Source organism: Chanos chanos, chromosome 13 (assembly GCF_902362185.1).
Source record: "Chanos chanos chromosome 13, fChaCha1.1, whole genome shotgun sequence".
NCBI lineage: Eukaryota > Metazoa > Chordata > Actinopteri > Gonorynchiformes > Chanidae > Chanos > Chanos chanos.
Window position 1 is genome coordinate 17052088 of NC_044507.1, and position 127279 is coordinate 17179366.

At 44.0% G+C, this 127279-nt stretch overlaps 8 protein-coding genes across 10 annotated transcripts; 3 read left to right on the forward strand and 5 right to left on the reverse strand.

Moving 5' to 3' along the window:
* The first annotated feature begins 5170 nt into the window (after positions 1-5170).
* On the forward strand, positions 5171-12199 carry xab2 (XPA binding protein 2). The gene is made up of 19 exons (XM_030790282.1): positions 5171-5229; positions 5739-5887; positions 6207-6330; positions 6547-6744; positions 7450-7584; positions 7927-8091; positions 8188-8332; positions 8431-8582; positions 8692-8811; positions 8951-9082; positions 9281-9412; positions 9656-9769; positions 9871-10033; positions 10294-10484; positions 10597-10719; positions 10865-11036; positions 11275-11401; positions 11634-11749; positions 11842-12199. The coding sequence occupies exons 1-19, from the start codon at positions 5194-5196 to the stop codon at positions 11901-11903; spliced, it is 2556 nt and encodes an 851-aa protein (XP_030646142.1). The 5' UTR covers positions 5171-5193; the 3' UTR covers positions 11904-12199.
* Positions 12200-13833: 1634 nt separating this feature from the next.
* On the forward strand, positions 13834-36402 carry camsap3 (calmodulin regulated spectrin-associated protein family, member 3). 2 transcript variants are annotated; one of them, XM_030789790.1, is made up of 17 exons: positions 13834-14308; positions 20544-20809; positions 26614-26754; positions 27438-27524; positions 28693-28831; positions 28936-29075; positions 29214-29307; positions 29577-29616; positions 29764-29816; positions 30076-30148; positions 30306-32394; positions 32478-32602; positions 32942-33216; positions 33327-33420; positions 33550-33668; positions 33837-33955; positions 34125-36402. In XM_030789790.1, exons 1-17 carry the CDS (start codon positions 14176-14178, stop codon positions 34425-34427), a joined length of 4290 nt encoding a protein of 1429 aa, XP_030645650.1. In that variant the 5' UTR covers positions 13834-14175; the 3' UTR covers positions 34428-36402. The 2 variants fall into 2 exon arrangements, with proteins under 2 accessions (XP_030645650.1, XP_030645651.1); XM_030789791.1 differs by having other exon boundaries at positions 32481-32602.
* A 539-nt stretch (positions 36403-36941) lies between these two features.
* Positions 36942-42639, reverse strand: nr5a5 (nuclear receptor subfamily 5, group A, member 5). 2 transcript variants are annotated; one of them, XM_030790889.1, is made up of 7 exons: positions 42408-42639; positions 41228-41343; positions 40665-40806; positions 38835-39571; positions 38424-38543; positions 37994-38141; positions 36942-37895 (listed from the first exon to the last, which is right to left on the reverse strand). In XM_030790889.1, the coding sequence occupies exons 1-7, from the start codon at positions 42499-42501 to the stop codon at positions 37648-37650; spliced, it is 1605 nt and encodes a 534-aa protein (XP_030646749.1). In that variant the 5' UTR covers positions 42502-42639; the 3' UTR covers positions 36942-37647. The 2 variants fall into 2 exon arrangements, with proteins under 2 accessions (XP_030646749.1, XP_030646750.1); XM_030790890.1 differs by having other exon boundaries at positions 37786-37897; positions 37997-38141.
* Positions 42640-43849: 1210 nt separating this feature from the next.
* LOC115826941 (heme-binding protein 2) lies at positions 43850-45751 on the reverse strand. Its single transcript, XM_030790891.1, has 8 exons — positions 45669-45751; positions 45454-45513; positions 45248-45329; positions 45040-45160; positions 44797-44936; positions 44472-44635; positions 44259-44381; positions 43850-44174 (listed from the first exon to the last, which is right to left on the reverse strand). Coding segments are annotated over exons 1-7 (648 nt in total). The 5' UTR covers positions 45671-45751; the 3' UTR covers positions 43850-44174; positions 44259-44302.
* Positions 45752-49519: 3768 nt separating this feature from the next.
* On the reverse strand, positions 49520-51659 carry LOC115826315 (heme-binding protein 2). Its single transcript, XM_030790094.1, has 8 exons — positions 51333-51659; positions 51117-51176; positions 50922-51003; positions 50710-50830; positions 50457-50596; positions 50180-50343; positions 49986-50096; positions 49520-49874 (listed from the first exon to the last, which is right to left on the reverse strand). Coding segments are annotated over exons 1-7 (648 nt in total). The 5' UTR covers positions 51335-51659; the 3' UTR covers positions 49520-49874; positions 49986-50017.
* Positions 51660-53186: 1527 nt separating this feature from the next.
* On the reverse strand, positions 53187-59009 carry shfl (shiftless antiviral inhibitor of ribosomal frameshifting). The gene is made up of 9 exons (XM_030790191.1): positions 58914-59009; positions 58151-58286; positions 57946-57995; positions 56006-56065; positions 55391-55429; positions 54706-54861; positions 54507-54610; positions 54206-54357; positions 53187-53998 (listed from the first exon to the last, which is right to left on the reverse strand). Exons 1-9 carry the CDS (start codon positions 58938-58940, stop codon positions 53778-53780), a joined length of 945 nt encoding a protein of 314 aa, XP_030646051.1. The 5' UTR covers positions 58941-59009; the 3' UTR covers positions 53187-53777.
* Positions 59010-60206: 1197 nt separating this feature from the next.
* LOC115826988 (retinol dehydrogenase 8) lies at positions 60207-64494 on the forward strand. Its single transcript, XM_030790942.1, has 8 exons — positions 60207-60301; positions 60874-61013; positions 61413-61536; positions 61685-61846; positions 61953-62132; positions 62260-62353; positions 62822-63005; positions 63144-64494. The coding sequence occupies exons 3-8, from the start codon at positions 61440-61442 to the stop codon at positions 63357-63359; spliced, it is 933 nt and encodes a 310-aa protein (XP_030646802.1). The 5' UTR covers positions 60207-60301; positions 60874-61013; positions 61413-61439; the 3' UTR covers positions 63360-64494.
* Positions 64495-64699: 205 nt separating this feature from the next.
* Positions 64700-97529, reverse strand: notch3 (notch receptor 3). The gene is made up of 33 exons (XM_030790941.1): positions 97244-97529; positions 95547-95613; positions 83283-83425; positions 82806-83141; positions 82057-82179; positions 81710-81943; positions 81441-81596; positions 80755-80940; positions 79581-79694; positions 78000-78113; positions 76386-76619; positions 76142-76252; positions 75809-76001; positions 75565-75710; positions 74994-75227; positions 74634-74786; positions 74301-74529; positions 73988-74189; positions 73713-73869; positions 73390-73574; positions 72981-73113; positions 72569-72823; positions 72343-72455; positions 71642-72171; positions 71181-71507; positions 70923-71071; positions 70514-70739; positions 70124-70214; positions 69787-69955; positions 69339-69643; positions 68921-69068; positions 68696-68793; positions 64700-68577 (listed from the first exon to the last, which is right to left on the reverse strand). Exons 1-33 carry the CDS (start codon positions 97302-97304, stop codon positions 67072-67074), a joined length of 7428 nt encoding a protein of 2475 aa, XP_030646801.1. The 5' UTR covers positions 97305-97529; the 3' UTR covers positions 64700-67071.
* Positions 97530-127279: the final 29750 nt, after the last annotated feature.

Below are 127279 nucleotides of genomic sequence, written 5' to 3' on the forward strand. Positions count from 1 at the left end.
CAAAAACAGCATTGTTGGTGTCATAAGGTTAGAATGGGTCAGAAATGATGTAAATAAATGTTCAATAGAGCATAGTTTAAAATTTAAAAAAAAAAAAAAAAAAAATCATCATTCTCTGCAGTGAGGGATTATGCGTATTTATCTGGGATTATGCTCTTTTTGCGTGATGCTCTTAATGGATACGGGTTAATGCTTAGTGCTTAAGACCATTTAAAAGCCTTTTCACAAACCGTAACCCGCCTCCTCTGCCCGTGGAACGACAAGCCAACACTGCATCCAGACCACACACTGAGCACTCGTACCTGCACTCAAATTCTTATCAGTGTAGAACAGAATTGACTTGTTTTTTGTTTTGTTTTTTTTCAATAACAAACTGCCTGTCATGTTTTAAATTAGTCATTTAATCGTAGTTGATTTACATTGGCAAAGGAATTTTCATAATGAAGGATGATGAAGCAGAGATAGAGGCTGGGAGAAGCAACATGGCACAGGTAAGCCATAAAACTTCATTTAAAAGATAAAGGCTCCCTCTTGTCCTGACATCCAGGTCGCATGCAGGCTGTACAAACTTACAATTTGATTTGATCATGTTTATTACATGTGTTATTACCTGCATGTTTGTATAGCATTTTATTGCACCGGTTTTGTAGACACAGTATTATTGTGTTAATATCTTTCAGAATGTACACTTCTGATGCTGAACAGCTATGCTGTTTTGTAACAGGAGATTTCATAGAGAAATTTGCTAAAGCTTTGTTGTTGTTTTTTTAATCGGTCCCACAGGTAGTGGCACTAAGTGAGAAGGAGCAGTTTTTGTCACTTGTTAGTCATGTACAGCGTGGTCGAATGGATGAACAAAGATGCTATCTTGATCTCAGCAAAAGGACCACTGCAACATCCCAAAACTCAATCACAAATACCTCAGGTCAGCACTGATTTGTTGATGCTGATAACAGAGCAAATGAGTCTTATGCTTAAAGTTTAAACTCTTATGTTTAAAGTCTTGTCCTAAACGTTCTGCAACCAACAATACATCTCTCTTACTCTACCTTTTTTTTTTTTACAGCTCAAGATCCTGACCAATTTTTTAAACTTGTGGCCAACAGTCAGGGTCGACGGTTAGACGACCAGCGCGTGTCTCTGAACTCGCTGCCGGGTTTAAGAACATCTGCGACGAATCAGTCTGGAGTAAATAAACCAGCAGCTGATGGGGAGGCAAACCAGAAGTACAGCACAGCTCACAAAACAGTGAGTTATAAATGGTCTAGAAGAGAAAATGCAGTAATCGTAGCATTTTCACACACGCAAAGAAAATCAGAAAATGGAATAATCTTACTGCCAAACCAGTCCCCCCTTAATTCAAGCTCCTGTAACAGGATTCCCTCTGGATTAACTTCATTCACTCACTATCTCTGAGAAGGAATGAGTAGGGTATGTTGTCATTCAGGCGAGGTACAGGATGCGCTGTCTCAGATTACAATACATTTATAGTCTTTGCATATACACTGGGAACAGAAATACATGATTGAAAGAGTACTATGAAAAGCAAGGGTTTAAATGTAACCCAGAATTGCATGAAGACATTTCAGCAGTATGTGGTTCAATTTCTTGAGCTATTTATATGTTTGAACCCAACAGGGAATGCCCACAGTTGAGCAAGATGAATTCCTGTCCCTGATTAGTCACGTACAGCGTGGTCGAATGGATGAACAGCGCTGCAACCTCGACTTAAACAAAAGAGCGCCAACTTCCTACAAAGAGACAAATGCCGGCCTATCAGGTTAATGTGAGACTTTTACTAAAGCTACTCGCCTGAGGAAAGCCTTCTTAATGCTGATCTGCCAACACAATACTTTTTCCCTATACAGATAAAGATGCTGATCACCTCTTTCAACTTTTGGCTAACACTCAGAGCAACAGATTGGATGACCAGCGAGTTTCACTCAATGCATTACCAAGGACACAGACAAACTCTAGCTCGGGTCAGAGAACAATGACTGAAAAGGACTCAGAAAACATGTACAACATGTTGTTCAAAGTCCAGGTGCGTAGGTTTTTATAGGGGATTACTGTTAGCTCAGGTCAATGAGGGCAAATTTAGTAGGTTTTGAAATATGTTAAAAATCTTGACTGGAAAATGAATTTTAGCGCAGCAAAAACTTACGCTCATTTAAATGCTGATTTTGACAGAAATGATTTTGTTTGTTCTATAATTTTCCACATCCATACATGTGTATTTTGTTGTCAGTGTATTCTGTATGCAGCTCTGTACATAAACTGTGAGTGAGTACATTGACTGTTCCCTTTCTCAGGGCTCTAGGATGGATGAACAACGGTGCTCCGCACCTGGGATACAACTTGGGACTCCTGCCCATCCCAGAAAGGCTTATACCAGACCTTCATCTCCTACTCTGGCCCTGCCTGAGTCAGACTCATCCAGCAAGTCCCCGCGCAGGTCGCAATCCTTCACCCCAGCCTCTGAGGTTGAGCGGCCTCAGTCCAACGCCAATCACACAACACAGGTCTGTTACTTTCATACCCCCCCCATCTTCTATTGACATATCTCTTTAACAACCATTCACAACTAATGAAAAACTACTGCTGTGAAGAATTTCTGATTGTGAATGATCGAACTGCTCATCTGTGGCTGGATTGTATGATTTGTAAAGCAGTCATGAGTCTGACTGTGCTAATTAATGGTTTTACATTAGGATGGTGCTGAACAGGACAGACTTTTTGCCATGATACATAATGTACAGCGAGGACGAATGGAAGACCAGCGCTGCTCCTTTGAGCCAATCAGAAAGAGCCCCTCCACTCCAAATCAATTAAATGTCAAACCCACAGGTTAGCAAAACTGAATAAAACAAAGCTATTAAAATATTCAACATGACTTTGGTAATGACTGTTTGATCAATGTTCACCTTCTCTTATATTGATCTGATTTATCTTGCGTGCAGCTGAGGATGCGGAACAGTTCTTCAAATTATTCACCAACTCCCAAAGCAGGCGATTAGATGATCAGCGCGTCTCGCTCAACTCATTGCCCGGGTTACAGTCCTCCTCTGGAAGAGAACAGAAAGAGAGGAGTAAATCAAGCACGACACAGAAATCAGACCAGCTTTGCCATGCTGCGTCTAGACTGCAGGTAAGCATGGCATATTTGAAAGAGCTGTGCCCGCATTAGAGCCAGATTAATGTTTCCCCTTATTTATTTAAAATAAAGCATTTCAGTTGTTTTTCCCCTTCTAAACACAATGCATCCTACGTAATACTCTGTTTATTTAATATTCTCTGTTTATTTTCACTTTCTAAATAATGCACCACTACTAAGAACTACTAACACTGCAATTCACTAACACTGAGATTCAGTCTGCATTTCACTCAGGGAATGTACCGTTATGAAAATCTGTCGAGACAAGTGACTTCAGGACAGATTTAAAAATAGCTTCGTAGAGGTGGCCCTCAATTCAGATGGTGATTTTTTTCTTCTGTGAACTCGCCACAACATTCATTTGATATTTCCATTACTCTTACAGACCCCGATGATCAACAAGCCAAGATTCTCTGCTCCGCAAATCATCCTGACTCCAGGTTCCCCCGTCCCCGACAGGAGAGCCTCCTCCAGACCAGAGTCTCCCACACAAAGCCCTCCTGATTCCCCAATCAGGGCTCCCCCTAGATCAGCCTCATTCAGTCCTATGTCTGATTCAGAGAGAATGCACTATGATGTCTTGTCTCCTACTCAGGTGAATAGTAATACACTTGCTTCATTTCACTTTGAATTAGCTCTGTCTCAGACCTTAAATTTGTGGGGAGGGGGGCATTTTTTGAAGGTGCATATAATTAATATCGTTTCTTCTCTTATTTAAGATGACATTCCAGGTGTCAATGTGCTTCACACCACAGCAGGTACTTAGATTTCAAACAGTCTTTTTGTTAATCCTCATTGTGTGCGTAGTGTATGTGTATCTTGCTTTGTGTAGCTCAGAGCATCAATATCAGAGCTAGCTTATGTCAAAATGCAATCATCCATTGCCAAATGATTAAGGTAAAAGACCCGAACAGTGTACAGTAATCTATTCTGAACAGTGATCAGATTATTCTCTGTCTCTGTCAGGGGCGCAAGGGGGCCGACCAGCTGTGCTCCTACCCCGAGGTCTTCCTCACTCTGGGTCCTCCAGGAGAGGCCATTGTGGTTCCGCTTAGTCCAGTACCTGGCACTCCTGTATCTGTCAGCGTTACTCCGTCCATTAAGCCTCATCCCAGACTACCATCCCCTACCCGGAGACCCCGGTCCAGACCCTCCTCACAGAGTCCGACGCCAACGGGCACCAGTCCCATCAGTCCGGATGAAGATTATTTCTCTCTGATCCACAGAATTCACTCTGCTCAGCTGCAGAGGACCATTGGACAGGGTGCAGGAGAAAAGGAGAAAGCAGATTCAGGAAGAGGAAAGGGGAAAGGGAAAGGAAATGGGAAGAGAGAGAGGAAGGAGGGTGGTAAGAAGAGATAGAAAGGGGTGAATGATGCATTGTGAGCAGTATCTGTGAGCAGTATTTAGCAGTATCTGCTGGATATAACTGAACATTTTTAAGTAGATAGTGTTTCTTATCACCGTTGCCCTCATGATTTTTACAAAGTCTTGACTTCTCTGTTGAAATTAACCGTTGATATATCACTGAAAAATGTCATGGTATTGATCATCTTGTTCAAATGAAATTATCTGCTTTCCATCCTGTTTTTGACAGTTATGTTGAATAAAACATTTTACCGTCCAAAATTGTGTCTTATTGGGGAGGGGGGGGGGGGGGGGGGTCGTAAAAACCCGTTATTCTTGAGAACCATTATCACAGCTCACTATTTCACATTACTCTCACAGATATTTCCATATCCACACTGGCATATCACGACAAACTAGATTTTTACGTAATTGTGCGAGAATTTTAAGAATTCTATCATTACGTAAATACTACACATTGCTACCAAATCTGCAGCTGCTGATTATTTACAAGTATTGATGTCACTTTAAACTGATCTTGGTGTCCATCGATTGACCAATGGGAGCGTTCGTGAGGGCGGGACAATTCAAGTTTACGCACACACCACGTTCAGGGAAGTTTCATCTATTAGCAACAGTTAGAAATCAGCTGGATTGTGGTGTCCTTACTGTGCTATTTTGTGAATACAACGATGCCGACTCTCAGCAGGAAGCCGGATGTTATGTTTGTACGTTTTTAAAATCTGGTCGTAATTATTTTCAACAAAATACAAAGTAATCTAATGTTCAGCGGCCTACTTAAACCAGCTAGGTTGTGCGGCTAGTTAGCTAGCGCTATCTAACAGAGGAATAAAATAGCCAGTTAAGCAGACAATTCAGTTTGTAGAGCCGCAATCATTTATCGATACTTGTGTAAAAGTCTTCATTCCTTGCATGTAAAACACCATCCTTGTAGTTTTTGATGCATTATTATTCTTTGTCAGCCACTGTAGCAGTCCGCGCATTGCTAGCTGACTAACTTGTAAACCTTTACTGTAGAAGTACAGCGATGCTAACACTAGCTTGTGAAGTCATTGCTAAATTGTGGTCACCGGGCTGCTGTTTTTGACAAACTAATAGAGAAACATTTGAAGGTTTTCCTAAAAGCATATATCTAACTGACCAGTAATCTGCAAATCTGTTACGTAGCTTTATAATCAAACGTTGATTTTATCCTTCTCCTATGTTGCTTTCTTAGGAGGATGATGACCTGCCCTACGAAGAGGAGATCATCAGGAATCCATATTCTGTCAAATGCTGGATGCGCTACATTGAACACAAGCAGAACGCACCGAAGTCTGTGCTCAACATGATTTATGAGCGTGCTCTGAAAGAGTTACCTGGCAGGTAAATACTGGCATTAATCTTAAATTACAGCATGTTCTGCTGTACGAGCAAAACCGGGGAAATAGTATGTTAACAAAACATTTAAGCCTGTATTTAACACCAGAGCTTTGGCTCTCTTTTAAAGATTAAGATTCACTCAAGTTCTTTTCTGTGGGAATACACCAGATGAATTGACGGGTGGGTTAATGGTGTTGTTTACCATTGCTATATATAGTTGGTGTAGCAATGTCTTCCCTACATTAGAGATGCATTTGAAGACACATCTTCAACTGAATGAATGTGTGTTTATTGGGTATATGTTTAAATATCTTTCCTGCAGTTACAAATTGTGGTACAATTATCTGAGAGAGAGGAGAAAACAGGTTAAGGGAAAGTGTGTCACAGAACCAGCATATGAAGAGGTCAACAACTGTCACGAGAGAGCACTGGTGTTCATGCACAAGGTAACGATGATTTTTTTTTTTTTTTAAGAATTTGTTCTGAAGTCTGTAAATGAAATAGCAGGTCATGTGTGCCAGTGGGTCAGAGGCTTTTTACTGTCTCTCCATCAGTGAAGTTCATATCTGTTGTCAGGCTTGGGATGTTCTCAAACAGCCTAGATACACCACTTTATGGACCAAGTACCACTGTGTGTCTGAATGCTTTTTCTCCATCTCTAGATGCCAAGGATATGGCTGGATTACTGTCAGTTCCTTGTGTCTCAGTGCAAAATTACCAGGAGTCGGCGGACGTTTGACCGGGCCCTGAGAGCCCTCCCCATCACGCAGCACCCTAGGATCTGGCCTCTGTATCTCCGCTTCGCCCGTAATCTTCCCCTGCCAGAGACTGCCATTCGTGTTTATCGCAGATACCTCAAGGTAAGAACAGGTCCAGGGTTTTCACACTCAAAAATGTGCTTCACGGACCTCAGAATTCATGCTTAGAGTTAGGGCTGGACAATTATGGGATAGAAATAGGTTTACTCTGATCAGTACTGTTAGTGGAACTATAATTGGAAATTGTCAGAGATTGCATACTGCCCTCCCATTCAGCTATTTTATTGGACACAAGATGAAGCAGAGCTGGGAATCGTATTTGCGCCGTTGCTTTATTGCACTGTCAGTATCTCCATTTCAGCAACATCATTTCCATTGAAACTAAATTAGTTTCAAACCATGGAAGATGCTTTTTCCAGCAGCCCTGTTCTTTTTGTGGGGGGGGGGGAATGTTCTATTCACTTTTTCAATTAGATCTGTGATCTAGTTGCTCACAGTGCTCTGTGAGAAAGCCTGTAATTTGGTAGGCTGTGAACTCATGTGATCAGATTGAGGAAACATTGGTAGTTGGTTTGCTCATTGGAGATTTGTATGATTCCACATGGTACACAGATGCTGAGGACTCATTGAGGCCTTTTACGATTAGTTAATTGTGATAGCCGATAGCGTAATATTGATTAATAAACAATTAATTGTCAAGAAAGAAGAAATAATGTAACGCCTTCAGTTTTTATTTGTGCAGTTACTTAAAGACACTCAGCCACAACACACAATTACCTTTTACTTTCCTCCCTGCATTATGTTTAGCTTGCTCCTGAGAATGCAGAAGAGTACATTGATTATCTGCGTTCAGTTGGGCGTCTGGATGAGGCAGCAGTCCGGCTTGCTGCTGTAGTCAATGACGAAAGCTTTGTCTCAAAGGAGGGCAAGTCTAACTATCAGGTCAGCATTCGTTTTTCCTACTCTTGCCATTACTCAAGACCAGTGTTTCTCAGATCCAGCCTGAGGGGCTCCCTGGACAGTAGTTCTCTGTGCTCACTCATCACTAACACACCTGACAAGGGTTTTTTTGGTAATCCATGAGCCCATAACTATTTAAATGAAGAGTTTTAGATCAAAAATGTTCTGCCCAGTGTGTTCCGTGGACTGGATTTGAAAAACCCTGCTCTACACACCCCCAGATAAACCAAAACAAAGGGACTAAGTGATGTGATTGTTGTTGCTATGGTCATAGATTGTGAAGTAATCCTGTGGTGTTGGTTGTTTTTGTGCCTTGTGTGACAGCTCTGGCACGAGCTGTGTGACCTCATCTCACAAAATCCAGACAAAGTTACCTCGCTCAACGTGGGCGCCATCATTCGCGGAGGCCTCACCCGCTTCACGGACCAGCTGGGCAAGCTCTGGTGCTCCATGGCCGACTACTACATCCGCAGTGGCCACTTTGAGAAGGTAGGTGCCCCACAGCATCTCCATATCGACCAGTGAGGTCATCATCAGAGACACAGGAGACAGATCCAGTTTGACCTTTCCTTTCTTTCTGTCAAGGCTCGGGATGTGTATGAAGAGGCCATACAGACCGTGGTGACTGTAAGAGACTTCACTCAGGTCTTCGACAGCTACGCTCAGTTTGAGGAGAGCATGATCGCTGCTAAGATGGAGACCACCTCTGAGATGGGACAGGACGAAGATGGTGAGTGATGACTGGGGCAGTGGGACCGTCTTGAACATCACCAACTGAAGTCTTTCTGGTTTCACATTTGCTGTTACCCTCCCCCCCCTCCTCCGTAGACGACATCGACCTGGAGCTGCGTTTGGCACGCTTCGAGCTGCTGATTACTCGCCGACCACTGTTACTCAACAGCGTCCTACTCCGTCAGAACCCTCATAATGTACACGAGTGGCACAAGAGAGTCAAACTGTATGAGGGCCAACCCCATCAGGTAAGTCACCACCTGTAACCGTCATTTTGATCTTCAAGGTATCACTAATATGAAGCAACGTGCATGCGACACTAAATACATTAATGCGTGTCTTTGCTATGCTCTGCAGATTATCAACACGTACACAGAGGCGGTGCAGACGGTGGACCCCATGAAGGCCACAGGGAAGCCTCACTCTCTTTGGGTGGCCTTTGCTAAGTTTTATGAGGATAACGACCAGCTGGATGATGTAAGAAGGAGTCCCACATCACTGCTTGTCACGTAGCTCACACATTTTGGCAGACGGTTGCTTAATAATCATAATATTTCTAATGAATTATTCATGTATGTTGAATTCGTTATCAAACATGATCTCTTTACCATGTCAGGCAAGGACTATCTTCGAGAAGGCGACCAAGGTGAACTACAAACAAGTGGACGACCTGGCAGCCGTGTGGTGTGAATATGGAGAAATGGAACTACGTCACGAGAATTACGAGCAGGCGCTACGCATACTGAGAGTAAGAGACACAACACTTTTCATCTGACTTTTGAAAACCTCAGGCTTCCCTTCGCAGCATGGTGATGTTACCCAGATGAGTTGGTGCAGATCAGTGAGCTCTTAATCTGAGAGTTGAAGGAAGGAAGGAAGGAGTTTTCTGGGATTTTCCAGCTTCAAAGATACTTTCCTTTGACGAGACATCCCTCTGTTTTCACAGAAAGCAACTGCGATCCCGTCCAGAAAAGCAGAGTACTTTGATTCGTCAGAGCCCGTGCAGAATCGCGTGTATAAGTCTCTCAAAGTCTGGTCCATGCTGGCTGATCTTGAGGAGAGCCTTGGCACTTTTCAGGTATATTAATATAATAGTATAATAACTCCCCAGCACTTTTAAGAGTTTTTAGAGCTGTGTCATACCCTAGTCTTTACCCACATACTTGGAGGTTTTTTCCCCCCTTCTTAGCCGGTGAAGTATTCAGCTTTAAAACGTAAGTAGACTGGCTATTTGTTGTTTTTGACTGTGTTAATCTGAGGGAATCCTTCTTACCCTTGTTTGGTTTGTTTTGTCCCACCCCACCCCCCCTTCACTGTGCAGTCCACGAAGGCAGTGTACGACCGAATCATTGACCTGCGCATTGCCACACCTCAGATCATCATCAATTATGCTATGTTTCTGGAGGAGCATAATTACTTTGAGGAGAGCTTCAAGGTGCGTGTGCATTGAGTTGTTCTTGAATCTTGAATCTTTCTCCACAAAAATGAGCTTTTGTGTGGAGCAGCTCTCACTGTTTGGCTCTGTGAACCTTGCAGGCTTACGAGCGCGGAATTGCACTCTTCAAGTGGCCTAACGTGTATGACATCTGGAACACTTACCTCACCAAGTTCATTGACCGTTATGGTGGGAAAAAGCTGGAGAGAGCACGAGACCTGTTTGAGCAAGCACTGGATGGTTGCCCTGCTAAACACGCTAAAAGTAAGCCAGATAGAAATGTTTGAGCCCACCACAACCGTAACAACATTTCGGACAGCCAGTGTTTTCTCACAGTACAGCGCGGCCATTTATTGTGTTTTATTTGTTTTGTTTTTGTTTTTTTTTTCAGTCTTGTAAACAAACAAGCTGTTATACCGTAGCTCTTTGAAGGTTCTTACCAATGATTATATATACTTGGGTGTGTCCTGCTAAGTGCAGTCAGAACAGAGTGGATTCACGACTTGACGCTTTCTGATTCAAAGCCATTTACCTGCTGTATGCGAAGCTAGAGGAGGAATACGGGCTGGCCAGACACGCCATGGCCGTGTATGAAAGAGCAACACAGGCTGTGGAGACGGAGGAACGCCATCACATGTTCAACATCTACATTAAGAGAGCAGCAGAGATATACGGAGTCACACACACCAGAGCCATCTATCAGAAGGCCATTGAGGTGTGGCAGCTGCTTAGCTGAGATACTCATAAATGAATAACGATGCTATGTCAATATACATTGCGATGCAGTGCTGTCGAGATTGACGTGGCGGGGCCATGTTTCGTTCCAGGTCCTTCCGGACGAGCACGCCAGGGACATGTGCCTGCGCTTTGCCGATATGGAGAGCAAACTGGGCGAGATTGATCGGGCCAGAGCCATCTATTCCTACTGTTCCCAGATCTGTGACCCCAGGGTAAATTAGTCATACCTTAGCTAAGCTGTATATCCATTAGTCTGTTATATGTTTTGATTTGTATCTCTTTGTTTATCTTTAAATACTCATATTACTTGAGTCTTTACCGTGTCTCTCCTTTTTATTTTCTTTTTCTTGTTCTCAGATGACAGCTCATTTCTGGCAGACGTGGAAAGAGTTTGAGATTCGTCATGGAAATGAGGACACAATTCGTGAGATGCTTAGGATCAAGCGCAGTGTCCAGGCGACGTACAACACGCAGGTCAACTTTATGTCCTCTCAGATGCTCAAAGCCACAACAAATGCCACCGGTACAGGTGAGAGTAAGAGTTAATATCTTTTCATCTAGCACATGCATGTTTACTCACGCATAGTAACACACACACACACACACACTCAGAGGGATGTGCTTTTGTGTTCTTCACACTCGAACACTTTACCTCTCTGTGAGTAAAGGAACTGTCATTCACGGATAGATCATGAGTGTGTTTGTTATTCTGTGGTGTGTATCTCTGAACGTGCTGTGTTGTGTTTTTTTTTTTTTTTGGTGGGCAGTGTCCGATCTCGCCCCGGGTCAGAGTGGAGTTGATGACATGAAGATGTTGGAGCAGAAGGCTCAGCAGTTGGCCGCAGAGGCCGAGCAGGACAAACCCAAACCCAAAGACAAGATCCTGTTTGTCAGGTCAGTGGAACTCCTCTTCGTAAACCCCTTCGTCCTCATACGCAACTCGTCTTCGGATGAGGCAAACATAAGGCTCCAGAGGGGGGCTGATGACACTGATGGAAATTTCTAGAAGAATTCTATACAGTTTTGTAGTCAAAGTAAACACAGTCTTTCTGTGAGACTGTTTACCTAGCTGCTGCTATTAGCCAGTATGTTTTTTGTGTGTGTGTGTGTGTGTGTGTGTTTGTAGAAGTGACACGTCACGCAGTGAACTGGCTGAGCTAACTAAACAGGCTAACCCCGATGAGATTGACATTGATGATGACGAGGAAGAGGACGATGACGGCGAAGAACGGGAGCCAGATGGTTTGTTTACCAAATATAGTGTCAGTATTTCTGATGTTGATTGATTGTTTAGATTTTACATGATTTTTGTTTTCGTTTGTTTCTTGAAACAGAGGTGCAGCTTGAGCAGAAGAGTGTCCCCACTGCAGTGTTTGGAGGACTCAAGGAAGACTGAAAATATGTTGGACACAAATTGAATTTGCAGATTAACTGAGGTTACCTCAGTCAGGTCATGACAAACACAATAGACTGTATAAGATGGATCATGATTGTTGTTAGTCCTGAGGGTGTCATAAACGTTTTTCTTCTGTCTTACTACTTGCTGTATGGAAAGAGGGAAGTAAACATGTCTAATCAAGTCAGTGATTAAAGTTCGACTTGTAATATTCCTGTGGTTTTGCACTCTCGCGCAATACCAGGTTCTAACGCAAGAGGTCGTTGTTTCTCACGCTGTAAATCCCCCTCAAATGACGTGAAAACAGGACATAGTATCCCATTTAAATAAAACTAATGTTTTTTCAACCGTTGATGTCACGTCTTTAAAGCTAAGTGTTATCTGCTGGTATATTAATTCGTGAAATTATCGCGAGACATTTAATAATAGTCCAACACCCCTAAGGGTGGAGCCGAGTGGTTGTAGTGTTCGCTTCAACGACCGACACAAACTCGGACACAAAATATTTTTTGTACCGGTGGCTATGGAATTGATGAGGATCTGGGAAAATAATGTGTGTTGCACAAAACATTAAATTGGATCCTATTTCTACCTTCAAATGCTCTGTCAAGCCAACATTGTAATTGCTATCTTGTGCAGTGTGCTTCTACGCTTATAAATTGTGTGAACCCTCACGTCTACCTTTCTGTTGAGGGATTGATTTTGAAAAAAAGCAGAGGAAAACTTAACCAAAGAATGGGGAATAATAACTGCAGTGTTCAACCTTAATTAGATTAAAATAGTTCAGTGATAATCCTCTTAGAAAGTTACAGCGGTGAGGCCTTTAGCGATCTCCCCCAGAACTCTTCAGGATGACATGTGACGTAGTTTCAGAATTTTGTTTGTGCCCAAGAGCTACTCATTACTGCCTGGAGCGAAAAAAATCGTACACTTTACAATTCAACCTCCTTGCCCCTCGATAACTCTCAGTAATGAGTAAGTGACTATGTTGACTGTCAGTAATTTGCAGTTTTTTAGATTTGTTTTTTGCTAAATACCTTAAAGCTTAATTGAAATATGACAATGTCGCTGAAATTCCCTTTGGATTAACACGCCGACCAGTGTAAAACATAACAAGACGCAAGAATCAGAGCAGAAGGCAGTTATGAGGTGGACTGTCTTAGCGTGGTTCTGGACAGAAGAACGATCATTAATCCAAAGAGTTAATGTTTACTACTAATAGTGTTAAACTGACCTTTTTTTTTATAGTATTAGGAAGACATGAATGATACATTGCCCATGTAGTTTATTTTTGCATTTCCGTGTGCAGTTCCCGACAAATCATGAATGTCTATTCCCTCCTGTGCCAGACCCACCATTTTAAGCAATATAAATGCTTGACTAAGGACGCCAAACCCACAGTCATTTAGCCATTCAGTCATTCAGTAAGTACCATACTGTAAACTAAAAGGGTACATTAAAATAAGCAGTGGAGGGACAGCGCATGGCAGCACATCTTAAACACTTTCTGATATCTGGTAGCTCGTGATAGCTTTCGTTGTTTCGAGCAAATTTTTGAGACAAGAAAATAACTCCGCCTCTACAGACAGATACTGACACTGAGTAGCCACTTCTATTCAGGGTCTAGTAATCGGCTGCGACTAACAAATTAAAAAAAATAGTTTGATTAAGTTCTAAAAATTATGACTGTTTTACACTCTTGCACGTGGGGCGACAGTTTCCTTTCGCACGAGTCATCCCATGAAGCAAGTTATACCGGTACTGCACCTGTCACAAACGGGATAAAACACCTTTGTACCTGCTGGTTGCGTTCAGATGGTTTATCCCGCCTCCTCTTGAGCCTTGTTGCTTTTGCTCAGACGCCATTGGTCAACTGGTGGGATGAGTGACGTGACTATGGAGCACCTGGAAATCAGTCATCAAGAAAGCTCCTCGCTCTAATACGCAACGATGCGGGTGGTGGAACGGGGTCAAAAAATAATAAAGCTTTAACAGGAAAGCCGATGAATTTTGTGCTTGGAAAGATATCCGAACCATACTACCTAACCACTTGTTAGTTCTGGACGTTTGGGAAAGGACCAAGAGGAGAGGCAGTGTGATTTTGAAGCCTTTTTGAGGATACTGCTTTCCGTGAGAACGCTAACCGATATCCGTGTTCCACAGCTCAAATGCTGTGGAATACGAATAAGATGACTGACTGATTTTCCTCTTTCCTTACGGCACTACCTCCTCACTTCTTTTTTCCACATTCCGGCCTGTCTGTGGACTCGCTATGGTGGACTCGAATGCAATGAGGAAGACTTTTGTGGTCCCGGACATAAAACCATTGGATCAGTATGATTTCACTAGAGCCAAGATATGCGCCAGTGTGGGATGGCTTTTGGCAAAATCGTACGGCAATGCAGGTATGGATATCGTTATATTGTGTTTTCATATACGATACAAAATATGATCGTTTTCCTCAGCTCTTTGCCATATCCCAGCATTGTTCTGTGTCTGTCACTGCATTGAAAAGCATGCATGAAGGTGAACAGCTCACCGTATGTGAACTCAGCGTTTTTGGGCACACAAAGACCATATGAAAGGTGGGGAGGCATGCGTGCTAAGCTTTTCGTTTGGACCTAGCCTACCACTGTATGACTGTTCGCTCAGTCCTCGGCACTGCCGCATAAATCATATTTTAAAAACAGTGTAGCACACGCAAACAGATAACTGCGTTTAGCAGTGTACTTTGTACCCCCATTTCTTAGATTAAACACAATAAATTCGGCCTTTTAATGCGCAGGCGTGGATTTATGGTGATTCATTTTTATCGAGTATCAAAGTAATATCGGTTTGACAAGTAACGAACATTTCGTTTCATAGTTTAAAGCCTGAGGATAGCTGCGTACACAGTGCCTTTCTTGAAGACTGCTAAATGTTTTGCTTGCAATTGTTTGCTCTTGTAAATACGGCGTTTTCATTTAATTATTGATTTATTTTGGTTTCACCACCTATTGTGTAAATATATTCTGTTTCACTCAAATGTAAATAAGGGCTCTCCGAACGTTATTGCTGTGAAACCGCTCGGTCTGTCTGGATAAGAGTCCTTTTGTTAATATACACCCACTTGAAGACAGAATAAATGCCCTTAGCAGAAGCCCAACCCTTACAGAGCAGTGCGACCATCCTTTTAAATCAGCCTCATTTACGCCTCTTAAATTATTAAGATCATGCCATGGGTTTCCTTGATTTCCTTGTATTGTTTTGAGCTAGGTAGGAAGTTCAGCATTGATTCTCTAAAAGCGAGGACAAAATTGTTTGTTTTGAATATGACTTAGTATTTTGGTTTTAACTTCTGGCCCCTTAACTCTCAAATGTTGACATGGCTTGACACAGTAGTGGCCTGTCAGGGACACGTGAGGAGGGAAACGTCCTGTTTTGTACCTTTAGAACAGGTCAGTGGCCTGTATTTTGCTCAAACTTCAGGTCTAAATATTGTTTCCACGTTCACTTAAAAAAGAAAAAAAGGTAGCTTGTTTGTGGGTGAAAACCTGTGAAAGCTCCTCTGTGTTCACCAAATGAGTCACTGTTAATTCAGATTATAACTTTGCAGTCCTTTCCTTTATTCCCTTGCATACTTTTCCTTTTATTTTTTGTTTTCCTTTCATTGTGAAAGGAACAGCAGCTCTAGAGTAGGACGTGCCCAGACGTCATAAAACTTCACCTTCAAGGGCAAAGATACTAGAGTTCACGCTGAATGTTCTTAATTAAAGCAAACAAAAAAATAACTATGTAAACATAGGTGTAGCCATATCATCCTTATGAATTTAATAAACTGTCCATTCATAGTTTTAACATGGTATACTTTTTCCCCATGCCTTTTTTTTTTCCCCCTGGTCCATACTTTTCCCATATCAGATAGATGGGTTTTAAATTTGAACCTGTGCGGTGTGGATTTGGCAAGGGCGTGGCAGAAACTGGGTTGTGTTTAACAACCTGCCTTACCTGTCATTTGTTCTGCAGTCAGTGACTTTGGTGGTACCAGGCAGCTGTGTCAAAGCACCGGTCGCGTCTCGCTCCGAGCTTTAGCGGCCGGCTCCGGTGCCACACCCTCCCGCTTAAAGTCACACACCCATTCCCTACCTAGCTAAGATGGAGACACATCAGACAAGACTGGGTAGAGTCAGTGGAAGGGTAGTCTCTGCACATATCTCCCTATGTGGACATGCTTGTCTTTCTTTGTTTGTGTCTCCGTAGCTGTGTGTTGTCCTGCTGAGCTAAAGCTGCGGTTATCTTCCTTTCTGAACGTGATGACATCATCCGTTCTCCTGTCTCAGAGCAGACAGAGGGGTAGCAATTGTGCTGAGGCTGTAACAGAGAGCTGAAAGCCCCTGGTCTCAGAGATTCAGCACAGTAAGAATAAGGTCACTCTGCATTAACGCAGTGACTGAAGAAGGACTGCCACGCTACAGACTTGTGGTCCTGTCACCCCTGGACTTTTTGATTCTGTTGACAGCTGTTAATGGTGTGGGCCAGAATCATTAGACTAGATGAAGTCTGAACTATAGAGCTGTATTCTTTGAAGCTTTTCTCTTTTTAGATCTGCAGAGCCTTGCTATTATAACCACTCCATTGAGTCGTAAGCTGCCACATACAGAAAGCCAATAGAATCACTCTCTGTCTTTTCCTGAACAGTAGTGGCTCAAACAGTGAACCTCTGTAAACTTCGCCCGACTCCAGTGGGTTTAATTTTTTTTTAGATAAGTTGCTAGTTGTCTCATGTCCATATAGTGAAACAATATCAACCACAGATAAGAGATATTGGGAGGTGTATCATCTCCCCTTTATCTCCTCCCCACTCCTTATACTGATTTTTTTTTTTTTTTTAAGACAGAAGTCCACTGATAAAAATGTTCCATTGCCTGTGAGTGACTTCAGGTTCCTTTTCTCAGTTTTATTTAGTGCATCAGAAACCTGTTTCACTTGCTCAGCGTTACCACAGAGCTGCTGGTGGTGATCCTTTAAGCTTGTTGTCATGATTAGTCATTCTTACCACATCAGCGAGTGTGTGTTTTTGTCAGTGCACTGAGTCAACAGGTAAGGAGGGACTGAGGAAGGCCTGTCTCTGTTTCCATTGTTCTGGGAGTGTTACAGGCAAACTACTGTTTACTATGCTCTTTGTATCATAGGAAATTCAGGCCAAGGATAGATTATAGGCTAAAGGCCGTCCGGGTGTCATCTTGCATGGCCCAGGGGCTTTGTGGGCAGTAGGAATTCCTTGCTGTGATGGGATTTAAGGTCGGTTTGTGTGGCGTTTCACTGGTTATGTTTACACACTGATGATTTCATTTCAAGTTGTACATTTGCCCATCGTTCACTGAAAAATGTGCTCTCATGGCTTTCAGTGCACGAAAGTAAGTGAGTAAATCTCTTCATATTTCCAGCCATGAGAGATTAACCTTAGGGTTGAAAGTGAAGTTTAATTGTCTCGGTGAAGACTCACCCAGAGGGTGTGTGGTAACACCCTCTTCACGCTAATTGTTGGGGATGGGTTGACCATCTGAAAACAATGCCCTTAGAACCACAGAACCAGCCATGCCTAACTATACATTACAATACATTCATTTTTCACTGCCATATGAAAAAAAAAATGACTTCGTGTTTATAATGACGTCATATTTAGATCCATTGCCAGTCTTGATGAGGGTTTTTTTTGTTGTTGTTTAAAAACAACATTTTGAGGGAAAGAGAGTATTTTGTTCCTTTGGTTTGATTGGGTATTAAATGACAAAGTGAATGATAGGAAGAGTGGAGTCAAGTAACTGCAACCTGCTACTACTGCAACTGTTTTGTTTTGTTTGTTTTTTTCCTTTCTGAGCCAAATAATACAAATGGCTTTTGTTTGGATTGGTTTATTGTGGTATATCTTTGCATATTGGAGGTTTTCATGAGCCTGAATTTCCTCCTTTGATGGCCACTGTACCAAGACTCTCTGGTTAGGACCTCCCTAGAAAAATGACTGACTCTCTCCGCCTCTGCCCAATGCACTGCCTGTTAATCAAAACAAAGTGGACTTAATGTTCAATGTTCCCATGACAACACTCTTGAACTCTGAGGCTGGTCAGCTTTCTCTAGTTTAAAGGGGAATTCACAGAGCCACTGTAGGATAGGTTTACAGAATGCTCTTATGGGGCTACTTAAGATATCACTCTAACTAGCTCGGTGACACAGCTCTGTGCATTGAGGTTTTGATAACTTACTTAGCAGTAATGTTTCCAACATGACTCGCGTGTCTACCCAGATGATCAGTCGAGTGCTTTTCGACGGGATGAATGGAACTTTTAGACATTGTCTCTGACTTGCAGTCATGGTTTCCTAGACTTATTCTTTATTTACCATTCTGACGGTGACTTGTAAAAACATCTGTTAGAAGTCCCTGGTGTTACTCGGGCAAATTATGTAAACTACTCAGAAAAAAATGATGGTATGATTTCTAACAGTGAAACTCAGTCAGCTGTTAAGCTTTGTGTGCATATGTATCAGAGACAGAGACAGAGAGAGGAGATGGAGCTCCAGGTAATGTTTATGTAAGGAGTTGGTGTTTGCTGTCATAATAAATGACTTGAGGGTACGTGGATGGTAACAGTGTCTGGTGATATCAGGCTCTCTACGCTAATTCCCTGAGCTCTTGACTTAACACACTCTCTCACTTTCTCCTTATCTCTCTCATTTTACTGACCATTGTACCATACTTTTGTCCTTATGAGGACGGTGGCGCACGTGTGTGTTACGCTTGCACAAATACCCAGGCCCAGGTCTGGTGAATATGGCCTAGATTCAAACAGTCCTCTTTATTTCCAGGCACTGCTCCTGTTTTTCCCTCAAGGTGCAGCATAGACCGGTCATTCATTTACTCTCCGTCCCACAGGGAAATGAAGCTTCTATCGAGCGCACTCATCAGACTCTGTTGAGGACTTTGCATCCTGCTTTGCATTGTGGGTTTAAGCATCATGTCATGCTGAGCTGGTGGACAGTACATAAATGTCCCTCCTAACCTGTTACTTTGGCCCTTTGATTCACCACGACATACCTCATTGTTGTTCACACACAAAAGTTTGGTCTCTGCCTGTTTTGTTTCTTAGGCAGAGAATACACACATACACACACTTTTTATTTTGTTTATTTATTTATTTTTTTTGTCTAAGAGGATCTCCTGACAGTGGTGCTTGAAAGTAACTGGATATTGAAAATTACTAATAGGGTATGAGAGAACTTTTTTTCTTTTGTTATTTCTTTCTTTTGTTATTTCTTTTCTTCTTTTTTCTTTTATTTACTTCTATGGCATGGCATGCTTCCTCTTTGAAAATGAGAGCCACAGTATTTTTCTGTGCTTATCATCCACTCTGTTAATGAGTTGTTTTGTATTGACGCTATTGTCTTAGAACTTTTCTTGTAGTCTCTTAGCAGTAGTCTTACATAGATATGTAATGGGTTTGCTGGAAGTGTTTGTTGGTTTTGATTGGCTTTGAATGCTGAAAGACCTGTTTGACAATGGGTGTGTTTGTATGTGTGCGTGTGTGTGTGTGTGATATATGTTTCAGGTCCATGGGGTTTTGTGCGTCTTGTTTGCAGAAACTCTTATTTGCTTTAAACCAAGTGCTCTCCACCACACAAGTTTGCCCATTCAAATTAATGGCATACACATCTTTGCTCTGCATAGTCAAGACTGGAGCATTTTAGTTGGATCTTTCTGTATGTGGGTCATTGTTTCCCTGTTGGTAAAATGGTTCGGGTTACATTTTTAGCCCACAGTTTGCTGATAATACGCCTCAGAGCCTCAAAATATCTCTTCCTTGTGTCTGTGAAACACAAGCTGTTGGACTTCCCACCACTGTACTTGTGAACACAGAACACATTGAAAAGATCCGAACACCTGGCACTCATTTGTTCTGCAGACCTGAACCAGAGTTCCATCTCCCTTCTCTTTTTCTTTTTTCTGTTTGGATGTCATATGTTTCAGACGGTAATGGTTGTGTGGACTGTGTGTCTGAATGAATGTGGGGACCAGAGAGGAAGGGGACATTGGTCCGTTTGTGCTTTTGCACCCAGAAAGCTGGGAGTGATGTCGCGGTTACCCCCAGGAGTTTCCCAGCCGAGAGGGAAAGGGCAGAGCTGGAAACTCAGTCAGATGAAATTGGAACCAGTGTGTCATGCCATGTAATATCAACCATGACAATGCGCTCGTTCTTGAATTTAGTTGCGTGCCTCCTTTAAAGCATGCACACACACACACACACACATGCACGCTTCGTTTAACCCATGCTCTGCTCATTCGTTGAAATGATTTTTGCCTGAGGGTAAAGAAGAGGGGTTTTGTTTGAGTAAGCATCTCTCTACATGTGTTCACTTCACTCATGAGATATCAGACACTGAATTGACTCCTTAATTAATATTCATTTTCTCTTATTTATGATTTCACGCCACAGTTCATGCATCATGTAGTATCAAACTTTGGTATGTCTGATCCCTGTGTTATTTTAACCTTTTATTTTTTTTACATTTTGTTTTTTGGCCCATGTGGTTGCATTGATGTACATTATTCTGTCTTTTTCAATTCTGTCGCTCTCTCTTTCTCTCTTCCCCTCCCTCCCTCTGTAGAGAATGTTCCGGTGGAGCTCCGTGACCCCTTCTACTGTGACCAGTATGAGCAGGAGCACCTGAAGCCCCCTGTGACCAGTCTGCTACTCTCTCCAGAGTTCTACTGCCGCACCTCCGCTCTCTTACTCGGAGGAGGCTCTGGAGTCGACGGACCTCCTAAAGACAATGCCGCCCTTCTGCAGCTCCTCAGCAAAAAAGGTCTGACCCCCAAAGACCAGAATGCCCCCGTGACCGACGCTGACCTCCGGCACAAGCCCATCAAAATGGTAAGACTCGTATAGTCACAGTGCAAACTGGGAAGCAGGAGTGGAAGGCTTTGCTGGTTTTGATTGGGTTGCTGCTGTGAATTATTGAATATGTGTGGCTAGCGGAAACCACTGGTTCACATCTGAGAATACCAGACCTGTTTTGGGCCACGCTGGAAACGCTCCAAAAGTCACAATCGATTCCGCTATCGACGCCGTAGCTCGGCAGGGACATCCAGGGATTGTTTCTTTGCCCTCAGCAAGGGCTCCGCTCTCTAGGAGGCCGGGGATGGAGATAGACGGTTGGTGTGCTGGTGGAGCGGGGCAGGGTAGAGCAGGCTAAAATGGGGTGAGACTTGCTTATGCTTTCATCCCAGGGATTAAGAAAAAAAAAAAAAAAAAAAAAGACCCCCACCCGCACTCTAGCAATCCCTCCGGATGAACAGGTCCAGCTGTAAAGGACAAGGCAGTTTTGGATATGACTGTGTTGTAATCCCGGGGGGGGGGGGGGGGGGGGGGGGGGGGCTGTTTGTTTAGATGGTTTGTGGAAGACAATATAGATGTTGACAGTCAGCACAAGGGTAGTGGGCTTTGGCTTAAAAACACTAACTGGACAAAAGAGAGCAGATGCTGAACTGACAGAGCACTTTATCTCCTCTGTTTCTCCCCAGCAAGGCTCCTTCTACAGCCACCACTGACTCTCTGTTCATTTTGACAAACACCTCTGCAGTTTTTTAATTAACACTATAAAAATGTGGTCTTCATGTCAGTCCATCATACACTGAAAACTAAAAGCTGCACATGTATGACTTTAATCCATTCCTTAGTCTTTCCTGTGGTGACCTAATTCAGTTTTGACTCATTCTCTTCCCTCAGAGTGTTGTTATTTACCATAGTCTGACTTTTATCAAGCTCTTCCCCAGCAAACAACACTTTTTTTTTTTTTTAACATGAAGCTGCGGCAGATGTTTTATGATTGGTTGGCTCTGTGTGGTGGTCATGGCAGCAGGTGCTATCCCAGTGCTGCTGTAATGGGCTCGGTGACTGTGGGGAATTCTGCACGCAGTCTGGTACCACGGCGCTGACATTTGCAGCACCGGGGCTGTGAGCTGAGGGCAGTTGTGGTGGTGTTTTTTTTTTTGTTTTGGTTTTTTTTCCTCCTTTGGCTGCGGCTGCGGCTGCAGCTCTGGTGCTGGGCGGTGATATCTGAGCTCTCTGGGAAGCGCTTGGTGCTGTGGGCAGCAGAGGAAAGTGGGTCACGTGGAGGCATTAGAGGGATGGAACGGCAGTGTGGGTCACAGCCAGCACACGGCTTTGGAACAACAGCAATCTGGTGCAGTGCTGGGGTTTTTTTATATGCTAAAGCTACACAGGCTCTGTCTGCACCTCACGCATTCACACACACACACACACGCACACACACACACACACACCAGTAAGAGCATACATTGATTCAACTTTGATTCAACTTTGACATTATCTGTACTGATTGATGGGTTGTGCTCCTAAATGAATCCATAAAAAGATTCTGGTGTTTACTGGCCTAGTGCCCAGTCTTTTTTTTTTTTTAATAATTCAGAAATTTAGAACCCTGAATTTTGGGAATGGAGGAGAGATAGAAGCATGATTGGACCAGACACAGCCAGACCTGATAACTCAAGGCCACTGTGCAATCATACTGTAACACATTTGTCCCACAGCGCACACACCCCCCCCCCACCCCCCCCCCCCCACCCCCCGCCCCCACCCCTGCCCCTGCCCCTCTATCAGCACTCCTCAGATTGAGGATAAAGATCTGTGAAGATTAGCGATAATCTGTGATCCAGACTAAACGTCATCATTCCCCTGCATATTACCAGATGAGCACCGTGACATCTACCGCTCATACACTGCATGACACCACACTCATAAAACCGTAGGATGCCTTTGTCAGCCCTTTCCTACAGGTGACATGCCTCTCGCTGTCACCATATTTTTACTCTCATCATGTTCAACATGACGTTAGTTGTAACACGTCGGCCTGAAGGCAGGAGGGTGTGCTTTTTCCCCCGAGAGCTTCAGTGTCATTTGCTGTATTAACTAAGGGGAAATTGCTCAAAGAATGCCATAACTAATCATACCGAAATTGCATGCTGGAAGTCAAACTCTGATTGCATTTTTAATTGAATGCTTCTGTGCCACATCGTTCAGCTGTAAGCTGAAGGTAGTTTTTATACATATTTGTCACAGCGAAAGAGTTTCCCAGCAATTTTTGTCTAATTGAGCATGCCTAAATTTGAATCGGTACAAATAAACCTCACTAGAGACGCGGAACAAAAAAATTGTCTCGTAGCATCGTTTTGTAATGTTTGCCTCTGCTTTGACTGTGGCACAACTTTAACAGCTGTCTCCAGCTGACAGAAGAATTTTCCAGATTTCAGCATTCCATTTTGATTAGTGTGGCATATGAGCAATCTGGATTGGTTGGTTTGTTAAACTGTTGCAGATTGGTCGTTTGTATTTTTACACGCATCTCTGCCCAGACAAAGAGACGGGGGGGGCCAGTCGACACAGCCAAGATTGTTAGAGAGGGTTTCCTGCAAATCACCCCCTACGGATTCCCCCCCCACTGACCCTGCTGTTTGTCGTAGTCGGAGGGCCAGGGCATGGGGGTTGGGTTAAGCATCTGATTTTACTGCATAATCACCACAACAATTTCTGATATGTCTCCATCGTTGCTTAGCTGTGCTGCTGTTGTGGTGAGCTGGCTCTCTCAGGGCTTGTTAGGTTTGTTGTGATGAGCACAGTGACGTGCAAGTCTCATTAATGTTGTTTGTTTGTTTGTTTGTTTGTTGCCCTGCGAGGTGTGTGTGTGTGTGTGTGTGTGTGTGTGTGTGTGTGTTTACCTCCAGGATTCTAGACTCCATGCTGCAGTTAAGCTTTCAGCGCCCTGGAGCTCGGGACTGTGGTGTGGGAGGTGCATTGTGGGTCATGGCTGGTTGTTATGGCGATTTGGCAGGCTGTTTGTGCTCTGTGTTCCAGGGTTGGTCCTCGCTGCTCCTCTCTCATTAGAGAGAAACTTGTGATTTGGCTTAGCGAGTTCAGGACGGGAAATCCAAGCCCCCAACCACCCCCTCTCCCTCCACCCCCGTTTTTTCATTCCTTTCTTTTGTCGTGAATTGCTCTCCACTCCCTCCTCAGAATAATTACTGTACGCGTACAACAGAGCAGGCCTTGTGACCTGTGCAGCTCAGCCCAAAACCTCTTCCTATCCCTGACTCCTATTCTTCCATTCTGCCTCTCTCTTTCTATCTCTCTCCCCTCACTCTCTCTCTCTCTCTCTCTCTCTCTCTCTCTCTCTCTCTCTCTCTCTCTCTCTCTCTCTCTCATTCCATCTGTAAGAGTTTATCTCTCTGTACTGTCTGTCTCAGGGATAGACTCTGAACTGTATGTTCAAAGCTGACTGAGCGATTTGTTCTGTGTCACACTCTTGTTTGTGTTGTTCTTTTCTATCCAAACTTGATTATGCACTTTATAAGTGCCTCTGCTCTCCTTATGAGCCTCACAGGACAGTGAACAGTGTGGCATTATCCTTTAACCCCCTCTGTTTGGAACATCTGTCCTCACAGACCTGCACGCTGTCAGGAGAGACACAACCAACCAGCCAGGCTTAGCAGCAGAAAAACATGGCCCCCTGGCTGAGCCAGCCGTCCCAGGCAAGAATGAGAATGCTATCTGACAGGGCGCCACTGGCTGAAAACCCCTCCCCACCCCCCCCCCCCCCAACAGTGTGCAAAAGTCAGCAGTTTAGTTGACTCTAAAGGAGACGCTGCTGCTGAAGTGTGTAACCGCTCCGGAGAGGCAGAGCACACATGCCAAACGTGAGCTGTGGGGTGGTGAGAGAGAAAAAGCGTTGCTCAAAGTTCGATCGGTTTTTAAAAAAAAAAAAAACAAAAAAAAAAACAGGGCAAGACCCAGCTTTGCGCAGATTAGGATCAGATTCTGTGCCACGGAGAAAAGTCCCGACTGGGGAATGTTCTCTCGTGAGCCGTCCTCCATTTTTTTTTTTTTTTTGAGGGTTAATGATTATAACAGAAAAGTAAGCTGTGTGGTTAGCCAATACTGAGGAGGGAGGAGGTGGAGGCAAGAGGCACTGAACTGTGTCGTAATGACACAGACTCTGGGAGGACAGGAGAAAGAATTTATGCTCGGGACACAGAGCACAGGCAGAGATAACACAACACAGATAACAAACCTTGTGTATTCTCTCTCTTTCTCCTAGCCAGTACTCACATCTGTAAACAAAGCCTGATTCTGTGTGAATATATATATATGTAGTGCATTGTAGAATAGCTGGCTGCTCTCCAGCTGCATGGGCTTAGTAAGTAAATGGCCTGTCTTTTTTCTGCTTGTCAGTCACACAGACTGCTAAAGGAAATCAGGCAGACCTTTCTTTCAGCGTCTCTTTAAACACTCATACCTCTTGATGGTACATCTTCAGCCACCAGTAGATTTTGATCTGCCTGTCAGAGACGACTCGTGGTTTCTTGACTGGGTCAAAATCGACGCCCCTCGTCTCCGGTGGACGTTTGCTTATAAGCCCTGTAAACCGAAGGTACATAAGCACAGTTGCACCCCTGGTATGTCTCTGGTGTAGTCTCGGGGCATGCAGCTGTAGGTAAGACTGTGGGACAGGGTAAGCGTGTGTAGAAAGCGGTGCATGGTTACAGGACTTAATGGACTAACCCTCTTATCGGAGCTTATGGAGCTCTGTGTGCCTGAGATGCTAATGTGGTTGGGCTGGTTTTAATGGGCTCTGGCCCTTACTGGACTCACTATAATGGTTTCTTAGGGAGAGGTGATGCCCTCTGGACTTGAGCAACCGAGGTGGCAGCCAGATAGGACAGTGCTGGTCACGAAACTGTCGTCAGAAAGAGTAACTGTGGAAAGGCTGCAAAGAAAATGGGATATGAACCTGATTGTTCACACACACACACACACACACACAGAGAGAAACTCAGATGTGGGATGCATAGGGTTCTAGAACAGAGTGCAATCTGCCTCATGTCCCTTGTGAGTTCATTTCAGTGCTGCACTGTATCCTAGCGTCTAGTGCATATGAGTTAGAGTGAAAGATGAAGATTGAACAGAACAGCAGTGGCAGGGAGGGGATAGAGTGATTGATGATTTCTAAACCATTTGGGCGTTAGGCTGTTGAAGGAACCTGGTCCCAGAGAATGTATTATTTAGACTTTTCTTGCTGATTTATCGGCATTTTTGTTAGGAGTTCTGTTTTACTGCAAAGTACAGCTTACTTTACCTCACAGAGAATGCTCACTCACACACACACGCACAATTTTCAGTTCTTTTTCCTCTCTCACTCGCTCACTTATTCACTTAAACTTAAGCAAATTTTCTGTCTTTCTTGCTCTCCCTCTCTCTCTTTGTCTCTCTCTCTCTCACTAGCTCATTCACACACACACGCTCATTTCACTTTCTTTCTCTCTCTCTCTTGTTGATTCATCTGTTTATTTGCATCTGGTCCCTGGAGACATCTAGTGGCAGACTGTAACTCTGATTTTTTTTTTTTCCATGTCTGTGTGTGTGTGTGCGCGTGTGTGTGCGCATGTGTGTGCGCGTGTGTGTGTGCATGTGCGTGTGTGTTCCAGAAAGCATTTCAAGGCTTCCTGCATTAACTTGATCCATGCTGGGTCAAGCCAGTCTAAATGTCACTAGACAGCGTTATTACATTATCCCCAATGAGCTGATGCACTGAACGTCAGCTGGGTTTTGTTCACGTTCTGACAGTTGTTTTTATTTTTTTCCCCCTCTTCTGACTGCTGCAGAGTGCCCACTTGGCATTGATAGATGCCTTAATGTCGATGGCTGCCATGGAGACAGTGAGCGCCGTGCGGGCGATCGGCAGCGCAGAGCAGCTTGGAGAGAGGCCCGACTGGGAGAGTGCCCTGCTATACTGGGTCAATATGGTAAGGTCACGCAACAACCAACAACCACCAACCGTACTCAACCTGGGACAGGTACATGCACTCACTACCAGCAGTATTGGGCTTTCCACCTGCTTTTGATTTAGGTTTGAGCTTAACCTTTAGAAAAAAATCATATTTGTGTTTTGGTCACATTTTAGTCATATTATTGTAATCACTTCTAGTAAAAAAGAAAAATGACTATAATCCAATTTATTGTAATCAACTAATAAGCGACAAAGTTCTGTCAGTTCTCTCTTATCTCACTTCTTCCATCAAATGAAAAGATCATATTAGTTTGTAATGGCGTCTTCAGACATTACTTGCATACGTATAATACAGATCAGTTGACCCTTTGCTTAGTCAGACTAATATAATATATAATTTCATTATTGTCACTACCCCCATGTAGAATTTTCGTCAAGTTGTTCTTTTCGTCAACAATAGCTGCCAACAGATATTTTCATCATAATTTTAACGGACAAAAACAACATAACTCACTTGCGCATCATTAAGTCATTAAACCACTCCTCAAATCATTATATAACAAATTAAACTGTCATGTCTCTTCCAGAACGAAAAAGCAAAAGTAAAAGCACCTCTGTTGTGAGTGGGTTTTGCTATTCAAAACTGTTTCATATTAAGTCGTGGTTATATAAGCTTTGTTTGTTTGGTTGGTTCCACAGCTAAATCAGAAGTTGAAGGAACATACAGAGGGTGCACAGAGCGACCCATCTCAGAACAGTACAGAACCACAGCCAGTACAGCCCTCGGTGAGGCCAAACATACACACACAACACACACGTACACATGCACACACAGTATATAAATGCACATGCTTAAGCGCACATGCCTCTACACTGTATTGATGTAAATCTTCAACCTTATTCTCCTCTTTTATGCTGTATCATGTTCCCATATCACTTATGTATGTGATGTTCCCTCGCATCTGTAATACTTGTGCTTTCCTTACAGCTCAGCTTTTTTCCCCCCTACAATTCTTCTACTTTATTTTCCTTAATACCTATCCTTTCCTCTTTTCTCCTTCCCTTCTTTCCTCTCTCCTTTTCCCTCCTTTTCATCCCTTCCAATTCCTCTGTGACAGTGTCCTACCCGCTGGTACTGGAAACTTGTTCCTGTAAGTCTCTCTATGTCCTCTGTCTCTATCTCCTCATTTGCTCCTTATTGTCTTTCGGGCAGAATATTCTCTCCTCCCTGCATAGAATACTTGGTAACTCTAGCAGCATATCTTGCTTTTCTGCACTTGGTTTAGCTAAGCATACACTTAATGTCATTAGAGCAAATACTCTAGCAGACACAGCAGACTCTCAACCATGAATTTTGTTTCCTAACACTTGGCTCACAACGGTAGTGAATCAAAATGGCATTCGCTATAACTGTCACTATGTGAGTTTCGTTGAACCCGAAATGTGAAGTCACTGATGTTTTGGTTTGAGTTGGCTTGAGTCAGACAGTTTGATGCTGGGTGTGTCAGGTGTTGCTATATCAGGTTTTGTGAGTCCACACAGTTGGCTCTGTTCCGTGGTCTGACCTGTTGAAGTTTAACTTTCATCTCTTGTGTCCCAGCTGCCCCACTTTCTACCAACAATGTCCTTGCTGTTTCTGCTCTCAATTCAGTCTCCTTCACCATTTCCCCCCCCCTCCTCACTGCTCTGTCTTTATTTTCTGTCTTTGCTCTCGTGTTGAGTTCTGTGTTGAGATTATCACTCTTTCTTGGAATGGGACTACCAGTAAAGTCTGATATTTTATTTATAAGATCCATTCACTTTTTCCAGATTTACTAGTTTGATATCAGTGTGCCTCAGCAAGCATTTCATAAAATCAGTCAGTCAGAAAACACATAGTCAGAAGTCATTTTATGCAAACACACATCCACACAACACACACACGCAGTAACTGTATTCCCTCTCCTTTGTGTAGATCCGGTACAGGAAGGAAAAGATGCTTTCCAAGCAGAGACCTACTTTTCCTGTGGTGAATGAAGTGAAAGACCTCTCAAACGGCTGTGCTGTTGCTGCAGTCATACACTTTTACTGCCCTGGTCTACTGCGACTAGAAGGTAACAGCTTACCCCTCAGTTTTACCCATATCCCATCTGCACTGCCCACTGAGGATTACAAAATTGTGGCTTCATTCACTGTAATTACTCTCATTCCCTTTCAGATGTTTGTATGAAGGAATCCATGTCAGTTGCAGACAGTTTATACAATCTGCAACTGATTCGGGAGTTCTGTGACAGTTGTTTGAAGAGCTGCTGCCCCCTAGTGTTGGAGGACTTTCTTTACAGCCCAGCAGAGCTTCAGGTATTAAGAACCACCTCATGATCTCAACCTGTCTGCTATTTCATCCATTCTGTGTCTGATGTTACTGGTGTGTGATACATACAGCAGAAAGTGCGTAGAGTGCATGGTGTATTTAATATGACCGCATCCACTCTTCAGGTTAACTTGATGAGCTTTCTGGCAGAGCTTTTGCACTGGTTTGAGATCCAAAAGCCTGAGTTTGTTCAGCCCCTGCAGGCTCTGGAGCTGACAGGTGGGTGTTTTTAATGTGTTTTCTTCCTTAATGTTGTACTGTGTGATTTTTTTTTTTTCCCCCAAAAGTGTGTGTGTGTGTGTGTGTGTGTGTGTGTGTGTGTGTGTGTGTGTATATATATCTATATATATATAAAAATTTCTATAAATATTTTTAATGGAATGTCTTTTGAAGGAAACTTCATACATTTTATTCAGTCTTTTTGTTAAAACGTGTATTGTTTGTTTTGTTTGTACATTCATTATGTTGATATGAAATCTGTTCTTTAGAAACTCCTGGAAAAAATGACGGAGTCACCAGTGGGTCCAGGTACTGTCACAACATATAAAGCTCTTATCCTCATCATAGGAAATTTCCAGTTGTATTCTCCTCTCCCACACTGTGAATTACTGATTTTAGTACATTCTTTCTCTTATCTGCCATGTGATCTTTTCTCCTTTGTTTTCAATGTGGTAGCTCTCCCTCCATCTTCAAAAAACCTTTCCTGCCAATCTCCTCTCCTTCACCAGGTGAGAAAATTAATATTATTCCACTCTTCATTGGTCTGTTGTCTCTCCAGTGTCTGTGTAAATGTATTTCATTGTAACATGTCATGACATGTGTGGTACATCTTCGTGAGTGTTTGTCGACTGAAGAAAATGCTTGTATTTGTGTTGCACTGTATCCATATGCATGTGTGCTCATTTATGTGTATGTATTTGTCTTTGTTTATGTGTGTGTGTGTGTGTGTGTGTGTGTGTGTATGTGTGTTTGCTGTAATGTGGTCAGGCACTTTGACCCAGTCTACCTCAATGTCTCATGTAGAGGGGGTTGGGAGGACGTGGAGCAGGAAACCTCTCAGGTAGGGCCAAATTTTCCCCTTGCCTTATTTCACATCGTAATTCCGTTAATTCTGACCTTGAACAGCAGGTAGTTCATGAGTTCTCTGTTTAATGCTGTTTATTCTCATGGGTTCTCTCCTTAACACTGTTTGTTCTCCTGTCCTGGTCCTGCTGTAGTCGTCCTCTGTCTGCTGTATCCTTCAGTATTCCCTTTGGTCTGGACAGTGATGTGGACATAGTGATGGGAAACCCAATAGGTGCCATAACTCGCTCTGTCAGTTCGGACAATCTCAACCCAGCAGGCCAAACTATGAGCCATGTGCCCTACACCCCTCCCGAAGATCTCAGCCACTTGTTGAGCAAGGCTCCAGGCCCCAATGGGCCCTTGCCCTCGCACCGTGCCTCTTGGGCCACCCAAACACCCCCTGTTCCTCTGCTGGCAGAAGAGAACGGCCTGGATGAAGGTGAGACAGCGGAGGTACCTACCATTGAAGAGGCTCTGCAGATCATCCACAACGAGAGCAAAATGGAACCTCGCCTTCATCCTGATGGAGCACCCGACGGCTTTTACCTACACTCACCGGACGACCGTGGGACCGCCAGACACAACGGCGCCCCTCCGCCCCTCAGCTGTTCCGCCCCATCCCGCTCAGGAATGTTCTACCGGACCTCGGGAGAGCCCCGGGAGCCCGGTCGCACCAGACACACATCCGAAGGCTCTCGTGACGATGACTCTGTTCTGAGAGACGGCAGTGTGGACTCGGATGCCTCAGAGGACTTGCCCAAAACTCACTCCACCCCCGCCACTCCAGCAAGCAGTGTACGCCCTGTCAGGTCTCATGGCCAGGATACGCCAGACAGTGGAATAAGAATGACCAGCTTCGCAGAGCGCAAAAAGAAGCTGGTCCCAGAGCAGACTAAGCCAAGCGAGCCTCAAAGTCCGCAGATGACCACCTGGGCCAAGAAGTCGGAGGAGAGCCCAGGTAAAAGCCCAGCTCTCACCTCAGAGATGTCCGAGTTGGGGGCACGGCTAGAGGAGAAACGGAAAGCCATTGAGGCTCAAAAGAAACGAATCGAAGCTATATTTGCCAAACACAGACAGCGCTTGGGCAAAAGTGCCTTTCTACAGCTCAAAAAAGAGCAACAGGAGGAAGATGCAGAAGGGACAGGTGAGGGAGAGGTAGGAGCCTCCTCTACAGCAGAGGACATGAGCCGCCTTTCGTTGGAGGAGCGGTTGGCACGCATAGAGAAAGAGGAGCAAGAGGATGAGCAACAGAAACAGCTCCCATCATTGGAGGATGAGGGTAACGTCAAACCTACGTCCCTACAGGATAAGCAAGCTGCTATAAAAGACACTGGTGAGAAAGCAGTGACAGGCAAGGCAGGAGAGAAAAGTTCAGCTCCACTAGGGGATTATAATAATGCTGTGTCAAAGCTAAGTGCGGCACTCAACTCCCTACAGAGTGACATGCAACGCCTCTCAGAGCAACAGGGTCAGCTAATGAAAAAGAAACCTGCTCCTAGCAACCAGGCCTGGGTAATTCCACCCAGCTCCAGCCCTAACTCCAGACCACCTGCCCCTGCTCCAGCACGGATGTCCCGTGAGACAACTCGTGACCTACCCTCTGCATCTTCCTCCCCTTCTCCATCCCGCAAGGTCTCCAATCTCACAACACCCCCCAAATCTCCACAGGTGTCCCACCGTAGGGCTCAGTCTGCACCCCCCAAAAGCCCCAAACACCAACATCATTCCCGGCCAGTGGACCTCAAGGTGCCTACCTTCACCCGTGTCCTGACACCCCCTCAAAACGTGGACAACATTCCACATCTGCGTAGGGTGTCGCCATGGCAATGCCAGGTGCAGACTTCTTCCTCTTTCAGCATCGGTATGCCTGCCAGTCAAATTGAGCCGCGTTCAGCTGGACCACAACCCCGGCCACACGAGGACAACTCCTCTGATGCAGGCTCCAGTGAAGAGCATGCCCTCTTTAGTCTGGACCTGGAAAGGAGTTCTTCTCAAAGTGGTTTGGCCAGGAAGGATCGGCCGGCTGGAGGCGGCAGCTCAGGAGCACCCTCAGAATGCTCGTTTGAGAGTGACGTTCCCGCAGCGGTCTTCAATGGCAAGCGCAACAGCTTAATTGAGATTTCCTTGTCGTCCTTACGAGGAGATGACAGTGAACCTGAGCAAGGGCCTGATATGTTCTCTGACTCAATGAGTGATCAGACAGAACCAGAGACGAGGGGTGGAGTTGGATTCTTCTTCAAGGTTGGTTTAGTGAGTACAGTCAAACATCCATCTGTCTTTGTTGGAAGAATAACTGTAACTTGTTAAAAAAAAAATTTTTACAGCAGGATGAGGCTCGAACAGAGGATGAGATGGCCCAGAGGAGGGCAGCGTTACTTGAGAAACAGCAGAAGAGAGCAGAGGAGATGAAGAGAAAAAAACTAGAGCAGGAGAGAGAGAGGGAGGCAAGGTAAGATAGTCCCAGTGATATACTGTCTCTTAAGTTGGAATATATCAGCCCATATTTTTCTAATAATACACTTACACAGATTATTGACTGAGATGTATCTGTCAGCTGAGTTACTGGTCTGTAGAAATGCTTATGTAAAAGAAGAAGCACCTCCACAGTACTGCGTGCAGACTCATAGTGCTCATGCAGATAGATTTTCATCTTGTGTTCAGGGTTATGTGAATAATATGTGATTATGTGTTTTTGCTGATAAACCATTCAGTCATCCTTTTACTCGTGTAAATAGTGTGAATTGGTTCTTCTTGCTTGACTAAAGTTTTTGTTCTTGTCTCACTGTAGGTCTGTGGCTGAAGAGAGACCCCAGACTCCAAGCACTCCACCACCAAGGACTCCTCCACCACCAAGGACCCCTCCAGCTGAAGGCACGCCTCACCGCAGAGGTAACTTCACCCGCCAGGAATATGAACGCCGTCAGCAACTTAAGATCATGGAGGACCTGGACAAGGTGCTGCGGCAGAAACCCACCACTGTCCGAGGGGTTAAGAAGCAGAGACCCAAAACCGTGTTCAGAGATGATTCCGTCCTCTCCCGTAGCCCAGCCAAAGGCCTCCTGGGTAACATTAGTCATCCTTAATCTCCTTTTTTTCCCTTTTTTTCAGACAGTTTTACCAGAATTTTCTACCAGAATCTATTTGTAACCACTTCTGAAACCTTTCCTCCTCAGGCTCCCGGCTTAATAAAGTCTATTCCCATTCCACAACAAACCTGTCTTCTATGGCTAATGACAGTGGGACTCTGACTGTCAGGAAATCACCTAGGTAACCATCAGCAGTTTCATTTTCCTCTGTATGATAATCCTCTCATGGAGCCTGCTCTCTCTCTCCATAGCTTCAGCTCTAATAACATTTCTCTCTTTCCCTCTCCCCCTCTCTATCTCTCCCCCCCAGTCGATCTCACTCGCCATCGAGACTCATGTCTCCTGGTCGATTTGCAGCCCAGAATGGAGAGAAGGACTGGGAAAATGCATCCACTATTTCATCTCCTGCCTCTATCCCAGAGTATACTGGTAATGTCTTTTATTTTAGTTCCTCATGATTGATTACAGTACAAAGTCTTCAGCCGGTATAAATGTGTGTCACAGACTTAATAATGTGTTACCGTTTGCACTGATAATGTTTCTGATGAAAGGTGAGATAACGGAAACTTTAATTGTCAAGGTCTTTTTGCATTTCAGGGCCAAAACTTTATAAAGAGCCAAGCTTCAAGTCCAATAAGTTCATCATCCACAATGCTATCTCTCGTTGCTGCCTGGCAGGCAAGGTCAATGAACCACAAAAAAATAAGATTATAGAGGTGAGTCACCTTGTGGTCAACAACCTCTGGACCTCAGACTGTTAATATACTTTAGCAGTTAGTAAGATGAGCTGTTTTATCGCTTTGTTCATTTCTCTGTTGCTAATTTCTTACACTTTCTTTTTTCTCACACATTCTAACTTTCTGTCATTTGTCCTCCTTGCTTCAGGAAATGGAGAAGAGCAATGCAAACCATTTCCTCATTCTTTTCCGAGACTCCAGCTGTCAGTTCCGAGCTGTGTACACCATGAACCCGGAGACTGAAGAGATGGTTCGGTTGACGGGTATTGGCCCACGTATCATCTGCCCTTCCATGGTGGAATCCATTTACAAGTACAGCTCTGACCGAAAACAGTTCACCGCCATCCCGTCCAAAACCATGTCCATGAGTGTAGACGCCTTCACCATCCCCAACCACTTGTGGCAGGTTAAGCGCCCTGGTACGCCCAAAAAGCCTGGAACCCCAAAATAAAGGGTGCATTTCAACTTGCACCATACCCCCATCCCAGCTCTCTCTCTCTCTCTCTCTTTCTCTCTCCCTTTCTCTCTCCCTCTCTCTGTCTCCCCCTGGCACATCACTAGGTCAGTGCTGGATAATTCACATTGGCCACTAAAAAGACGCCTCAATATGAACCAAGAGAGAAGAAATAAAGAGGTCTCAAAGTGGACCCCTAGTGCAAGAGAAAAAAAACTGGAAGCTCAACCAAGGACCCAGCACCTGTACGGCTGTGTGGCTCTCTGTGCTGTAGCTACTGGCCAAGCCGAAGAGGACTGGGCAGAAAACACTACAGCCATTTTTGAAAAAGCCGTGGCGCAAGAGGAAAGGGACAACCAAATTGATTTCCTACAACTGTATAAAAAAAAAAAATGAAATAAAAATAACGAAACAATAGTAATAAAATGAATGAAAAATAATATTTTTGGCAATTAGTTGCTGAAAGTCTTTGAATGAGGTAAACGTTTAGGCCTCCCCTCATCTGGCCACCCTAACACTCTCAGCGGTGTGAATTTTGGGTGGTCAGAATTTTGTGAGGGATGCAGGCCCACTGCCGCTGCTCCAAGAAAATACCATCACAGCAGAGGACGTCTGACTCTACCGCGCTCCCTCTTCCCTTTTTTGTCTTTCTATCCTGTCATATACACTGGGTCTCTGTTTATCCTACAGTTCTACCCTATCTAGGGCTTTTTTCCCCCTCCATTTAAGCTCAGACAATAAACTCTTTAACTTGTAACGTGAGATCCCAGCCGAAACCAGTCTATCCCAGCTCTTCAATGAATGTAGGGCGCAACCCATCCAATGGGCTTCCCGTTGTTCCTTTTTTTTTTTTCCCTCTCGTCATTGGCCAGTTGGTCCTGTGAGCTGGGGCTTATCACTCAGAACTGCTCTACAGAGGGCACAGGTACTGGATCCTACTACAGTGCCTAATTGTGTGAAGGACTGTACTGTTGGCTTAGAGTTTGCCTCTCCTCATTAGCAGGTGTGGCAACTGCTTTGCTCTAACTTTAAGTCAATTGTAGACATCTGGATGTTTTCTTTTTTTATAAATATATATACACAACTTTTGACATGTTAGCTTAATGGATCACACAAGCCTCAGGTGAGCAGAGTTAAGACAATTCAGGCTTATGCATTATTCCTTTCCATTCTTGTCATCTCCAGTTTCAGTTCATTTTAAGAATGAATGAAAAATAAAAATGCCAGAGCAACACGTCATCTTCATAAATGATACTGCAAATATATGGAAGTCTTAATACTCTCTGTAGTTCAAACTGGAAAAAGAAAAAAAAAACTGTGTGGAGAAAAAAAAAGATTGATGATTGAAAAATGTCTCTGAATGCTGTTTATTCGCTGATTCTTTTAAAAATTTTTGACAATGATTTGTATAAAGTGGAGAGAGGACTTGGTAAAGCTGTGGATAAGATAGCCGGCTGCTTCAGCACTAGAGGTTGTGTGCTTGTGTGAGTGTGTGTGTGAGAGAGATGAGGGGAGCTGGAGAGAGTGAATAAAAATGAAGTGGTCCACAAACAAACAAAAAAAAAAAATCTTGGTGAACTTCCTCAAAGTTAGAGTGAAATAAACGAGTGAACGAGCTGAGTGAACAAGTAGTTTTGTAAAGTATTGCGTGTCAGCACAGACAGACACTCTCACACAGCTTTCAAACAATGATTGTTCTTTACCTTTGAAGTTTTTCTCAACTTTTTCTTAATTGCTGATTTGTTGGTGGTGGATCATGATGTGGGGCCTCAGTGATGGTGTAGTGCTTTATCCAGAACTAGGCTCAGTACTTTGCCTTAGCCATTCCTGGCCTCTCCATTAAGACCCTGTCTTTTCAAACCACGTGGGCATTTTCTTGGCCCCTAGCTATTCATTTAAGCACTAGAGCAACTCATGTAGTCAGGCTGCTGTTTCCTGTCTTTGTTTCAGAGAACGAACTGCCTCCAAAAAAATAAAGAAAGAGAAAAAAAAAAGCATGAGGTACTTAATAGAGTATGATGTGAATATTTTTTTTGTAAAGAAGACACATTTGTTAAATGAATGACATGTAAGTTTGTGATGAATGGGAGACTTGTGTGTGTTTGTGTGTTGGATGTTTGTTGAGTGTTTAACCCACATGAGAGAATATGATGGTTAGCTGAAACTGGATTCTGTGCAATTCTCCTGTAGAAAGTCATGTCACTCTAAGGTGTATTTATTGGGTAATATTTAGCTGCAATTTATTTTTTTTTATTGTTTTGATTCATATTTTATTATTTATGTTCTGGTTTCGGTGTTGATTCACTCATTCATTTCATACTGTAGAATACACGCTGGACATTCTTGTATGTTTTCTTTTACTTTGTCTCCATGTTCATGTTGGTAGAATTTTTTTTTCTCATCTCCCATATTGTTCATGAATTAATGCAATCCTAAATGACTGGATCAGATTAATAAAAATCATTTTTAAATCATCTTTGTTTTCACTCATCATTAAGTTTGACAAACACATCAACTCGTTGTGCATGAGCGTGTTTATTCTTTTTTATCTAATCCATATTAATTTCTCCTTTTTATTTTGTACTCACAAAATGAATGATGAAGCATGGTTTTTACATGTGTGATCACCTTATTTAAAGGTACAGTGTACACAGGCTCAAATCTATACGTGTCTATAAGGTAAACTCACATTCTCACTAATAGTCTTTGCATGTTATAACCTTTTAATTACAAACTAGAGTGCAAAACTGGGACTGGGACTTGGCTGTGTGAGAGCTGCCTGTATGTGGGAGTATTTCATTTCCTCCAATATTCTCTCTGAATGGACTCCTACTCATTTGTCTGTGATCCATAGTCCCGCATTATAACCACATGGCAGTTATCTTTCAGAGTAGGTGGTCATGAGAGACACACAAAACCTGTGGCAAGACAGTAAATTCACTTTTCTACACCACATATCCTATGTTTCTCCTGGAACCCTCATCCAAATGCGCTGGGCAAATGGAGAGGTTTCATTTAAGTGATAAGGGGGAGAGAAGAAATGTGGCTCTGTTAAAAAAATGTACACAACAAACAGTTTCTATCTGATATAGGATTTCCAAAAATCCATAAACTGTAAGTACGCTTTCAGATAGCATCATCACCATAAAAAATAACTTTTGCTTAAGAAATGATCTGCAGCTGTCGTCTTCGTTTGTGCAAAGACAGTCTGTATGCCTTAGGTCTGCTTGGCATGCAGCATTTCGGTGAGCAATGAGTTACAGGGCAGATCGCCCAGCAGGTGGCGCTGGTACAGGTACTCCTCCACCTGCAAACTAATACTGCGCACTTCAGGAAGACGGAGTAGCAGCTGGCCAAACTTGTCTGATTGTCCAGGGTGAGTCTGTAGAGTGTGTTCCATCAGAGCCCGATTCACCCTCTCCTGTGTCCGTTCAACCTGCCCACGTTCCTGTAGTGACTTCACATCTATAACACAGACGCATGCGCAGTGTGCAGAGCTTAACTAAAGATAGATGAAATATCATTCGTTATGTGCAGTACACTGCATGTAGATGCTGACTAACCTGGGTTGAAGAGAACGAGATATTTCAGGCACACAAATTCTTCCCTATCCAGATGAAGTGACCTGAGTTTGGACACAAGATCTTGAGCCCTGGAGACTAAACTACTCAAAGTAGCCCCAGCTTGGGAAAGAACTGTCGATACTTCAATCTGAGGGAAAGCGGGAGAAAGATCAACACACAAAGCAATCACATATATCATTTAAATGAACTTATTTTTAATGCAAGGGGAAGATACTGTTTTGCATTGGCACTTTCAAGAACTCTGCGAGTTAGCAGTCTTGAAACACAAAAAGGGCAAGAAAAAAGAGATTCGAAACAACCATAGCATCCACTTAATGCAAGCTTTAAACGCTGTTTGAGAAGTCAAATGCATGAAGCTAAACAGCACATAAATGAAATAAAGCTTTATGATTAGCTTTAAAAAGTTAACCTGTTGTCCAGTCACCAGGTAAATGCTGCCATCTTTCCCATAAGCCACCTGTCTGCACAGGTGATCCAGAACAAGAAGCTCACTCCAGCAGCTCTGCAGCAGAACCATCTGGTCCTCCACCTGAAAGAGTTCACATGCTTTCATAATGCACAGACAATGCTCCTGAGTTTCTGTACGCACCACTGTCTTCAGGATTTACAAGTGCTGCCCGTGAAGCCAAAAAGCTTTATGATAAATACAGAACAACCACGCTATATGCCACACTCAAAGTAGTATATGATAATTACCATACGACTAGTGGGTCACAGATTTCTATATTAAGTCAGGGGGCATTTCATTACTTTTATTTCAGCTTTCTAATTCCTGGTATGTATGTGTTTGTGAGTGTGTGTGCATGTGTCTGTCTTTTACCTTGAGCTCTTTAAACAGTGTGCTGTTACGTGCCCATTCCACGAGTCCAAACAAGGTTTGATCTGCCATTTTGCACATTATGCTGAAGGTGTTGAGGCGATCGTGTTTTCCTCGACTGGCTTGTTCTCTCTGCAGACTGGCCAACACTCGGGCACAGAGTTGAGCCTCATCGGGCTCCCCCTGGAGAAGCTGTGCGAGGACAGAAGAGGAGGGTCCTGGGGTAGAGCTTGGGGTTGGTGTTGAATTTGGAGTTGAGCTTGGCGTTAGTGTTGGTGTTGTAGTTGGTGTTGGCACAGGAGGGGAAAAAGCATGAGGTGTTACTGGACTAGGCGTCACTGAGGGTGGGCTGTAGCTGAAAGGGATCTCTCTCTTCTCATGGGATCCATGGAAGGAATGATGGTACAATCCGGGATAAGGGAGAGGTGGGGCAGCCAGCCCTCTGTCTCTGTTCATAGTGCAGTCCAGGATCATGGGGATCTCTGATTGGCCCATATTGTGAGCCAGGGGCTGTGATTGGTGAAATGGATCAGAGCTGACGGAAGCTGATGAGGGACTGGGCAGGAGATGATGGTAATGTGGCGGACTTTGCATTTGTGCTTGTGTTCCCTCTAGTTTGATCCTGTAGGGGGCAGTGTTTGACTGATGGTGAACTGCCCTCTGCTGTTTCAGCTGTCTGTCCCGGCGATACAGTGGTCCAAATTTGTTTCTTCCACCCCTCATTCTATCTGGTCGAACAGCTGTTGAGCCACAGAGAGAAAACGGTGTCCAGACAACTTATCTGGTGCCATACTATTTCAAAATGCAAAACTCATCATCTGAAATACAGTATGTTGTCACAGTGTGTATTTCTTCTTAGGCCCTACACAATGGGAAAATCAAAAACCATAACATTTAAACACATTTATTGTAATCAAGCAAGTCAGTTTATGAGCTTTGGCAAGGGAAATCCCCCAAGTCTAAGATTTCTCATAATCTTCAGGGTCACATTAGAGTATATATCCATTCAGTTCAGTGTTATCAGTAACTATTGTTTCACCAGGTTATGAGTTCAGAGGTAGGTGGAATAAGGACAGAGTGCAGACATCACTGATAGATAGATAGATAGATAGAGTGATTTTGAAGTGATTTTGACTAGGATACTTGTTTTGACCATAAGTAAAAACTGATTACATTCAGTCTCAATAGACATAAACTGGTGAGAGTCAAAAAGTAGCAAAGGAACAGTAGGATTAAGCAGAGGGTGGTGTTGTTGCCAAATTTAATTACATTTCTGTAAATACACTCTTTTAATTTTTTTCTGGTACCACAGGTTATCAATCAGTGATGTTAGACTCTGCCTTGCACACAAAAAATGCCTTAGTCAGGTATAAGCAAACCTCATTGTCAGCTGAGTATAATGTCACTGGATGATTCATTTATGTTTGTTTAAGTTTGTCTGAGTGTGACTGAGACTAAACATACAGAGAATGGAGGGCTAAAGGTAAATATGGTTCTATGGCTCAGTCGTTTTGTGTAAGAGGACAATTTAAAAAGACATTGAAGAATAGACCTGCGCGTGTTCAAGCAGGGCTGTTTTACAATGTCTTTGTGCATGCGCGTGTGTGTGTGTGTATCTGTATACATATGCGTGTGTGTGCATGCATGCATGCATGTGTGTCTGTCTGTCTTTAACTTGAGTTCCTTAAAAATGTCACCGTTACATGGCTATTTCACAAGTACAAACAAGGTTTGGTCTGTGTGTGTATGCGTATGCATATACGTATGCATATGCATATGTGTATGTGTGTGTTTATGTGTATGTGTGTCTCTGTGTGTTTTCTGAGTATATACCCTCTCTCTTCATGCCTACAGCCAGACACTTCTGAAATCTGCAGAAGGGGCACCTCTTCCTCTGGGCGGGGTCCATGGGACAGCTCTGTCTCTCTGCGCATGTGTAATGCTTGTTATTCTGCACAGAGCGCTTGAAGAAGCCCTGATGGGAGAGGAAGAGTATTACGTGTACCGAATGGAATATTTGTACAGATACATATTAAGAGAGAGCACATATTTAAATTGACCAGAAAGAACAATTTATCAGCATTTATAAAACTTTAAGAAATGTGAGAAGCATGTTATCAACCAATTTACAAAATTAAAGACCCTGATTTGGTGCCATATTTTAAGAAAACAAACTGATTATGTCTATAAACCTTAAATCAGGCATAAGATACATCCCTTTGGAGACTACATAACAAAACAAAATCAACAAACAAAATAAATCCCAAAATACTGAAATGTCTGTTTTGGGGTTTTTTTTTTGCTTTTTTTTACTGAACTGAGCTAGCATCAGCACATTTCACTGGGATACGACTGCTGGTACTGAATGCTCTAGAGGTTCCTACATGACGGCCTACCTTGCAACTCTCACAGGTGAGAAGCCCATAGTGGTATCCAGAGACTCTGTCTCCACACACTGGGCACCCTTCTGCCTGTTCTGCCCTGTGGTCCGGCTCTGTCTTCAATCCCTCAGCTTAAGAGTAGGAACAGCCATTTGGGCAGAGACACAAGTATGTGAGTGTGGACCTCCAACAAGAGAGAATCTGATAGTGTCATGTAATACGGTTCTATTTCTGATTTGCCATAAGAAAATTGCATTTCTTTTAGTGTGTGTGATAGTTAAAATCTCTGCTCATGAGGGTTTAAGCTGTTGTCCTTTTAATAGTTTGACGAATTATATGCATAATGTATCTGAGCAAATATTTGAAAATAAATATTGAAATTAGAAAGAAAAAAAATGTTAGCACACAACAAATAAAACATCTCATAAAAAGTGTACCCTTGATGTCTGAGCTGGACAAATCAAATATTTAATGGTTTATTACCTGTTTTTCTTAAATACATAACAGATGTATAAATGAATAATTCAAACAATCCTAAATCAAAACATTCATAAAATCTTTCCTTAAGTATTTTCGTACAAAGCTTTTGTAAACTCAGAATAGGAAAACACATACGCTGGTGTTCCTTTAGACCATGTAAGTGTACAGTCGTTTTATGGTACTGTAGATCTGATGAGACTGTAACACAGACTATTGTGTGGTCTCTTATCACTGAGATTGATTGAACTATAAACTGAGGTACAGACCTTATGCAACTACACGGTGTAATTAGGTACATATTTACTAGGTTTGACTGACTAAGTTCAGATAGAAATTCTTCGACATAAAGAAAATTTGAATTCAAGTGACTGCAAAGATCATGAACTCACTGAACAATCAATTACATGCTCAAAAACAAACAAACAAACAAATAAAAAAAAACCCAAATAACTTTCCATACATAATAACTTAGGAAGCACTGTCTCAGCCACATATTCTGAATATTGATCTGAAGTATCGTCGTTCCACAACAAATTCCAGCACAGCTTCTAATGCCCTTATGTAGACAAGACAACTTCAATGACACAAGGTGATTAGCAAGTTATTTTGTACAAAAGTTCAGTTTGACTTTTATTTCTCTCACTACGAGACAAGAGAAGGGTTTAGTACAGCTATTGCAGTCAACCACCGCCGCGCTGTACTCGACTGTACTCACATGTTGAAGGTCCCTCCTGTGATGACAAATCTGGAGTGTGGTCTGCCAGTTGAAGCGCCAGTGGTTGGACTGGATCCGGGGGATAGTTTGACATGTTCAAGGTCAGAGAGTTGGGTGAGGGGCACCTGGATTACCCCAATTTACCCCTCATACCTGCAGGAGCCCAGCGGACAAGCCTGGGATAGGGAGACAGACAGAGAGAGAGACAGAGGCTGTCCCAAGGGACAGAGGCCATGTGGAGGCCCACTACTGGACTTTGATCCACTGCTGAGGTAATAAACCCGACTCCTGTATGGCACTCCTTCCCATCTCACATAAAAGGCCTACCCACTGGAATGTCAGAAGTATCGTATAAAATCACAGTGCTTCATAAGAAACTGCTTTTTCTGATATTCCTTTCTGATATTCCAATTCACTGATGTTTTGAGCACAAATTTGTCTCATTTTAAATTGTATATTGTTTTGAAGAGCTAACAGCATATTAATAGATATTTGGTACTGTATGTTTAGAGTGTGTGCTAATTTATTTTGATATAAAAAAGAAAAAACTATGTATTAATCTGTGACTTGGAATGCATTGTTGCTTGGAGTTGGACCCCCACCCCCACCCCCCTTCAATGATTATAAAAGCATATGCCAAATAATTGCAGAAAGTGCAGGTAACCTGAATAATGTCTGACGTCAAAAGAGATAAAAAGAAGTCCAAGGGTGATAAATTATCACCAGAGGACTTACTTGATGAACAGCAAAAACTGCCTGTACTTTCACAGATGAAGTGTAACTTAACTTTAACTGCCAAATGGAATCCACTATGATATTGCGTTAATACTTGTGCTGCCACAATAAGGCGCAGCAATTGGACTAAACAGAAAAGCCATCAAGTCTCTGTATGTCTATGTAAATGTAAATCTCTGTAAAGATGTCTGAATGCTCATATTGCCCTTTGGGTGACAGATCTTTCAAATTTGACAATTTAGTGTAACATGATGTGGCTTAGAACGGGAAAACCAATAAATGAATTTCTTGTAGCTGAATTCATCTGAATTTTGCAGCTAGCCAGTCAAATGATGAACTGGATTATTAAATTCAAGTTTTGAGGACAGGTGTGATTCACTCGCCAATAGATTTTGGGAGAGGATTTAAGGGATTGGGTAAGAGGATGATGAAAACATGCCCAGGGTTATACCCAGGCCCAGGTCTGGGCTTTTATTTTATTAAATATGCCTAACAAAAAAAGTGTCCCTCCATGTTATGCCAATGTGTAGTTATGGTAACAGCACCACCAAGCGCCAATGTGCTGAATAACCAGAATTATAAAAGAGGAAATTCCTTAGTGATATGTACTGATACAGGCAATTTAGAAATCGAGATTAAATACATCAGTGAAAAATATATACCATGAAAATGTGTCTATAAGAAGAAAAAATGGAAGAACAAGGCAATGACATGAAATGATATTTATTATTACTGCTTTAAAACAATGCATTGATAGTGCATTGATAGTGCACTGACAATGCATGTTCACTCCTGACTGACACGTTCAAGTGCATCCCTCTCCCAGCCCCAGCCAAGATGCCATTCGGATTCCCAGGGCAATATCCTAATACACATCCATTCAGAATATGGAGGGACACATTCCTCTGAAGAGCAACTGATTGTCGTATCGAAATAAAAGACAAGACAGCAGAAAACAGTAACGCTTCTCTCTCCTCTTCTTTTCCTTCCCCAACATCGCTCCCTCCACATCTTCACCACTTACAAGAGTTTCTGGAAGACAACGACACAAAATTTCAAGTTGATCCTATTTCTCCTCCACACCTTTTCTCTTCTATTCATCCTTTTTCAACCTACCTCAGTGCGTCCTCAAGGAGAGTCAAGGACTTTCCTTTTGGAAACTATTCTGATGCAGGGCACACAGGTTCTCCCTCAACCACGTACCACACCTCATTGTGTCTGTCCTTAATAGTCATTGGGCTAAAACACACACACACACACACATGCGATTACAGTCTATACAGGTCCACATTTGTGTCTAAAAGGTGTTTCATGGTAACAGCTCTCTACCTGTTATAGCCCACGTCAAAATGATACTCTGTATTATAGGAGGCCTGGGCGCTGTTCAGTTGTCTTCTCAGAAGGTAAGTCTGTATCCTGGACATGATGTCAAAAAACCAGCCACCGTAGCTTCGAACATATACATGCATGTCAGGCATGTCTACAATTTTTACCTGTAAGAAATTCCACTGTCGTTCATTTGCAGAAAAAAAATCTCTAACACTATTTTAACATTTCTCATTAAGGCCAATTTATACTTCTGCGTCGAATCTACGCCGTAGGTACGGCGTAGGCTCTGCGTAGCCGCGTACCCTACGCCGTTACATAAACTCACACTCTCGTCAATGGGTGCAGGTGGGTTTGTCTGATAGTGAGAAGGCAGCACGAAACTGATTTCGTAGACTGAGGTCAGCTGCTTACTTCTGTTTTCTTTTCTTTTCATGATGACCGGAGTGGTCATGCTAATTCCAGTACCTTTAGGACGGCATTACAATGTCAGCGTTAAGCCATGTATACACACGTATAGAAACGATTTGCACGTTAAGCTTCATCCATACAGAGAATGCCGTCATTTTACCTGCCGCGTTGTGCCCTGTGACGTATCCCGCAAGTGTTCTGAAGCCTCTGACAGCTGCGATTACTGTGAAGTAGGATTCTACTTCTGTAGTCACCACTTTGAATGGCTCGTAGTGCCGTACCTTCAACAAAAACAAAGAGGTTAACCAGGGTAGGGTGACTACTGCTTGTTTGTTTTTTGTTTTTGTTTTTTTGTTTTGGGTACCTACCTCATAACCATTTCCTTCGCAAACCAAATCGTACAGTAGACATTCTTCTGTTTCTGTGCAGAAGCTGGACTCGCTTGAATTACTGCCGACAAAACATTTGTTCGGCTTATTGTAGCCCACCATACTAAATATTTAAACAATCTGAGTACAGTTTTGTATTAAATATATTTTAGGTGCTGAGGTAAGGAGGACTTTCACAATCTTACCCGACCCTGGCCTCTGTTGTCACAGAAAGTAGCAGCACAAACACTCCCGCGAGGCAAAGCCTGTGGCCAGCAGTTTTACAGAAATGCATTACAGACATGTGATATTGCCACGAAGTTCAGTTTGAAGTACAATCAAATAGTATGACTATTTACACTATCAGACCATAAATAAATAATAATTCCAATAAGAAACACAACCGATTTTTTAAACTTACATTTTGTCGCAACTGGAATGCGTGTCCAATGTACTCAGCTCCTCTGATGAGACAGCATTGCAAACCCTCACAAATATAAGAGAGCTGTTGCGAAAGGAGCAAACACCACACACCGCCAAAAAAAATAAAAACACCCCTTTGGCTGCCTGGGGGGTATTTCAGACAGCGGGTTTAAAAAACTCTGAGTTAACCCTGAACTCTGAGTTGATGAGCCCTGAGATGGGAAAAACTCCGAGTTTTCGGTTCCAGAAAAGCTGATCTGAGTTGGTTCGATCAACTCTGAGTATGACGCAGAAAGACACATAAATTACAATAACACTCAACATTTTTGTATACTGTTCCTCTTTTGCACTAGCTGATTAGGCTACTAAATAATTGCTGTTCTCCACAAGACACAAACGTCAAAAGTGAATGTTCATAAAAATGGTATCATACTTAATTTCCGTACACTCGCTATCCCATGGGCCTAACAAGGTTTGGTTGACTGTGGACCTTGTTATGTTGAAGTTCAGTGCTTTGTAGAAAACCCCTCAGAGTTTTAAGAGACTCATTAAACGTACACTAAGTATGCCAATTGAAGTTAAGGAGTCCTGTAGGCCTATTCCAGGGGTCGGCAACCTGCGGCTCGTCAGCACCTCTGCAATGGCTCTCTGTAGTTTTGACCACAGATTGCACCGAAAGAAATAATGGTTATTTTTGTTTTATGTTTACTCATTTTTGTTGTGCGGTGGATAATCTTTTCATAGGGAACACTTCTTAATTTCTGTGGAAATTAAAAAAAAATGTTTTAATATTTCGTCCACTAAAGTATGCGTCGCACTTCGGGGCGCTTTTCCAAGCAGGTGGCTAATATGCAGATCTGACCCCCGCCCTCGGTAAGCTTTCATGGATAAATCCAAGAAAAGAAAGGTGTCGGAGGAAAATAGAGTGTTTCATTTTGCTTTCTCTGCCAACGATGCTGGCTTACCTGTATGGTTGATATGTGGCGAGAAATTAGCAAACAACAAAAAAAAATCCAATGCTGTAGGCCTATTGTATTTCTACAATTTCATAAATGCATTATAAACGATAGTTTTTATATATAGAGTATAACTAGACATAAAATTCTGTAAACTGTGTTATCTTTATTTTAAGGGTCAAATAGGTTTAGCGGCTCCAGATGAATTTTATTTGGTGGGAGAGGGGGCAAATATGGCTCTTTTGATAATAAAGGTTGCAGACCCCTGCCCTATTCAATGACACAATAGTGCATTTATTTATTTAATTATTTATTTCGCTTGTAAATGACAGTAGAGGGAGATTGAACAAGCTCTATAGATTTCCAAAGAAAAAAGTCCCACTGATAGTAAAACAAGTTATAAGTTTGCACAGAGTATAAGAGCCTGATTAATCCATTCATTTGTCTGTCCATGTTTCTGCAGCGACTTGACATCTATAGCACAAACGCATTTCAGTGAGATAAAAACAACCACAGTTCCCGTTTCATACTAGCTTTAAAAGGCTGTTTGAGAAGCCAAATAGTTAAAGCTAAACAGCAAATAATCCAAATAAACTTAAAGTTCAGCTTGAAAAAGTTGTTGGCTTCTTGTCCAGTTACCATACAAATGCTGCCATCTTTCCCATAAGCCACCTGACTGCACAGATGATGCAAAACACGGAAACTCACTCCAGCCGCTCTGCAGCAGAACCATCTGGTCCTCCACCTGAAAGAGTTCACATGCTTTCATAATGCACAGACAATGCTCCTGAGTTTCTGTACGCACCACTGTATTCAGGATTTACAAACCCTGCCTGTTCAGCCAAACAACCTGAACAACCACACCACATACCACACCTATTGTTCTATACAATAATTACTTTATAGCTAGTATGTTATAGATTTATATATTGTGTCAAGAGGTGTTTTTACTCTTTTCTTTAAGCTTTCCAAATCCCAATGTGTGTGTGTGTGTGTGTGTGTGTGTGTGTGTGTGTGTGTGTGTGTGCATGCATGTATGTCTGTCTGTCTGTCTTTTACCTTGAGCTCTTTAAACAGTGTGCTGTTACATGCCCATTCCACGAGTCCAAACAAGGTTTGATCTGCCATTTTGCACATTATGCTGAAGGTGTTGAGGCGATCGTGTTTTCCTCGACTGGCTTGTTCTCTCTGCAGACTGGCCAACACTCGGGCACAGAGTTGAGCCTCATCGGGCTCCCCCTGGAGAAGCTGTGCGAGGACAGAAGAGGAGGGTCCTGGGGTAGAGCTTGGGGTTGGTCCTGTAGGGGGCAGTGTTTGACTGATGGTGAACTGCCCTCTGCTGTTTCAGCTGTCTGTTCCGGCGATACAGCGGTCCAAATTTGTTTCTTCCACTCCTCATTCTATCTGGCCGAAGTGCTATTGAGCCACAGAGAGAAAACGGTGTCCAGACAACTTATCTGGTGCCGTACTATTTCAAAATGCAAAACTCATCACTTGAAATACAGTATGTTGTCACAGTGTGTATTTCTTCTTAGGCCCTATACAATGGGAAAATCAAAAACCATAACATTTAAACACATTTATTGTAATCAAGCAAGTCAGTTTATGAGCTTCGGCAAGAGAAATCCCCAAAGTCTAAGATTTCTAATAATCTTCAGGGTCACATTGGAGTATATATCCGTTCAGTTCAGTATTATCAGTGGAATAAGGACAGAGTGCACCCATCGTTTATGGTTTAGACTGAAGTGGTTTTGACTAGCATACTTGTGCTGACCTTGTGTAAAACTGATTAAGTTCAGACTCAACAGACATAAACTGGTGCAAGTCAGAGAGCAGGAAAAAAACAGTATAACTGAGCTTAGGGCTTGTACATTTATACACTCACCCAAATTGGGTTTTTATGAAGACTCTATTTCTACATTTCCAGACTGTTCTCATTTTGTTGCTGCAGTTTACACATGTGAGTTGTATTGCACTTCTGAGCTGTTTGCACTACTTTACACTGTTTGCACTATTTTCTACTGTCATGTACTGTTTCTACTGCAGTTAGCTCATGTTTTACGCGCCTGAGCTGTTTGCACTATTCACTACTGCAGGACACTGTTTACACTGCCTATACTGCCATATATTGCTTGTACTGTACATACTGTACATACTGTTTATACTGTCGTAACTCTGTACTGTATTGGTTCCGCTGCCGCATTTTGCTCACCTGAGCTATTGCACTGTTTTTTTGCTACCGCCGGACACTGCTTATATGGTTTGCTACTTTCTTACTACTTCATTGATATTTTATCTTATTTGTTGTTCTATTTTTACCTTATTTATTGTTTTTAATAGCATCGAGTATGGGAGTTGAAAACTTAATCTGGTTGTATTTGTGCGGCAAAAATTGTACTTGGGCAATGACAATAAAGATATTCTATTCTATTCTGTTCTATTCTATTCTATTCTATTCTATTCTACTTTATTCTATTTTATTGTGTTGTTGTCAGATTTATATCACTGAAATTTGAGTCAGAGCACACTGCTTTCATTTGTCTGATAAAACAGGTTATCAAACAATGATATGAGATTCCCACAAAAAATATATCAGCCAAGTACAATCAAACCTGATTGTCAGCTGATCATTATGTCACAAAATGATTCACTCAGGTTTATTCAAGTTTGTTTGAATGTGACTGAGACTAAACATACAGAGAATGGAGGGTGAAATGTAAATAATGGTTCTTGGTTCATATATAATCAACTGTATTGTGTAAATAGACAATATACTGAAGCAGGTTCAAGCAAGTCTATGTTTCAACATGTGCATGTATGGAATATAAAATATACAACAATAAAAAATGTGTGTGTGATAAGAAAATGGCATAAACAAGAAAAACAAAGAAAGTGATGAAAAAAATGTCTTTATTGTTACTAATTTAAAAAACAAACAAAACATGGATTGATTTGGAATGCCCAAGGGAAACACAATCTCTGAGGACTAGACAATGCATGATCATTCATAACAGGCACATTTGAATTCAACCTTCTCCCATTCACAGTCAGAAGGCCAGTACAGGTTCCCAGACCTACATCCTAACACACCTCCATTCAGTAGATAGAGTTACAAATCTCTCTGAAGAGCAACTGATCGCTGTATCAAAATAAAAGACAAGACAGCAGAAAACAGTAACGCTTCTCTCTCCTCTTCTTTTCCTTCCCCAACATTGCTCCCTCCACATCTTCGCCACTTACAAGAGTTTCTGGAAACCAGACACACACGATTTCAAAATGATCATATTTTGCTTTTCTATTCATCTATTCATTTTGCTTTTCTATTCTTTTCTTCTTCCATCCGTCCTTTCTCAACCTACCTCCAGGAGAGTCAAGGAGTTTCTTTGGGAAATTACTCTGATGCAGGGCACACAGGTTCTCCCTCAACCATGTACCACACCTCATTGTGTCTGTCCGTCATCTTCATTGGGCTAAAACACACACACATGCGATTACAGTCTATACAGGTCCAAATTTGTGTCAAAAAAGGTGTTTCATGGTAACAGCTCTCTACCTGTTATAGCCCACATCAAAGTGGTACTCTGTATCATAGGAGGCCTGGATGCTGTTCAGTTGTCGTTTCAGAAGGTTAGACTGTATTCTGGCCGTCATGTCCATCATCCAGCCCCCATAGCTTCGAACATACACATGCATGTCAGGCATGTCTGCGAAGTATATCTGTGAGGAATTCCATTCGAGTTTAGATACACGACAAAACACGCGACATTTTCATTCATTTACAGAAAACAGTCCCTAACAGAATTTTAACATTTCTCGTTACGTAAACTCACACTCTCGTCCGTGGGTGCAGGTGGGTTTGTCTGATAGTCAGAGGGCAGCACGAAACTGACCGCGTAAACTGAAGATCCCCACATCCTCCTGTTTTCTTTTGTTTTAATGATGACGGGAGCTGTCATGTCAATTTTAGCACCTTCAGGACGACATTACAATATCAGTGTTAGGTCATTTGCCATTGTAACACATGAATCTTTCAAATGGCGTGCGCATAGATCTTCATCCACACAGAAAATACCGTTATCTCACCTGCCACATTTTGCCCCGTGATGTACCTAAATAGTTTCATGAAGGCCCTGGAAGTCGCAATTTCCATAAAGTAGGATTCTGCCTCTGCAGTCACTACTTTGAATGGCTCATAGTGCCGTACCTTCAACAAAAACGTAGAGGTTGACCAGGGTAAATTGACCAGTGCTTGCCTGTTTTGTTTTCTTTTATTTTGTTTTGTTTTCGTGGCTCACCTCATAATCATCTCCTTCGCAAACCAAATTGTACAGTAGGCATTCTTTTGTTTCTGTGCAGAAGCTGGATTCGCTTGAATTACTGCAAGCAAAACATGTGTTTGTTTGTTTATTTATTTTGCATACGCGTTTAAATACCTGAAACATTTTAACACATTTTAGGTGCTGAGGTAGGGAGAACTTTTATAATCTTACCCGACTCTGGCCTCTGTTGTCACGGAAAGAAGCAACACAAACACTCCCGCAAGGAAAATCCTGTGGCCAGCAGTTTAAAAAAAAGAAGCATTACAGTTGTTTACTTTAGTTTGAAGCAGGGACAGCAATTCTGACCATACACACTACTAAGCCAATAAAAAAAGACAAACTACGACAAAAATACAACAGATTTTCTTAAAACTTCAAGCGGCTTACATTTTGTCGTGATTGGAATCCGGCAGGTGTCCTCAGCTCCTATGAACCGACAGTGTTGTGGATCCTTTCATATATAGGAGAGCTGTTATGAAAGAAGAAAACCAAACACTCCCCGAAAACGAAGACACTCCTCTTGGTCCCTTTGTGTGGGCGCGCTGGTTGAAAGGGCTGGAAGTATTGTCCTAAACGTCTGAAAATACATAATACCACGTGCAGATGTGTTTGTTTCGAAACGACCAGGTGACGTTTCTATGAAACAGCTGACGGCCAATTTCTGATCATGTAATCGGACATTAAAAGCTGATGTAACGGCATTTTATGCGTCTAAATATTCAGAGAAGTTGTCCACGCATATATAGGCAGACCGTGTGTGTGTGTGCTGTAGTAGCACATTGAAAGCATTCAGTAAGACCTTGGGACTTGCAAACGCCACTTGGGCTGGTCTTCTGGGATCTTCAGGTTTAGAATACTGAGCAAATGAACTTTTTGATATTGGTTGCGCTAGCAAGCGCAGATTGACCCATCGACGAAGAAAAAACATTTAAAAAAACCCACATTTAAACATATATCTGAACAGCAGTGTTTTCCCTTTTTGGCACTAATCCTAAATAAATACTTCTTTATGCTGGCTAGACGCAAATGTAAAAATTGCAAGATCATAAAATGGTTTCAAAAATCATACACCGTTTCCTAGCAGTCACTATCCAATGGTTCCAATAAGACTTGGTTGACTGAGAGGCTTGTTAACGTGAGAAATTTCAGTAATTTGTAGAAAACCCTTCAGAGTTTTTAGACGTTCGCTAAAATGTACACTAATGTCATGTGAAGAGTCTTGATTTCTGTGGTACAGTACTGCATGTTTTTGGTTTTGGGTGACAATACAAGGATTAAATAATCTCTGTGGATTTCCAAAGAAAAAAATCCATCCCACTGATCACAAAATGAGTAAGGGTGTAAGGACCACACCTGGTTTGTCTCTGTTCTCTACAGTAATCTGATAGCTTCTCTGATTTTAAAAATTGTGCTTTGCTTTTAAACCTAGCCATCTCTAATCCCCTTGAGGAATTCTTTTATGTAGTTGAACAATACCACGGGTATAACTAACCCATAACTATGATCATATGATCTGCAGATTTACATGTCTACACTAAAAAAAACTCCAACAGCTCCAAGTGAAAACTGAGCATTTTACTGGCCGTTTTCTTCCTTTCTACATTAGCATAAGGCTTAACACCCAATTGCATTTTGATGACTGAGACATATAGCACTCATATTTTGACTATGTTTTATGAGTGATATCTTTTATGTTGTTTACTGACAAATGTCTATGGTTCACACATACAGACATGCCAAAATGAGGGAATTCATTTCATAAGCTAATATCTTTTCAAGAGAAACACCAACTCTAACTCTTCGTCTCCAGTTGTGTAACATGGCATTAGTCCAATTTTTTGTCTCTGTGTTGCAGTTTACACAACGTGACACCCACTCAGTGTTGCCTGTTATGTGATTAATCTCCCCATACAAAAAAAGAGGGGACTATCCTTAGTCCTACCATTACAAGTCTATCATTACCTTTCAGAAAGGACAAACTTTCTCTCATTGGCTGAGAGAATAGTTGAGGTGTACAGAGACATGGATTATGTTGAGAATTATGCTCGGTCACAGTGGTACTACCTGCGTATCCACTTCTTAGACAAAAGAAATGGCCAATCCTACCTCATTCCCTCCCCTCAGTTCACAGAAGTTTAAGGTTTTGTCCTCTGCCGTGTTATGAGATATTTCAGAGAATTCAAAAGCAGTACTAGTTTTGGAAAAATTTCTTTAATGTTACAAAAATGAAAATTTCTGACTTAAAAATTCAACACCAAAATTGTAACAGCTTTAGAAAGCTGCAAAAAGCATCCAATTCCGTGTCTGGAGTACATTAGTTAAGTAATCCTGACATCAGCTCAGAAGCTTGCTCGAAAAGCAAAGAGAAGACGGCAAAAGTCCTGAGCACTGACTAACATCTGTGAAAAATGTTAAGAGTTCATTTGAGGACACATTGCCAAAAATGCAGTGGTTAAGTTGGAAACTTTTCAGGGACTCACTGGGGCTCAGTAAGGAATGATTGTTGCTAAAAGCATTACGTGCAGGCTAATTTAATAGTAACGTTGCCACAACGGGTGAGACTATGTGTTTTGTATTGAAGAGGACAATGAAGTGTTTTCTGTTTATGACAGCATTTATGATATGAAAACATTTGCCGTTTATGATTTATGACATGGACAAAATTTCAGCGGTTGCATGCAATGAACCAGGATTAAACTTATAACATCAGAACAAAACATCTCCATGGTACAAAACTGTACAAACTTAATTAGAAGGTGCTGGTGACATTGGTATCCCTGCCACTTTGACACTGACTGGGACATCACAATATATATAATAAAGGCATTCGTTTCAGCTGTGTCCACTCGCGCTGCTGTCCGACTCTTCCTCACGCTCCTCTCGGATGTCTTCCAGTATGAGCTCGTATAGGTCGGCCAGATTGCCCTGACTCAGGCAGGTGTTCACTGTGGAGCCACTGCTTATGTGACCATCACTCGGGTTCACCACTCTGGGCTTATTGTTCCTATGACGACTGCGGGGGTGGACACACTCAGTCCCAGGAACATGGGGTTCTAAGAGAAGACCATGGCATGAAATATTATGGGGCCTGGTATGGGGCATATCAATTAATATGACTTATTTTATTTATTTCTTTTTTTTACATACAGGTTTACAGAGAGAACACTGTAGTTGTAGGGAGTGACACTACAGAATAAGCTGAATTGAGATTGTGTAAGGCTGCCCCCTAATGTTCACTGCAACTAACTGCAGCCTATTACCTTGTCTGTTGTAGCAGTCTTCAGCTAAACAGCTGTGCTCATGCTTGGTTTTTGACCTGATCATATTTTTCCTGGGAGGTAAAATTTGTCCTGGAAGGATTATATTACGACAGGTGTAACAAGGAGAACCCACATCCATCCGACCAAAACCCCTAAGAAAAGAGGAAAAAGCAAAAAGAATCAGAGGAACATAGATATGTAGACAAGAAAACAAATTAAGTATGAGATGTCCCATTAAAAAAAAAAAAAAAAAGATTAACAGATGAAGGCCAGTGCTTCCTGTATACAGAGAGCCACTCACTTGAAAGTGCGTGTGCAATGGAGACAATGAAACTCAGCAATTCCCCACATTTTGCCGGCAGGCACGGGATCATACTTTTGTTTGCACCGTTTACAACGGGACACCTACAAAACACATTACAGTAGATGTGAACTCTTCAGCTTGGATTAACCGACTGGCCAAGTTTGGAGCAGAGTGACTGAACTCTGTTGTGTGTTACCCTCTTTCTCTCGGGAACCAAGCGCCACCAGTCCGTATCACACGGAGCGCAGGCGAACTGATGTAATGCAGAAGGCATGAGGTTTTTCTGGGCTTGGTCAAACATGCGTTTGTTTTTCTCAGTCAGGGGAAGCACCCGCAAACCATCCGCGAGATCCTGTGAAGAACTGGTGTCAGTCATTTTTTTATTACCTCAAAGTTATGAAAATGAAAATGAGTTATGTGTATTGAGCTTAGTGGACACACCACATTCACGAAATAAAGTACACTGACTTCACAGACTAACTAAAATCATGAAATAAAGTTTGATGGGCTTAACAAACCAACCACATGTCAAAAGTAAATTTCATTTATAACAGACCAACCACATGAAATGTGAAATGAAATGAAATCTATGGTCTTAAACAATTAACAACACATATGAGGTGAGCTTCATGCTCTGTACTCACTACTAATACTTTGCTACATTAGTTGACTGTACAGGCTGAGTAATAACAATATAGTTACTGTTATTCACACACTCAGTAAATTCCACATAATCAGTAAATTTATTACATCAAATTAAATATTAAACATTAGAGGTGAACCTGTAATTCTATATGTACCTGTACTTGTAGCCTGTGTGTACTCATGTTTTTGTGACTGAAAGAGTTACATGTGGGCAGATGAGGAGCTAATAAACTGACCTGTATGTCCTTGTCTTTGGGCTCTTTCTTTGGTTTAGGCTGGGATGGGGGGGGGGCAACAGAGAAAGCATAAAGATTTATGCAGTAAGTGCAGTGACGTATTGAAACTCATAGCTCTGTAACCAGTATGAAACCGGAAACAGAGATTTCCTCTGTCTTTTACATAGATAAAAACACGTTAAGACTACTTTATATACTTATGGCACAAAAATACATTGACAGAACGCATTCACCATGTTTGTCATTGTGTTCTTAATTAAAATAACTCTACAGCTAGTAGCTGGATCAGTTCTACTGGCTTTGATGTCTGCTTTCAAGACACTTATATTAGCCTCTTTTCAGAAGGTAGAAACATCTTACACACTAGTCTGGGAAAGGCTTGAGATCTGAATATGCTAGATCATGGTCTCATGAGAACATTTCCTGTTTGAAGCTGACAGTAAATTACATCAAAATCCAAAATACAGAATAATTTTGAGGCAAGAACACAGTGAAGCAAAGATGAAAAGCTGTCCAAGCTTTCTCTTAACTCACTGTGTTTTCAGATAATGTGTATATCTAGGAGAAAATAAAGAGAACAAAAAAAAGAGACAATATTCTCTTCATGTACCATACTTTTGGGGGTGGAGATTGTGTTTTTTCCTTCTCTTCATTCTGGAGTTTAAGTATCACATTCTAGGAGAAAACAAGGGAGAAGCAAGAAGCAAGAGAGAGGAGGAGAGAGAAAGAGAGAGAGAGCGAAAGAGAGAAAGAGAAAGAGAGAGAGAAAGAGATAGATATTTTAACTTTTAATGTCTCCTTTATTTAACAAAGTAAATCAAAAGGACACACACAGATTACATTTACCCCCGCCCCCCACATGTGTCTAAAACTCAGGTGGTGCTAGTTTCCACAACTCCAGACCTATCAACTTTTTTGGATACTTTGCGGGTTCTACCTCATTCAAGACAGCACAAGCTGTGTCCATCCTCTTACGATACCAGCGCGAAAGGAAGTGTTGCAAGTAAGAAATGTCATTCATCCCCCCCCACCCCGCTTCCCTCAGTTGACTGAAAAGAAAATTCTCCCTACATCTATTACGCAGACATTAACAAGATCAAAGCAATTTTACATCTGTTTTAATCATGAAACCATCTTTAACTGCTGATTTGGTTACTTTCAGCTTAAAAAATGAATGTAGATGTGATTGCATACCCCACATCAGTTTAGCTCATGTAGAGTATGTTTTCCTTCACGTTCTTCCGAGCCCCAAGAGAAATCAATATAAATAATGGAAAGACAGGGAAAGAGTGAATAATGCGTACTTATTTCATTACTGTCGTCAAGTTGAACTTTTTCATCCAGTCCAAAAATGTTGGCCTACCGATGACATTTAAGTGCAACGAAGTTTTTTTCTGATGACCCAGCGCATGGTTCTGAAGAGTGTTTTGCGTCCTCAATGAGAATACCACAAATTTCACGACAGTTGTACTCAAAGTCTTACTAAAACGACATTAATTTCGCTCAGCACAGTAAATTAAAGCCTATTAATCAGTAATAAATGATCCACAGACATAGGTATGGCTAGACCACCTGTTCATGCCCCTCATAATCTGAGATGTATTGCCATAATTCTTTGTTTGCTGTGTGATATTAATCACCCTCTGGTCACTCTAAACACTAGCCAGCTACTTATAACTTCCTACACCTGCCCCTTATCTTTAACACAATTTCCCCATAGAATAATGCAGTACTGCCATGATTACAGATTTGGCAGGGTCTCTAGCGTTAAGACTCACCACCATATCCTTGAATACCCATTCAAACCCACACTAAGTTTGACTTGCCTTTTTTGGGTGACAGTATAACCACACTGGAAACAAGGAAAGCTGTCAGTGGTTACGAGTTATGAGTTCCCACTGTGATTTCGTCAGAAAGACATCTCTTACGTCCTGTAAAGACACCTGTCCCACTGCACATATTGCAGAGCTGCATTTTAAGGCCTGAGAGGGTTTTTCGGAGCATTTGGGAATGTTGCACAATGGCACAGCTCACGTCCTACCCCTTTGTTCTCCATAAACGAGAGTTTTGGAAATGGTTACGCTCACTGTTTTTGATAGTCAAGTTAATACCCCCGCCGTGAACCTTCACTGTTCAGGAACACAGCAACAGATGTGTTCATTCTATGGGTTGAGTTGATAATCTGTTAACCGACTTTGTAAGTAACTGCCATCAGGGTGTCCTCAACTGAAGCACGAGCATCTGAACCCATTCCAAATGGACAGAGTCGACGCTCCCCCCACAGGCTTAGACGGCACATTTAAGTCCAAAGTGCGGCGCAAGGTAAACTCTGACAATCACACCAGAAGTACAACAATAAATCTAAATTGGCCAGTCAAATGGAAAGTGAGGTCTAAAAGAAAAACGACATATCTAGAAAAGGAGAGAACAAGAAGAAAAATAACAAGCCCTGGACACGCAGGTTTGTCACAGTCAGAGAGAGAGAGGGACAGAGAGAGAGAGAGAGAGAGAGAGAGAGAGAGATATTCAAAGTATTCCATTCCTAACAAGTGCACCTTAGCGACGGGGTCTGTCTCCAGATTTCGTATGTCTTCACTGTCCAGGTCTGTGCAATATGAAACAAAAATTATGATGCATTGGAAAACTATTAATGACGTAACAAATCAAAAACATAACCGTTTATTTGACATAAATGTGCAGATAGTATATATGCATGTATATATATATATATACGTATTCAAAATACTTTTTTTTTATTACCTCTATTCTTCATCAGTACGATTTCCATAGCTACCATCCGATAGTTATTACCATAGCGACGCATGAGCAAAACTGCTTTGTCAATAGCAATTTTCCCATGGAACTGCTCTCTTAGACGTCTTACACTTTTCTCCAGCTTCATTATATTTGAGGGAAAGAAATGTATATAATGAGATGAAATGTGTATGACATTAATATGATTCGCTAAAACAGCAAGCAAATAAAAAATGTAAAGTATATAAAACCAATTTTCTGCAAGCAAGCTTATGTGGAAGCAGTTTATTTTTTAAGAACTTTATATTTCTAAAAGTTCAGTCCTACTGTCCCCTAAAGATCTTTTGTAAAACGCTTAAGGTTAGTAAGTATTACGATGATGATGATGATGATGATGATGGTGATAATGACTGTTGTCATAAATTCGGTATACAAGGTACAAGATATAGCACGGGTGCTTGCTTCAAAGAGAGAAGCGTTCTAGGCTAACGCACGAAAAAGGGATCCTGGTGTAAAGGATACATATACCAGAATGTGTTAAAATCAACGAACTATTTAGTTCTAAGAACAATCGTTCGTGCGATAATCAGTTTTGGAAACAGGAAGACTACTCTCCGATTAATGTTACCTATAAAATAGATATCAAATGTTGTGTGGAGGTGATGTATAAGTTGAACTCTAACATGTGTAATGTAGCCGTTCAAACCGACAGCATTTCAAATAACGTTTTTGTTGATATCAAAATGAAAAGTGATAAATAATAGTTTACCTCCACTTCGTCTCGAGAACGATACATCTTTTTTGAGATCGGAAGAATCGAAATACAGTTTTTAAATGGTGTCTCACTCTCCAAACGAACCCAAGGCAAATAACTTCCGGCATGGAGGAAGGATCTGCCCTTTGGTCCTTTTCAAGTAAAGCAGACGAACACGCTTTTATTTATCCTTTCTGTTTGTCAGTAAATTATAGGCTAATTACTTGTACTAACCACTGAGTGGAGCTATAGACGACATGAGAAATTTCCCTCACATTCTACTTCTCCATATTTACGATTTAGTCAGGAGCATCGTGCAAAGGGTGGGGGTGTGGGGAGGGCAACTATCAACTCACTAGCATAAGATTCACACAGCTCTCCTTTACCAGTATTAAATAGGATGCCATGCTATTACAAGTCATGACTAACTACCGAGCCAAAGGGCTAAACAACCAGGTTGAGGGATGGATACTAACTTTAGCCAACTATCTTGCAAAACAAACTATACCTATATTTCTCAAATGCAATAAAGTGTGTACAACTAATTGCATTTCATTTTCACACGTTTAAAAATGGGATTGATGCTCTTCTAATCAACTCAGCGACACATTGTTAAACTGTAGCGTACATCCCCTCTCTAAAATCGATGCTCAACAAAGTGCTGTGTGCGCGTACCTGCTGTTGCGAACCGATTTCATCCTGCAACTTTTGGAAGAAACCAACACCATAAGGAAAGGGGATGTGTGACTTTTTGAGTTATGATCTGTGACATAATTAGAAGAATACGTTTGACTTATAGCATAAAATGTCCATTACTACATATTATGAGAAATAACAGAAATAAAATAAAATATTAAAAAATCCAGGCATCAAAAATTCGGTGGGGCACGTGCCCCCCCCCCAGCTTGAGTGTGCATGACGCGCACATTCATTTAGTCATATGACAGAGTTAGTTATCAGTTAGCCTTTAAATACTTTAGATCTGTAAAAAGTCATATGCATGTGAGGGAGGAGGCAAGCGTTTACAGGTATAATTCTGACGTCTACATGAGGTTGACCTGATGTAGGTTTTAACCCCATGATAACTGGCTGCTGAATTTCCGTAGTCGACCTTGCCGTTATTTCAGACGTCACCTCGTTTGACCCGTTATGTTTTTAGAAGAACTTCATTTCCCAGACACCAACTAACTGTAGGCTGCGAGCTGCATGACCTGTTTTCTTTCCGCTTGTAGGTCATCACACTGACGTTAGTCATTTTAGGTGACTACTTACTATATACTACTGCCCACGAAGTTACAGTGCAGTGACACGATGTATCAGGTTGAAACAATTTTCAGAGTGTAGCCTACTAACTGAAGAATCATAAACTAATCTCAGATGTAAACGTAAAAGCCCGTGCTTCGGTAAGACGGATAACCAAATCTATTTAAACGGGTTTGTGATCGCTTGCTTCGTAGGTTGTTCTTGGCTGTTGTGAGTTCTGACAATGATTTTGTGTTTAACGGCACAACGGTCGGGTTCTTTAAACCTATGTTTTCAAATTATGTTTCAAATTATCAGTCAAATTATGATCACTGTCTTTACAGTTGTGCTAGAGATTTTTTGGTTTATTTTTTATTTTGTTGTGTAGATATTTCGTGAGAGAATTGTATGAAGGGAAACATTAGTTGCTGTAATAGGTGAGATGAAATCATATCGAGCACCCAGAGCTCAGCCGCACATAGTATCCCCTGAATCTATGTCCATGTTGTCACCATCTGTGTTAGATAATAAGTTCACATAATGTGTTACATAGCCAAGGCCACGACAGCGACATGCACTTGTGGTGAACAAATAGGATTAGGGATTTATATGCACTAGCTCGTGCAATCTGCAAAGCCATTGCAGGACATTGCAGGGAAAACGTCAAAGATGGGTGAGCACGAGACAATAGAGTAATGATTCACAGACAAGCTACGATTTCTTTCAATTCCAGACGACACTCTATGGGCTGAAACTCCGTTACACAGTGACTTGAAGGACGGCAGGACTTGGGTTGAGTGTGCCCTTACGGGACATTCAGAGGAGAATATATCGCGACACTGAATCCCCTTCTCAAGAGTGAGAATTTTTGATGTAAGTACTACCATGTAATACTCTTTAACCGACAGTTTTCAGTGTGAGTTATAAATTGTGTTTACACATTGACGGTTAGAAGTCTGATACAGGATACATGTATTCTGTAGCGGGTAAAGAGCATATTTCTCTGTTGACTAAATCACGATTAGTGTTTTAAAATGCGCAACTATGGATCGCTCTTATTTCCAGATAAAACTGTATGTCATGAATTCATAATTAAATCAAATGATGTGCATTTTAAATGATGTGCATTTATTACATACCAAACGAAATGGTGGAATTTACAAATAATTGGTCGGCGCTTTGACTGGGATATTTTGTCTTTATTGATTTTATTTATAATCGTAAACCGTTACAGTGTATTTGTAAGTTAAAGACTACACATTGTCTTTGTAGTGGAAACATCTCTTGCTTTTGGGGACCATGGGAACCAGGAGGGTGCTAGTGACAGGTTGTTCTTCCGGCATCGGCTTAGCGGTGGCAGTGCGTTTGGCCAGAGATGAATTGAGGAGGTTCAAAGGTCAGAAAGGAAATAAAAAACAAGCATGGTTTTATTAAAGCTGGTGTGATTTTTGTAATGATGTGCAGTATGTAAACAACATTTGAATGGGTTACAGTGGACATACTCTGTTGATTTTGTGTTGTTTGACTGTGCTGTACTTTGTCAGTGGTTGCCACCATGAGGGATCTCGAGAGGAAGGAGGCCCTGGAGAACGCTGCAGGGGAGACGCTGAACAGAACGTTGGAGATCCGTCAGTTGGACGCTTGCTCTGAAGAGTCTATCAGAGAATGTGTTAATAGCTTGCCAGACAGACGAGTCGATGTACTGGGTGAGTATACGGCATTCTTTTACTCTCACCATACATGCTCCTAAAAAATACTTACATTGACGTGAATCTTTGTGGACGTTGATGATTTTGTTTGTGTTGTTGTTAGTAAATAATGCAGGTGTGGGCATGATTGGGCCGTTGGAGTGCCAGAGTGTGACATCCATGCAGGAGCTCTTCAACACCAATTTCTTTGGCCTCGTACGACTGGTGAAAGAGGTCTTGCCAGACATGAAACGTCGTCAGAGTGGACACATAGTGGTCATGAGCAGTGTCATGGGAATTCAGGGTGCGTGGTCCTTCATCCTGGTGTCAGTGCATTCATTAAATGTGTAATCTCTTTAAACAGTTAAATATGTTTGAAATGACAATTAATACCTTTGCAGTGCTAATATATGGCTGATTTTTCCTTACAGGATTACTTTTCAATGATATCTATGCTGCTTCAAAATTTGCAGTAGAAGGATTCTGTGAGAGTCTTGCTGTGCAAGCCATGAAATTTAACGTCAGGTGAGCACACATTGGCACAGTTACCTGGCAACATCTGACACACGGAATGCACACTTCAGAATGTTAATGCGCCTAGTAAGATGATTAACTCAGAGGTTTTGCTCTAAAACAGTAAGAACTGGGTGCAGTTTTTACAGTAAAATTGAACAAAAAGGCGCCTTTTCCCCCTGCACTGTACAATCAGAAACATGCTGCTACAGTTGCCTGGTTACACAGAGTAGGCGTGTGGTATCAAATCAGTGAATTTACTGTAAACAACTAATGATCTCATGACATGGCTCTGAGGTGACTTTGAGTAATAATACAGTAAAAAAAAAAACCCAAAGAAAATACGAAAACACGGTAACTGACGATATATACTAACTAACAAAATAAAATTATATTGACAAATTATCGATGAAACAATGAAACAATTACATTTTCCGTAATGAAAAGTTGAATTAGGGCGTTATCTTACCCCTCCACCAGGATGAGTTTGGTGGAGCCAGGCCCAGTAGTGACAGAATTTGAGAGGAAGGTGTACGAGGACGCTGAGAAGATGGACCTAACCGGCACAGATGAGGAGACAGCCAGAATATTTCGTCAGATATACCTACCTTATTCGCGGAAGGTATTCACCTCGCTCGGACAGACACCAGAGGAAGTGGCAGAGGTAACTTCCTTGTTAACTCTTTTGAACCTCTTTTTTTCAGAGGTTTTCTGTGCATTTGTGTGTGTGTGTGTGCGTGCGTGCGTGTGTGTGTGTGTGTTTTGTTTCTTATGTCAGTTTTAAGTACCTGTTTTTCTGCAGCAAACCCTTCAGCTGATTGTGGCAAAAGATCCTCCGTTTCGTCATCAGACTAACCGCCTGTACATGCCTTTGACTGCACTGAAACATGCAGATCCCACCGGCCGTCTGCCCCTGGATGCCTTCTATAAGCTCATCTTCAAACACGACAATGTGTTCAACGCCAGTCTGGGGTTTTTTCGTATTCTGCAGAAGAGAATGAGCAAGAGAACTGTATGAGGGAATTCTCAGTATGATCCCTGCAGAAAGAGGAGGATAAATTCAGGCTCCACTCGGAGATAAGTATGAAGAGGACTGAATGTTCGACTCCCAGACTGATTGATTCATACAAACAGGCACCTGCCACCAAAGTGGATGAATCCTGAAGAAGAAGAGAAGGGCTCTCCAGTGGGCCAAGAGCAAGTAACAAATCAGTGCAGAAATACACATTACTGACAAATGAATAAGCTCTTTAAAAGCAATTTTTATTCTGAATCTCACCCATGCAGCACTGCAGTGTTTAGTGTGAGTTACTTCTTAGTGCTGTTTTAAAGCGATGACTTGAGCAAGATGAACATACGTTGATTTCATATAATGTATTGTACATTTATGTGTAGAAGATCAGGTTGAGTTTAGTCAAATTACCACATTAAAATGAATGGTCGGTGTGAAGAAAAGACTATCCTTCTTTGAGATAAAAATAGCTCCATTTGCCTTCAGTGGCTTAGAAGCTTATGTGTGTACAGCACATGACTTGAAATTGATATAAGCTGAATATGAATGATATGAAGTGAAGTGGTACAAAAATGCAAAAACACTAATTATCTTGCCACAAGTGAGACTTCATTGAAACACTCAAAACTACATAACGGTGTACACGTAAGCGGACTGGAGTACCAAATGAATCCCAATGATGAAAATGTGAAACGTGTTTCATTTTAACACATTCAGAATTTTCTTCCTGATGACGCTGTTGTATGGGGTAAGAAATCTTTGCTTAAAATACCCTCTTAATGGACATTGCTGGAAATAGAGAGGTTTCTTGACATGAGTTCATGGGAGAAAATTGTATACATTTGTCTGGCAGCATAATCAAGACTTTGTCCCGCTAGTCAACATGTTCTTTCCATGTTGAGTAATGTGTGATTTTATGAGGTGTGTGGTAAGAGATGAGACAACACAACTCAGGAATGTAGTTCCCTACTATTTTATTAGAAGTAACTTATTTTACAACTTTTGTCTGTAGAAAGAAACAATGTGAAAAGGTATTTATATACAATGATTTAAACTACTTTTAAACAAGTATGGAATTAATAATGAAGACAGAAAAATATCTATAGCTTTTCTAAAAATGCAATTCCAATAAACATGGGTCACAGCCTCAGCTTCAGAATAATTCTAATAAAAGCACGTTTACTTTTTGTCATTTTTTAGTACATCATTATTTTAGAAACATAAGACTTCTCTTTAACGTGTATCTAAAGACAAACATATTTACAAGCACATACTGGAATTTATGAAATGATCAGAGAACTTTGTTGTGTGGGAAGAAAGAACAAGAAGGTTTTTTTTTTTTTTTTTTGCACTTCTACAGAAGAAAATACTGAACCCTGAATATGTGGGTAAAACACCTTTACCAAGCCCTACATCCCCCTCAGTAGATTTTTTTTTTTTTTTAATTTTATGTATGAGACTGAAACAATTCACACATACGGAGGACTGTAACACATGACCAGGGCTACATTTTTACAGGTACCTGAACTGCACTGAAGGTGATATTTTGCTTTAATTGGTTAGTCTGGTGCTCAGGGTCCTTTGTTTGATAAGCAGCGAGAGGTGTGAGTCAGATTTCTATGGGGCAGTATGTTCTGCTATGGAAATGGCAGCACGAAAATGTTTGGAAATTAGAAATAGAAATTAGACGGTTATGACCGGGCTTGGTCTATATGTAAGAGATCTGTCCAATCCTAAACCGTATCATTCGCTTTGAAATGATACTCTCTGTGACCAAAGCCCCATGCACAGAGGGTCTGGTACATAAATGAGTTTGGGATTTGGTGGGAGTGACGAGGATCTGTTTATGTTGCAAAACGCTTGGTGAGGGCAACACTACATAGCAGTGTTTGCCATACTTGTGCGTTTTCACCTGATGCGATGGATCTCATCTTCCTGGCTGGGGAGGTGGGAACTGCTAAAGATGCAGGGGAACGCTTTCGCTGCATGCTATATAACACCTCCCTGAGGAGTGACAGAGCACTAGCAGTTCCGTGGTTACCTCTCCAGCCAATGCACCCAATACATGGGCTGATCTCAACTCCCCGTTAACACTACAGGGACCTCTCTCCAGGTCGTAATTAAACCACAGAGGAACAAACCTCTTTGACCACAGGACCCAGTTAAAGGAAGTGTACTGCACAGCCTTAACCGCAACAGGACCAGGGGTCGACGAACAAAGCTGGAACATGGGGGAAGGACTTTCTTCTGGTCAAGTATCAGTTGAAAGCTGTCAACTATCCAAAGGAGATTTATCAAAAGACAGAAACTCAGCAGCAATCTAAAGCTCCACACTAACAAGTTGTTGGGAAGCAAGAGGGAATGTTTGTAGAAGAGAAACAAATGCCACTTGGGAATGATGTAGAGCAGCAGTCAATATCACATCATGGTGTGTACAAAAGGTGACCATGAAACAAATAAAAAACAAAAAAAACTCAAAAAAGTAAACAAAAGAAATTAATATAACCCCAAAGAATTAACAGGTAGCAACTGGCAGGTATAGTGGTTGGCAAGATAATACCTTCAAAACATGCTGAAAAAAAACAAAAAGAAAATCTAAGGCAAAATGTAAATGTTATAAACTCTGTAAGGCTTATGTAGGTGGGAGTTCAGAAGCCTCCGGTAAAATAAGGCTGAAGACAGATAGCACTGTCTCCGATATACCATTTCTGACCTCTGGCTATCGGATTGCCCCCTAATAATGGCCCAAATACATGCCTCAAGAAGTGCTTCAAAGATGCCCCTCTACATTCTTATGAATAATACTTCTATGGAATGTGTCAGTTCATTCTTCTTTTTTTTTTTGAACAATTCATCAAATCAGAACGCTATTCATCAAATCAGAATCACTAATTCTGGCCAATTTGTATAGTCTAGCTGTAGGTTGTCAATTTTGTGGTTTGAACGCTGGCCTAAATAAATAATATCACTCAAAAATGGCGTGACCTCCTTCTCTTTCTGTCTGTAACTCAAAAGACGGGCCACACTGCTGTTTGTGTGACCTGAGACTGGCAGTGTAAGGAGTGTTAAACACTTCAGTGCCGACTGACGGGCAACGAACAGATAAAACTAATGTCATGATGAGCTGCTTTCCTTGTAACAAAAATACACATACACTGGCCTCAGGAGAGCTCGGATATCTCATGTAACAGGAAATGGGAAAATAACGTGAAAGTATGTGGGAAAGGGTGAGAAATCCAGACAGAAAGAGGGAGAGAACACCCACATGGCAGTTTGGAGGAATATAACAACAACAACAACAACAAAAAAAAAACAATAAATAAAAAAAGAATGGAATTTCCTTCAACTTTTGCTTTTTTTTTTTCTTTAACTACTTTTTAAAAAGTTTGTTAGTTTCAGGAGAGCATCCCCAAGTCTTTGAAATGAAAGACCTGGTTTTTCTTCTTCATATACTTTTTTTAATTAATAAAAGAGTCCATCTGTGACAGAATGTCTTACTTCATTAAATTGTCTTCTCTTTTTAAGACAACACAAATTTCCCTTTACTTTTTCTCTGCAGACAACTTCAGCAGACAGTCTTCTTGACAAAAACAGTCAATCCTACTCCAATTAAAATCTTGGAAATGGGCTGATCAATTAAAAAAAAACAAACAAGCCCTAGAATAAGGCGACTCCTCTACTCTTACCAGGTCCCAAATACTATGGTACGATGTGGTGTTCATGCAAACACCTGCATTTTCCCATTGGACTCCTGGACATGGGGAATCTGGGTTTGGGTGGGAGCGGTGACTGCTGGGCTGGGGGTGGAGTCAGACCAATCAGACACACAGTGAGGGGAGGGGCTGGACCAGGGCTCCGGAGACTCTGGTGAAGGGGTCAGGTAAGGGTGCTCGCTGGGCAAGCGATGGAAATGCTTGGGCGTGGCATCCATGGCAGAGACGCAGCTGTGCTGGGAAGGCGGGGTAGGGTAATCTTCCAGGCCTGTGCTGCTGCTGCTGCTGCTGCTGGCCTGGGGTGGAGGAGCCTGAGAGGCCTGAGGTGGAGTAGCCTGGGCAGGTGGCGGAGCCGCTTGGGCCTGCGGGGGCTGCGGAGGCTGGGGAGGTTGTTGCTGCTGGTAGAAGGCTGGCGGAGGCTGTGTCTGCTGAGGGGTGGGAGGTGTTGAGGAGCCCATGCGGGCTAGACTGTGGCTGTGGAGCTGCTGCTGTTGTTCGGCGATGGAAGGCAGCTTGACCGGGCTGAGGGAGGGTGCGCTGGAGACGGGCGTGGGCTGCAGCATGGCCGGCTGGGTGTTGCGAAACACGTGCTGCTGGTGTAGGAGGAGGCTGTTCTGCTGCTGCTGCAGAGCGGCCGTCTGCGAGTGCATGCCCGCCTGGCTGCTCACTGGGTGGACCATGTTCACAGCCTGTTGACTGCACTGGGAGGAGGGGGGTATGCGGCTGTGCCAGTCGAAAGGCACGCTCACCGGGCTCACCATGCCCATGTTGAGCCCCATCTGGCCCGCGCTCAGCACGTAATTGTGCGGCCCCTGACTCACTGCCCCGGCTGTTGGCATGGAAACACGGCCCTGCATGGAGAGTCCTCCGTCGCCCAGGTCGCTCAGCTGTGCCAAAGACACCGCGAAAGGCCCGCTACCATCCAACATGGCACTGTGCACCATGGGAGTGCTGGGCACTGACATGGATGAGTGGAAGAGGCCAGGCGAAGGCATGGCGGCTGGAGAGGTGGGGTTAGTGACATAGCCAGCGTTGCTGGTGCCACCGCGAGGTGAATCCAGTGAGTCAACGGGGGACAGGGTAACAGAGCTCTCCAACAGCGCGCTCTGCATGTCCAATGTCAGCTTCTTATTGCGCGCCTTGGCCGACTCTTTCAGGCTGGCGGCGTGTTGCCCACCCATACTAGAGCCCTTGGCACCGGGGCGGCGGCTCTTTTTGCCCTGAGGGGTGTTCTTCAGCCCTGGCAGGAAGTTGCTCGGTGGACACATGAGTGGGGAGAGCGTGTGGCCCCCCGCGAGGTGGTGCCCGGCCCCTGCGTGTCCCTGGGGGCTCCTCACCGTGTTATACTCGTCAAGCAGCTGCACTATGTCGTGATGCATCCTCTCCTGAGCGATGTCTCGGGGCAGTCTGTCCATGTGGTCTGTGATTTCTCTGTTGGCAAAATGGGCCAGCAGGACCTTGACTGCTTCACAGCTACCCTCCCTGGCTGCCAAGAAGAGTGGCGTCTCCTCCTGAGAGGACAGAAAGCAAAACAGGACGCAAAGTTTAATGAACGAACAAAAAAAGAAATGCGCTGAGGGATGATCGTTAGTCAGAAATTTGAATGTGAACGTGAATGTGGTTAAGCACCTTGAGGTCCTGCATATCTTTATTGGCTCCGTTCTTCAACAAGGCAACTGTGGCTTCAACGTTATTTACTGCTGCTGCCCAGTGTAACGCAGATTTACCTGAAGGAAGAAACAACAGAGATAAGAATCAAACCACTTTTTCTTCCTCATAGTTTCAGTCACATCCGTTCTCTCCCTTTCACTTTCTCTCTCTCTCTCTCACACACACACACACACACACACTTACCCATCTCATCAACTGCATTGACATCAGCATGGCAGGTAATTAGCTCCTCTACCATACCCTCCACTGCCAGGCGGGCTGCCAGGATCAGAGCTGTGGATCCGTCATACATACGGGCGTCCAGGTCTGTGGCTCGAGTTCTGATCAGGATCTGTGAAGGAATGGAGGGTTATGTTACTGTCACGGCTTTCAATATTTTAAAATCTGCTTTAACGTCAATAGCACAATACAGCCATAGACATAAACACAAGACCTGACCTGTATCTCCCTGAACATGCTCAAAACATTCAAATAGAGAAAGACAGTTGTTTGAAAGTTATCTGGATTTGATCTGTGGCAAGCACAGCTGAATCATCTGTATAAACAGTGTAAATATCATCGTGAATGTGTCGTACGTGTGTTTGTATCTGTGTGACTGTACCTGGAAGACGCCTTGAGCGTCAGCGGCGACGGCTGCGTGCAGAGGTGTGCGGCCTGTGTTGTCCTGAGCGTTGGCGTCGGCGCCGGCGTCCAGGAGCCTCTTGGCAGCATCGGCGCGGGCGTAGCGGGCAGCCAGGTGCAGGGCGGTCTCGCCTGTGCGGTCGGTCTGAGCGGCCAAGGACGCGCCCTGGTATATGAGGTCGGATATGATATTGGCCGAAGACTCCTCAGAGTCGTCCTCCTCAGCAACTTCCGATTCGAGCCCTCCTCCACAGAACGACGCCAGCATCAAGGGGGTAAAGCCGTCTGCAGCAATCAGATCAAATGCTTTATTAGAGATCTCTATCCATTAGTCAAAAACAACAAACCGATGTGGTTTTGTAGTTAGACTAAACATTACCTGTGATAATGCTACTGTGAGCGTGTTAAGTTTTAAGAGTAACACTGACCTGGGCCACGAACATTAACATCCATGCAGTCGCTGTCAAACTCTCCCTGTGGAGGAGTGAGGGCCATGGAGGGAGGCATGCGGATATCTGCCGCTGCGAGGTGGTGCTGGGTCCACTGCCTGCAGTCGACAGCGTCTTCACTGTCTGAAAGAATACTAGGCTCCTCCACCTGCACCACAAACACACAAAAACGTTAAAACCATCCGGACCAAAACAGGCTGCGCAGGATACAGTGAATTCTACACTCTCCGATCGCTGGTGGTCGCAAATGTGCTCCTCCTTAATGTATCTCGTTTCGAAAAGACAGTATGGCTTGCAGATAAATGTAACATCTCACCTTTAGTCTCTTGGCCTCTGGGCAGTCTGTGTCTACCCACTGGTCACTGTGATCACCCAGCAGAGACTCCTCTACTGCTTTGGGCATATGTCTGTGGAGAGAGAAGATGATGCTTTTACAGTTAACACTGAAACCTCCAAATCATTCATAACTGTCCTAAAATGGACTCTTGTCTGGTGACATATAGGGTCTATTTGACTTGAAGCCTGCGCTAAAGAGAAGTGATGGGGTAAAACGTGAGCCATAATGCAGCTTGACTCATCATGAACTGAGGTAACCCTCTAACAACTTGTCAACTTTCAGTTAGAACTGTACTGAAACGAACTGTCCAAAGAGGCTTCACTGATCCACTGCTGCAGAAGAGACTGAGACGTTAAATGTCTGACTCACTTCATGCCCAATGCGTCCTGGCCCACAGGCTCCCTGCGATTCTTGTTGCTGCTTGTCTCCTTCTTCAGGAAAAAGCCCTCCGGGAACCAGAGTGTGCTGTGCTCGCGCTTGCGTCTTGCGATCAGCATGCCTATCACCAGTATAGCCAGTATAAACACGGCTGCCACCCCAACCAGCAGCAGTTTCCCCCATTCATCCAAGCCAGGGGAGCCTGGGATCTTCTCACCTGATAAACAGAAAATACCACGGATTCAGCTTACTGTTCATTAACTTGCATTCAGCGACTTTTTCTTTTTTTTTTTTTTTACTTTACATGTCGTTCTTGACCCAACAGCATTACTAATTCAGGTAATTTAGTTTGTATGTCATGCCACAGCTTCACTAAGCCTGACTACATGAAGACACTTACTGCGAACTTCTTTGATGGGGTATGGGAAACGTAGCATCTCCACAGCATTAAGAGCCCCCAGGTAATCAGCCGCACTCTCTGCAGTGGGAAAACACCCATCCGGTCCGAGGGAGCACAACCTGTTATCGATCTCCAGATACACAATAGACCTGCAAGAGAGAGAGTAACGAGTGTTTTTTGAGACAGCAGTTGCAAAAGGATTTCAGACGTGTTTCAAATGTACACGTGTGTGTCTTCCTCGTTGACGTGACAACTCACCCAATGACTTCTTGGTGCGGCTGGAGCTCGCGTTTGAGACGTGCCTCGCGGCGGGTGTACGGCCGAATCATAGCCTCTCCGTTTTTGTCGAGCCGGAAACGCAGGGTGGTGCGGAGGATGGCACTCAGCTTCTGAAGGAAAGCCGTCCCGGTCCGCAGTAGCTCTTCCGGTGGTAGGAGTACCACAATGACCAAAACACCATCAGCCAGGTCTTCTGGAACCTTCCCAGCGCAGTCCAACCCATCCCAGCCACACTCCTCTGTGTTGCAGCCCTGGTCGCATCGCCCGTCCGCATAATGGTCCATGCAGTAAGTCTCATAAATGGGGCTAGGGACAAAGAGAGCAAAGAACTTTACTACACAGTATGGAAATCATGGCACAAGGGTTCGACGAGTTTCCAGAGCAGAGGGTTGAAGGGGTTCGAGGTGAGAGAGAAAAGCGCAGACGGGTCCGGGACTTACTTGCAAACCTTCTCCTTGTTCCTGCAGTCAAAGTTGTCATACAGACATTCAGCGTTGTTGCAGGACTCGTCGCACTGACTGTTGTTGAAGACGCGCCAGCAACGCGGGTCTGTGCAGTGAGCCCACGGGTTGACGGCGAGCGAGCAGTCCCCGCCGTCCCAGCGACAGGGGAAGGTGTTGCACTCTTTGTCGCACACGCCGTCGTTGGCCTTGCCGTGGCAGTCCGGCAGGGGGCAGGCCGGAGTCGGAGGCGTGAGAAGCATGGCTTTCTGGTCGCACCACTTGCCCGTCCAGTCGTTGACACACTGGCAGTGGAAGTAAGGGAAGGTGGTCTCTTCGGTGCAAATGCCTCCGTTGCGGCAGGGCTGAGAAGAACAGCCCCCGTTGCTGCGGTGCTGGCACTGAGGCCCGGCGAAGCCCGGGAGACAGGTGCAGCGAGCGCCGCGGGTGGTTAAGGCGCAGCTACCCCCGTTGTAGCAGGACAGCTCTCGACATGACATACTGCGTTCACAGTTAGGCCCAGCATAGCCCTGAGACACACAACAGAGAGACCAAAAAAAAACAAAACAGGATGAGTAGATGCGATGAAAATGTAGCACTGCTCGATAACGGCTACACAGAAGGCCCTGTATCAGACCGAAATGAGCACTGGAAAACAACTGAAGGACATTGAGAGACATGGCGCCAAAGGAAACACTCACCAGCTGACAGGTACAAGTGTATCCCAAAGGCGAACTACTGGACACGGAACATGCTCCTCCGTTTTTACAGGGCTGAGATTCACACACGCTGAACCTATTCTGGCATCTTCGACCTGGTCAAACCACAAACGCATATTACCATCCAACACACACAGACACACACACACAGACAAACACACACACATACACACCTCCACACACTCACAACCGTAAAAGGGTATCTCACCAGTGAAGCCAGGCCTGCAGACACACTGGTAGTCGTTGGGCAACTGGATACAGTCTAAGCTGTTGGTTGGAGTGCACGGATTGGAGTGACATTCGTTGATGTCCCCCTCACAGCGCTCGCCGGTGAAGCCTGGGGGACAGTTACACCTGTAACCTCCCACTCGGTCCACACATGTGCCATTATTCAGGCATTTAGGGGCGCCTCTGTGCCTGGAGGGTGCTGCGCAGTCATCCTCATTGATTTCACAAAGGACACCTAAAGCAGAAGAGATCAATCATATTAACATTCATTACATGTAGTCTTGTAAAAAAAACAGATACTCCAATCTTTTTTTTTTTTTTGGATGGGTATATCGACAGTTAAGATTTCGGAGAGAGTGGGACAGTCACGGTAAGTGTCTGTATGTGCTCACCCAAAGTGCCAGGTGGGCACGAGCAAATGTAGTGTCCGACCAGGTCAATGCAAGTGCCACCGTTCTGGCACGGGTGAGATCGGCACTCGTTTATTTCCAGCTGGCAGTTGTCTCCTTCATAACCTGGCATACACTAAGACAAAAGAGGACAGAGCGAGATTAACTCTGGCACTAATAAAAAACTCTTTTACAGCCATCTACCAGCAGATCCTGTGACTCAAACCATCTCCCCAATCACCGAGCATTTGATTAGATCAATCATGGCTGAGCTAATCTAAAACCATAGTATTAAACTGAAAAACGCTGTTAAAAATGTAAGCACTACAGACAAACACAGATCGAACCTGTATATCAGTTATGGTGTGATAATGTCTATCGTTACTACTGAAAGTGTCTAGAGTGGACTCACATCACAAGTGTATCCTCCCACATAACCCCTGCAGGTGGCGCCGTTGAGGCAGGGTTTATCCTCACAGTGGTCCACCTGACTCTCACAGTAGCTGCCTGTGTAATCTGCGGGACATTTGCAATAGTGCGTGTTTCCTGTGTTCACACAGTGACCGCCATGGTGACAAAGCTCATCTGTCTGAAGACCTGCATCGAACATGAGGGGAAAGAATTATACGAGAAAAAACAGAAACAAGAATGTGAAAAAACGAACAAAGCGACACAAGGCTGACCAGATCTTATTGTTACCGTCATTCACTCAGACAGAAGCACGGGAAGACAAACCTCTCTGCATAGCGGCCACTTCGCAAGATACGCCGGGAATGTCACAGTAGCGTCCGGACCAGCCGCCCACGCATTCACAAGTGAAAGAGGCATCTTTCTGTCTGCAGCGGCCTCCGTTCTGGCAGGGAGAGGAGCGACGGCACCAATCCACTGCAATCTGCAGAGAGAAAGACTCAGACGTCTGAGTTCTGCTCACAAACACCACGGCATGAGAAGGTACCTTCTCCATATTGAGAGACTACATGAGTTGACGGGGGTCAAGGGGCAGGGAATACCTGGCAGCGGGGACCGTTATAGCCCTTAGGGCAGGAGCAGCGGAAGGACTCCAGGGCGTCCTGACACACTCCTCCGTTCAGGCAGGGTTGGGAGTCACACTCGTTGACCTCATACTGACAGTGAGAGCCGGTGAATCCGGGCCGGCAGGTGCAGGAGTAACCGTTGATCTTGTCGGTGCAGGTGCCTCCGTTGAAACAGGAGCTGTGAAGCACAGGGGTTCAGACTCAGACTGTAGTCAAATTCCAGTGCCCATCTACACATGTGACCTGGTAGGCGAACTATCTCTGTTCTGTTCGTGTCCGAACGTCTCACCTTTCAGTACAGTCCGGTATGTTAGTTTCGCAGTGGATGCCGGTGAAACCGGGCTTGCAGGTGCAGGTGTAGCTATTCACGTAGTCAGTGCAGGTGCCACCGTTCCTGCAGGGAGAACTCTGACACTCATTCACCTCTATGGCGCATCGTGGTCCAGTGAAACCAGGCAGGCAGCTGCAGCGGAAAGAGTTTACGCCGTCCGTGCACGAGCCTCCGCTGAGACAGGGATCTAAGGAAGAAAGAGACCGCCATCAGAACAGGTTACGGAGAAAGAGTATTCGGATCTGATGGGACTTCTCGGAATGAGCGACAGAGCCAGTGATCCATACTCACTTGGTGTACAATCGTCAATGTCTGTCTCACAGTTGGGCCCAGTGTATCCGGCTCGGCAGGAGCACACATAACCGCCGAGTGTGTTAGTGCAGGTGCCGCGGTTCTTACAGGGGTTTGATGTGCATTCATTTATGTCCACATTACACAGCTGACCTGCAAGAGAAGAGATACAAAGCATTGAACTTTAACTAGAGCCCTTAAAGAAATAAGACTACTGGACCCTATTTTAAGCCACATGTCTAATTTCATGTGCATCTGCTTTACTCTAGAAATCCACCGTTGTACAGGCACAGGTACTGCGATGGTGTACTTCCAACATAAGAAACTGCCCATTCATTGTTCTGTGTTGAACAGGCTTACCTTGCCATCCGGGTTGGCAGTTACACTGGAAGCCCATGTAGTCTGGTTTGTGTGTGCAGGATGCGTGGTTGGCACAGGGGTTTGGAGAGCAGGGGGTGAGCACCTCTGCACAGGTGGGCCCGCTGTAGGGTGGCTCACACAGGCAGGTGAAACTGGCCACACCATCCACGCAGGTGCCCTGGTTCAGACACGGACTGGACGCACATTCGTTAATGTTGATCTGACACAGATTTCCTGAGAAGAGAACAGAGACAGCGATGCCAGGTTATCAAACTGATGAACAGGAAGCACACACAAATGTGCAATTCTCAAACACTTCCAGTAGAGGGCAACATGAACCAGTTCTTCAGTGCACTCCTCAGGCAGACATTTTAGATACTTAATGGGTTTCTCACCATAAACACAACTTAACAAACAATAAACAATCCATGTTTTCTGTCTTTGGTACATGTTTTTCATTCACAAGCATATTATGAAGCAAGCTACATGAAAACAATTAAAGCATGTTAAACTTGTTATGAATCATTTATATGCATGCATGCGTTTGTACAATTCCAGACGGCATGCTCACCTTTGTAGCCTTGGCGGCATTTGCAGGTGAAGCCGTTGAGCTGGTCAATGCAAGTGCCTGCGTTTTGACACGGGCTCGGAAGGCAGTCGTTACGATCCATGTCACAATACTTTCCCACCCAGCCAGGCTCACAGTCACAGCGATACCTGCGTGACAGACATAATAAAGAGTTAACGTCAAAACAAAGGGATCCACTGTTTGCGCATTAGAGATGTCAGCCCATTTGATCACTACCGAGCCTTACCCGTTGGGATCTTCTCTGCAGACTCCGTGCACGCACGGGCTGCTGCCACACTCATCCTGCTGGGAATGACAGAAAGGCTCATGGTAACCCTCCGGACACAGGCAGTGGAATCCGTTCTCCTCATCCACACAGGTGCCTCCGTTACGGCACGGGCTTGACGAACACTCGTCAATTTCTATGTTACACAAGGGACCTGTCACACACAGAGAGACAGCACGCAGTGAGTACAAACAGAGTTCTAGATCATGTGACATATTCCGTCCAAAATCAGAACAGCTATTTTAACATTCGAATGTCTGGCATAGCAACAGTAATCATGGAATGCAGTCGTACCAGTGAAGCCTGGTTTGCAGACGCAGTCATAACGGTTTATGCCGTCTTTGCAGATGCCGTAGTCGCAGGGGCTACTGGCGCAATCGTCGTAGTTGATTTCACAGTTGGTACCTTGGTAAATAAGAAGCAGGTATCTCTTTTTTAAAATGCCATCCATATAAGGTCAATGCTCTAGTTAAGGCTTAGTAGTATAGTTTGGGTATAATAACAGTTTGGCTGAATAAGAATTTCTGCCCTGCCTCACCTGATGTGCCGTGCTGACACTGGCAGATATACTTGTTTACCAGGTCCACACACTTTCCACCGTTCTGGCACGGGTTGCTGTGGCACTCGTTGAGCTGATTCTCACAGCGGTACCCTGTGTAGCCAGGCTCGCAGTTACAGGAGTAGCTAGCGATGCCATCTATGCAGGTGCCATGGTGGCACGGGTCAGGCTGGCAGTTATCGATGTTGCTCTCGCACAGAGTGCCCTCGAACCCTTAGTAAAGAGGAGAGATGCTGAGGGGTCAGTACCTGGACAGGACTAACACTGGCAGATCAGCCATGAGCTCTTTTTATTTTTTTTTTCTGCGAGTGTAGTGCCTGGAATGCAGAGGTATCAAGTTCATGGTGAGGCCTCTGTGGCTTTGCTTGTTTTTTTGTGGAGAACTGTAGTTCCTGAGTTTCTGGTTTAATTTCCTCTCTAAGGAGCAAAGCGGTGTTGACAGGGAAAAGCATATGAAATAGCTAAAAAAAAAAATGGTGTATTTCCATTTTAAAAAAAAAAATCTTCAGGCTTTCAACTGTATAGCCCAAACTGAGTCTGAGGGACTCTAACCTTCCCATTCAAGCTTTTTTGTCTACAGTGTGAAAACTTCCTCTCTTTCAGTAACATTCTCTTCATCCCTCTCACCCTCAACCCCCCTCACATCGCCCTTTCCTTACTTTTTTTTTGTCTGGAAACTTCCCTTTCCTTTCCTCATTCTCTGCCTGTTTTTTCTTTCTCTGTTTTCATTCGACTTCCATTTCCTTTTTTTCCCCTCTCTCTCTCTCTCTCTCACTCTCTCTCTCCTCTTCTTCTCTCTCTCTCACTCGTGAAAGGTCCTACAGTTTCGGAGTCTCTTTTCCCTTGGTTTCCATGCCGACAGGTTGTCAGGCAGCAGCCGTGTGAGGAGTGGGGCAGGGCTGGGCCCTTCACAGGCTTCACAGACCTGCTTTTGTCCTCCAGCAGCCGAAAGCACAATAGCCTGGGTCCCAGCTAACGGGACAGCTCAGCAGAGGGGAACAGAAACACAGGGAATACCAAGCAGCTGGCTGCTTAAGACAATGTGCCAGACTCCTCGTCGATACTAAATGTAAAACACTTACGTCCATCCTCAGACATTCACGTAGTCATATTCAAGCAACCATACATACCAGATTATGAAATTACTTTAAAATGTTGCAGTGCATGCATACCTATACACAGAACAATGTAGAATCTGGATGCTGGGAATTTGGGGGTGCCATACAGCATTGCGTGGGCATGCATTGTTGGGGTACAGATGAACAGATGTCGGGGTGATGGCAGAGCATAAACCCCCTCCTCAGCAGCTGCTGGCCTACCGTGACCTCACGACCCCGGGGTCCGACAGGGGGAAGAGGGGGATTAAGGGCCTCTTGTCAGTCTGGCCTGAAGTCTGATCACGCACGAATAAAAGGAGGCGTCTGACACGAGCATCGTTCTAACTTTCATTAAAAGCCCTTTTGCTCATACAGGTGTACGGCCAGTCACGCTGGTGTCCCCTGCCACTGAATTTGACTTTGAACCCCAAGAAATTCAGATGCCCTCGCCTGACAGGTGCAGAACACACTCACAAACACACGGACTGGAGCTTACCTTCAGCACAGCGACACTCGTAGCCGTTGGGGCGGTCGAAACACTTGGCTCCGTTCTGACAGGGCGTGCTGGCGCACTCATCAATGTCGATCTGACACATGGTGCCAGTAAACCCTGGGACAGGCAAACACATGGGCCAGAGGTCAAACTAAAGCGGCAGAGGATAGGTTCACATACAGATCAAAGGTCACAAGGCTCAGCTTCAGGGGCCAGAGGTTCTTAGCTTGGTTTACCAACTTCTGTCCAAGGGCAAGGTTCTTGTTATATCTAAACTAGGATGAGTTGTCATCATTCAATTGTCATCAGTGTCCAGAGGACAGCATCCTCCAGCATGCTCCTGCTGACTCTGGACAATTTTCCAGGTTATTGATATCTCAGACTTTCTATAATCAAGCTTGGGATTGTCTGAACCAGTTGTCTGAGTTGGCTGATGTTCTCAGTGGACTGTGGCAGACTGTTCTGGAATGTCTATACAAAACAGTGTTGCACATTGTCAGGCTGAGCCAATGTTCTGAAACATCTGATTACTCTAAGGTTCTGGAATGTCTGATGATGATAAGGTTCTAGAACGCCTGATCAAGCACAGGTTCTGGAATGTCTGAATAGGTGGAGGCTCTCGAATACTTGTTTAAGTTAGTGCTCAGGAATGTTTAGACAGGATTGACTATGCAATGATCTAGAACTTCTTGGAGCTTTAACATGCTCCTAAGATCATGGAGTTATTCCCCATGTAATACACAGTTACAAAATATACTTGGCCAATTAGCCTTGATATCAGTTCAGAAAAATATATGGCAACAATTATCAGCTCAATAGATCAACTGCAATCAATGTTAGTGGACTAGTTGTGTGTTTTGGTTCAAGTTCACAGTATTTTCAGTAGAAATGGTGGCTATAAATGTGCTGACACTGCAGTAAGAGGTGATAATGGACCTCTACTCTTCACATGGGAAAACATGCTGGGTAAGAAACAGCAATAGGGGCCCCATAGAAATGTCCATTTCTGTCTCTTTAGAACGTGTTGTGTTGATTAACAGTGTTGGGATAGGATCCGTGTTGATGCTTGGGGCAGGAGGTTACAGGGAGAGACACTGGAATTGTTTTCTTCATGGGGCAACATCCCCCCACTCCTTCCTCCAGCTCCACAGGCTCAATAGCTAGATGGGGATAGAGGGGGGGTTGTCTGCCCCAGATGTAAATTGGGGACCTGGAAAAGAATCTCATTAGCAGGACTGCTGTTCCCCCTACCCCATCTCCAAAAAGAGAAGGGGTGAGACTGCTGTCCCTAGTCTTGGTCTCAGGCTGAGTAGGGGTGGAGGAGGGGTGTAAGTGGGGTGGGTCACAATAGTGTCTTTGTTCAGTCATGGAGTTCTGCTGTTTCCAAGGCCTTGCTTTTATGAATTACTGTGCTAAAGTCCATCAGACAGGCAGGAAAAGTTAGATAAGTCCAACGTTAATGAACCTGAACAATCAATGGGCTCAGGCCAATGTGACTCTGCTGAGTTCGCAGTGCTGCTGTTTGGGAACGTGAGAAAGCATTTGCTTGTAAAGACATACGTGAAGATCAGATTTCTCACATACCTGGCTGACAGGTGCAGGTGAAGCCATTGACCATGTCTCTGCAGATACCGTCGTTCACACAGGGATTACTCTCACATTCGTCCACGTCCACCTCGCAGTATGTCCCCATGTAACCTGGCCAAAAACAAAGATGGACATAAAGCCCTGAGCTGGAGATGCAGCCTACGTAAAAGTTACCAGTGCCTTGAACTTTCTGCTTACGAGCACAACGGACCTGGTCTCTTTCACAAGACCTGGGACCCAAGAGAAACGTTAAGAAGTGCTTCTACAGTGCTCTCTGTAGAATTCTCATGTTTCAGGAGCAGAGGAGAAAGGATCCATCTATACATAGTTCGAGGGGGTGTTTCGGTCTCTGCTTTGACTAGAATCACCACACCCTGCAGTTCGTGGGGATGTAACCCCCACCCTTAGTCATCTATCTACTAAGAATAAGCATGTAGTATAATCAGCAGAGTCGCGCTCTTGTGTGTAAGGCCTTTCAGGTGAAACAGAGTGTGCAGCGGAGAGAATACAGCAGCGACGGCACGGAATCGGGAATAATCAACCTCTCGGCATGGGCCTGGGCAGGACCTGCGATGATGAGGAGGGTGGGGAGGAAGAGAGAAATCTGTAGAAATGAAGGGGGGGGGCTGGTTCAGGGGGGAGAGGGGGTAAGAGTGCTGGGAAAAAACCTCTCTCTCTCTCTCTGTGTGTATGAGAGGCGCAAAGTGGAGCACAGAGGGGCCCTATTGTTCAGCTTCATTCCCACCACTCGACAGCTCATTATTATTCACGGCACACTCCTCCCCCTTGCCTCTCTCTCTCTCTCTCTCATCCACCCCTATGGACCCCAATCCCAAGCCCTCATTTTATAGCTCTCCAAAACCCTGGGATGCATGTAGAGCCGAGTGTTGGGTTTTGGAGGAAGGTGTAAGCTGGGGGAAAGAGTGTCAGACTTTCCATTGACTACGGGGCTAAAAAATCTTAGCAGCCAGTGCTGAGACGTACCGCTCCTCTCTCCTGCTCACAGCGTTCAGTCAGCGGGCTGTTATGTAACAGACTCTGTTCGCTGGGCATTACAAATTTGCATGCTCTGTGAGTCAAATGCAAGAGCTCAGCAACACATCTACATAAAAAAAAAAAATACCTGAGGGTGTCATTTATAGTGATGTAGAGTTATAGGGGAGGATTGTACCAGGCATGCAGATACAGGTGAACTCTCCAATGCGATCCAAGCAGGTGGCATCATTCTGGCAAGGCATGGACAGACACTCGTTGATGTCAATCTCGCAGCGAGGCCCGGTGTAGCCCCGCCCACACTGGCACTGGAATGAGCCCTCTGTGTTTATACACTTCCCAAAATGCTCACAGGGGTTGGCACCTGTAAGAAAGGTATGAACATGAGTTTGCCCTGTAAATTGGTAATGAGAGAGGTTAGAACTAAAAAGTAGTCTTTCTTTTATGACATAGTCTCTGTGCCTTTTAAGCTCCAGGACTGAGGACAGAGGTGAGAGGCAAGATGAGCAGTAGAAGTTGGTACATCCTACCAGCTGAAAATAACATGATCACTGAACACCTTTTGTGTAAGACACTTTTCAAAAATGGTTTGGTTTGAATCAGTCCACCTTAACATGAGTACCTATGTATATGCCTATATCATTAAGCCTTTGTAAAACTGAGTTGAACTTTGTCAGCCGAACCAGAGACATTACGCAGCTGAACTGGCAACATCAATACAAGTTCTTATACGTAAGACATTTCCAAGCGTTTCTCTTCACCAAAATCTAACACAGGGCCAGGAGACACTACACTACACTTTCAGTGAATGAAGGAGGGTTCAGAGAGAGAAGAGAACATTCCGAGAGAGAAGTATTAACGCACCAATGGAACACTCATCCAGGTCTTGGTTGCAGGCTCCCCCGATAAAGCCAGCAGGGCACGTACAGATAGCTCGCCCGTTTAGGGGGTTGGTGTCGCACACGGCTCCTTCATTACAGGGGTTACTGACACAAGCGTCGTCGAGGTGACAGAGGAGCCCTGGGGAGGTACAGAAAAGTATTGGTAAAGGTGCCTGTGGAAATGAAGAAGGGTAGGAAGAGTGTGAGAGGGGCAGAATGGGGAGGATAGGAAAGTCAGGTAAATAGACTCACCTGTTTTGCCTACTGGACACTCGCAGAAAAAGGAAGCCACGCGGTCATGGCAGGTGGCCCCGTTGAAGCACACGGCGGTGGCACAGTCGTCGATGTTTTCGCTGCAATCGTCGCCGGTCCAGCCGTTGACGCACACACAGGTGTGTCCGCCAATAGTGTTGAAACACGTGCCTCCATTGTGACAGGCATTAGGCTGCATGAGACACTCATTCACATCCTCAGCACAGTACTGACCTGACGAACAAAACGAAACCAGCCGTCAAACACTCATTTCGGCAAAAATCTTACGCGTCTGACAGCAAAAGAAGCAAAAACTAAAATTCCACTGGAGTAAACTATACGCCTACCTGTCCATTCGGGTGGGCACTGACAGTTGTAAGTGTTTACACCATCCACACAGGTACCTCCGTTCATACACTTGTGTCCGGGGCAATCATCCACATTATTCTCGCAGTTGAGTCCCTGAAAACCTGAGAGAGAGAAGATGTTGGCAGTGAAGTAGGGGAAACCAGTGGGAGTATGCACTAACAGAGACTGATACTTCCTGACACTTCCTCTTCTAGACACTCCATAACACTTCGGTCTCTTACATTAATAGTGACAGGAGGAAAACGTAGGCAGTAAAAAAATGGTTTAGTAGGTGTCTGAGTGTTTACATTTTCTCCTGGTGGTTCCCACAGTGGTAGGGCCAGGGTCTGACAGTGCACCGCTCCAGAGGGTCGCACTCCCTGCCGTGTTTGCTTGTTTTATAATCCCTCACAGTTTCAATGACTTCCTTTCCAGCGAGAGACATTTCCTGTCTGCTCCCAGAGGAAAAGCAGAGAGGCCATAAAGTAAATTCCTCCCTGATGTCGAGAAAGCAGAGAGCGGCGACCCTCCCTCCCTCTCTCTTTCTCTCTACCCCCCACTACTCCTGCCCCATCCCCACCTCCTGCTATTTATAGCACAGGAGTGATTTACAGCAATGCTGACAGCAGCGTCATCTGTCTGAGAAAACCAGGAATATAGAGCCATGGTGGGAAACCCCAAAACTTTTGGGATAACCATGTGCCTGTGTTTGTGTGTGCGCGCGTGTGTGCGTGTGTCTGTTTCACACCTGGTAAACAGGCACATTCGTAGGTGTGGTCGCCAGTCTGGTGGCATGTGCCCCCGTTAAGACACTGGGACGGGGCACAGGGCAGCACAGGCACCTCGCACGTTCGCCCGCTGTACCCGGCGGGGCAATCGCAGCGGAATGAGCCGTGTGTGTTTGTGCAGATGCCTCCGTTCAAACACTTCCCCAGCCTGCGACACTCATCAATGTCATTGCGGCAGTTCTTGCCCTGGAAACCCGGCGGACAGGAGCAGTTATAGTGGTTATTCCAATTGGTACAGCGGGCACCGTTGGCACAGGGGCTGGTGGCACAGGCATCAATCAAAGAGCAGTCTTGACCTAGAGGTAAACAGACAGGTTTGGTTTTATTAAATGTTTTTTAAAAATCACACTTCACTCGCTTACGCACAGTTACCCTCTTTCAGTTGCGCAGACAGGATGTCGCTCACGCTCACAGTAACTTAACACACTCTCACTTACCTCTGAATCCTCTCTGGCACACACAGGTGAACTGTGGGACTCCATTGGCGACTTGGCTTTTGCAGGCGGCGCCATTGAGACATGGGGAACGATGACAAGGGTCCAGATGCTGACAGAGTGGTCCGATATAACCCGGCCGGCACCTGTAATGACACACACACAATGGCACCGTAAACAGCTGCTCAGAGAGCTGTGGGATTTAGAAGAAAACCGTGAAACTCAGAATGGTGGTCTGGAGTGAGAACCTGGGAAACCCCAATTCTCAGCACCTCCATGTCTAGTCCAGCAGTCCATTCTCAACCTGTTCTTTTTTTTTCCAGTAATCTCACCCTGCTCTGACTCACTCTGCTGTGACTCACTTGAGTTGGCAATGCTTGAGCCCAAAGTGAGGGGCAGTTAAATCACACAAGGGTTCTGGGCAGAGTGGCTATGCATTAACTACAGACAGCCCCTTTATTAATACTGAGGTTAGCTTGCCAGTAATACACACATGCACACACACACACACACACGTGCACACACGCGCACATGCACGCACGCACACACACGCACGCACACACACACACACACACACACACACACACACACACACACACACAAACACATACACACACACAATTTCATGCTCTGAAACAGATGTAAGGCATCTCTTCTTTAGTGAATCATTCAGGGCTCTATTCCGCACGCCCCCATATTCACAGCTGGAAAGCCCCATTTCCTCCATGCCAATTCACATTCTTCTACCATTACTCCTTTTCCACACCCCCTTTCTGATTTCATTTTCATGTGTTCAAAAAGCAGAACCCAACTACCTGCAACAGCATCTAGTCACAAAACATACAGTCAATACCGTCACTAAAACAGTGTACGACAAAAGGCTCTTCTTTTTTTTTTTTAAACCAAACAATGGAGGCCACTCGAAAAAGACCTGACTAAACACAGCAGAACTGTGAGCCAATGGTCAGGCCACTTTGTACCGATTCAGTTCTCTCCTCCTCTGTTCCATTCTTTTCATTGGATGGACTCTAGACAGACTAATGGGCATGACCTGGAATTGTGCGGACGAGATAACATACAAACTGTGTTTTTCCCCCAATGTTATTTGTTTTTTTTTGTTTTTTTGTTTTTTTTAAATCTCCCTCGAGAACTGGCTTGCCTAGTGGCGGAGCCTTTGGTACACTGGACTTGAGAAGAGGCCAGTGTGTGCTGGGTAACTTTACACTCACACAGGGAGCCCCATGCAACAGGATGGGCTCCCACATCAAACAGGTCGTTTGAAGCCGATGACAAGGCTTTGTGACGACTGTTCTGTTTGGCTCTCTCCCTCAGGCTCTCTCTCTCTCTCTCTCTCTCTCTCTCTCTTTTCACTGTAAAACAACCCCTGGGCAGAGACAACAATGGCTTTTCCTCCTCTCTCTGTTCCAGGACGGCCACTTCTTCTTTTTTTTTTAAACCAAACTGGCTCATCTGCTATTGTGTTGCTTCTTTTGTGGCCACGGTCTCCTCCCCTACACTCATTTGATGGGTTTTTTTTACTGACCGATGAGGGTCTTTAAAAACCTCCTGGGGAAGAATCACCTCTAGGTGGCGCTGTTTCAGGCATCTCGTGAATCTCATCTTGCTCTGTGTTGTTCTGTACTTTACATGGTCGGCTGAGCTGCTTCATAAAAACAAAGTCTACTCTGAACTGAAGCGGCAGGAGTTTTTTTTTTCCCTCCACGCAGCAAAACAATAGCAAGAGTGAGTGTGAAAGAGGGCCACAAGGGTGTCCTGTGACCAGGAACTTATGGGGATAGAAGACAGTGCCAAGGATACAAAGTCATAGTGTCTCTGTCGGGGGGCTCCGAGTACAGCAGCTGATGTCCAGACGTTTCTGCTCTTTTCAATAAAACTGTCATTACTGATACATTACCAATATTTATCAGTGTTTCGACGGGTCAGCCAAGCCGTGACTCAGAATTGCGTTTAACTTGGCTAGACTGAGTCATTAAGAGTCAACGCTGTATGAGGAAGAACTGGAACAGTGATATTAGAAAAGGAGGAGGGCTTGATCAGTTACCAGGGATACCCCTCCATCTCTCAAAGCCCCTGCGGCAGAACTCTGCCTTTCCCTACCAACCCCTCACACGCTGGGAGGTCAAATGTCGGAGGTCAGCAGTCTGATTGTGATGATAATGTCAGTCAGTCCGTAGAGTGGGGGGCGGGGCGGGGCAGGGTGTGTGTGTGTGTGTGTGTGTGTGTGTGTGTGGGGCTGGGGACGGGGGTCTGTCTGTTTGGGAGAGAATGTCTTTGGAATAGTAAGTGGGGGTGGGAGCAGGTCCGGGAGCTGAGAGAATGTCATGTCATATTTCCTGTAATCCCTCGTCTCCTGCTCTGAAAACACTCGCACTCTCTCCGAATCCCAGATCCCCGTTGTCCTGGCAACCTCACAGACGAACGAGCAAGCCTGACACCCCTACCAATCACCCCCCCTACCCTCCGTCCCCTTGGCTATTTGTCATGGCTTGGCTGGGTTTATTTAGAGGCAAATTAACTATGTCTGGAATCTGGGGTGTCACTGAAAAAATGAAACTTGGAGTTGCTACACAAAAAGAGAGGTATGGGAGGTGACAGAGGAGGGGCCCCCCATGCACGGGGGCAACACACAGTCTGACACTCAGACTCCTCTAAATGTTCCCATTCTGTACGATGGCCATTTAAACAGCAAAGAAAGACTGAGCACAGCAATCTTTACAGCCTGTTGTTCTCCTCCGAAAACCTTTCCATCTCCCAAAGGATCCAGCATAACTTAACACCCTTATTACAAATGTAAATGTATAGGGAGCATGTGTGTGTATGTGTGTATATGTGTGTGTGTGTTAGAGAGAGAGAGAGAGAGAGAGAAGGAAAGGGTACGTAAGAGAAGGCTTAGGAGGCTTTATATTTGCTGCTGAACTATTTGTCCCTAAAATTTGAAACTGAGGACCAAAACCTCTCCTCGTGTCTTAAAGGCTACATGCTGATAAAGGTAACCAAAGAGAAAAACAAATGAAGAGGAGCAGAGTGGACAGGACTGCTGCAGAGTAGCGCTGAGGGATTTGAAGAGTTACTGGACTATGAGGAATTAGGGATATGTTGACAGGAGCTGCTCGGCTATTTCAACACACACGCAGACAACCCCTTGCCAAAAGCCCCCCGGATAATGCAAACATATGATAATGGAAAAATGTAAGTGAATTCTGGCATATTTTCGTATGCGATTGTGAAAGAAAGCCAGAGAAAGACAAATGGTGTGTGTGTGTGTGTAAAATGGTCAAAAATCAGCAAGAGGGAACATTGGAATGGTTATTTGTGCTCACTTGGAGAGCTATAGCCAAAACACACATTCCTTTGCCTACGCCTTGGCTGGGCCTTTCAATCTGTCCATACGACATACAACCTACGACCCCATGAGCATTTTCACAGAGGAGAGGAACCCTTTGTCCTGAAAGTTTCTGAAAGTTTCATTAGCCAGGACAATCAAGAGGGAAAGTCTCTTATGAGGAAACACTGCATCTATATCTCTGTATACAAGGAAGAGGTGGTGTGTGTGTGAGTGTGTGTGAGTGTGTGTGTGTGTTTTCTGTTTTTGTGGGGCAGGTGTGGGATCTTACGCAATGCTGACTCTGTGTCAGATTTACTGAGGTTTGACCCTTGACCCTGAGGAAGAGCGGGCCAGACTAGAGAGTGGTTCGAGGGCAAGTTGGGCAGAGATGGTAATCCTCGCACGTCACGAGCTGACACGCATCTGATGGCTTGCGCCAGCTGCATCTGAGTGCCATGCATCTGTCCACATCTGTCAGCAAAGCTGCGGCTGTCTGGCTCCCCTTCCTGCTCTATGAGGGTTTATGCACAATGAACAATGGTACTATTCTGTCTGTGAGATGAGTTTGCACACAAGACACACACACACACACTACACACACAAACTTCACATGCAGGCACAACATAAAATCACATGCATGTGTTTGCCTTAATTCTTTAAACACACCCTCCACTGCTCCATTTATAGTAACTGATAAGTCAGTGGTAGTAGGTTAATGTACTAATTCAACAGGCTATCTTTTCAATGGCCTATCTCTCTCAAAGAGCAAAATGCAAACAACTCCAGATCTCATTGGAAGAAAAAGACACACACACACACACACATACACACACACACACAGTCACTCCTTTACTTGACACACGTGCATTGTTCTAATCACGCTCAAACAATAAAAACTTACAAATACCCCTCCACTCTAGACAGGTCGGCAGAGTGATGAGAACCCAAAAGATAAACGGAGGTTTGCTGGGAAAACTATAAAACATGATGGAAAGAGAAATTAGGTTTGAACCAACTCAACTGAATTCAGCTGTATTTGTACAGCACGTCTTAGAATAGGCATTATCTAAATGCGTTGCAGAACAGAGTTATGATAACCCAAAGACTAAGAGTGTTTTGCTAACAGGCCCAACACACCCCATGAGTGCAGTGCATTTCCTCAGAATTTCATGGGACTTTACAGAGTTTCCATGCAGGCAAGATACTAAGGATGCTGATGAAATGATTTATGTGTTTGAATCTCAGCACTTTGGTTCACTTTTGTAACCTTATGCTGTTTTTCCTGTTCTTAGGGTCATTGTGGCAGGTAACTTGATGCCATTCTACTAAACACAATACCACATAATCGACCTGGAGCCTAAGGTCACAGCACTTGCGGAAAAGAAGCCACGAAAACACACTACCTATGTCGGACGGGGTTAAATTTGGTCAGTCATGGTCCAGCAGGCACCTAGCTTGGGAGAATTCTCATACCGAGGGTTCCAATTCCTAAGGTACTCGAAAGCATCCAACCCACACTGAGGTGAAAAACAATAAGCTAACATTCCACAGGGCAGACTCCTTCCTGGGCACAACAGGATATCTTTTGGATTTACGCTGCCACCTAATAAAGCGACTGAAAATCTGAATGTACTTTTGGAGCAACCACGACAATAAAACTCTGAGCTTGTGAAACTATTTTAGGAGAATCCAAAGTGTCGAAAACCCTTAAAAACTGGGACAGTGTCTCCCAATGCAGCACAACCCCCATCATCCAAATCTCCAAAAGAAGAGAGCGGCTCCATTCCTTTGTAAGAGTCCATACTAACACCACACTGCCAACAAGAGCCGGTACCCCTCCCCCAAACTCCCCCTCTTCTTCTCCCTCTCTCTCTCTCTCTTTCTCTCTCTGTCTCTCTCTCTCCTCCTCTTTTTCTCAAAGAGGAACCAAAGTGGGGGTAGGGGAGTGTTTTGTGGCCCAAATAAAAGAGCTAAAGTAGTCAGAACCCCATTGTGTGGAAAGAGGGGGGGGGGGGGCAGTGACCCAAACAGCCAGGCTTTCAGGCCTGCTCTTACACGGACCAACAGGCTTCTACTGTAGCCTGGCAACAGGAACTCCATGGCTGGGGAAGGACAAGAAGGGGATTGGTAAGACAGGGTTCTATGAGGACAGTTTCAGTACTTTCTGAGAATTACTCTCACAATACTTAGATGGGAACGTTCACCTCAATTATGAAACACGGCCCTTTTTACAACTGACACAATTACCTGTCAAAAAATCTTTGCATTTACCAGCATCACCTTTGGCAGACCTTTGGAGGTTTTGAAAACCTCCAGAGAGAGTCTTTTAAAAATCCCTACTGGCAGGAATATTAATTGCATAAAAACATTTCTATGTGAACATTCATTTTTGTGTACATATATCTTTTGCAGAAACTGCAAAAGGCCATGAGATGTTCCATGCATGTTCCTTAGTCTTCTGTTTCTTGCTTCTTGTGCTGAAAAACCAGCTGCCTCTGTCTTGGAGAAGGGGGAGGGCTGTACTTTGGGTGTTTAAAATTGTTTGCAGAATTGGAATTGGTTAGTTTTTTTTTATTTTTTTGCTAAAGCAAAAAACAAAACCAAAAAACAAAACAAAAACAAAAACAAAACCATAAACCCTAATTCATGGTAGGTTCATTGCAAGGGTCAGATTACGAAAGGTTTTTGTTCTGGTGGTCCAATAAAAGTAAAAAGTGGAAACACTGTGTTTTTAGAATGTCATCTGTGAAAAAAGTACCGAAAATGTCAATATTAGGAAGAAAAAAGGGACTGAAAAATCTTTGGTATTGCAAACCAGTCGCCCGTAACCACATCCCATGCATCTCAGTGTGGAGGTCTTCCAAAGTATTCTTCAATGTGTTTTACCACAAAACCCCACCCAACCACCTAAACTGAACCAGATCTTTGGGAACAAGAAGAAAAAGGCAGAGACTTCATACTTAATGCTTCAGATGTCATGAACAGCTTTCTCCAAACCAGTTTCTTTATTTAAAAATGATCATTCACACAAGACTGAGCTGAAATCATAATTTTTTTTTTAAATCTCTTGCCTTTGTTGAATTACACCTAAAGCGAAGTACAGTTTTCGCACTTTTTGTATGGCTGTCAAAAGTAACTGACCCCTGGGAGTTCTCTGTGATTATGTATATGAAGTGGTAGACTGACCTTTTGATTAATTAAACACCAGTCTATTTCATTCAAGAATAAAAAGGAGAAAAACACTAGCTCTTGTCCAACAATCCAACAGTTTTCCATTTACACAAATTCAAACTGTCCCCATTCCAAACCTATATTTGGTCCTTGGTTATTAGTGGAGCTAAAATGACAAACAGACTGCCTCTGTAAATTCACCAGTATGCTAACCAGTACATGAGAAACTCCAATAACTAACTTTTATACACATTTCAGTGAACCCAAACTGCTTTCACTGTGATGTGAAGCAGAGCAAGCAAAGCCATGTAAAGCAATGCACAACATTCGTAGAAATCTCACCCTGAAATGTGATGGAACAAAAACCCAGAGCAAACAGTTTGTCTCTGCAACATGTTGAGAAACACTTTTTTTTTTAATAAGGGAGCTGTGTGCTTGTGGTCATAGTACACACAGTTAAGGAATCTGTGATAACGGCTGAGGAGAACGCCAAAAGAGAAAGACCGAAGAATGTCTCTTATCTTGACGGTGTCACCCATAAACTCAAGCACCTTAAGATGAAGGGTGAGGTCCTTGCTTTTATCTACTGCCACATCAAATAACTGCAAAAAAAAAAAACAAAAAAAAACACCGCCATGTTGCGAAAAACTTTACTCTAATGCAACTGGGCTTACTCTGACAGTCACCCTCTACAGAAAAGAGAGCATAAAGTGAGCTTTCTTCTCGATTTTCCTCTTGGTTGTCAGAAAACATTGACAGTTTGGCCATTACTCAAATGATATTCCATAGAGCCACACCCAAATGAAATACTTGGGACTATATTCTTATGTATATTCTTAGAGTGGGGCATAAGAGGAAGCAGAGATTTGGTGTAAAAAAAGAGCAAGGACGCTAGAAAGGCTATAAACTTTCTTAATCTGTGCTGATAGGCAGGATGTGAGAGACAGAAGGGTCAGGAGTCAGCACTTCCTGTGACAGGGCCTGGGAACCATTGCTTTCAGCCTATGCACCGACAGGCCTTTATCAACCCTTGCCTCAATTATGACCTTTCTGCTTTCAAACTGTCCAATCGCAGGTCACGGAATCTGCAGGTTCCAAAACACATTTTGCTTAATGGACATCTGATGGTTTGATCCATCACTGAGGCAGAGAATTGTTAACTGAAATTTCAGTTATTCCGAAAACCCAGTCTAAAAAATGAAACGAAACTCAAGACTCTGTGGACAGTATTGTTCGAGGAATTCCTAAAACAGTTAGACTGGAGGTGAGGACAATGCAGTGAGAACTGTACAGGGGAGAAGAGGAATCTTATGGAGCATTCCTGTCTAATCCACCTTAGAGATAGCAGAGAAAACATCATGTCCAAGATATGTTCAGTCAAAACTCTACATAAACAAAGAAGGTGATCTAGTCCTTATGAGCCTACACTATAAACACGCGTGAAGGTACGCCATGGTATTTACAGAAACTGTCGAGCGCTCTGTAACAGAGTAATAACAGGCACTCAGCTTTCCTTCAATCAAGCTATCCGCCGGTCTTCAAGAGAAATTCTCACGAATTTTTTTTTTACAAAAATAAAGCGCACACGATTCTCCCGAGAGTTTCGGTAGTTTAAAGTGCCTGTTCCTCATCTAACTGTTGTCATCCATCATTTCTTAAGAGGCTGAGAGCTTCCATGGGTCATTAAAGCACAACATTCGCAATTTATAGACTCGCTCTGCTACTGGGGTCAAGGCAATGCCATCAATAACACAGGGAGCACCACTGTATCCAGTCTCTCTCGCAGTCAGACGGAGACTGCTCCTCCTCGTGCCTGCTCTGGAGACCTCTTTTCGTCTCAGGTTCACCGCTGCGAGTTCTCAGGAATGACAGTGGCTGAAGCATTTCGCTCTGATGAGCATGCACGGACAAAGATGAAGGGCCTCCGCATAACTACGACGCATGTGAGCATGTGCGAGGGGAAACCCGTGGGCCTGCCGGCTCCGAGTCCTCAACAAGTCTGTCTGTCTCGGCATGGGGCAGCAGGCCACTCAATGGCAGCACCTGGCCCTCTACTCCTCTCTTTGTGAAGGTCTGACTTCACTGGATTACCATCACAACATCCACCAGCTGTCCCCCGCACTCCAGCTCAAACCCCCACTCCACCCATACACCCCAACCTCCCTCCCTCCCTACCTCCCTCCCCCCGCCCAGTTCTTCCAGCTGGACCCTCTCTGAATGACACCCTCCCCAATCTGCCTAATTATCTCCACCGTTTTGCCCGGGACTTTATCCCACACCGTGGCAAGCCATCGCCTGCAGATTCTCCACTGGGGGAGGACAAGCGCAGCCAGGCCCCCCTTCCTCGAACGCTTTATCGGGACTTCCTGACTCTTCACCTAGTGTGACACTCGCAGACTCTTCACCAATGAGTGTTTGCGTCACCATTCGCTTTTCTCATCTTTCAAAGGAGGGAATCTTGTTGCAATGGACCACAGCAGGGCTACAACTCAAAGACTTCCTCAAACAATAATAGTCCCACAGCAAACAGGCTTACGGCTTTCAAACTGTACTTGACGTAGAACTTTAAAGGATTTCACTGCATTCTCCTGAATAAGAATCAAGACATTAGACACAAATGACTCTAATCCACCTTGTAATAGTCAATGAGATGATGATTTGAGTGGCTTTCCTTAAATAAATTTTATAAAACTATGATAACAAAAGAGAGAGATTTGACAGTTTTGACTTCACACCCTGAGAGTTTTATGGGATTACAATTTTTTTCCCAGAGGCTTCAACCATTCAACCTCCTACACCTGTTCACTGTATCTGCTCATGAAAATACTTCTTAAACGATTTCTCTATGGCTCATTGTGAACAAGCACTCAGGGGACCAGGTTCCAGAGGATTACTCCTGTAATCTGTCATGGACTACATTGGAAACAGAGAGTCTGAGGGCAAGAGACCATGCAATGAGCAAGGAACTAAAAGCAGAGCAGGGGCCTGTAATTTCTCGACATGCCACAGAGACACACGAGAGAGAGAGAGAGAGAGAGAGAGACAGAGAGAGAGACTGCTGGAATCTCCATGTTTGCTAACAAAGCAGGTGATACTGCAATATCTAGGACAGTAACAATGGCATTCCCAGGGGCCATATTCATAATAATACTACCGTCATCTGAGAACGTTTACAACACTAGGAAGGAAAAATGAACGCAAACCCTGATCAGTCACTGGATATTTCAGTCAGTTGCCTCTGCTCCAGGCACCTCAGGTTTGTCAGGGAAGATGGGAAAACGTGCTGCCCGGAAAGGACAGGTGCAGGACCCATGTTTTTTCTACTGCTATGAACTTTCATTTTCTTAAAACTCACATCTTTAAAATTTAGGTGATATTCTGGAGGCTTTTCAAAGTACTCTGCGATACAACAAATTCACTGCTACAACTAAACTGCAACTAATTTCGACCTTTTCCAGAGTTTGTTATAACCTCCTTCACCCTCCCTTTTCTCTGTTTTTCTCTCTTTCACTTGTATGTCCTTTCTTTTTTCCCTTTCACTCCTCCCCTCTCCACTCTCTCCTCATGGTGCAATGTTACAGGTAGGTATCTGGGGGGGAATAAAGGTTCTTTTCTGCTGTTTTGGATCTCTGGTTACCCTGTGATCCCAGGGGAGGAGGTTGGAGAGGGTCCACTAGTCCTCCAACTCAAGGACTGGTCTGACTACTCTCATGAGGCTGGGCTGCTCAGCGGGCTGTGTTACCTCGCTGTGTGGCATGACATTTTACTGTCCCCTTTCCTTTGGGGGGGGGACCCCTTCTCTTTAGTTTACAGAAATACCACCCGCTAATGGTTCCTAACCAACAGAGTGATTAGAAAAACCCACGACCATTCAAGTCCCTTTTGTCATAAACATAAAACACTAACAAGCAAAGCACCGCGAGGTGTACATGGATATACTTTGCAAAGGTCAAAAAAACCAAATGCAGTAAGCAACAGTATAATGGAATTTTAATATACTTGAAACTTTCTATGTCAGCTAAGGAGGGAAATTTCATTGCGTCGCTAAAACTCAGTGGAAAACACAAATGATTCATCATTGAATGCAGAAAAAAGAACAGTAAGAATGGAAGTAAAACAAAAGTCAAATTGGCCTATAAACACCATTACACATTTACCCACACGTCTGCCATGGTGTGTGTTGGGTAATGATTAAAGGGCACAGAAACTCCTCTTTAATGTTTATATAGGACGTCAAACACATTGCAGTCTGGTGCATACACAGATCATCTGATGTTCATGACTGCTGTGTAGAAAATATATTTAGCCTGTTGTCTTAATCTCAATAATGAGTTCCCTTAAGGGTAAATCTCTCATGTGCGGGAATAATTTAAAACACACGTATTAATAGTGTCACTGCATGAAATCTGAAGGCCTGGGTGAAACGGAGCACCCACTTGCTTATTTAATCAGATGAGATTATCTTGCCAAAGGTAACAAGACTCGGGGCATAATTACCGATTAGATCGGGTAGAAAGCAAAGCAACTGAAAAAAGGTGAAAATGACAAGACTTTTACAGATTCTAATAAAAAGTAATATAACGTAGAGTAGAAAAAGAGTGGCAAAACATTAAACCGAACCTGAAACATTATGGTCAGTTACGTAGAGGAGTCAAAGGGAACAGTCTCAGGAGTTTTTCGCCTCACCGTGACCTCTTTGTGTCAGGTGAAGGAGTGGTCACAAGCCATAAAGTAATAAAGTTACTGTAGCAAGAGCCTCAGGAGACAAATTTCCATTCTTTAATTAACAATGAAAAGCTCCCAGGGCCCAGCTTGGCTGTTTCCCTGAGCTCAGAGCTATTGGCGTAGGGTAATATACCTCCCATCTCCAAGATGCTAATGTATGGTCACTGGCTTGCACAACAGGCTAATAACCCTGTCCTGGCTTTATACTTAGCCACAAAGAGCGGTTCCCACGTCCCAAGGCCTACTGGAAAAAAAGAATCCCAATAACAATGAATGAAAGCTAGAGTGCACACACACACAGAACTTTCCAAATCAGGCGGGAAACTTAAAACAACACCCTGAGGCTTTCACGTGATAACTATCACACCACATTAGCATTCAGAGTGAAGATAAAGACTGTGTGAACCAGAGGAAGCTAATGATCCAACACATATGGGATACGACTTTGCAAAACGAAAAGCGTCAAACCGCTGTGAAGCGGTTCGATCTGAAAATTTATGTCTCTGAATCCATCAAACAGGTGCAACAGGATTGTGTCATAAAAGAAGACATGCACTGACTTGACTCAATCTGATTCACATGAAGAGCCATTAGTCATTAAATGTCAAAATCGATTCAGAGTCTTACATGAAATATCTCAAAATGGAACAACATTTTCACACTGTGCCTGCCAAAATAAAAAAAAAAAGGCAAAAGAAAAAGTGATAACCGTTGCCTAGTGTTGGCCAAATTCCAGTCTTTCTCTCTGCGTTGTGCAGCTGCGAGTGTACCAAAATGCCTCTAATGTAATGTGCTACTGGTGACCAAGGCTAAATAACAGCAATGTGCGTCTTGAAAGTGAAAAAATACGGTTTCTATCAAGATATTCATATTGCACAGCCATTCCCTCTCCCCATGTTACTCACCCTAGGGACGTAGAGAAATATCAGAGATGTGAGTTTGTTTAAGTTAATGTGTAATTTAAGAGTGAACAGGTAGTGGACACATCATGTAGTTTACATGTGTAGATTAACCTGACTACTTACATGCACCGTGAGTCAATGCACATTCCTCCATTTTCGCATGGTTTGGATGTATCCACACATCGGATTCCTGTGGGGAAGAAAGAGAATAATTCATGTACATTCCTCAAGGCAACAATGTTTAATCCAAAACCCTAAATAAACTACTGGGGGAAGGGGGTGCATTAATCAACCGCGGTGATAAACCAAGCCCAACATTTAGGCAGTTGTAGAATAAAGCCCTTCATGATGCGGCTCGATCCTCTGTGCACATTGCTGATAAGTTCGTGTTTACCTTCTCGCTAGCGGAGATAAAGTTTTATCTCCAAGAGAATGTTGATGCGTGCGCCGCTATACGCAGACAGAGACAAGATACGAGTCTTTCAAACTGATTTTTTTGTTTGCAGTAGGAAAGTATATTTCAAAAGGTGAGTCTTTCTAGAAATCCTAAGGGAAATCTTCTGGATTTTTTTCAAATATCTTGTATTCAGTCTGACAACAACGCAACACTGTGTATTCCAAACAGTATAGTGGGCTGTCCACTATTACCGAAATCACATTTGTATTAACAAGTCTATATACGTGCAGAATTCGCACGACTGAAAGTAACCGTATTATGTCAACGGACAAGAACTTCAAGTTCTCTAATGACAGCAGTGCATTTCTTAAGATTACCTTCACACTATGAAAATGATGTAAAACGCTCAAGAACAGAATGTAAATTAAGTCGGCTTTATTAACTAAACCATAGTCTTGAGCTGGTTTTAAATTATTAAATAATATTTTAACACCTGTCTCCCCCATCCCCCATTGCTTCTGTAAAACAAAGTTCAATTGTTAATCGCTCTTTGTTCGTAGAAAGGAGGGGGCAAAGTTGTTGCTCATCACCCCGCTTCACGCACACATACTCCCACCCAACCCCCCAGCACATATTTCGAATTCAGAATAACTGACAACAATGAAATAGCGAAACACGGAGCAATAAGATAAGTGTCTAATGGCATGCTAATGTAACAATCTGCGTTTGGCTATGCAACTTGTTGCGAGCCCAACTGTTTCTGTGCGCGCAGCTGTACATGCTGTTGAGCAGAGCAGCAGTATTCGTCCAATTATTTTCTCACGGTCTAATTATGCACAATCACTACAATCACGACGACGACAAACCTAACGTCCCTACGCACTTTATAATATGGGATTCAGGGCTAAAATAGCGTTAACCAAAGTCTGAAGCTTAGATATTTAAAAAGATCTTGAGAGAACACATAACAGCGCAGACAAAATAAATTTATAATGTCATGTCCCACAATCCACAGAGAATTTACAAGGAATGTGGATAAAACCTTGACTGTTTTGTGCGAAATTTGCTGCCCTACTCATAAAAAAAATCTTAATAAAAATGATTCACAGCCGGCGTCGCGTGCACATCTCCCAGTAACTGCAGCACAAAGGTGATGCATTCACAGGACAGCATTATAATAAACACCTGTAAGACGTAGTTAACGACACATTAATTGACATTACACCTAATTTCTAAAGAAACCAGGCAACGTCTTCACTGCAACAGCGATATCAATCTTTATCTCCTCGTACACGCATAACCACGAAATTATAGACTCAGAAAAGCAGAAAAGGAATAGAGCTCTTAAATAAAGTGCAGGGCCAATATCCAGCCCTCATAAGTTGGGCACAGCGCAACAGACATAGTTTTGAAATATTCTTACCCTGGCAGTATTTCACGAAACATAAAATTGATATAAATATCCAAATATTGTAAATCCCCATTTCTGTGGAAATTTGTGCCGGTTCCTCTTCTGAAGCGTTAGCAATAATACATCCTTTAAATAATTACACAATGATAAAGTCCCGAGAAGTCACATTCAGACCAATTAGTGTCATAAAGTCTCTTGAAACCTTTTCGTTGAAAGTTCTAATTAAAGCAATGTTTATAATATTCCAATCCCGTATTCTTCTCTCTAACAATCCCGTATTCTGCTCGGACGCTGCTGCCTTGCGTCTCGAAGTACCTCCAGGAACTTTTGAAAAACTTTTCCTACTTTGCTTTAGGACGGAGTTGCGGGCCAATTTGGTATTACTCCGCCCCCTAATCTTTCTTGCAACTCTCCAAGGAATGTGTCCTTCCGCTTAGGGTAGTAGTACAGAGACATGAAACAAGGTGCAATGCTTTGACAAAACATTTAATTTGGGACTATTATTTTCATAGCTAAAACGAGTCTCTACGGCTGCCTAAAAGACTATACGTTTTCTGCTTTTTTAAAGTACATTATATTCAACTGAAAATAATTTATAAATGATTGTCATGCAACTGACATAATTCATAACAACTTGTTTTGTTTCACATTATGCATTCTCCTCTAACATTTTTTCAGCTATTGCATTTATAGGTCTCATTTTGTCTGGTCATTATTTGTAATTATCTTTTACTTTTTTCTATCTTTTTTCTTTCTGCTCACAGCACTGGCTAGAGTGACTCATTACTAAAATTTCAAGATTACAGCAGAAACAAGGCACAGGACACAGGCCCGTAACATTCATAGTTTACTATAAAATCTTCATGCTGACAACTGGTCATGGAAATGTTTTTCAATCTGTTGTTGTAAAATTGCAAGTTCACATAAAACACATACCAGACAAAAAAGTCAAGATCAGACCTATGGGGACCCAAACCCTGACCTGATCTCTTGGAATCCCGACCACAATAGGGTTTCATTCATATCCTCTGAGACTACGACAAAACCAAGACCAGCCAAATCATGGCAAAGCGGGACACCGACCTTAACCAACCGTGTTTAGTCATTACTCAAATTGGACCAAATTGCGAACATGTAATCACTTTCACATGTTATAGAGGCAAACCAAATTATAACACACAAACACTCTGATCTTAAATATGTGTCTTTCTGAGACCTTCAGAAGACTCTGGTATTGTTTAACTGCTCAGACACTAAAAGCCTAAACCTCATTTATGTTGTTTTATGAATGTTGTGTAGAAAGGCCCTGAATATATCTGAACCATAAGTATAAGTTGTGGAATTGAATACAAAACAAACGAAAACCCCCCCAGAAATCTTTAACATTTTTCCAAACATTTTTGTCTTTTGATTCCAGGGCACTTGTCTCCCACACAGAATGAAAGCATGCAAAATTCCTTCTTCATTTCTTACAGCAGACAATCAGCAATCTTCACCTACATATAAAATTTATCTAAATAGATATTTGGACACTATTTCACTTTATCCTGTCAATTACAATGTACAAAGCAGCGTGTCTACGTATGGTAACTTGTTTGTTTTCTATTTACACTTGATGCTGTGCTGATAAGACCATGAATATCTGTGTTTACATGATGGAAATGAGAACAGACATTTTTGTTTCTGTTACCCTCTCTCCCAGTCCCAGTCTCTCTGAAAGCTGCAGGGATATTCTTTCAGCCTGCCTCTCCAAAGCTTAGCCTGGTGTACTCTTTTTTTTTTTTTTTTTTGCAACGTATAGAGACTCAGTTGTTTAGTGGCACAGAGCAGAGCCGGTTGCTTACAGAGACAATGGCCATGATTTGAATGATAAAAGTACTGCTGCATTATGACACAGTTTCTCTCTGCAGGGGTTGCTGGAGAAGGAGGAGGAGGAGGGGGGCAGAACTCTGATATTCAGGGAAGTCGCTGCCCCCCCCCTCCCATCACTCGCCCTGTCTTTGAATAAATTACTGCCAGGGATTCAGTGCTGTGAATGTAACAGGCTCGTTTTGGGTAAAGTTCGTTATGGAACGTGATGTCATGCCTGGGGAGAGAGTGAAAAAAAAGCTTGTTGGGCTTACCAGGCACCTGGGACATTTGGCACCCTCTGATCACATTGTTTAGAGTACTCAGATACAAGCCAAGGATGTAAATAGGACATGTAGTTTCATTTAGGTTTGAGCATTTGGTGGCTATTCAGAACTTGTTCAATTACATACTTAAGTTATAATTGCTAACATACCCCAACCATTTTATAAATCATTATTTTAACTTTGTCCTTTATTTTTTAATGTTAGACGGTGGGACTGCTGTATCACTCTGTGTGACGTAGTAGTTTTACATATTGAAATTCAGTGTTCCAGCTCTACACTCCCTGCTGGCCTAAAGCAAATGAATACCCTTTAGGTTGTTTCAGGTATTGAAATCAAGGCACCTATTTATGAAATGAAATAGGTCTAGTGTATCGTTAAGGTATGTGTGTATTTTTAAATCGCCGTTTAACCGCATGTGGGAGTTACTTTCCTTACGCTGGTTTCTGGGGTTGAGGTTTTACCAGCTAAATGACGCCTCTGGCAGTTGCTCTATGCTACAGACTTATTCAGACGTTTCTCAGTTCTGTTTGTTGTGAACAGTGTAACTTTGGAAATCCCACTTTGACTGCAACCTCAAAATAGGTTCTCCTCATCCTCTTCCAAACCTTATATTGATATCACGTCCTAGGTGAGGTCAAAATACATTCTGAAACATCCGACTTAAAAAACGTTAGCATTTTCATTCATATCACCAGCACAAGCAGTTTTGGACTCGGATAGACCTAGATAGACCTCAATACCTAGAGAGTTAACAGAAAAGTGTGGGTTACATTTTAGGACAATGTGTTGTGTTTTTGTTTTGTCTCTGAATGTGGGACAATCTCATGGCATGTAACACGGCAGACGGAGCATTGTTTGTCTGTCTTTCACGAAGTAGTTGCGGCAAGCAGACTGTTTGGCACATGTGCGCAGAGATGACAGTTCTGTCACCCTGTTTTCATGTCAGCTGTCTTCATATTGTTATCAAAGGGCTTACAGTAAGGGCTTAAAGGAGAAAAACAGGATCCATAGAGGTGTGGTTTTGTTCTGTTCTAAAACCAACTTTTTGATTTGTCTTCAAATTTGTTTCTTGATTAACTTGTTTAACTGTATATGTCCATATGACTTTAATCGCATTAATACTTAATGAGGCATAAAACAACTGTTTCTGGAAATGCAGGTAAGGGTTATATCCATGTTTGACACACGTGTGTGTGTGTGCGTGTGTGTGCGCATGCGTGCATGTGCGTGCATGTGTGTGTACATGCATGTGTGTGTGTGTGTGTGTGTATGTGCGTGTGCGCGTGTGTAAATGCATGCATGCATGCATGTGTGTGTGTGTGTGTGTGTGTGTGTGAGTGAATCTGCTCACAAAAGAAAAGACACTGAATAACATTGAATCAGGAAAATGAGAGGAAGGGTTTGTGTGTGTGTGTGTGTGTGTGTGTGTGTGTGCTATTTCAAAAGAGAAAGTGTGTGTGTTAAGGGAAAGGCAGGTGTCAGGATTCTCGCAAGACTCTGTAGGGAACTCAAATCAAACAAACAAGAGAATGTCAAGAGGCATGATTTACCATGCTGTTGTCTGATGGGAAAAAGAAAACATTCTTTCATGTTCTTTCTTTCCACCTGGATGCTCAGTAGTTCTTTTTGGGAATTTGAGGTTTTCATTTTGATACATGCCCATCCTTAACATTAAACCACATTCTCATACACACTTACATTTAATGACAGTGTTTTTGAAGGTAGTCTTCTCATATCAATGGAGCCGTTTCTTTAGCAATCATTTGAACAGCTGCACTTTGCAAGTCAATGTATTCTACTGTTGCATATCAAACATAGCAAGGAAGCATATATAGCTTTGCCTTGTAGACTAGTCTGCTGGTCTGTCACTCTTTTTGTTTGTTTGTGTCCTTTGTGGCTCTTGAATAATACTGTATGTTTGTCCTGTTTAAGAGAAGGAGCAGAGGGGTGAAGCTGCTTTATGAAAGAAGACCACCCTGTGGAGAGCAAGGCCTCATACCCTCACACTATCTCTCCTCTCTGCCCTCCTAACCCCCCCCCCCCCCCCCCCCCCCCCCCGAAAAAAAAAAACTTAGGGGGGAGATCTGATACCTTGTAGGGGTCACTCAGGGAAAAATATCGTAAAGATGCAATCATAATGATAGTTACATAAAAAGCCAGTTATTTTTATGTTCTGCTGAATTAGGGTGATCATATTTTGGTATTCAAAAAAGAGGGAATCATATTTGGTTTTCAAACTTACAGGGAAATTTAAGTGTGTGTCACTTTTAGTCTCTGTCAGTGCGGCTGATGGTTGACAATGCAATGTGAAACTGTATCTGTACTTAACTGCCGCAATACATAGCTGGCTAGTCTTTAATAAGACAAATAACTGCTAGTATAATAATAGCGACAGGAGTGACAAGGTTCTGGTGGCATTTTTAAGGTCTCTTGGCTGTTGCTGCTGCAGTGTTAACAGTAGTGAATGAGATACAGTTTAACCAATGTTCATTGCATGATAGTGTACATGATCGTCCACTGGCGGCGTGCGAGAGGGCGGGACCTAAAGAAAAAGGTAAAAGCAATGCAAATGCACACACAAAGAATGGCCACTGTGGAAAGCAAAAGCCAAATCCCAGACAATTTGTCAATTTAGAGATCCTGGCCGGACGCATTTTTTAGGTCCAAAAAAGAGCTCCGGGAAAAGGAGGACACATGGTCTGAGTCATGGGATCATGAAAAATGAGGACATGTTATTTTGTGATTATAATTCATTGTAAAAATTACATTATAATTTTATAACTGTATCGTAAATCAATAAACAGATATTGAATGTGGTGTGCTTTTAGTTTTATAGAAGACAGTATTGCTCACCCAAATAGTTTATTTTTATGCTGGTCACTGGTATTTTTGGTTTTCAAATTACATCAAATGAGAGTAGTTGAATTTAAATGCTGCTTTGTCTTCACATGTCTTAACAGTTATGTGTTTGGATAAGATGTGTATTGTTTAAACATCTGAGTGTGATGAACCTTTGAATGGTTTGTGGGTGCTAACACACTGGATTACTTGTGCTAACACATTATTTGCTAAATTTGACTATTAACACAAGTTGAACGGGCTAAGAAAACTCATGGTGTCCTTTGCCTACATGCTTTGTGAACTGCTTTTTTTCCCCTTTTTTTTTCCACACGCCATCATATGGACGGGGAGTATGTTCTTCTATGCTAACGCGCTACATAGCCTAAAGTGCTAACAGGCTGTGTGGACAGAATGGATGTGATGACTTTACCACCCAGAGTAATGTGATTTATGTGAGAAAACTCCTCAGAGCGCCTGCAGAGAGTGTGGAGAGGATTAGAGCCCTCACTACAAAACCCGTCACGGCCAATCAGCAACTCAGACCCCCTACCAACAAACGTCACGGCCAATCAGAAAGCTGTATTTGTCCCCACTGTCTTTATTACCTATGTATGAGCTTATGATCTCTCCAGGATCAGGGTTTGGTGATTGTATCAATATATGATACACTGATTGAATCAGTGTCCATTGGTTTAACAAGGACAGGTCACAACCAAAGTTGCTTTGAAATATTTTTGAGGGTTTGAAATAGTGAAGAGGGATAAGGCTGAATTTGTCTGGCAAATTTTAAGAGCAAATTCCAAGTTCATCTGTAGAAAGAAAGCAGATGAGCACGTGTGGGTGACTCTTATCAGTGTGGTGGGACTGTCCTGGAGAGTGCACACACACACACACACACACACACACACACACACACACACACACACACACATACTGTCTCTCTCTCTCTCTCTCTCCCTCTCCCTCTCTCTCTCCCACTTTCCTCTTCTTTTCCCAGGAAGATGGGACATGAGTCCTCTGCTCCTGGAAACTCGTAGTCATCTCCCAGAGCAGTAACACCTCTGCCTTTCCCAAGTTGATAAATATTGAGAAAGGAAACCACAGTTCGCCCTTTCACCGCTTGCACTGTGGTTTGTTCAAGTCCTGTAATTCTTCTTCATAATTTACAGAATCCAGCAGCTTGACATATGAGAGCCCCCATGGGTTGCATGTTGATCTATGCTGATGTTGTACGTAGTTGTATGTAAGCATGCGTTTTATGTGCACTGTGGTTACATGTAATATATTTTATTTTGTTTGTGATGTTTTATGTCTGTAGTATTTTTAGTGATATATGGGCACTTTGGCTCTCCAGTGGCGGTCACATATGATGCATTGATTTTAGTCATGTTTCTCTTTATACAGAAAGTGTCGAAAGCGCTATGTCCTCTGTAACCCCTCAGATGCTCTCTCTCTCTCTCTCTCTCTCCCTCTCTTTCTTTCACATACACACACACACAAATTGTGACTTAGGTCTGTTGTCCTGGGTAAATAAGTGAGAGCCACAGAACCATTTACTGCACTGTGGGAAAAAGTGTTTGTTTTTCACACAAACCTTTTAAACGGTTATTAAACTTAGTGTACCGCTGTGTGTTCGTATATGTGTGGGAGAGAGGGAAAGTTTACATTTAAGGATCATGGGGTCATTTATTTTTGGAGCATTTCCCACTCTTTCTGTTGATCCATTTCCCCAAGTTCTCTGTACCCCACCACCCCCCCATCTTCCCCCTTATGATTGTTCCCCTAGCTGGTTTTGAGTAGAAGCCATCCATGTCCTGTTGGGTTTTAATAGCTGTCCTCAAGGGTAAAGGGACCAGCTTTAAGCCCAGGAGCTTTGCAAGACTGTGGGATCCAGCGCAGGGCATCTCGTGGGCCACCAGGCTATAGTGTGATTCTCTCAAGGTTTTTGAGATGGCCCTGTGGAGGAATGTGTTTGGGCTGTAGCCTGGAGGAGAGCCAGCTGGTGGAATTCTGTGTGCCATGGCTGTGTTTCCATGTGAAATAGCTTCTTAAGACCACTGAGAACAGCTGCCGGACAGTGCCCCCCCCCCCCCTCGCGCTCCCACCTCCTCCTCCTCCTCCTCCTCCTCCTCCTGATCCCTCTTTCCCTCCTCCTCCCCCACCCCTCCTTCCCCCGAAGCTGTAAATTTCAGCGGAGGACGGGAGGTACCGGCGACTTGTTGAAAGGGCTCCTCAAAGGTTCCTGGGGTTTAGTGTTTGGGGTCAGTGGCTGCGATAAAGGCCCCAAGGGCCAAGACTCTGTGTTGATACACACAGATAACCCAAAGCAAGCCTGAGGCCACGCTCCTGTTCTTACAGCGGTCACCACCTGTGGTTAAATGATCAGCCACACCTATGTATACACAGGCCTGCTGCTACAGCCACTAGGGACAGAGAGAGAGAGAGAGAGAGAGAGAGAGAGAGAGAGCGGACACTCCTAACAAGGGGGCAATACCCCGATGGAATTTCAGGGGTCATTTAAGCCAGTCATCAAAATCCCAGACCAGACTGAAGTAATCTGACAAATAATCACAAAACAAATAAGTTGTGGAATGCTCGTTCCTCGGCATCGGTTTAGAGGTCTTTGAGAAGGGTGTTAAGAGTGGCATATGTTCTACCGAGAATGTCAGAAAGAGACATATTGAGAAAAATGACTGAATTACAACTTCAATTGATTCCGAATTTGCCTCTGAAAAAAAAGGGGGGAAAAAAAAAGAAGAAGAAGAGGAAGAAAAAGACTTTGAGGGGACCCCAGGCCTCTGGTTGTCCCCTGTCCCTCCCGAGTCAATTGTTCTTGAAGCCTGGTGTCAACCCCACACCATCAATCACACTCTTTCAGAGGAGGGGAGACAGGCCGGGGACACGCCCCTCAGGACAGGGGGGTGGTAGTTCTCATGCCCTCCCCGCCTCCCGCAGCCCTACGTCCCAGCAGACAGAACTCCGACAGCTGGTCCGGCCATTAAGGCTAGGCCGGGACCTAAGCCCCCCCCTCCCTGCACAGCGGCAACAGCTGCCAGCCCACTGCCCCCCCAGTACCTCCACCCCCCCACCCTTTCCAATTTCAACCCCATTCTGGGCTATGATATGTATTATACTCTTAATCCATTGTTGTCACCCTTCATCTCTCCCAGAGACGTCCTTGCCGTTATGGCTTTCTATCGTGGTTATAATTACCTGTTCTGCATCTTGTTTTTCATGAGAAACTGGCCGTGTGTGGCTGTCGGTGCATGCTCATTTGGCAAAGGTGCAAAGATGTTGTCATGACTTCTGTCTCAAGTTCATCGGTGGTGTAATGTTCACTTAGTAATTGCTATGCCTTAGGACCTCACGGATATGTAAACAACTGAAGCTCACCATACTGGTTTAGGATGAATCAATGTACACTTTTTATTTTACTGATTTGATTTCAGTAATTGTAGTCCAAAACGCACACAGATCTGCTGTTTGTGAGTAGAACTGTATCTTGTATGTAATCCCTCTGGTGAATGTTTGTGTTTACTGAGAGACCCGCTCTCTGGTCGAACAGGTTATAAAGACAACCTCTTGACGTCCTGCAGATGACAAGGTTGCGGTGAGGTGTGTTTCCAGTCTGTTGGTGTAATATCTGCTTTGTGTGTATCTGTGTCATGTGGAGAGATGTAGGAGCTGGTTTGGAGGACACAGGTTAAAACTAAAGAGGCCTCTTTGAGAATCATCAGTGGTGGTAACATTAAATGAGCAAAGAGAAGCCTATTAAACAGATCAAGCAATCTGTGACTAGAAAACATCTGTTAGCTGTACTTGATTTAATATATATTACTTTATGATGCCCATGAGAGACAACTCGAGGTTAATACTTTGTGCACATATGCAACGTAAGCTGAAAACGAAGTTTTTATCAACCTTTACAGATCTTACGTGCAGTCAACAGGGCCACATACATGGGAAATACACAATCTTCACCAAACACAAAAAAGTTTCTGACAGGTAAAAAAAACAAAAAACACATTTAAGATTAAATATTTTGTCAGGCATTATTGTGTTGTCTACAGTACAAAAAGGCCCACAGGAATGATCAGGAAGCAATGTAACATTTATCCAGATTTATAAGTTCTACTGTTTGCTTTGTCCCAAACACCAGGTGTGATTGCTTGTTATTTTATGTGTCTCTATATATGTGTGTGTGTGTGTGTGTGTATGTGTGTCTGTACACAAAAGCAGAAAAAGCAAGAGCAAAGGTGCGAGTGTGTTAAAAACAGATTGATTTTCTTGTTTTTGTAGTGACTGAGGTGTGTGTATGTATGAGTGTGTGTGCGTGTGTCTGTGTGTGTTTGTCAGAGGCAAAAGAGAAAAGAAAAGCGTTAGGAGAGATTATGACACACTCCCCTCTGGGCCTTGTTACTCATGCACTAGTGACTCCTGAGTGGTTCCCACACCTCCACACAGAGGTGAGTGAAACTGCACCCATAACCCCACCTGTAAATACGTGTTCCAGCACAGCCTTCCAGCTCTCCATAAAGCCCTCAGCTTTTCCTTAAGAGGTGGAAGGAGGAAAAAAAAAACAATCTTGGCTAGAGTTCAATGTAAACACATGGCCAAGAATCACCATGCCAGCACACCATTACGAGAAGAGATATAATTATAACAAATACAACCGGAGAAAGGATAATTATCCCGGTCATAAACAGAAAGTTTTTCACACAGACCTCGCTGTTACAGAGACATGAGAAAGCCAGGGATGTGTCTCTTATAATCCAACACTTCAGCAGGGAGTGGAGATCCGTCAAAGCCGACACAATCCAATGACACTTTTCCCCTCTTTATTACAAATTTGAATTCCTCGTGTGGGAAGAAGTAATAAACTATCAGGAGTCATGCACATGCTCTTATTTCTTTGATGTTAGGGTTTTTTTTTTTTTTTATGGATTTTATGATTTAATTGAGGAGCAGAAGTAATATCACAGACTGCTGCTTGTGTTTTGCCAGGTCTGGCAAAAAAGACTGACCCTGGCCCCAAAGCTGCCAAAGTCAACAGGGCTGTTTGTTCTGCCGGCCAAGTTGTCTCTGATCTCCACATCCATCGCTGGGGCCCCCACTCTTTTGTTTTAGTCTACTGAAGCAGTGTGAGATCACATCTCCTGTAATTATCACACTCTTCCTCCTCCTCCTCCTCCTCCTCCTCCTCCTCTTCTTCTTCTGCTACTTCCTCATCATGATGGAGCAGGACAAAGGGAGGTAGACTTGACCAGTTAAAGATGTTATCAGCATACCCGCAGTACAGCAGCTGTTTCACCTCGTAACAGAGAAGGCCGTAGTAAACCCGCTCTGGCCTTAACGCAGCCGGGGAGGGGATAAAGTCAAAAAAAAAAAAAAAAGGAAATGCGGAGAGTGGCATGGAATCTATTCACGGATTCCACAGGGAACGTTGCCTTAAATCTGAATCAATCCGGTCCAGCCTCGCCGGGCAGGAAAGGCACTGCGGCAACGGCAGACACGACTGTTTAGCGAAGCGAAACAATGCGTAACAGAAGAAGAAAAATTGTTCAGCGTGAATGGTTGAAATAGTTTAGTGTCCAAAGCTGACGCACTTTGCCCAAGTAAAAATTGTTGGAAATCCTCAACCAGAACCCTGTATCTCAGCACAGAAATAAACACGCTGTCCCTAAACTAACAGCTCATCCTGAATTATCAGTTTGTAAACAGCCTCTCACTTCACAGATATTCTGGGCACTATAACTGAGCTGTCTGTGAAAAATGAAAACAGTGGCTGAGCTTGCTTGTAAAGAAGAGACGGACAGTGTTCACTTTCAAATCTGAACAAGACCCTGGACCTTTTTGCCTCGTAAGACCGACAGAGATGAAAAAGGGGAGCATGGGAAATGTTTTGCGAGCTCATCATAATGAATTATTTTTCTCCGCCATATCTGGCTTGTTCGGGGTCAAGTGAGTGATTGGAGTTGAGCGACTCCTTCCCTTTGGCTGGGGGAAGGCTGATGGGGGGGGGAGCAGACATTCCACGCTGGCTGCAGGGCAGGGTGTGGGGTGGGGTGGGGGGCACAGTAATGCCGCTTTTATTAAAATATATGGAAAGAAAACAACGAGGCGCGCTGTTGGAGGAGAGGAAAAAAATCAGCATGAAAAGGTCCCGCTCTCAAGAGGGCCAGAGGATCTTCTTTAGCTATGAACCATTCAATTTCTCTCCTTCCCCTCTTATCCCCCCTTTCTCTCTCTCCCTCTCTCTCTCTCTCTCTCTCTCTCTCTCTCCCTCTCTCCCTCTCTCTCTCTCTTTCTCTCTGTCTCTCTGACTCTCTCCAAGCGGCTGCCTTCCCTTCTCTGGTCTCTGCTAATCTTTTTCACTCTCTCTTTGTAAAAGCTCACTCACTTGCCCAGCACTTTTATCAATCACTCCAGTCCTACCTCCTTTAAGGCAGGCTTGTCTGCTTCATTCCTTTCCCTAATCATGCAATCTGTTCAAAGTCCAAACTCTTTCATCCCTTCATTTCCTAACTCATTATGTTCCTATCCTCTCCAATACAATAGCCTTCTGCCCCAGGTAAGTGTTTTTTTCTGTGCTGGGTGTGGCCACCAGTGTAAAGCTATAGTGTCGCATTCCAGTGATTTTTTACAATGCAAACCCATTGATATCCCTGGCCATTTCATTGTTAGGCTGATTAAGCAACCATGCCTGTGGCAACAATGACCCTTCTGACCTGGTCACTGGGTTTCCATGGCAACTGTCTGATGAGTGCATTGATAATGCAGAAGCTTCCTGATCAGAGCTTAAAAAGGGCCACCAGTAGTTATTTGATCGCTAGAGCCACAGAGCTATCCATGTGATTATAGCACTTTTTAGTCTTTCAATATTTACTCAAGCCCAAATTTTCAGACACTTGTTTTTTTTTTTTTTTTTTGACCATGTTGGCTTAGATGTATTAGTCAGTTCTGATTAATCGAGACCAGTATGCAAATTGTGAGAGGGAACGTTTAAATGTACGTTTAAAAGTGAATTTGCAGAGTCCACAGGAATCTTGTGCTTAACTGCATTTTATATTTCCAGAGCTTAGAAGTGGGAGAACTCTGGGACAGTCCTGACATTCCAGACTCCTGTCATGTCGTCTCCTGGTCTCTAATTTGGGAGCAGCTGTCAGGCTCTGCTAGCCCTCAACCATCAAAGCCAGACTGGGGGGATGTGAAGGGGAGAGGGGGGTAGTGGTGGTGGTGGTAGGAGCAGTGGCCTGCAGAAAAGCATCCATTTTTTTTTAAAACACACTTTCCAAACCCCAAACAGGTCATCCCCAGAACACACCTTTGGTGGCATGGGACATGACAGGGCATGAGAGGTGTAGATTATAGGACAGTTCCAAACATCGCAGGCTGCTGTAAAAACAAGGCCCATCATTTTGCAGATGGAGACCATTAAAGAGAAATCCTTTCCACTTACAAGGAATGAGATACAATGGACACAATGGCCTGGGGAGTGGTGCTCTGGAGATGCTGAGTTCTGTGCTGTTAAGCCGTTTACCAATGCATAGTGCTCGCTCTCTCTCTCGCTCTCTTTCTCTCTCTCTCTCTCTCTCTCTCTCTCTCTCTCTCTCTGTCTCTCTAGCTCTCTCTCTCTCACACACACGTAATACACATACCACACACACACACAAAGCAGGATGTCTGCAGTGATTTGTCAAGAAGGCACCTGCATCAGCAGTTAAGCTCTGTCAGTGAATAGTTCAACAGAAATGTACTCACCTGTTCATGTCGTCAGAGAATGGAAAGATTAGTGAAAGTCACACTCTTGGACTCACTCTCCCTCTCGCATGGAGAGAGTGATTCATATCTAGATCTGTTAGGGTAGCAGCCGCAAAGAGGAAGCCTAGCCTGATAAAATGGAGAAAGTCTGGCATATTCTCCATAACAGAAATGAAAAACTGTATCTTATGCTCGTTAAAAATATCAATTCAGACTTTCCCTTGCAGTCATATGACACAGCAAATTAGTTACGAGAGAACCACTGTGCAGCCTTAAAATTGCGCAAAAGAACTTAGGAAACCCCACTGGCAGAGTCTCACAGGCTGAAGATGCAGTTATGCATCGGCGAGCTCAGGTTCTCACAGTCGGTGGTGAGCATGTTGAGGCGCGGACTCCCTGGGGGATTCCAGATGTGGTCTGGTTTCTGTTCCCTTGCAAAACCCTTAATTACGCTATTGACTCCATTATGGACTGTAATTAGTGGGAATCGTGCTGTATTCCAGGCAAGTGCATGCTGATTGATTTATCTTTCTCTCCCTGTTTCCCTAAATCAAACAGAGAGAACGAGAGAGAAACAGGAAAAGAGGGAGAGAGAGAGAGAGAGAGAGAGGGAGAGAGAGAGAGAGAGAGAGAGAGAGAGGGAGAGGGAGAGAGAGAGAGAGAGAGAGAGAGGGGTGACCAACAATAACTGTAGGTCACGTTAGAGCCAGGGTGCTCTTTTGTGTGTTTTGTTTGAAGTAATGTTCACTGGTTTCTGACCAAGCTTCTAATTCTCATGACACGGTTGAGTTTTGTAAGACGTAGGTATGTTGGAAGTTTTTGTCACATTTGGGGTTTAGCGGTGCATTTCTCAACAAATATGTATTACAAAATACATGTGTTCTTGCAAAGTGAGAGCTGTGCTGTTCTCCCATGGACGTGCTGTTTCAACAGCTTGCTCTAATTCAAGCTCTTCCTTTACCAACACAGACCAAACACAGGAGGAGGCAGTTAGATTCCAAACATCCCAACAATAAGATCAGTCCTGGGGCAAAGGCAGGAAGAAGCTACCCCCCCCCCCCCCCATTTCTTAGGACTTGATCCTGTGGGGGTATATTGCAAATGAAAAGAAAAGGGGGTCATCTGTACCATCTCACATTTCTAGAGATTTTCTGCCCCTTCTCATGGGGGGGCGGGGGACCAGGCCACGCTTTTGTGGTTTTAGACAGACCGGTCTCTACAGTGGGTGTTTGATGTACTTGTGAAACATGAGTCTCTGTCCCTGGTAAGGCTAGTTGGCCCTCTGTTAAAGTTGAAAGCATTTTCTCCTGCAGAGGGTATTCTTCTGTGTGACGAGGTGGTCAGACAGAGACTTCCAGTTCAAACACAGCTGGAGAGCAGAGGCTGACCGCCATGGAAATGCTGATCTGAGAGACTCAATCCACTGCGGTCGACTTTGAACAGAAACCCACAGATGCACTCGCCACAAATATGCAAAGGGACCGATGCAAGGATAAATAAATGAGTGAATTTTTGTGCAAATAATGATGAGATTGGGCAAGGACTGAAGAAAACATTCACTCACACACACACACACACACACACACACACAGTTAAGAAATACAGTCTCTGTCCTTCATATGTAAAATGATCAAAGAAACATTTGGCTGGAAACAGGGAAATTCAGCTGTTGGAATGACCAGATTGTTCCTTCTTCGCAGATGACATTGTTTCCACAAGAACCTTTTATTAGGGGAGAGGCGCACAGTTGAACTCTGGGTCATTGTTCAGGAGAGACGTGTTAGAAGCTTAGCCAAATAACTACACAGAGGGCATGAATGACACATCTCAACACTGTGGTAGGTTTTAGAGTAAAACTGTGCCATTAAGGAAGTTGATGTTAGTTTGAGTTATGTCTTGGTCCCTAGAGGAACTGGGTTTGAAGTAACTTGGTGTTGAGTAAGCCTTTGGAGCAGGTGAAGAAATGGGAGATGCTCTATTATTCCCAGGGGAGTCTGTGAGGACAAAGCCGTGACTCTGAAGATTGGTATGTGTATTATTTTGTTATTTTGTCTGAACAACCTTTCTGTTAGTCATGACTCTACTACGAAGGCTTTTACTGAAGTTTTCACTTTTCCAGTGTCCTGTCCTCTCTTCAACCTCCTGTTTGACGCTCTGAAGGTTGCTTTTTGTTGTCTACAGTGATATCAGTTTTTTTTACTTTCTTTTCTTTTCTTTTCTCTCTCTCTCTCTCTCTTTCTCTCTCTCTTTTAATGGCACAGTGCTTTTACGCACAGCTTGGAGGGGATGCTGGTGGGCACATCTGATCCCTCTGATGACAGAAACACATGGGCTGTTGTGGACACAGCCTGTTTCTTGGTCCTCACTAATACCCCTTGGCACCTCTACCGCTCTCCGCTGAACAATCCTTTCCCTGTTCCATGACTCAGAAACAATGACTTTGGAAAATTTCTCTTCTCTGCTCTTCAATCTTTCTCACTGCTGATATCAGACCTGTCATTCTATGTCCCCTGTTTTTCTTTCTTTTTTTTTCTGACCAGTTTCCCAACCAGCTGTGTGGAGTGGCCTTGAGGTAGTCAGTAGCACAATAAGGCTCTGAACTAAGCAGCGGTTCGTCCTCTGAGGCAGATGTCAGGCCCCAGTGTTTGTTTGCGCTGCTGGGTTGGTTTTGTGTGGGAAAGCTGCTCTCCTCGGTAGGGATTGATGGAGAAAAGATAAGAGCATAGAATGGCCTTGGTTGGGTATGGATGAAAACTGTTTTTTTGTTGGTTTTTTTTTAAGTTGTGAGAACTTCCTCCCCGTGTTGTAATTTGAACATATCATGAGGACCAGAGACCAAGGTCGCCATGAGAACTGTCTTTCTTTCTCTCTCCCGCTCTCTCTGTGTGTGTGTGTGACAGAAGCAGGCTGCACTCTGTACACACCGCAAGCATTCTGGACCTTAACAGGGTCCTGATTTGGAATTTTCCCATCAGGCCTGGACATTCAGCGTGGGAATCAAGGGTAGAGATGAGAGGATGCAGGATGTGGGAGAGCAAGTATTGTCTGTCAGCGATGTACACAAAACATAGCAAGAACGTGGGCTGAGCTGAAAAAAAAGAAGAGGAAGAAGAAAAAAAAAAGAAAGTAAGGGGAACCTTTTCTTTTGGGGGTCTTGAACTTAAATCAAGCCCCAGTCAATTTGATCCCGAATCTTAAAAATCACGCATATCTTAGTTTTATGTCAGCTTCCCGATGGGAACTAGACTACAGATTGAAGGAGATAAGAAAAAACCTGTCTCTACCTGATCTTATTCACATCCACCTATCTTACTTATCACCGTTATCGTAATCATCTCTCTCAGTCTCTCACACATGCACACATACATGCTGAGTAGCTCCAAGATGAGCTGCCTTTTTCCTGCAGCTGTCATGTTGTTTTAAGATTTATTATCCTCGAGAGAGAAATGACTACAAGCGGCTCGAATATCCCTCTGCCCTGACGGTTTAATCTACACAACACTTCCCTTGGGAATTCTTCTGAAAACTCAATTTCTTTTATTTGGTATCAGTCTGTGAGGATGGGCACTGTGGAGAGGCATGTCTGACAGCTCTGACAGGGCATGTATCACCTTTAATAAGAGCACATTCCTCAGCTAGCTCCAAGGGAAGAAAGAAATGAGTGGTTGGTGGACAATGTGTTTGCAAGAGAGAGAGAGAGGAGGGAGAGAGAGAGAGAGAGAGAGAGAGTCACTACTTAAAGGTAAATAGTAAGAAGTCGGTTTAGGAGATTGAATGGAGACATAAAAATGTTCATTGTCAAAGGACTATGGAAACAGAAAAGGGAGCAAATGTACCATATACTTCTGAAAGAGAGGGAACGGTCGCGTGAAGTTTACTCTGCACGGCGGAGCGCGAGTGCAGCTTTCTTTCAGTCTAAGCTGCTGAACACACTGTGTGGTCTCCCCACTTCCACTCCCAGGCACTCAATGGCTGCCGCTCTCAGTCACTCCAAACAGCAGTCTAATACACTCCATGGGCTGAGAGGAGTGAGGGGAGTCGTCCAATGAACAGACTGCTTTGATTTGGCCGCGGCAGTTTTGCCAAATCCACTCTTTTGTCTCAGAGAAGACAGCCCAGCCAATTTAGAGACTGCACTCTGCTTACTCCACTTAGCTGTTTGTATGGCATCGATCATGGGCTTCAATTCACACAACTGGCCAGTAAGAGTGAAAAACCCATTACAGGAAAGGAGTGGAGACTGTCTCGATGAAAACATAACCACAATCCCAAAATATGATTTTTTTGGGGGGGGGGGGGGGGTTCTGTCTTTTCTAAAAAGCTGAACTAAATTGTCTGGATATCCCTCTGCAGGTAATTACCACACATAATAATGGTTCCAAAGAAACCACATGGTCCTCTCCAATCCTTGGCCTTCTCCTCAAGGAGCTGCTGATGGATGGTCCAACTAAAGTGTGTGAAACACATCCATGCCGGCCAAGAGATCTGGAACCAGCTGTAAATATGAACAAGCTTTCTTGCAAAAATCTGATTTATGGTTGTTATTACGTTACTTTCGTCAAACTTGTACCAGAATACGCTCTTTATTTCAATGGGTTTCCCAATGTTTGTTCATTGAAAAGGGTTTTAGAAGCAAAAGTTTATTTGCTGTGTGCTTCATAGGAGCTTTGATTCGGCCTAAATTTGTGTGTGTGTGTTTGTGTTGGGAGTGTGTGTGGAACCATTTGCTCTTGTGAAAATGCATTGTGATCTATATTTCTGTTTTTGTAGATCTGAAGTGTAACTAACTTCCTGGTTTGTTATCTCCACTTAAACTGTCTTAAATCCACCTGTAATTCTCACCCTTTTAAGCATGTCTAACGTGGTCTCAGTGTACTCTCTCGTACTCAACTGGAATGTCTATCTGAGAATGGGATTTAGAATGAGATTTTGTCTCTGTTTTGTTCCCGTTCACTTGGCAGATAGAGGAGTTTGGATGGCCTCCAGTTTTCAGGGGAACTGTTATTATCACCATCAAATGGCATTATGTTGAGTTTTATTTCAAGTCAAGTCCAGTTCTTCCAGTTCTCTGTATTCTTCCTAATTTGTGGAGCCAGCCTGTGGAAATCCAAAACTGTGCTTGGGATCAGGTGCACCCAACACGCCTATTTCCCACAGTTGGGACTTAGTGGCACAGGCCAGATATTTGACACTAATCAGTCATTAATAGTGTAATGCTGCTCCAAGCCAAGCCAATAAGACCAAGCCAGTGACAGCTGCTGGTATGTCTGAGGGAGAGATTACAAAATTGTGCACACACATACACACACACAAACAAATACACACACACACACACACACACACACACACACAAACAAATGACATATAGAAAATAGAAGGTATTGTTGATTACTCTTGTTTTCTGAAGTCGTCTCAGTCTGCACATCCCCTGTGCAGGGTCTTTTCAGGAGGGGGAGAAATGAAATGTGATGGAGAATAATTGCAGGAACAAAAGCAAGATGAAACTGGGGAGACTGTAGGAAAGGCCAAATTAGTAAGAAGAGGAAGAAATCTGAGAGAGTTCAAACAAGCCTCTTACAGACAAAAAAAGACAAATGAAAATCAAACAGAGGTCCCTAGAAAGACGTTTCTTTGCTCTTAGAACCATTCACTTCAAATCCTTTCTTTGTGTCATCTTGGGTTTCCTTTGTGTCTTACCGAGTTGATACGAGGAGATGAGAGAGCCCGGGTTTTCTTCTGGGCTTAAAATGCAGATTGGCATCCAATTTTACAGAGCAGCAGATTCTAGCCAAGAGGAACTCTGCACTATAAAGGAGCCTGCGTACGGACTTAAGCCTGAGCTATAGAAAACAGGCTTGAGGGGTATCTTATCCAGCACCTGTCGAATCTCGTTTCTGACACAGAGCTCTGGATCCAGTGTATGCAGCTGTGCATCTGGGTCGAAACACAGCCATCGTAAGTACAGCTTATTAGACCTTCGGTCTTACGGCGTCAGGAACAATAAGCTGTCGATGTGGGTTCCCAGAAGACACTGGGGCTGTTATCTGAGAAAGGCAGAGGATAGCTGTGATCTCATCTTCACAATGACTTCAAGATCCTGCTGTCTGACTAATGTTAAACCAAAAATGCTAAACTAAATTATTTTGGCTTTTTTTCATATAAGTCTTATCAGCCAAGGAAAGTGACATAGGACAATGAGATCAATCCAGCTATTCTCTAGGTATTTTATTGCCGAAACAAAGTTTAATAATTTACAGCGTTTTCAGTAGAAACACACACACACACACACACACACACACACACACACACACACACACACACACACTTTCAGAGAGAGAGAGAGAGAGAGAGAGAGAAAGAGAGAGAGACTGACAAACATACAGGACTGGAATTCCCACTGGAATCAATGTCTGAAGTCATACTGCCATTGTAAACATGGGAGGTTAAAAGCCGGCTTAAGGCATGCCAGTTTTTTCCCTCTTTATTGTGAATGGAAAAAATGTGTGGCCCTTCAGCACCTCTCCCCTCAGTGCTCTGGCCTCTTGAGATAGGGATATAAAAGGATCTGATTTGACTGGAGGGCTCTGGGCTTGCAGCAACTGTGAAAGTCCATTTATAAAAAGATTGGTCCAAATAAGCAGAGGAAGCTGGGAGCAACACTTTCCCACAGTGCAGAGGGAGACCAGCATGACTGTTCCTCAGGCCTGTAAACTATACTCCCCCAATGGCCAAACTGCTAGGGCCACTGGAGCATGGAAGAGCTCCATTTACTGTGCCTGCAAGGGGAAACAAGATCGCCTCCCTCATCTGAAATGGAGGAGAAACTCTGTTCACCATTTTGCATATGATGTCCTTTACTGATATCATGCTGAAGTGTACTAGGTTCAACCAGAAACCAAACTATGTTGGTGAATGCGACTCTAACTCATGAAGGTCGCTTAGGTCACAGGGCAAATAATCAAGGGCGAAAGAAGACGCTGACTTTAAATGTCGATTCATTTATTTATTGACCTGTGACTGATCAATACATATGGAAAAAAGCCACGCTCATTTCTTGACACATCTTGGAAACTCATATCACTCCTCTTTGGTTAGAGCTTTTATCCCTCTTTTTTCTGTTTAAGATTTTCCGATTTTGTGGGTATCCAGTGTCAGCTGCTGCTTGAGGACATGCTCTGACCTTCATCTTTTTCTTTCAAGTCTTCGAAAAAAAAAAAGCGACCGTAGGGACCCCGATTTTTTCTGTGCAGCTGACGTGACCAAACCATGCCTTTGAAGAGGATTTAGTATGAATTACCACGCAGATTTAGGCTTGATTCTGCCTTGACCAACCCAGCACTCAAACTGCCCAACCTGGGGTATGCCAAGCGCAGATGGTGGGCAGCATGTCACACTTTCTCTCCCAGAGGCACGTCCTTTGCTGGATATGTTACAACACCTGTAGCTTTTATGAACCTTATTTTTCACGATTTGAAGATTTATGCCAGCTTAATCCTATTCGTAAAGCCTCCATATCCTCTCTGTTTACTAAAGGTAGTGAGCCACCCCTGGTAAAAAAAAAAAAAAAAAAAATGTATGTGGTCACGGCAACATGAAAGACAGGTTGAAAAGACATGGCACGACATGTTTTCTTCTTCTTTCGCAGCAAACAGTCATGTATTTTTCCGCTGTTAATCCCTCATCCCTAAACAGGCTTTTGTAACAATGGTCACCAATAGCACACTGGCTTTATCTAATCAGCTTGGGCAGCAGCTGGGTGGCATGGAGCCCAATACAACTACCATCCAGCTGGCCAGGGTTCTGGGAATTTTTGAGTTGGTGAGACACAACATGTACTCTTGCATACACACGTGCACCCTGAAGCTTTTTTTTTTTTTTTTTTTTTTAACCTCCCTGGATAAAGTTGGGGGCTTCTGGTCCAGGACCTATTCCAACTTTTACAGCGTCACAGCGGTTCTGGATCTCCCACATTAGAGACATGTTGCAAGTGATGTGGGCAGCTCGTTCTGCTTCCTGGAGATTAGCTCTGCATGCTTGTTTCTCTTGTGACAGAACGAATTGATCTAACGTAAATAAGAAGTCGACATCTTCAACAAATGTACGGTTCCTCCTAAACAACCTCTGACTCCCTCTGCATCTTTAAGTGAGAAAATTTGAACACCCCCCGCCTCCCAACTCAACCCCTCCTTCACTCTTCCCACAGACGCCCGGGGCTCGATGACTTTGACTTCCCACATTTAAGGAAGACTAAAAAAAGCATTTTCAAATTGCAACCAGAAGTTCCTCTGACCCCCCTTCTCTTGTTTAAAAACCTAATGGGGCCCTAAACACTGTGAACCAGCACGGACTTCATAGGATCATATTATCCTCAATCAAGCCTCCCATCCTCTCTATGTGGTGTAAGGAGTAATTCCCACTTGCATCAATTTTCATATACTGTTGACTCCAGAAAGAAAAGAGAGAGAGAGAGAGAGAGAGAGAGAGAGAGAGAGAGAGAGAGAGAGAGAGAGAGAAAGAACAACAGCAAAATATCAATGACAAATGGAAGAGGTTCCTTGTCGTCATCGGTTTTAAGAGCGTAGCGTAGGAGGATGAGACTCCCACAGCAAAAACAAACAGTCTTGGCTGAGAAACAACAGTTTGGGGCTTACAGCGCAGCTTAAGAGGAGCCATGGCTCACGTCAAAGCTAAGGGTCAGAGGCAACCTCCCTCAGGACTCCACAGAAGGATTCAATGAGCCAGTTTAATGAGATCACTTCCTGTAGGACCTCAAAAGAACGGTGAGAATGCCACCAGCAATGTGGTGTAATGACTTAAACAGTCATAAAGAACTGAATTTCCCAAAACTATAGTCTGTAGATTAGTGGTGGTCTGTTAGATATTCCCTTGTGGCCTCTGAAAAGTCTTCATATTACTGGAAGAAAACTGTGTCAACTTCTAAATGTTTTGATTTAAACTACTCATATTTTGTTCCGCCAGGAGTGTCATATTTGACCAATACACAGTCATTCTGTTACTTAAAAGAGTCAATATGCATTTCCTTGATGGTAACTGAAAAAAAAAGAAAAAAGAAACGCTTAAACTGATGGTTTTGAGGGTGTGACTGATACATGTGACCAAAGCTGTTGATTATGTTTTCAAAAAATCTCTTGTGTTTGAGTTGATTTATGGATTGACAGTACATGTCTAAGCGTGTCTCTCTCCCTCTTTTTTTTCTTGTCTCTTGTTCATTTGTAGCATCCCCGTTGATCCTGGAACCTTATCTCTGTGAGACACTGTAGTGGGTCGTCACTCATTTCTCACCACAGCCCAGAGAAAGTGAAATAACCCACGATCTGTTATTGTTTCACTCTCACATAAACCACATACAGGCGTATTCAGAGCGCTGGAGCTGATCAGAGAAAGTGGAACTCTTAACTGCGCTTATCTCTCCAGCTATGTTCAAAACCCTCATCAGTGGCCAGGGAGACGGGTAAGCAGCTCTCACTTAGTGCTTTCATGGTTATGCAGGACGGCATGGGGGCGGGGGGGCGGGCGGGTGGGCATGAGAGGCGCAAACGGACAGAGTGGCTTCTCACAAGTCGAGTGAGGTGTGCAGGTGTTCACGAAAGTCATGACAGGAGCTAAAACACCTGAAACCGGCGAAGAACAGGGCTTTGATGAATTTAAACCCTGAAGACCTTTGAAGACATAAAATAACTTACATTCAGACGTCTCCAGCTGAAGCTATTTGTGTGTGTGTGTGTGGGGGGGGGGGGGGGGGGGCAGCAACAACAACAATAAGAGAATTAATCTGCAGGGCTCTCTGTCTCTTATTGCTGTCTTACAGAAACGGACTGGTCTGGGTGCTACGCTATCCAGGTCTTCCACACACGGCTGCCGCTGAAAGCGCCCGTCTGTCTTGACTGGCTATTATAAGACTGCAGACCGTGTAAGAGTCTTGGTGCAGCAGTAATTTTTAATAGTAACGTCTGCCATGTACCATAACTCTTCTTTCCTCTGGCCCATGGTCATTCATTCATTCTGATTTGTAGACGCATGCTTACAATAACATACTCTCCACATCTTTACATCAGTATGATAAATGAGTCCGCAAAAAAATGGGGAAACAGAGACATTGTAATTAAACGAATTCTCTTATATCTTAAACAGGAATATCTTTTAAACTGCATATAATTTGATTAAGTGCGGTGTTGCAATTGGAGAAAAATACATTGCTTTACCAGAAAATGTTCTCGATTTAAAATGAAGCTTATTGGACGACAATCTTTTATGTTAGTTCATTTTTAATTTTTTTTTTTAGTTGTCATTGCCAAATGCTGAAATCCGCACAAACACAGCCTCTAATAAGATACAGGCTGGAGTTTCAGGTTTTGCTTGTTCCAACAGTAACAAAAAGCTCACCAGAGCCTACAAGCTGTTTACAATCCTACATTCGCTCCGTTTTTCACAAGCCCGAAACAAATTTAAAGAAGTGTAATCAGTGGTGTTGGTTCAGTCATGGTTTGCACACGCATTAACTCGGATTCATGCATGCCGTAGTGTTAGGGAGCAGTGAAAGGTCATTCCCTTTTGGTGACTCCAGCACATAGAGGTAGTAGGCATAATCTCTCTCTCTCTCTCTCCCTCTCTCCCTCTCTCTCTCTCTGCTTTTCCTGAGGGTCTCTCCCACACAGTTCTCTCTTTCCTCTCTCTGCCTTGCACTTCATAGAAGAAAGAACCTGTAAATCTGTCTGCGTGCACCGAGTAGGGACGCACCGTTTCCCTGTGGGCACCGTGCCTGTCTGAGAGAAACAGGCAGAGCCCAGCACACCTTGCAGGAGCAGGCGAGAGGGTGCGGACGTGTTGCCGTGACAACAGGCAAAAACTTGCAGAAACCAATGGATGTGCAGTCACACAGGACGCAGAGTCATATTCCCTCCTTTTCGGGACCTCTAGCCAAGAAAAACTCCAAGCATCTCTCTCAGGATTTTCATTAGATGGAAAAAAAACATTAAAAGATAAATAAATGAACCAACCCCCCAAAAATTGTTATGCCTGCGTGGGAGAGTTTTCAAAATCTCTTAAAATAGGCATTTTGGTCAGGCTGGAGGAATGAGAACAGCATCTGGGATGTTTCACCCATACATGGCTCTGTAACCAGTCAATACCCCCCTCCCTCCATCCCAAACTCCGTCACACCCACACCCACCACCATAGACACCAGCTCACCCAGGGCTGCAGGAAATTCATTCCATGTTTTTGTTTTGGGTCTCTTAAATAGCTTTATGTTTCACTCTCTCTCAGACACTGGGAGGCATCGGGATGTATTAAAGCAAGCAATAAGAAAGGCTGAATTGCTTTGTTGGGCTGAGTTGCTACAGATGCTCCGGCTCCCGCCGGTCTAAGGCTTACATGTGGTGGCTCTGAGATATTCCATGCTCCTTGAGTGACAGAGTGGATCACTGACGCCTTCGCTGACGCACAGTACATGGTGTGCTGTCACTGGATTACAGTGGCAAGTCTAGATTTGAAAGGATGGAGAGAGACAAACAACGACAAAAAAAAAAGAACCTGTTTGAAGCTCCTATAACACTGTGATTTTGAAACACTGGAAAATTACACAACATGATCTGTATATAAAAAAGCAAACTTGTTGAGAGACATGTCAGATGACTTAAATTCACAAAACAACTAATACATAAACACGGACACCCATACGCATGTACATTCTGCAACACAAACACACACACTCACACACTCACACACACACACACACACACACACACAAACACAAGGAAACATACAGAGTAAGTGGAAATATTCTGAGCAAATATTATTGACATACGTTCTCTTTAAGATTATTTGATAAGACCATTATTCATTCAGTCATTGACAAAGTTTACAGCTCACCCTCGTTTCTCCTCTTTGTAGACTCCAAACTATCCAAGTCGTGCTCGGTGAATCACTGAGGATGTCTTGCGTCATGGCCTTGGACAGTCATTAGTAGGCCACTTTAATTGCTGCGTTTGTTTGCCGTGCCAAGTTGGATCCCTGTAGAGTGGGGGGAAGAAAGAGAGTGTGGTCCAGTGCCAGGCAAAGAAGCTTGTTTGACTGTTCTTAGCCAATCAGGATAATCCAGTGTTCCTGGCTTTTAGGACCTCTGGACATTTAGAAGGGCTGGCACATTGAGTCAGCTGTCAATCAACAGATCTATAGAAGATCTGTGTTTCATTTGGGAGGGAAAGACAGGGCCACAGAGAAAAGAGGAAAGAAGGTTTTTTTGTCTAGCTTTTTGAACACTATGTGTGGTTTCACTCTGTGGGATGGTCTGATGAAGAGGCATTTGTGAAGTGGGTTGTGGCAGGAGGATTTTGTTGTTTTTTAGTGTCAGTGAAAGAGTGTGAGAGATGGTGTATTGGGAAGAGGAAAAGGTGGGGGAAATGGTGCATTCAGGAGAGATGATGTGCTGAGGAGATGTGGTGTGTTGGGGAGATTTAGTGTGTTGGGGAGAGGTGGTGTGTTGGGGAGATTTAGTGTGTTGGGGAGAGGTGGTGTGTCGGGGAGAGATGGTGTGTCGGGGAGAGATGGTGTGTCGGGGAGATTTGGTGTGTGGGGGAGAGGTGGTGTGCCGGGGAGAGGTGGTGTGTTGGGGAGATTTAGTGTGTTGGGGAGAGGTGGTGTGTCGGGGAGAGATGGTGTGTCGGGGAGAGGTGGTGTGTCGGGGAGAGATGGTGTGTTGGGGAGAGGTGGTGTGTCGGGGAGAGGTGGTGTGTTGGGGAGAGGTGGTGTGTTGGGGAGTGGTGGTGTGTCGGGGAGATGTGGTGTGCTGGGGAGAGGTGGTGTGTTGGGGAGATTTGGTGTGTCGGGGAGAGGTGGTGTGTTGGGGAGAGGTGGTGTGTTGGGGAGAGGTGGCGTGTTGGGGAGAGATGGTGTGTTGGGGAGATTTAGTGTGTTGGGGAGATTTGGTGTGTCGGGGAGAGGTGGTGTGTTGGGGAGAAATGGTGTGTTGGGGAGAGGTGGTGTGTTGGGGAGATTTAGTGTGTTGGGGAGATTTGGTGTGTTGGGGAGAGGTGGTGTGTTGGGGAGAGGTGGTGTGTTGGGGAGAGGTGGCGTGTTGGGGAGAGATGGTGTGTTGGGGAGATTTAGTGTGTTGGGGAGATTTGGTGTGTCGGGGAGAGGTGGTGTGTTGGGGAGAAATGGTGTGTTGGGGAGAGGTGGTGTGTTGGGGAGATTTAGTGTGTTGGGGAGAGGTGGTGTGTTGGGGAGATTTAGTGTGTTGGGGAGATTTAGTGTGTCGGGGAGAGGTGGTGTGTCGGGGAGAGGTGGTGTGTTGGGGAGATTTAGTGTGTTGGGGAGAGGTGGTGTGTTGGGGAGATTTAGTGTGTTGGGAGAAGTGGTGTGTCGGGGAGAGGTGGTGTGTTGGGGAGAGGTGGTGTGTTGGGGAGATTTAGTTTGTTGGGGAGAGGTGGTGTGTTGGGGAGAGGTGGTGTGTTGGGGAGATTTGGTGTGTGGGGGAGAGGTGGTGTGTCGGGGAGAGGTGGTGTGTTGGGGAGATTTAGTGTGTGGGGGAGAGGTGGTGTGTTGGGAAGAGGTGGTGTGTCGGGGAGAGGCGGTGTGTTGGGGAGAGGTGGTGTGTTGGGGAGAGGTGGTGTATTGGGGAGATTTAGTGTGTTGGGGAGAGGTGGTGTGTCGGGGAGAGGTGGTGTGTCGGGGAGAGGTGGTGTGTTGGGGAGATTTAGTGTGTTGGGGAGAGGTGGTGTGTTGGGGAGAGGTGGTGTGTTGGGGAGATTTGGTGTGTCGGGGAGATTTAGTGTGTTGGGGAGATTTAGTGTGTTGGGGAGATTTGGTGTTTCGGGGAGAGGTGGTGTGTCGGGGAGAGGTGGTGTGTTGGGGAGAGATGGTGTGTTGGGGAGAGGTGGTGTGTTGGGGAGATTTAGTGTGTTGGGGAGAGGTGGTGTGTCGGGGAGAGGTGGCGTGTTGGGGAGAGGTGGCGTGTTGGGGAGAGATGGCGTGTTGGGGAGAGGTGGTGTGTTGGGGAGAGGTGGTGTGTCAGGGAGAGGCGGTGTGTCGGGGAGAGATGGTGTGTTGGGGAGAGGTGGTGTGTTGGGGAGAGATGGTGTGTTGGGGAGAGGTGGTGTGTTGGGGAGATTTAGTGTGTTGGGGAGAGGTGGTGTGTTGGGGAGCGGTGGTGTGTCGGGGAGATGTGGTGTGCTGGGGAGAGGTGGTGTGTTGGGGAGATTTGGTGTGTCGGGGAGAGGTGGTGTGTTGGGGAGAGGTGGTGTGTTGGGAGAGGTGGCGTGTTGGGGAGAGATGGTGTGTTGGGGAGATTTAGTGTGTTGGGGAGATTTGGTGTGTCGGGGAGAGGTGGTGTGTTGGGGAGAAATGGTGTGTTGGGGAGAGGTGGTGTGTTGGGGAGATTTAGTGTGTTGGGGAGATTTGGTGTGTTGGGGAGAGGTGGTGTGTTGGGGAGAGGTGGTGTGTTGGGGAGAGGTGGCGTGTTGGGGAGAGATGGTGTGTTGGGGAGATTTAGTGTGTTGGGGAGATTTGGTGTGTCGGGGAGAGGTGGTGTGTTGGGGAGAGATGGTGTGTTGGGGAGAGGTGGTGTGTTGGGGAGATTTAGTGTGTTGGGGAGAGGTGGTGTGTCGGGGAGAGGTGGCGTGTTGGGGAGAGGTGGCGTGTTGGGGAGAGATGGCGTGTTGGGGAGAGGTGGTGTGTTGGGGAGAGGTGGTGTGTCAGGGAGAGGTGGTGTGTCGGGGAGAGATGGTGTGTTGGGGAGAGGTGGTGTGTTGGGGAGAGATGGTGTGTTGGGGAGAGGTGGTGTGTTGGGGAGATTTAGTGTGTGGGGGAGAGGTGGTGTGTTGGGAAGAGGTGGTGTGTCGGGGAGAGGCGGTGTGTTGGGGAGAGGTGTTGTGTTGGGGAGAGGTGGTGTGTTGGGGAGAGGCGGTGTGTCGGGGAGAGGTGGTGTGTTGGGGAGAGGCGGTGTGTCGGGGAGAGGTGGTGTGTTGGGGAGAGGTGGTGTGTCGGGGAGAGGTGGTGTGTTGGGGAGAGGTGGTGTGTTGGGGAGAGGTGGTGTATTGGGGAGATTTAGTGTGTTGGGGAGAGGTGGTGTGTCGGGGAGAGGTGGTGTGTCGGGGAGAGGTGGTGTGTTGGGGAGATTTAGTGTGTTGGGGAGAGGTGGTGTGTTGGGGAGAGGTGGTGTGTTGGGGAGATTTGGTGTGTCGGGGAGATTTAGTGTGTTGGGGAGATTTAGTGTGTTGGGGAGATTTGGTGTTTCGGGGAGAGGTGGTGTGTCGGGGAGAGGTGGTGTGTTGGGGAGAGATGGTGTGTTGGGGAGAGGTGGTGTGTTGGGGAGATTTAGTGTGTTGGGGAGAGGTGGTGTGTCGGGGAGAGGTGGCGTGTTGGGGAGAGGTGGCGTGTTGGGGAGAGATGGCGTGTTGGGGAGAGGTGGTGTGTTGGGGAGAGGTGGTGTGTCAGGGGGAGGTGGTGTGTCGGGGAGAGATGGTGTGTTGGGGAGAGGTGGTGTGTTGGGGAGAGATGGTGTGTTGGGGAGAGGTGGTGTGTTGGGGAGATTTAGTGTGTTGGGGAGAGGTGGTGTGTTGGGGAGATTTGGTGTGTTGGGGAGATTTAGTGTGTTGGGGAGAGGTGGTGTGTTGGGGAGATTTGGTGTGTTGGGGAGATTTAGTGTGTTGGGGAGATTTGGTGTGTTGGGGAGATTTAGTGTGTTGGGGAGATTTAGTGTGTTGGGGAGATTTGGTGTTTCGGGGAGAGGTGGTGTGTCGGGGAGAGGTGGTGTGTTGGGGAGAGATGGTGTGTTGGGGAGAGGTGGTGTGTTGGGGAGATTTAGTGTGTTGGGGAGAGGTGGTGTGTTGGGGAGAGGTGGTGTGTTGGGGAGATTTGGTGTGTCGGGGAGATTTAGTGTGTTGGGGAGATTTAGTGTGTTGGGGAGATTTGGTGTTTCGGGAGAGGTGGTGTTTCGGGGAGAGGTGGTGTGTTGGGGAGAGGTGGTGTGTTGGGAAGAGGTGGTGTGTCGGGGAGAGGCGGTGTGTTGGGGAGAGGTGTTGTGTTGGGGAGAGGCGGTGTGTTGGGGAGAGGCGGTGTGTCGGGGAGAGGTGGTGTGTTGGGGAGAGGCGGTGTGTCGGGGAGAGGTGGTGTGTTGGGGAGAGGTGGTGTGTCGGGGAGAGGTGGTGTGTTGGGGAGAGGTGGTGTGTTAGAGATAATTCAGTCATTGTGTCAGGTTTTGTGCTTCTGCAACTTGTACTTCACTGTGTTGTTGAATGTTTTGGACAAAGCAATAAGTGTTTACGCAGAGAAATTATTTGGATTTGTAATAACTGTGTGTGTGTGTATGTATATCTCTGTGTGTGAACGTATATGCAAGAGACATAACATGCATTCTCTCTTTCTCTCTCTCTCTCTCTCTCTCTCTCTCTCTATCTCTCTCTCCCTCCGTGTGTGTGTGTGTGAGCGTGTGTGTGTGAGTATGTGAGAGAAAGAAAGAAAAAGAGAGAGAGAGAGAAAAAGAGAGTATGATTGAAGTTGCTCTCCTGCAGTTCCCTCTGGCTCTGCTCTCAGGCCCAAGCCCTGGGAGAGTCTACCTCTCTCCAAGATTACTCAACTGTGCCAGAGCATGTCAAAGCATAAACTGCTATAGTAATCAGCCACAGACTAATGTGCAACACAAAATCTATTGTTGAGCAACAGGACCCCTTTTTTGCTCAGTGATGTCTTCTACCAGCGAGTGTTTGTGTGTATGTGTGTATGTGTGTGTGCGCGTGTGTGTACATGTGCGTGCGTGTGTGTGTATGTGTGTGTTCTTCTCACTTTCTTACTCAGGTCATTGTTGAATGAAAGGAGCAATTAAATAACTGAATGTATTGAATGGTAAAGTTTTTGTATGGGCACGCATGTGCCGTGCGTTTGCGTGTGTGATTACGGGTAGAAGCGGTGATGTGAGGGTGTATGGGTGACAGGTAACGGTGCGCCTCAGCCAGTTTTTCTGGTTCTTCACTGGTGTGCTCTCCAGTCAAGCAATAGCTTGCCCCTCTTTGCCGGCTCTTCTCAGAAAGCATGGGAACCAGCTCTCTGCTCCGACTCCACCTCGCTACTCACGCTTGGGAGCCGTTCCCATCCAACTCATCTGTTTATTATTTTCCTGTAAGAACTTGCGTTGCAAGGAGCCGGGGGGGTGGGGGTGTGGTGGGGGGGGGGGTTGCTTAGAGTCATGGGGTAGGGGGATGGGGGGGGGCTGTCTAGGGAGATGGAATATTCTCTGATAATTCATAAACAATACCCTGAGAGAAACTTTGCCTATATAGGTTTTTTTTTTTTT

What these genes read in the sequence shown, in the direction of transcription:
- camsap3 (XM_030789790.1), top strand. Translation starts at nt 14,176, where the DNA reads ATGGTGGACTCGAATGCAATGAGGAAGACTTTTGTGGTCCCGGACATA. An exon ending in GGCACAAGCCCATCAAAATG is followed by an intron (nt 20,810 to 26,613) that starts GTAAGACTCGTA and finishes TGACTGCTGCAG; the next exon opens with AGTGCCCACTTGGCATTGAT. An exon ending in AATCTCCTCTCCTTCACCAG is followed by an intron (nt 29,817 to 30,075) that starts GTGAGAAAATTA and finishes TAATGTGGTCAG; the next exon opens with GCACTTTGACCCAGTCTACC.
- shfl (XM_030790191.1), bottom strand. Translation starts at nt 58,940, where the DNA reads ATGTATCGTTCTCGAGACGAAGTGGAG. An exon ending in GTTCTCGAGACGAAGTGGAG is followed by an intron (nt 58,287 to 58,913) that starts GTAAACTATTAT and finishes AATATAATGAAG; the next exon opens with CTGGAGAAAAGTGTAAGACG. An exon ending in AGACAGACCCCGTCGCTAAG is followed by an intron (nt 56,066 to 57,945) that starts GTGCACTTGTTA and finishes GTTTTCTCCTAG; the next exon opens with AATGTGATACTTAAACTCCA.
- xab2 (XM_030790282.1), top strand. Translation starts at nt 5,194, where the DNA reads ATGCCGACTCTCAGCAGGAAGCCGGATGTTATGTTT. An exon ending in AGGGCAAGTCTAACTATCAG is followed by an intron (nt 7,585 to 7,926) that starts GTCAGCATTCGT and finishes CTTGTGTGACAG; the next exon opens with CTCTGGCACGAGCTGTGTGA. An exon ending in GATGGGACAGGACGAAGATG is followed by an intron (nt 8,333 to 8,430) that starts GTGAGTGATGAC and finishes CCTCCTCCGTAG; the next exon opens with ACGACATCGACCTGGAGCTG.
- notch3 (XM_030790941.1), bottom strand. Translation starts at nt 97,304, where the DNA reads ATGGGGATTTACAATATTTGGATATTTATATCAATTTTATGTTTCGTG. An exon ending in TTTCGTGAAATACTGCCAGG is followed by an intron (nt 95,614 to 97,243) that starts GTAAGAATATTT and finishes TCTTCCCCACAG; the next exon opens with GAATCCGATGTGTGGATACA. An exon ending in GTGCCCACCCGAATGGACAG is followed by an intron (nt 81,944 to 82,056) that starts GTAGGCGTATAG and finishes TTTGTTCGTCAG; the next exon opens with GTCAGTACTGTGCTGAGGAT.
- LOC115826988 (XM_030790942.1), top strand. Translation starts at nt 61,440, where the DNA reads ATGGGAACCAGGAGGGTGCTAGTGACAGGTTGTTCTTCCGGCATCGGC. An exon ending in TGAATTGAGGAGGTTCAAAG is followed by an intron (nt 61,537 to 61,684) that starts GTCAGAAAGGAA and finishes GTACTTTGTCAG; the next exon opens with TGGTTGCCACCATGAGGGAT. An exon ending in CAGTGTCATGGGAATTCAGG is followed by an intron (nt 62,133 to 62,259) that starts GTGCGTGGTCCT and finishes TTTTCCTTACAG; the next exon opens with GATTACTTTTCAATGATATC.
- LOC115826315 (XM_030790094.1), bottom strand. An exon ending in ACAACAGAGGCCAGAGTCGG is followed by an intron (nt 51,004 to 51,116) that starts GTAAGATTATAA and finishes TTTTGCTTGCAG; the next exon opens with TAATTCAAGCGAATCCAGCT. An exon ending in CTGCACCCACGGACGAGAGT is followed by an intron (nt 50,344 to 50,456) that starts GTGAGTTTACGT and finishes AATTCCTCACAG; the next exon opens with ATATACTTCGCAGACATGCC.
- LOC115826941 (XM_030790891.1), bottom strand. An exon ending in ACAACAGAGGCCAGGGTCGG is followed by an intron (nt 45,330 to 45,453) that starts GTAAGATTGTGA and finishes TTTTGTCGGCAG; the next exon opens with TAATTCAAGCGAGTCCAGCT. An exon ending in TTTGACGTGGGCTATAACAG is followed by an intron (nt 44,382 to 44,471) that starts GTAGAGAGCTGT and finishes TGTGTGTTTTAG; the next exon opens with CCCAATGACTATTAAGGACA.
- nr5a5 (XM_030790889.1), bottom strand. Translation starts at nt 42,501, where the DNA reads ATGTCAAACTATCCCCCGGATCCAGTCCAACCACTGGCGCTTCAACTG. An exon ending in CACTGTTTAAAGAGCTCAAG is followed by an intron (nt 38,544 to 38,834) that starts GTAAAAGACAGA and finishes GAACTCTTTCAG; the next exon opens with GTGGAGGACCAGATGGTTCT. An exon ending in ACCTGGTGACTGGACAACAG is followed by an intron (nt 38,142 to 38,423) that starts GTTAACTTTTTA and finishes GCTTTCCCTCAG; the next exon opens with ATTGAAGTATCGACAGTTCT.